Raw genomic sequence first — 124,309 nt, forward strand, 5'->3', positions numbered from 1 at the left:
AGGTCCCAGGTTCGATTCTGGGTCACTGTCCGTGTGGAATTTGCACATTCTCCCTGTGTTTGCCCGGGTTTCGCCCCCAGAACCCAAAGATGTGGATTGGCTACGCTAAATTGCCCCTTAATTGGAAAAATATTAATAGGGTACTCTAAATTTATTTTCAAATAAACCTTATAGCTAACTCCAAATTAAAAGACTACACTACTGTACCTGACCTGTGACAGGGCATTAAAACATGCTAAAAGCCTATGAGGCTGTCAGCATTCTGGTGTAGAATTTCCCAGGAGTATCCAGTGCTGAGTAAAACAGCATTATGTTGCTATTGCCCTTTACGACGACATACATGTGCGAGTTTGGATTTTCCATTTTCATAAAGATGAAGACGGCACAAAGGAACTGGTTGAAGTCTGCACCTGATATGCACATTGCCCTCTTCTCCTTTGAACCTGATTCAAGTAAGATCATGAGCACCAAGCTGTTGTGTTATGCTTCTTCATGTAGTATAAGCTGCTTCCTTAATATATGCTCTGACAAAGGAAGGTTCAGACTTGGAGGTAGGTTTAACATATTTATTGAACAGTTAACAATTTTCCTACTTGAGTTCGACTCTCCTGTTAATCTAACTATAGTAACTCAATCTAACTAAGCCATGCGGTGGGTGTGATGCTTCTCATCTGCCCTTCTCTCTAAGTGTCACCTGTCCTTATATATGGGTTGCCCCCTTGTGGTAGTGCCACCTCTGGGTGTCTTGACTGCCCATTGGCCGTGTCCTATTCTATGTGTTCATTAGCTGTATGTCTGCATGTCATGACATCTCCTGTGCTCCCTCTAGTGTTTACTTAGTTGTAGTGTATTTACGTTAACCCCTTGTGAATTTACAATGATGCATATCACCACAAGATTGTGAAGACCAAGCAGGCTCCGCTTTCCCATTGAAGGTAAGCAAATGTGGCATGGGTCCTGAAGGTTGGCCAGTTGACAAAATATGGGTTGAGTTTCTCCAGCATTTTATGTTCCTGTGTCAGATTCCAGCATCCGAAGTAAGTTGCTTTTATATTCGGACAACCTGAGGATAGACATGCTGAACGACTAATGGAAGGAGAATAAGAAATGGAGCATGAGGTTATGTGATAAAACCTCCCAAGAATATATTCAGCCAGAATTAGCAACATTAGAATGGAATGGGGGTGGAGGTGTGAAGAGTTAGCATGTCTTTTCAAACAAAGATGGGCAGGACTGTAGTGTGGAGTTCCCAAAAAGTTTGGAATACTCATGAAATTCCACGTGTAAAATGAAATTTGACTTGCTCGATCACTATAAAGTGAAAGTCCTTTTCTTGTGGTAACCCACCAGAGCTGAAAGAGGACCCCTCCCCCATTCCCATCACAACCAACTTTAGTCACACCTTGCACTCCAGCATGGTACCATAGATGCCACCCCCAGGAATTATCTGGGGGTCTGGTGTTGGTTCTGACATTTGCAATAACTGAAAACAGATGCTACAGAGCTCGTGTATACTTGTGCTTCTCACAGTCTTGGGACAGCGTGTGCCGCTGCTGATGAAGTACATTTTGAGGCATAGTCACTAATATATTGCAGGAAATATGGCAAGCTAATTTGTGCACAGCAAGCTCCCACAAAAAACAAGAAGCTAAATCACCGGTTATCCTGTTTCAGTGGCACTGGTTGGTAGGGAAATGTTGATGAGGATATTTGGGGAGAACGCCCTTACTCTTCCAACAGATCTTTTACATCTTCGATTGGGCCTTTGGTCATCCACAGAAGACCTCAAAAAATCCAACAGTCCTTCAGAAATGCATTTGAGCCATCAGAGCACATTGTGCACTCAAGTCACTAAATTGAAGTTTAAACCCATTACTTGCTGGTCACTCAGAGTAAGAAGTGTGTTATAAATAGTATGCACTCGTGGTTGGAAGTAGATTGCAAATAGCTCAGTTTCCGTGGGAAACATCCAAACCGCTAATTTTCAATGCGTGGGCTCAGTTGCATCTTAAAGTTACGAACCAGCACATAAGATTACAAGTAGAAAGAGGAAGTGGCCATAAAGCCCCTCGAGTTTAAGGTTATGGCTGATTTTCTACCTGAAAGCCACCCTCCCATCCTATTGCCCAATCCCTCAATTCCCCTAATGTTCAAAACTCTATAGGATGGAGACTTCAATATACTCAGTGACTGAGCACCCACTGCCCTCTGGGGTAGAGAATGCCAAAGATTCACAGTGAACACATTTCTCCTCATTTTAGACCTAAATGATTGGTCCCCTCTCCTCAGACAATGACCCCGACCTCTAGACCCTCCTACCAGAGGTGAAACACCTTCTCAGCATCTACCCTGTCAAGCTTCTAAAACCTTTGTACATTTCAATGAGATCAACTCTCATTCTTCAAAACTTGGAATCACAGAATCTTTACAATGCAGAAGGAGGCCATTCAGCCCATCGAATATAGACCTCTTCTACTCAATCGCTCTACATAGGACAGCGCTTTCGTTGCAGGATTCTAGTTAGCCCAGAAGAACACCAGCATCAATCACGCCTGCTCAGGGGGCAGCACAGTGGTTAGCATTGTTGCCTCATGGCACCTAGGACCGGATTCGATCCCGGCCCCGGGTAACTGTCCGAGTGGAGTTTGCACCCCCCCCCCCCCCCGTCTGTGTGGGGAGACCCCCACAATGCAAAGATGTGTAGGGTAGGAGGATTGGCCACGCTAAATTACCCCTTAATTGGAAAACAAAATCTAGCCTGCTCAATCAATATAGTGGTGGCTTAGTGGCATTGTCACTGGACTAGTAATCCAGAGACCCAGGGTAATGCCCTGGGCATCCAGGTTAGCATCCCACCATGGCAGACGGTGGAACCTGAATCCAAAAACAAAAAATCTGGAATTCAAAGTCTAATGGAAACCATTATCAATTGTCACAAAATCCATTGGGTTCACTAACGTCCTTTAGGGAAGGAAATCTGCTGGCTTTACCTGGTCTGGCTGACACGTGACTCCAGATCCACAGCAATGTGGTCGACTCTGAAATGGCCCCAGCAAGCGACTTAGTTCAAGGGTAATTAGGGATGAGCACCAAAGGCTAACGATGCCCACATCCTATGAAATAATTTCAAAAAAATCCTTGCTGCAAAATCTCAGTAATGGACTGGACTGCGTGGATTATGTGGTTGTATACCAGAGGGGTGCTTGAACCACCCACAACTTTCTGACATTAACTGAGTCAAACCGATATCATCACTGGTCTGCGTTTGTACGGCTACCAGGCTAACATTGGTTGGCAAGAAAATAGAGTAATTGATTTTCCAGTCAGTGACGACCGTTCTGGCAGTCACTGCCAGATAGTACTACGAAGAAAGTAGCATTTGCAACTTTCGTTACCTGCAGTAGTGCAGGCTTGAGTCCGAAACTCCCAGGCCTGAATTCCAGGGCTCAGGGAATGATGTGCTGTATGGTAAAAGATTCTGCTCTTTGAAGGTTGTGTCTGTCCTGGTGGATACCAGAGATCCCATTTTACAAAGGAGCAGGAAGATGCCTCAGTAACATTTCTCCATCAACAAATACCCTCCAAAATACTCTTTTAAAAAAACTAAATTTAAGAGTACCCAATTAATTTTCTTTCCAATTAAGGGGCAATTTAGCGTGGCCAATCCACCTACCCTGCACGTCATTGGGTTGTGGGGATGGGACCTACGCAGACACGGGGCAAACTCCACACTGACAGGGACCGATCGAACCTGGGTCCTCGGCGCCGTGAGGCAGCAGTGCTAACCATTTCACCACCTTGCCACCCAATGGAAATCCTTTATAAAAGTTCCAATATTTGGGAAGATGGTGGTCACCGGATAGTACCCCGAGCCCCAGACTAATGCTCTGGGGGCCGGGGTTCAAGTCCCACTACGGCAGTTTTGGAACTTAAATTTGATGAATAGATGGGCTATAAAGCTAGTCTCGGTAATGGTGACCACAAAACTATCAATTGCTCCAAAGATCCATCGGGATGTAGTGTGAGGAACCTATTCAAGCAGCGAGTGGTAATGACCTGGAACTCCCTGCCTGTGGAGGCGGAGACATCGAATGATTTCAAAAGATATTATTGAGGGAAATAGAATACGTAGGCCACGGAGATAGAACGAAGGAATAGGCTGGAGCCTGGTATGAATGCGATGGGCCCAATGGCTGCCTTCTCTGACGTAACGACTCTATAACCTGCAGCAGTGTGGTTGACTTAACTGCCCTCTGGAATGGCCTAGCGAGCTACTCGGTTCTAGGATAATTGGGGATGGGCAACAAATGCTGCCCTCGTCAGCGATACCCGCATCATGGAATAATGTTTAAAATTCTACTCTTTCAGAATTTTAGTCAAGGCAATGGAAACTAAATACGCAAAGGTATATAATTCTGTTTATTTCAAATAAAGCAATGATTTATAATACATTTATACATGTTGCAGGTTATCTTTCTACCAGATAGACGATGATTAGAAGGGAGGGTAAGAACAGTTTTGTTTCCAAGAATGTGTTGGCGAATGCATCAGATTGGCAAAGAGCTAAAGCAGTCACCAATACCCTCTCAAACAGTGGAGAACAATGACTACAAACATGTAGAACTGCAATAACAAAGTAATACTGCAGGGCGTACAGTACCAACCTGTTGTTAGACCTGAAAGTTTTAGGGAGAAGGGGGAAAGAAAATGTCAACTTTTGCATTCGGTGCCGAGGATATGGGCAAGTCCCCAGACTGTACCAACGATAATTGCCCTCGGAAGGGATTAATTCCCCTCAGGGGAAACACCACCCTTCTCCTGGGGCAAGCAAAACATTTTCTTTACCCCAATCAGAGCCAACAATTGTTTTAACAAAAAAAAAGTGTACAAGGCTGGATGCGAGTAAACAAAATATAACATTCCCATTAATTGGCTTCTACTGTATTCCCATTCCATTAAGCACTGCGTCTTTGTCTGGTTTTGCCACAGAGGAGAACAGCTAGTTTGGCTTAGCAAGAAAGCCATTTACTCCTGGGCTGGGAAAAGGTGCAATTTCTAATTCAAGCGTGAAATAAAACGGCTACACAGAATGCCTCCATTCTTTCAATAGGTTTGAGAGAATATCACCATTCTAAGCAACAGACAAAAGCTTATAGAGAAGCAAACCCCCACCCCCCCAAAAAAAAATAGCAATATATAGTGTTGATTGGCCACTGCTTTAATTTCTCAGGGGGAAAGACTGTTTGTTCGCTGTCCACATCAAATGATAATGCTGCTCAATTTCACATCATAAGCATATCCACATCAATGAACAGAAATTCAAAGTTTCCCTGTTCAATCCACACCCACAGTTAAATACCGTTAACGTGTAAACCATTAAAACGCAAATGTAAAACAGTCCCCCATGTTACGCGGTTTGCATTATGTCGCCACGATCACGATAAAAGCACCAACTGTACAAATCAGTTTGTATTTTAGAAAAGCTTTCCAATAGAAAGTGTGCATGGAGTTGTGCAATTCGCCCAAATGTCAGCCAATCCCTCAGAAGGAATTCCCACTACAAATTCGTGGTGTTACCAAGCTTGTATCAAATTATTTGAAATGCCTCGCTAAGTCACGTGTAAACCGCGACGCCACACTGCACCCCATCCACCCGTGACTCACTTTGTGCATTTTCCCACTCCCAAAGTTCTTCCGTGCCAAACAGAGAAAAGAAATCTTATCGACCGGGACATCATTCAGTCAGAAAGTTAAATCTCTAAATTCACAAAAAAAAATATACAGTATTTTCTGATTTTTCCATTATTTAAGAGGAAAAGAAAACAGGGGTGCAGGTTTCAGGAGAGGGTGAAATAACCTGGTGTGATTAAAAGCTTGGCAGAGGTACCCAGCCTGTACGATACACTGAGACAATAACCGCAGGAGGACTGATACCCAAAATAATTAGGCAAATTAGCTACACATTTATAAATCATCAACAGGATTGTAACCAGTCCAGATACACTAACGTACCGTCAAATGCTAACGTCATGCATTTGAAGAGCACATCCCACCTAGCGTAAACTGGTAGCTGAAAGAGCTTTCACACAACAGGTCTCACATCCTCATCTCATAGCAAATACATGAAACAGAATCGACACAGTTTTGCTGGCCACATTTGAACTCACCCTGTTCAAACTCACCCTCAAACTGTTCAAAACTTTCACAGAAATGGCTCTGGAGACAAATCCCCGTGTGAGTTTACACAAAGGCAGGTGAGAATTTTTTTTGGACATGTGAATGATATTTAGACTACCAGTAGATTTGGCTACATTTTTTTTGAACAGTCGCTGATATATTCCATCCACAAATTCTTGTGAATCAGGGCCAAGGGGGTGGTGGGTTGGGGGGGGGGGGGAAGAGAAGAGAGAGACATATATCTGGACAGCTTCAAGGACTACCGTTCATCTCAAAAATAGGGGCACCGCAAAAGTAAAAAACAATTCATACATTTCTGGGGCTGTTGCACAGCCTAATTCAAGTGTGAATCCTCAGCCAACATTTATGCAAGAGCTGTAAAAAGGTTTCACTTGCAAAGGTAGCTCCGATTTTGATCTAGATACAAGTACCCAACTGAAAATCACGTTTAAAGACGCAGATTAATTCTTTCCTGGTTGGCATTGCGATCTTGTCAAAACGCTGTATGTCCAGTTATTTTAAAAAAATAAAGAAAACAAAAAAATACGCAGACAGCTGCAAACTAGTTCAGTCCAGAGTGGCATCGTTTTGTCTCAAGTTCAGTCAATATATTGCGAAAGCCAGCGAAATCCTTCTCCATAACCCTGGCGCTTCAGCACACTGCACATAAACACCTCGAGTGGCCGGGTGTTTAATTCCTTCAGTGGCACAGTCCCCTGGAACAGAGCAACAAGGAAATTTAATTGCCTCAGAACATGCGGGACAGGCTCGATTCAAGTTACTTGTAAACAAGGCGAATCAGGAAAACAATGACCACCACCACCCCTTCACCGCAACCTGACCACTTTCAGCCACAAATCAGTCACCAAACAGCTCTTTAGGGAGTAGCTGGTTTGATTTTAATGTGCAGTGTCAAGTATTACTGGGATTGTATTGACACTAATAAAATTATAGGGTGGGTTACTGGGCCACAAATGCACATTCGTGAATTACAGTGTGAACCACGTTAATTAAAAAATTTACAGTTCCCAACTCTTTTGTTTTCCAATTAAGGGGCAATTTAGCGTGGCCAATCCACCCACCCTGCACATCTTTGGGTTGTAGGGGTGAGACCCACGCAGACACGGGGAGAATGTGCAAACTCCACACGGACTGTGACCCGAGGAACCACATTAATAACAAGTCTAATCCAATTTGTAACCTGCAGTATCCTAAATTTCTAGTCTTTTTTTTGCTTCTTTTTAAAAATAAATTAAGAGTATCCAATTAATTTTTTTTCCAATTAAGGGGCAATTTAGTGTGTTCAATCCACCTAACCTGCACATCTTTGGGTTGTGGGGGCGAAACCCACACAAACACGGGGAGAATGGGCAAACTCCACATGGACAGTGACCCAGTCGGGATCGAATCTGGGACCTCGGCGCCGTGAGATTGCAGTGCTAACCACTGCGCCACCGTGCTGCCTTAAAGTTCTAGTCTAACATGCCACTATGAGGGCAGCACGGTGGTCAGCATTGCTGTTCAAATCCCACCATGACAGATGGTGAAATTTGAATTCAATACAAATCTGGAATTCAAAGTCCAATGACGACCAAGAAACCCATTGTGGATTGTCATTAAAACCCATCTGGTTCACTAATGTCCTTTAGGGAAGGTACTCTGCCATCCTTACACCCCCCGGTCTGGCCTATACGTGACTCCAGATCTACAGCAATGTGATTGGCTCAGAAATGGCCGAGCAAATGACTCAGTTCAAGGCTTTTAGGATGGGCAATAAATGCTGTACCACATACCATGAACAAATGTTTTAAAAAACCTGCCATAATGTATGCTTGGTAACTTTGCATTTCCACCATGTATTCACAAGATGCATGGATGGTGTGAATTAAAGACTTGGTTGACAAACTGGAATTCTTGCCAAGATGTGCCCATCACTTTGTTTTGCCTTTGTGCCTGAAATTTGGAGAATTGGCCACGTGCACACAAGCTCAGAACTGCATTCTTGAAAACAGAATTAGAATCCTTATTGCTTCAGTTTCTTTAGGTGTCGAGTTCCGAGTAAACTTTCAGACCTCCACCATTGCTTGCGTAAGCTGACTGCAAGGACATTCACAAGGGTGGTGGAATTACAAGACCATTAGCTTTTACTGGTAGAGGGATTGAGCTTCGGAGCCATGAAGTCATGTTGCAGCTGTACAAAATTCTGGTGCGGCCGCATTTGGAGTATTCCGTGCAGTTCTGGTCGCCGCATTATAGGAAGGATGTGGAAGCATTGGAAAGGGTACAGAGATTTACCAGGATGTTGCCTGTATGGAGGGAAGATCTTATGAGGAAAGGCTGAGGGACTTGAAGCTGTTTTCGTTAGAGAAAAGGTTAAGAGGTGACTTAATAGAGGCATACAAGATGATCAGAGGATTAGATAGGGTGGACAGTGAGAGCCTTTTTCCTTGGATGGTGATGGCTAGCACGAGGGGACATAACTTTAAATTGAGGGGAGATAGATATAGGACAGATGTCAGAGGTAGGTTCTTTACTCAGAGAGTAGCAAGTGTGTGGAATGCCCTGCCTGCAACAGTAGTGAACTCGCCAACATTAAGGGCATTTAAATAGTAATTGGATAAACATATGGATGATAATGGTATAGTGTAGACGGGCTTTAGATTGGTTTCACAGGTCGGCGCAACATCGAGGGCCGAAGGGCCTGCACTGGGCTCTAATGTTCATTTAGCCCTTCCGGCTCACTTCACCTTTCAATGAGATCGTGGCTGGTCTTCTATCTCAGCACCATTTTCCTGCACTATCCCTGTATCCCTTGGAGTTTTTAACCTGCAGAAATGATGGCAGGAATGCGGTCTCCTGTTCCTCTTAGAACACAGCTGAGATTGGACCTGGTAACACTGAAAGGAGCAAGTAGGAAGAAAGTGAACCTATTCAGGAGGCAGTGAAGCATTGAGACAGCCAATGGATTACTTCTGAAGTGCAGCTGTTCGGACTACAACTTGCATCCAATCGCAGCCCCTTCAACATAGTAAATCACCTCATCGGAGCGTCAGCAAACAGAATTTGGGACACTGGGCCAGGAAATAGGTTTTAGGTCTGGTCAAACTAATAGGTTTTAAAGAAAGAATTGGAGCAGGGGAGAGGTAGAAAGGTGGAGAGGTTTGGAAAGGGAATTCCAGAGCTGAGGACCTAGCCAGATGAAGGTAAAGCCACCAAAGGCGAGGAATCTGGAACGCTTGTGATGTGGAGAAAACACATTACAGCCATTGGCACACGGAGCACATTACCAAATGTCAAAGTGATTTACATTATAATCCACCTGAAAACCAGTCTGAGGACGTCTAATTGTCTAATGGAGGTAATTTCCGAGACTGAATAAACGACCGATCAGCTCTGCTTTTCAAATAGGTCATCAATGGAATCACAGAGTCACTGAACAAAAAACTGGAGCAACCCATTGACCTTCAAACACTGACTTCACAGTGGGCACAGAAGGTGGTGTAGTCCCACACACATCAGTGCAGCAATATTGAGGGCATGAATTAACTTCAGCTTACCAGAAGGGTGTTAGCACCGACCACAAGACACCCAATGTGAGAGAGAGTGAGCCAGTGTGTGGGGGTGGGGTGGAGCCAGCCGACTGCTGACAGTACCACATTCCCAGGTATTGGTCAGGTCACCTGGGAGTTAGAACATAGAACAGTACAGCACAGAACAGGCCCTTTGGCCCTCAATGTTGTGCCGAGCCATGATCACCCTACTCAAACCCACGTATCCACCCAACACCCGTAACCCAACAACCCCCCCCTTAACCTTACTTTTATTAGGACACTACGGGCAATTTAGCATGGCCAATCCACCTAACCCGCACATCTTTGGACTGTGGGAGGAAACCGGAGCACCTGGAGGAAACCCACGCACACAGGGGGAGGACGTGCAGACTCCACACAGACAGTGACCCAGCCGGGAATCGAACCTGGGACCCTGGAGCTGTGAAGCATTTATGCTAACCACCATGCTACCGTGCTGCCCCTAAGTTCTCCATTTCCTTCTTCGAACAGTGCCATGGAATCTTTTTTGCCCCAGCAAGGGCATAGACGGGACCTCAGTTTCGCATCTCATCAGAAGGACGTCACCCCCACTGCACAGAGACTGTTGGCTTGAACTTTTATGCTCATGTCTCTGGAGTGGAATTTAAACCTGACTGTCGGGCCCAAAGGACGAGTGAGCGCTAGCCATTGAACCACAATCAGAGTATCTAAAAATCCACCCACTTACCATCATGGCAAAGTCTCCTGCTTTGCAAAATTTTAAAAGTGCATCATTGTCGAAAGGTCAAACAGATGCCAAAGACAGAAACTTGAAAGTTAAGCACCTCTGTCGATGAGACTGTAGGTAGATCAAGACAGAGGTGCTTAACTTTCAAGTTGCTAAACAGCTCGATCAGATTGTATCTTCCAATTTAAAAAGCCTCAGTGAACAACCAGTAAACTTTCAGCTTTTATTCAGTGCAGAGTTTGACCTAGTTTTACTTTTACTGCGTTCCTACCTCCATATACCTTCCTGACTGATCTGCAGAGTCAGCAGTAACAGGAGCTCCTGTGTACTGGCTGCAAATTGCTGTAGGAATGACGCACATGGTGGAGTAAATTTAGCCTCCTCAATCGGTCACCGATGTAGACAACGTCACAATTTCCAGGTTAAATTGCCAGTCTGCGCCATTGGGCCAGGAGGAGGAAAACAACCAGAAAGTCAGTGCTCTCTCATTGAGCAGAGAGTCCAGCTCCCTGCAAAGTGCAGACCGGTGGGTCTGAGGTGAAAGCAGGGTCAGGATCGGCAGTGGCTGCTGACCCTCCCACCAGCTGTCAGAACATCTTGCTAACACACACATTCCTTTGAACAAGGTACCAAGCATGTGGGACCATTCCCCAACAAGAATCAGCACTTTCAATCATTTCATTTATTTATTTATTTAAAAAAAAAAGAGAGATCTGCACTCCAACGAAGGGCCCATCTGCTAATAGTAAATTACTGTCAGGCGCTCAGTAAAAAAAAAAATATTTCCGTGGAAAATAGACAACTACTTCAGTGCGGTACTGAGGGAGACCTGCATTGTTAAAAGGTGCGACATTAAATCGAGGCCGCATCTGTATGCTCCAGTGGATGTTTAACTTCCTTCGGCATGGTCCAAGGAATGTTGGTAGCCATTCTTCCCTCAACCCTTACAATATAGTAGGTTAACTGGTCAATCTGCCAGGTTTCTTTGTGCTTGTGCGAAGGTTGATGATGCTCTACAAACCGTGGTCTTTCTTTCCTTAACTTTACCTTTCCCGTCGTTTGTCCGTACAGTCCAAAGATTTCTCGAAGCTTCTCCTCACTGATGGCCTCTGATCGGTCAATTTTATTACCCAGGATAAGAACGGGAACGTTGGATATTGTTTCATCTGTCATCAATGCCTGGGAGGGCGAGGGGTAGAAAGTGTGAGAGAGAGAGAGCGAGAGAGAGAGAAAGGGGAGAGGTTTTTACTTCAAAAACATGCTACACATTTGATTGATGGAAACAAAAGTATTAATAAACAGCCTGAGACTGAAACACAGTTGTCAGCAGCAGTTCATTGCAAAATGAATGACACCAGGCAGCATAACTTGCAAGAGACCAGATCGCCTGTAACACTTCATTTTCGATACGCTACCAGGCACAGTTAGACATTTCCTATTTGCGTTGTCAGCATCAAATGCATTCTGTAGCTCAGGATCGGTTTTTACAGCTTATTTCTGTGTTCCATTTCCTTCCTCTGCGATGTTGTCGCTGAAGGATAACGTCACAGGAGATTTAAAGATATGGGATAGGTATGGCAGACTTGTTGTACATAGGAACGAACAGGAGGCAGTCATTCAGGCCCCTGAGCCTGTTCCACTGCCATTCAATCAGATCATGGTTGACCTGTATTAGAACTCTGTATGGGAATAGAGGGATACAGTCCCCGGAAGTGTCAAAGATTTTAGCTTCGATGGGCAGGATGGTCGGTGCAGGGTTGGAGGGCTGAAGGACCTGTTCCTGTGCTGTACTTTTCTTTGTTCTTTATACGCACTTGAGCTCTTGGGCAGCGATAAGTTGCTCCAATTCTCATGTGTCGCTAACCCCAAGGTGTGAGCTAACAGGAGCACAAAGCAAAAACCACAAGACCCTAGCTTTGCTGAATTCTACAGCTCAAACAGTCGTGAAGACATCAAGCAGAGGGAGAGGTGGGAGTGATCCCCTTTCACCATTTGGTGCTAAAATGGTCTCAATTTTCCAGGAACCCCTCAACATTGTTCAACTTACATCAAGCTCAACTTTGGATTCAGCAAGTCGTGAATGATCTGCACAGTCAACCAGGAAAACAATCCCATTGATGGCAGGGAGGTAGTTCTTCCAGACACGCCGAGCTGTAAATAACCAGCAACATTTAAATACAATATTAAATATACGACAGTTGCCAACGAATCCAATGAGAAATTCAGGCCTTCTTCACCCAGAGGCGAAAATTTGAAATTTGCTACCACACGGCAGAGCTGCATATAGCACACATGGATTTCAGGGAAACCGAGATACATATGGGGAGGGGGGGGGGAAAATAAAGGAATAGAAAGATTTACAGATAGAACGAGATGAAAAGGGATGGGAAGGAGGCTTGTACATGCCATAAACACCACCATGGGCCAGTTAGGGAAAATGGTCTGTGGCTGTGATTTCTATTTGAAGTAAAACTAATCAACATTATTATTTAATACAAAAACAGAAAATGCTGGACAATCTCAGCAGGTCTGACAGCCTCTATGGAGAGAGAAGGGAGCTAACGTTTCGAGTCTGGACGACTGTCAGTTTTCCTTTTGATTTGAAAGAAAACGTAGAAGCTAGTTTGCGCCGTATTTTTTAAAATCCCAACAGATTGGTAACATTTTCAGCCCCTTCACATCTTTCAAATGGAGGTTCTTAAATTTATGTAATTAGCAAAAATTACCACCGAAAGCTCTCCCAATTTACAGCTTGTGCCTCGGAATGGTTCTACAGGAGCACTCGGCGCACACCAGGATTTCACAGGCCAGGAGGCTGCCATTTAACGAAAAGTGTAATTGATTTAGGTGATATAGGTCAACAACCTGAAACTCCTTCCCTAACAGTACTGTGGGTGTACCTACACCAAGTGAACTGCAGTGGTTCAAGAAAGCAGCTCAACACCAGCTTCTCACGATGAATGAGATCCATGAAAGAATTAAAAAACGGGAGTTCAGTAACTGACTGCATGGCGAAGTGTTACAAGTTGCTTCTGAGAGATGTGGTAAGGTTTTTAGAAATGCTTGAAATCAAAATAAAATCTGTATGAAGTGTGACCCTCTTCACACTTCCCTGCCAAATTTCTCCCACTCCTCCGACCCGCTATCCAAAAAATAAAAAGGCTCTTTGTTGGGACACAGTCCCATGGACTTTATCCAAATGTCCTCTTTGCAACACATGAGCAAGGCATCAACCGCCTTTAACACAAAGTGCTTCGTGGGAGTGGAGTTACGGCAAGAATTGATACTGAGCCAAGAAAGGAAGTGTGTAGAGCAGGTGACCAAAATGTTAGTTAGAAGCAGGTACGAAAGCAATCGAAATCCATTTCTTCTCCAGCAAAGACCACACATGATGTGCAGACTTCCAAGAAGGGTTGTTGATTGGGTTCAGGAGCAGGAAGTTTGGTTCATTGTCACTTATCCTCCTGAATCTGAGGGCACTAATATTCACAATTGTTTGACCCACATCAACATATTTTCCCACTTTGACTAGCTGGCATAATACACGAAATAGACTGATCCCGATCAGCGCAGATGGAAACATTACACATTCTGTGGCAAATATATGTACGTGCTTTTTGTCTTATTCCCACCATCATACCTTGTGCGTGACCCCCAAGGTCAAATGTAGTGAACGTCATTCCCGCAATCGTCAGCTCTTCTGATGCTGTGACAATAAAAAGACATCAGTTAGGAGAAGCAATCCTAGTGAACTGCAAGTAAACACGATGAGCAAATGAACAGAGGTGTATCCACATGCATACACAAAAAGCAAGGGGCAAATCCCAGTGGTCTGTCCAACGGCGAGTTGGATCTGCGACTGTTTATTCACAGTGGCGTTCGTTCACCTTGTGATTTTGAGAGCAGATACAAATTTTATCTATGCGATTTGTAAACCTGCAGCTCATGGCACGCCATGATGTGACACAGTTGTGCCCGCAACAGCAAATGCAACTACTGGATGAAGGATCATCAGCGCCTGATCGCCATACCTACACCTCAAACATTACCACTGAAATCGGAGGACAATCCCCTTTCTCTTAATGTTTACGGGGAATTGGGGGTGAGGGAGAGAAGAGAGGGAGATGGTGGTGTGATGGTAATGTTACCGGGCAAGTACTTTGAACATGGGTTCAAATCCCACCGCAGTAGCTGGTGAAAAACTTCAATCACTAACTCTGGAATATAAAGCTCTTCTCTCAGTAACGATGACCATGAAACTATCATTAACTGTCGTAAAACCCTATCTGGTTCACTAGTGTCCTTTAGGGAAGGAAATCTGCCATCCTTATCTGGCCAATGTGACTGCTGATTCATAACCAGCCTTAACTGGTCCAGTAAGCCTCGGTTCAAAGGCAGTTAGGGCTCAGGATGGGCAACAAATACTGTTCTTGTCAGCAATGCCCACAACCCGTGAAAGAATAAAGAAATAAAACAGGGGAACAATGAGAAAGGGCAGGAGGAAGTGTGTTTGCGTACGGAGAGACAATTTAGAAATGTGCCAAAGAGACAATGCTGGCACTGTCTGACAGCAAGCCAATTTGCAAGTACTTACTGGGATGTAATGTAGGAACATGCTGTCCCAGTCTGTTATCTTTCAGCATGTGCAGTAAGGTGGTTTTTCCAGCATTATCCAAGCCCAGGAAGACCAGTTTTCCCGATTTCTTATACAGCCCTGGTAAAGTAAAACCACACTATATGAATTATAGGCTGCTTCCTGTTAGACGCTTTTCTCAGTTTAACCAGCTGCCGTGTTGATTCCATGGTGCTCTTTGAAAGAAGAGCTAAGGAGTTCTCCCCGGTACCGTGAGCAACTTTCATCCCTTAATTGAGATTCCCTTGGCGGCATGTGGCGCAGTGGATAGCACTGGGACTGCGGCGCTGAGGACCTGGGTTCGAATCCCAGCCCTGGGTCACTGTCCGTGTGGAGTTTGCACATTCTCCCCATGTCTGCGTGGGCTTCACCCCCATAACCCAAAGATGTACAGGTTAGGTGGATTGGCCACCCTACATTGCCCCTTAACCCTACATTGCCCCTTATTTGGAAAAAATAATAATTGGGTACTCTAAATTTCTTTTAAAAATTGAGATTCACCAGAACAGATGACTTGGTCGTTACCACCTTGCTAATTCTGGGATCTTGCTGTGCACAAATTGCTTGCCACATTTGTTGCACTACAACAATTACTACATTGCAGAAATGCTTCATTGACGATAAAGCCCTTTGAGATGTTCGGAGGTCATGAAAGATGTCAGATAAATGTATCACTATTTTCTGTTGATCACAAAACTCTCACTCAACAAAAACCTTTCAATTCTAGCAGAGTTCTGTTACGCTGCTAATGGTGGGACAGAGGAAGATGTGCTGCTTCCCTAGTCCACTACCTCAATTGGCGTACTGTGTCTTTTTAAAAGCACAGGTTTTCTTTGCTGAATCTTCTTAACTGTCCTTCCACCAGCCATCAACAAACTTTAAAAAAAAAAAATTTTGTGTACCCAACTCATTTTTTTTCAATCAAGGGGTAATTTAGCGTGTTCAATCCACCTACCTTGCACATCTTTGGGTTGTGGGGGCGAAACCCACGGCAACACGGGGAGAATGTGCAAACTCCACACGGACAGTGACCCAGAGCCGGGATCGAACCTGGGACCTAGGCGCCGTGAGGCGGCAGGGATAACCCACTGCGCCACCGTGCTGCCCTGCCATCAACAAACTTAACATATTATAAACTGAGCTGACAATAAAAGTTTGTGTGCGTGACATATGGAGTGCAACAATTTTCCACCTCTTCAGCGTAACTGAAACAGTTACATCAAAGTCTATAGCTGCTTTCTTATCAAGCTTGATCAGTTGCTAACCCAAATGTCGGCAGCTCTAGACTTGCGCTTCTAGTTGTGAATTGTACTAATGGGGGAAAGAGCTCGAAATATACAGAGCTCCATTCGTATCTAATGCGCAGTTGTCTCAAACCACTAAGTTTATCAAGTGCAAAGTCCAAACATGAGCACTTTCTACAGCCTGGTTTCACGTGACATTGGAATCATACTGCGATTGGTGTCAAACCCATGAGGTTTGTGGCATCTTTTCCAATGGACCCCTATATCCAGGAGTCACAGATTCGGATTGAATGGTGGAGCCAATTTTGAGCGTTGCTCCCATCCAGTTTGCAGTTATCCAAGACGGGGAGGGAACAACATTGGGGAAAAAAAACTGCAGGATCTGGCTTGGAGCCACTTACCCAGAAACTGTAGCATATTGGTGAAGCCATTGTACAGCCAGTCGAGAAGGCCCGACATTGCTGAATAGGGTCACCTGCAACAGGAAAAAGACAAACTCAGGTCACAGAAGATCGCTGAAACTTCAGTACGAGTCCAAGGTTATAGCAGAAGAATAGAAGTGGGCCATTCAGCCCCTTTAACCTGTTCTGTCATTCATCGAGATCATAGTTTCTCTCTAACTATTGTCTCAATCTTTGAACCAGGTCAGACACAGCCTTCAATTCCATGAGTTTTAATTTTAGCTAGCAATCTTTCATGGGGAACTTCATCAAATGCCTTCTGGAAATCAATATAAACTACATCCATAGACATTACCCTGCCTACTACTTTGATTACTTCCAACTGATTCTCTCTCTTTCTCTCTATAAGAGGATGGTATACGAGTTGAACAAGGTTAAATAGAGATTTGATGGGATAAGTGAGGCATTGACGTTACGGAGGAGCAAGTTTAAAGCCCTTTATGCAGAAACAAAGCATTTGTTTACTTTGGGTAACTGGGCCATGTCCAAAGAAAAATTAAACAAGAACAGAAATATTATAACAGCTGAGGGTAAATAATACAAAAGGATACGGCATTAGACCTAACTGAGGGTGATGAAATCTGTCACTGTACTAGCTAAAAGCAAGGTTAAGAAGTGGTTCACTATGATAATGATAGCAAGGTCTCTTTTGGTTGCATTTGAAGACAGCAGTGGGAAGCCTTGAAGATTCCCGAGTCCAAGGTAAAGCTGAGTTTTAGAATAAATACTTCACATTACACTTCACTGCCTAAGAATTCACTGAATACTGCAGTGTAAGGCTGACACAATTAATGTGCAGATTTGGATGTGAAAATGGGTCTTTATTACTGTGAGGACCATTACAGCTGATGGGGTTAAGAAATGTGGGATCATGCTCTGTGACCTACTGTTTTTTATATTTAGCACCACCTGAGCTCAAGGATTGGCCCCAAGGTGAGGGCCAATATTCCAAAGGCAAAGCTTTAAATCCGAATCCAGAACGAATTTGAGGCCGGTTGGAGTTGGGGGGCGAGGGCCGAGGGGGTGGGGTCGAGGGCCGAGCGGGGGGGGTGGGGTCGAGGGCGCGAGGGGTGGGCGCGAGGGGCGGGGGGTAGAGCGCGGGGGGGGGGGGGGGGGGGGAGAAGGCGCGGGGGGGGGAAAGGCGCGGGGGGGGGAAGGCGCGGGGGGGGGGAAGGCGCGGGGGGGGGGAAGGCGCGGGGGGGGGGAAAGGCGCGGGGGGGGAAAGGCGGGGGGGGGAAAGGCGCGGGGGGGGGAAAGGCGCGGGGGGGGGAAGGCGCGGGGGGGGAAAGGCGGGGGGGGGACGGCGCGGGGGGGGAACGGCGCGGGGGGGGGGAAGGCGCGGGGGGGGGAAGGCGCGGGGGGGGGAAAGGCGCGGGGGGGGAAAGGCGCGGGGGGGGGAAAGGCGGGGGGGTGGGGAAAGGCGCGAGGGGGGGGAAAGGCGCGAGGGGGGGGGGAAGGCGCGGGGGGGAAAGGCGCGGGGGGGAAAGGCGCGGGGGGGGAAAGGCGCGGGGGGGAAGGCGCGGGGGGGGGAAGGGCGCGGGGGGGGAAAGGCGCGGGGGGGGAAAGGCGCGGGGGGGGAAAGGCGCGGGGGGGGAAGGGCGCGGGGGGGGAAGGGCGCGGGGGGGAAGGGCGCGGGGGGGGGAAGGGCGCGGGGGGGGAAGGGCGCGGGGGGGGAAGGGGGGGGGGGAAGGGACGCGGGGGGGGAAGGGACGCGGGGGGGGAAGGGGACGCGGGGGGGGAAGGGGACGCGGGGGGGGAAAGGGCGCGGGGGGGGAAGGGCGCGGGGGGGGAAGGGGCGGGGGGGGAAGGGGGCGGGGGGGGAAGGGCGGGGGGGGGGAAGGGCGCGGGGGGGGAAGGGCGGGGGGGGGGAAGGGGCGGGGGGGGGGAAGGGCCGGGGGGGGAAGGGCGAGGGGGGGGGGGTGGAAGGGCGCGGGGGGGGAAGGGCGCGGGGGGGGAAGGGCGCGGGGGGGAGGGCGCGGGGGGGGAAGGGCGCGGGGGGGGAAGGGCGCGGGGGGGAAGGGCGCGGGGGGGAGGGCGCGGGGGGGGGAAGGGCGCGGGGGGGGAAGGGCGGGGGGGTAAGGGCGCGGGGGGGGAAGGGCGCGGGGGGGGAAGGGGCGGGGGGGGAAGGAGCGGGGGGGGAAGGGGGGGGGGGAAGGGGCGGGGGGGGAAGGGGCGGGGGGGGAAGGGGCGGGGGGGAAGGGGGGGGGGGGGGGAAGGGCGCGGGGGGGAAAGGGCGCGGGGGGGGAAGGGCGCGGGGGGGAAGGGCGCGGGGGGGGGGAAGGGCGGGGGGGGGGAAGGGCGCGGGGGGGGGGAAGGGCGCGGGGGGGGGAAGGGCGCGGGGGGGGGAAGGGCGCGGGGGGGGAAGGGGCGGGGGGGGGAAGGGCGCGGGGGGGGGAAGGGCGCGGGGGGGGGGAAGGGCGGGGGGGGGGGAAGGGCGCGGGGGGGGGAAGGGCGGGGGGGGAAGGGCGGGGGGGGGGAAGGGGCGGGGGGGGGGAAGGGCGCGGGGGGGAAGGGCGCGGGGGGGGAAGGGCGCGGGGGGGGGAAGGGCGCGGGGGGGGAAGGGCGCGGGGGGGAAGGGCGGGGGGGGAAGGGCGCGGGGGGGAAGGGCGGGGGGGAAGGGCGCGGGGGGGAAGGGCGCGGGGGGGGGAAGGGCGCGGGGGGGGAAGGGCGCGGGGGGGGAAGGGCGCGGGGGGGGAAGGGCGCGGGGGGGGAAGGGCGGGGGGGGGAGGGGGGGGGGGGGGGGAAGGGCGCGGGGGGGGGAAGGGCGCGGGGGGGGAAGGGCGCGGGGGGGAAGGCGCGGGGGGGGGGGGGGGGGGGAAGGCGCGGGGGGGGGTGGGGGGGGAAGGCGCGGGGGGGTGGGGGGGGGGAAGGCGGGGGGGGGGGGGGGAAGGCGCGGGGGGGTGGGGGGGGGAAGGCGCGGGGGGGTGGGCGGGAAGGCGCGGGGGGAAGGCGCGGGGGGGTGGGGGGAAAGAACGCGGGGGGGTGGGGGGGAAGGCGGGGGGGGGTGGGGGGGGAAGGAGGCGGGGGGGGGGGGGGGGGAAGGGCGGGGGGGTGGGGAGGGGAAGGCGCGGGGGGGTGGGGGGGGGGGAAGGCGCGGGGGGGGGGGGGGAAGGCGCGGGGGGGGGGGGGGGAAGGCGCGGGGGGGTGGGGGGGGGAAGGCGCGGGGGGGGGGTGGGGGGGAAGGCGCGGGGGGGGTGGGGGGAAAGAACGCGGGGGGGTGGGGGGGAAAGAACGCGGGGGGGGGGGGGGGAAAGAACGGGGGGGTGGGGGGGAAAGAACGCGGGGGGGTGGGGGGGGAATGCGCGGGGGGGGGGGGGGGGAAGGCGCGGGGGGGGGGGGGGAAGGCGCGGGGGGGGGGGGGGGAAGGCGCGGGGGGGTGGGGGGGGGAAGGCGCGGGGGGGTGGGGGGAAGGGCGGGGGGGAAGGCGCGGGGCGGTGGGGGGGGAAGGCGCGGGGCGGGGGGGGGAAGGCGCGGGGCGGTGGGGGGGAAGGCGCGGGGGGGGGGGGGGTGGGAAGGGGGGGGGGGGTTGGGGGTGGGAAGGGGGGGGGTTGGGGGTGGGAAGGGGGGGGTTGGGGGGTGGGAAGGGGGGGGGTTGGGGGGTGGGAAGGGGGGGGGTTGGGGGGTGGGAAGGGGGGGGTTGGGGGGTGGGAAGGGGGGGGGTTGGGGGGTGGGAAGGGGGGGGTTGGGGGGGGGGAAGGGGGGGGGGTTGGGGGGTGGGAAGGGGGGGGGTTGGGGGGTGGGAAGGGGGGGGGGTTGGGGGGTGGGAAGGGGGGGGGTTGGGGGTGGGAAGGGGGGGGGTTGGGGGGTGGGAAGGGGGGGGGTTGGGGTGGTGGGAAGGGGGGGGGGGGGGGGGGGTGGGAAGGGGGGGGTCGGGTGGGGGTCGGGGTGGGGGGGGGGGTCGGGGTGGGGGGGGGGGTCGGGGTGGGGGGGGGTGGGTGGGGGGGGGGGGGGTCGGGGTGGGGGGGTCGGGGTGGGGGGGGGGGGGTCGGGGTGGGGGGGGGGGTTCGGGGTGGGGGGGGGGGGGTCGGGGTGGGGGGGTCGGGGTGGGGGGGGGGGGGGTCGGGGTGGGGGGGGGGGGTCGGGGTGGGGGGGGGGGGGTCGGGGTGGGGGGGGGGGGGTCTGTGTGATGTTTCCGGCCTATTTATGGCAGAATGAAGGACCTGGCGGCCATTCGGCCCAGCCGTCCGCTCCTGACCCTTCCCTCCCCCCCCCCCCCGGGGGTTGAGATTGAACCCGGCTCCGGTGGAAGAATCACCGCGCTCCCTCCCCGCGGCCCCCGCAGCCGCCCCGGTTCCTCCCGCCGGGCTCCCCCCGGGCCTCACTCACCGGCCGCCACTGCCGTCCGCCCGCTCCGGAAACACACCCACTGCTTCCGGGGTCACCGACAGTCAGCTGACCCTGAGAGAGAGAGAGAGAGGGGGGGGGGGCTAATGGCAAAGGAGGGGGAAATGGAAATTAGATTTGGGGAGGATGAAGAGAATTGGGAAAAGGAGAGACAAATAAGTAATGGGAGATAGGAAAGGAAGCACAAAAAGGAATAGAGGAACAAGGAAAGGGAAAAGGTAAAGAAAGGAAAGGGAGAGAGGAATTCAAGTAATAATAGAAAGGGGGAATGGGAAGGAAGGGATGAAATATGAGTAAGGGACATGGAAAGATGGAGAGAGCATTTCAGATGTGAACGTGTTTGAAGAGAGGAAAAGGCAGTGGCAGATACACAGAGGACGGCAAATCATGGGAAGGGAAGGAGAGAATAGAAAAAAGGAAAGCGCAGAGAGAGATGGAAAGCACAAGCACTGGTCTCTTAAATGGTTTTATACTATTCACCTCAATTATCCCCTGTGATGATGAGTTCCACATTCTCACCACTCCCTTGAATAAGACAAGTGGGTTGACAAGTGGCAAGCTACATTCGTGTCACACAAGTGCTAAGCCATGACCATCTCCTACAAGAGATGATCTATCCATCGCCCCTTGACATTCAATGGCATTACCATCGCTGAATCCCCCACAATCAACATCCTGGGGTTACCATTGATCAGAAACTGAACTGGACTAGCCTTGGTACCAGGCAGCACGGTGGTGCAGAGGTTGTCTCATGGCGCCGAAATCCCAAGTTTGATCCCGGCTCTGGGTCACAGTCCGTGTGGAGTTTGCACATTCTTCCCATGTTTGCATGGGTTTTGCCCCCACAACACGGAGATGGCCAGGGTAGGTGGATTGGCCACGCTAATTGGATAAAAATGAATTGGGTACACTAAATTATTTTTTAAAATACCGTGGCTACCAGGGCAGGTCAAAGGCTAGGAATCCTGTGGCGAGTAACTCATCTCCTGACCCTCCCAAACCCTGTCCACCATCTACGAGGCACAAGTCAGGAGTGTGATGGATGGGTCCACTTGCCTGGATGGGTGCAGCTCCAACAACACTCAAGAAGCTTGACACCATCCATGACAAAGCAGCCCATTTGATTGCTCCTCCGCCCACAAACATTCAAACCCTCCACCACCCTCCCAACAGTGGCAGCCTTGTGTACCATCCACAAGAGGCACTGCAGTAACTCGCCAAGTTTACTTCGACAGCACCTTCCAAACCCACGAGCACTATCATCTAGAACAGGGGTGGGCAAACTACGGCCCGCGGGCCGCATGCGGCCCACCAAAGGTATTTCTGCGGCCCACCAAGTCATTAAAAAAAAAAAAAAAAATTTTCTTAAGGTTAATGGGGGGGGGGGGGGGGGCTGTTGGGTTACTTACTGGTATAGGGTGGATACATTGACTTGAGTAGGGTGATCATTGCTTGGCACAACGTCGAGGGCCAAAGGGCCTGTTCTGTGCTGTACTGTTCTATGTTCTATATGAGGCGCCCAGAATCATAACCGGGTGAAGTAATTATTTTACTTAATATACTATGCGGCCCTTTGTGAATTGTGAATTTCTGAATGTGGCCCTTGCACGGAAAAGTTTGCCCACCCCTGATCTAGAAGGACAAGAGCAGCAGATACCTGGGAACCCCACCACCTGGAGGTTCCCCTCCAAATCACTCACCACACGGACTGAGAAATATATCACCGTTCCTTCACTGTCCCTGGGGCAAAATCCTGGAACTCCCTCCCTAGCAGCATAGTGGGTGTACCTACACCTGAAGGGCTGCTGCGGTTCATCAAGGCAGCTCACCATAACCTTCTGATGGGCAACTATGGGTTGGGCAGTAAATGCTGGCCTAGTCAGCGAAACCGTAAATTAATTAAAAAAAATAATGAAGGTTCTCCTGAATTCCCAACTGGAGTTAATAGTGACTATGTTATATTTAATGATAATAATATTCTTTATTATTTTTTTACATAGAATTTATAGTGCAGAAGGAGGCCATTCGGCCCATCGAGTCTGCACCGGCTCTTGGAAAGAGCACCCTACCCCCTATCCAAGGTCAACACCTCCACCCTATCCCCATTACCCAGTAACCCCACCCAACACTAAGGCAATTTTGGATACTAAGGGCAATTTATCATGGCCAATCCACCTAACCCGCACATCTTTGGACTGTGGGAGGAAACCGGAGCACCCGGAGGAAACCCACGCACACACGGGGAGGATGTGCAGACTCCACACAGACAGTGACCCAAGCCGGAATCGAACCTGGGACCCTGGAGCTGTGAAGCGATTGTGCTATCCACAAGGCTACCGTGCTGCCTGATTATTGTCACAAGTTGGCTTCCATTAACACTGCAATGAAGTTACTGTGAAAAGCCCCTAATCGCCACATTCCGGCGCCTGTTCAGGTACACAGAGGGAGAATTCAGAATGTCCAATTCACCTAACAACACGTCTTTCGGGACTTTGGGGAGGAAACCGGAGCACCCAGAGAAAACCCACGCAGACACGGGGAGAAAATGCAGACTCCGCACAGACAGAGACCCAAGCCGGGAATCGAACCTGGGACCCTGGAGCTGTGAAGCAACGGTGCAACCACTGTGCTGCCATGCCCCATTTATGGCCTTTTGTGGTATTACATACATAAGAATGACATTCAGCTTCCTGATATCCCCATCCAGGGGTTCCCGAGGGCAGAAACTGTATAGCTGATCTTTCCAGCCATGACCGTTTGATCTTCTGCAGTCACTACAGAGCAGGAAATTCATACAGTTTGTGAGCATGGTAGGGCCAGGGAAGGCTTCTGCTCTTTGCCTTTGGTGTGTTTGAATTGTATCATTCTTTAAGTGTGACATATAGGAATCCATGATGTGCTCACAGTGGACCTAAACTTTGGGCACTGGTGTTTTTGTGCGGTCTGGATTCAAATCAACATTTTGCATATGTGATGATTGGAAGAATTTAGGAACATTGGATTGACATGTATTGGGCAATTTAAGGGTTAAAATCCTGGGGTTAGAATGTGTTTGATTGCAATGGTCATGTTTTTTTCAAAACATACTTCTGTTCTGTAGTGCCTGGGTGGTCTCAGCAGCCAGAAGAGAAATTGAGAAATGAATGTGCTTTTTGGTTTGGGCTAATGTGCCGTGGTTTGAATGGGGAAGTCCCTGGGGAGTTAATGTGCCACAAATCCCTGGAAAGCAAGTTTGTTTTTTAGCTTTGGGAGATGACATCAGTGCTGGATGGAGCTGAGAGAGACGTGTTTGATTTGGCAACCCTTGTCCTTTTAGACCAAAGTAAAGGCAGTTTTCTTTCTCAGTAGGATAGTTACAAAAAAAAGAGTAATAATATTTCAAAGCAGAGCAGCCTTGTCTGAAGACAAGGAAGAGGCTGAAACAACTTAGTTGAAGCAGTTATTTGAAGACATTCAGCCAGAGTCTGAAGGAGTTCTAAAAAGAGCCAGAATCTGTTCTGTACCACAAGCATTACTCTATGCCCTACTGATTTTTATGGTGGATTGAGAGCTGTATGTTTTGTCGTTTAATGGAAATCAAGTAGTAGTGTTGAAGGGTTATACATCCACCTGAGGGAGCAGATGGGGGTTGGTTTAGCGTCTCAATCCCAAACGTCCTCTGACAGTGCTGCACCCCCTCAGCACTGCACTGGATCATCAGCCTAGATTGTCGTGCATGGGCCTGGCATGGTACTCGAACCCACAACCTTGTGACTCAGAGGTGAGAGTGTTAACCTCTGAACCACGGCTGACAAAATTGAATCGCATTGTGACATTTCAGCGTTGAGTCTCACGTAGAATTAAACAGCAACAGGACCAAGGTGACTGGGGGCGGGGAGGCTTGGCGTAGTACCCCGGTTAGAAACCAGGCAAGGAATAGAAGCTCTTGGGAAAATGAAATAAATTAATCAGATGAACATTAATCTTCAGCATCGTTATAGTCGGCAACGGAATCCACCTGTGTTTTCTGGAAATGTTACATCCAAGTCAAGTTATCCCACAATATCTCAGGTGAATGTAAGATTTGTACCACCAGTAGAATACCTGGAGTCTCTTCCACGTTTGGCCACGTTGTATGCGGAAGTTTTTCCTGGGAACGGTCTTAAACTGGGCATGTGCTAGTTTTGATTGGAGCCCTGGTTGTGATGAAACCTCCTGCCCCGCCCATCATTTCTTTTCCACCATGAATCATTGGACTCATTGTCAGCACATCATTTCCTACCTTTAACTCTTCCGATATTGGGGAAGAGCCAGGAATCTGTGCATTGTTGCTAAACTGCGGAATTAAATCCACCGACCCCGGCCCTTAGCCTGCAGAGAGCAAGTCTAACGTTAGGATTCTGTGCAGCAGAACACAAACGCAATGAGTTATCACTTATGGCTTCGCAACACTTAGCTCTGAGTCAGAAAGTATCAGGTTCAACTTTCACTCCAGAGACCTGAGCAGCATGTGATCTCCTAGAAGAAGCTGATACTCTCAGGGCAGTACTGAGGGACATCTGCTCTCTGAACTGGACGTAAATGTTTTTTCCCCCCCAAAATATACTGGATGAAATTCTCTGCATCGCGACGCAGCAAACGCGGCCTGCGATCGGGCGGAGAATCAGGCGGTTTGAGGTCCGTGCCTGGGTGCCATGCTCCGGTCCCTCGCTGGCAATGGCATACAAAACCGGTGTTTGCATTCACTTAAATGTGATTAGCGCGTTTGACCCACTCTGCTCCGGGGTCTGACCCACTCTGCTCCGGGGTCCTCCGCGATGCTCCACCCCTCTCAGGCGGAAGTCACCCGGGCGCGGTTTACTCCAGGTATTTACTCACGGGGACTGGGCGCCATGGCTACTAAGAATGAAATGAAATGAATGAAAATGAAAATCGGTTATTGTCACGAGTAGTCTTCAATGAAGATACTGTGAAAAGCCCCTAGTCGCCACATTCCGGCGCCTGTCCGGGGAGGCTGGTACGGGAATCGAACCGTGCTGCTGGCCTGCTTGGTCTGCTTTAAAAGCCAGCGATTTAGCCTGGTGAGCTAAACCAGCCCCTGGTTTAAGGGGGGGGGGGGGGAGAGAGAGAGAGAGAAGGTAAGCAAAGTTTTAAAAGCTGTTAAAATTAGTGGCGCTTGCTGGGGGTTGGTTGCCAGGCCCAGGGGGAAAGCCGGGAGTGACTTGCTGACAGCTCCGTGGGTTCGGGTATCCCCCCCCCCTTCGGGATCAGGGTGACCTGGCCCACACCACCATTGCTCCAGGATTTGTTTGGAACACATCCATTTGGTACAAGTTCCAGGCCCCTGGCTGCTCACCGTGCTGACTGCTCACTGTGTCCTGTGAATGTTCACAGAGCCTGTGTTCATTTGGGAACCCGCCCAGGCTGCCCCTCTGGAAACCCTCAGACCCCCAGCTGACCCATCACCGGGATGGGCGTGGCCAAGCACAATCAGTGGCCCAGCAGGTGCTGTCACTCCTCAGCTCACTCATCAGGAGCTCAGCCGCCCTGCAGGGGAATAGCAGAGCTCACCACAAACAAAGGACACATGCACCATGGCCTTTGGCACACCCTCCCTGGCACACTGCCCCTCTTGGCAGAGGCCTTACGAGTGACAGAATCAGCTAGCCCGCTCCGCAGGGCCACCAGCTGTCTCCAAGCCCTGCCTGCCCACCATGCCCCAGCTCCCATCCATCCTGCCGCTGGGCAGGTTGTTAACAACCTGTGTGTCACACCCAGGACCCACATCACACTGCAGCTACACTCCCAGCAGGCACACACTTCCCTGCCTCACCCCCACCTATAGGACTTGCCCACACACAAGCCTCTAAACATGGAGGCAATTGGTGACCCTCTCCGCCTCACAAGCAGGTGCCACGCTGCTGGCAAGAAAACACACGGCCCACCCAATGAGACCACCCACAGTAAACTCCACTGGAGAGACAGGACAGAGGCTGCAGAGCCTATCGCTGCCACCAGTACCCCTGTTGACACGGACGGGTGGTGAGGATTGAGGGTCACTGATTCCACTCACTGATGGGGACAGGGGCGAAGTGTGGAAGGCAACATATCGGGGGGAATGGGTGAGGAGCATGTGGAGGGTGGAGCTGAGATGCAACTCGGCGTTACTATATAGCCTGTTGGATTCGGATGGGCAAGAGAATACTCACCTTGCTGACATGTATTCTCTTTCCCCCCCTCTGCAGGGAATGAACCGGAGTAGAGGCAGCAATGCTCGCTGTCCACCTGGCTGAGGCTGCCAATGTGGAGGCTGGAGCAGCAGGTCCTGCTCAGGGAGGACCCCACATAAGAGGAGCCTGCCCCAGAAGAACAGGGGCCAGTCGGTGAGGCTCATGTGCCGGCCATTCAACAGACCAAAGAGGAGGTGCGAAGGAGGCGCCGCATCAGGGCACGTGTTTACCGTCAGCGTCTGTCCTTCCAGGAGTTGCCTGACCGTCTGTGTATCCAAAGATTTTGGCTAACCAGGACGACCGTGCGGCACCTGTGCAGGTCATGGTGCACATGAGAGATCACAGTCAGGTCCTCGCTCGGCCCCTGGAAAAACCAGCTGAGGGCGTCCAGGAGCAGGTAACCTCCTCCACGCCCCCGCGGTGCCACCGCGGGGGCGTGGAGGAGGTTACCTGCTCCTGGACGCCCTCAACTGGTTTTTCCAGGGGCCGAGCGAGGACCTGACTGTGATCTCTCAGACATCAGGTGCATCAGCGATGTGACAGTTGCCCAAGGCAGCAGACTATATACACTTCAGTCACTCCGGAATGCCCGGGTAGCAGGATTTGCCGCCATTGCTGGCATGCCCCAGGTCAAAGAGGTGATTAATTGAACACATGCTTCCTTATGAGCACGGTAGCATTGTGGATAGCACAATCGCTTCACAGCTCCAGGGTCCCAGGTTCGATTCCGGCATGGGTCACTGTCTGTGCGGAGTCTGCACATCCTCCCCGTGTGTGCGTGGGTTTCCTCCGGGTGCTCCGGTTTCCTCCCACAGTCCAAAGATGTGCAGGTTAGGTGGATTGGCCATGATAAATTGCCCTTAAGTGTCCAAAATTGCCCTTAGTGTTGGGTGGGGTTACTGAGTTATGGGGATAGGGTGGAGGTGTTGACCTTGGGTAGGGTGCTCTTTCCAAGAGCTGGTGCAGACTCGATGGGCCGAATGGCCTCCTTCTGCCCTGTAAATTCTATGATCTATGATTAGAAGAGCTTCCATTCCCTCAATGTACAGTTGGTGTGTGACCACCGGCTGCACATCATGCCCGATACGCAGGCAGTGTGCACAATGTGTACATCCTGGCGCACTGGATTTGTGTTTATTGTCATGTGTACCGATTTTTACAGATGCACCATAGAAAGCATCCTATCTGGCTGCATCACAGCCTGGTATGGCAACTGCTCGGCCCAAGACCGCAAGAAACTTCAGAGAGTCGTGAACACAGCCCAGTCCATCACACGAACCTGCCTCCCATCCATTGACTCCATCTACACCTCCCGCTGCCTGGGGAAAGTGGGCACCAGAATCAAAGACCCCTCCCACTCGGGTTATTCTCTCTTCCATCGGGCAGGACATACAATAGTCTGAGAATTCTTGTGTTCTGCTGCTTCGGATAACACAGGCTGCAACTTGATGCAGTCTTAACTAAAGGATGCTCCAGACTCTGAAATGAGTTCAACGTGTTTATTGAACTATTAACATAGTTCTCAAATGAGTTTGACTCTCTGCTAATCTAACTGTAGTAACTCAGTCTAACTGTAACAGCTTACTCTAAGCCATGTGCTGGGGTATGATGCTGCTGATCAACCCTGTCTAACTCTCTAGATGTCTGTCTGTGGAAAGAGGCAGGGTGTGAGTGCCTCATCCCTTTTATAGTGTTTATGTCATGCCCCCTTGTGGTGATACCACCTCTGAGTGTCCTGACTGCCCATTGGTTGTGTCCTATTCTGAGTGTTCATTGGTTGCATGTTTGCATATCATGACAAGAACACCCACCAACCGATTCAAAAACAGCTTCTTCCCCGCTGTTACCAAACTCCTGAATGATCCTCTTATGGACTGACTTGATCTCTCCACACATCTTCTCTACTGAGCAGTACTACACTCCGTATGCTTCACCCGATGCCTGTGTCTATGTAATCACATTGTGTATCTATCCTATGTTTTTCACGTATGGTACGATCTTTCTGGAGTGTACGCAGAGCAATGCTTTTCACTGTATCTCAGTACAGGTGACAATAAGTCTAAATCTAAATCTAAATGATGGGAGCAGAGCGTATTAACCCCAAAGCAAATTAGCTAAATTTTTAGGGAAAAATATAACGTGGTTCAATATGTGTGTAATTTGAGATCGCAATGTGGTATGTGTCGAGGTTTGAGTAAAACCCCATCTGGCTTGTTGCTAAACTTTAGGGAAGGACGTCTGCACTCCCCGGTCTGACTGACATGTGACTCTTAACCACTCTCTGAAATGGCTAGCGAGCCACTCATGTGTGAGCCAGAAGGAGGGCCACCAGCGCCATCTCAAGGGCAAAGAAGGATGCGCAACAAATGCTGCTCTTTAGTACCGGTGGGAGGGGAGCGGGCTTGTGCAATATGTTACGATGGAAGTATTGAAAGTACGTGGATGTTTGCACATTTTTGCCTTTTTTGCTTTCTTTCTGATGATGTCTGTAACTGTTTATAAAGCCAAAAACTACCTCAATAAAATTGTTTATTAAAAAAAAACAAATGCTGCTGTTGTCAACGGTGCACACACCCCTGAATGATTAATGACTGTGGACTTATGGTCCTTAAAGCTGTTTATCTCATGGGTTCTCCTGGTCACAAGTCTGGATCGGTTGTAAATCGTAACTGGCAGAGGTTGAGCGCTCTGACTATTCCACAATTGGAGCACTGTGTGGCTCAGACATGGATACAGGCCATGGGTTTTGATCAGTCGGCAGTCCCTGCGCTGTGGAGATAGACACGTCCTCACACATCAGCATGGTTCTGGTTTACAGGCCTGTCACCTGAAACTCAGTTGAATTTGCTCAGTTGAGTCACTTTGGCATTGTGATGCAGTGCCTTACTGTTGTCAGGTGGTTACAACTGACCGATGAGCATTTAGTTACTGTGGACCAACGACGAATGAGGATTTCCCGTCACGTTCTGGGGATCAAGCACAGCCAATGAGCAGCAGCTGGCTGCTATTACCAGGTGCCAATGAGCCAATACCGGATAAATCAGTCAGCTGATTGTCCACTTGTCTGCCCATCCAAACCATATTCCCATTGGTACCAAACAAGGAATATTCAGGTGCGTCCTGTACATAGTAGCAGCCAATAAGATAGCTGGGAAAAAGACACAATCCAGAGACTTGCATCACCAATAGTTGAAAGGTCGCAAAACCTTTGTCAGCCAATAAGGTTCCTGGAATGCGACATCAGCATTTCGAAAATGATTTATTGGTCAATGAGAATTTGAAACAAGTTTATATGCTAATGTTTATGCATTATGTATTTTATGTATTCAATTGGTAGATTATTGGTGGAACTCCAACATGGAGATTCTCTTTCAAAATTGGGCCCTCACAGATCTATAACATTATGACAAAGATTTCCAAAGTCAGATTGGGAGTTCTTCGTTGGGTGGTTGGAAATTTGAGTGATAGAATGCATTTGTTATCCCATCAGCCCTACTCCAGAGTCTTTTCACATATATACAATTAGCCAAATAATTAATGAGGTGCATTTTAGACCATACCTTTCGGCTCGTAGAGGAAAATATCGGGCTAAATTAATCGTCAGTCAGAGCAAACATGTGCTGCTTTGAATTTAAAAAGAAAATATATACAGAGCTGGAGTCCATTCATATTCAAATGTCAGAGAAACACATAATCATTTTGTAATTACCAGGATCATTTAGTCATAGGAAGAATAATTATTTTAATGGTGTGTTTTATCTCATTGGGGTTGGTTTAGCTCAGTTGGCTGGACGGCTGGTTCGTGATGCAGAGCAAGGCCAGCAGCGCGGGTTCGATGCCCGTACCGGCTGAGGTTATTCCTGAAGGCCCCCGTCTTCTCAATCTTGCCCCTCGCCTGAGGTGTGGTGATCCTCAGGTTAAATCACCACGAATCAACTCTTCCCCCTCAAAGGGGAAAGCAGCCTATGGTCTTCTGGGGCTCTGGCGACTTTACCGTATATCGGGCAGTATGGTGGTGCAGTGGTTAGCACTGATGCCTCACGGCGCCGAGGTCCTGGGTTCGATCCTGGCCCCCTGTCCTTGTGGAATTTGCACATTCTCCCGATGTCTACGTCCAACGGATGTGCAGGTTAGGTGGATTGACCACACGGGGAGGTGGTGGGATAGTGGTATTGTCACTGGCCTAGTAATCCAGAGACTCAGAGTACTCTGGGGTCCCAGGTTCAAATCCCACCACTGCAGATGGTGAAATTTGAAGTCAATAAAAAAAATCTTGAATTAAAACGACCATGAAACTATTAAAAAGAATGACTAGGGTAAGAGTAGGGCCAGTCAAGGACAGTGGTGGGAAGTTGTGTGTGGAGGCTGAGGAGATAAGCAAGATACTAAATGAATACTTTTCGTCAGTATTCACTCAGGAAAAAGATAATGTTGTGGAGGAGAATGCTGAGACCCAGGCTATTAGAATAGATGGCATTGAGGTGCGTAGGGAAGTAGGTGCGTAGGTGCATAGATAAGTCCCCGGGGCCTGATGGGATTTATCCTAGGATTCTCTGGGAAGCCAGGGAAGAGATTGCTGAGCCTTTGGCTTTGATTTTTATGTCATCATTGGCTACAGGAATAGTGCCAGAGGACTGGAGGATAGCAAATGTAGTCCCTTTGTTCAAGAAGGGGAGTAGAGATAACCCCGGTAACTATAGGCCGGTGAGCCTCCCGTCTGTTGTGGGTAAAGTCTTGGAGAGGATTATAAGAGATGCGATTTATAATCATCTAGATAGGAATAATATGATTAGGGATAGTCAGCATGGTTTTGTGAAGGGTAGGTCATGCCTCACAAACCTTATCGAGTTCTTTGAGAAGGTGACTGAAACAGGTAGACGAGGGTAGAGTAGTTGATGTGGTGTATATGGATTTCAGTAAAGCGTTTGATAAGGTTCCCCACGGTCGGCTATTGCAGAAACTACGGAGGCTGGGGATTGAGGGTGATTTAGAGATGTGGATCAGAAATTGGCTAGTTGAAAGAAGACAGAGGGTGGTGGTTGATGGAAAATGTTCAGAATGGAGTTCAGTTACGAGTGGCGTACCACAAGGATCTGTTCTGGGGCCGTTGCTGTTTGTCATTTTTATAAATGACCTAGAGGAGGGCACAGAAGGTTGGGTGAGTAAATTTGCAGACGACACTAAAGTCGGTGGAGTTGTAGACAGTGTGGAAGGATGTTGCAGGTTACAGAGGGACATAGATAAGCTGCAGAGCTGGGCTGAGAGGTGGCAAATGGAGTTTAATGTAGAGAAGTGTGAGGTGATTCACTTTGGAAAGAATAACAGGAATGCAGAATATTTGGCTAATGGTAAAATTCTTGGCAGTGTGGATGAGCAGAGGGATCTCGGTGTCCATGTACATAGATCCCTGAAAGTTGCCACCCAGGTTGATAGGGTTGTGAAGAAGGCCTATGGTGTGTTGGCCTTTGGATTGAGTTCCGGAGCCATGAGGTCATGTTGCAGCTGTACAAAACTCTGGTACGGCCGCATTTGGAGTATTGCATACAGTTCTGGTCGCCTCATTATAGGAAGGACGTGGAAGCTTTGGAACGGGTGCAGAGGAGATTTACCAGGATGTTGCCTGGTATGGAGGGAAAATCTTATGAGGAAAGGCTGATGGACTTGAGTTTGTTTTCGTTAGAGAGAAGAAGGTTAAGAGGTGACTTAATAGAGGCATACAAAATGATCAGAGGGTTAGATAGGGTGGACAGTGAGAGCCTTCTCCCGCGGATGGAGGTGGCTAGCACGAGGGGACATAGCCTTAAATTGAGAGGTAATAGGTATAGGACAGAGGTCAGAGGTAGGTTTTTTACGCAAAGAGTGATGAGGCCGTGGAATGCCCTACCTGCAACAGTAGTGAACTCGCCTACATTGAGGGCATTTAAAAGTTTATTGGATAAGCATATGGATGATAATGGCATAGTGTAGGTTAGATGGCCTTTAGTTTTTGACTTCCCATGTCGGTGCAACATCGTGGGCCGAAGGGCCTGTACTGCGCTGTATCGTTCTATGTTCTATGTTCTAAATTCGCCCTTAATTGGGAAAAAAAATCGGGTACTCTAAATTTATATGTAATGTTTGGGAGATATTTAGACCTAGTTTGTTTTTGGCAAGTGTTTGTCAGCTTTTAGTTTCAGTGCAGAAAAACCCTCTCAAATATTTGCCAGCACTGCACCCTGATTCATTAAAATTCAGGCAGATTGTAAAGCCAGCTAGCTGACTATTCGCTATTGCCCAAATTGTGCTGCCCATCAAACCAAATTTCACCATTTTCATTCATTTCAACCACTCTGCAATTTGGCAACAGTTTACCCACTGGGCGTACTTTAATCCCAAAAATGGTTTTGGTCTCCTCTCCTTGGCTTAATTTTTAGCTACAGCTTCATTTGGAAATAAATAGCTCTAGCTTGCCCGAGAAAAGATGTATTCAGCGCCTGTAGTATTTTCCTCATTTTAGTCGGCAACGGGCTGAGAGTGTGCCGTTTATAAGGGAAGGAAAATTGTGCTGTGCAAAATCGAATCTGGATGTAAACCTAGAAAGAGCAAATAAATGAAAGGTGGGTTCACGTATAAAATACAATTTTATGGATGTGCCTGAGAGATGACGAATCAAAGACACTCAAGGCACAATGCATGAGTCTCCAAACAATAGATCAATCCTGTTATCTCAAACCACTGCCGAATTAATTTAGAAACAAAACGTATTGGAAAGGAATACATTGTTTTGATTGCCACGTCGAGTCAGCGACCCACTGCACAATACATGGAATGCCCTCGATTTTAATCGGGGCCAAGACTGACAAGAGATAATCAACATCTCCGTTCCATGTAACATAAAACTTCTATGGCAACAGTGGGGGGGGGGGGGGGGGGAAGGTGAGATGGTGTTGCATTTAACGCAGCCCTCCTGAGGACTAACTGAGGTTGAACCTTGCCAAGGGGCGTAGCTTGCATGCTGTGAAAGGGGAGAGTGGGTGGAGTTACTTGCACCGTGTTACAAGAGACTCAGGCGCATTTGCCAACTTTTGCAGATGGGAGACCCCGGGACAAAGAGGATGGTTGCTGCAGAATGTTGAGATTCACCCAGTTACAATGCCAGGCTTTTTCAGACCCACTAAACATCTAAAGAGGAAGGTCCACCCGGTCCCCTCGGGTAAGTGATTCTTGAGATGTTCTTGGCTCATTACAGTCTCAGGTAGAAGTTTCGAGTCTTTTATTTTATGGCATGATGCCGCGTCAGTGACATTATTTGTGACTAATTTAGAACTAGGCAACTCCGTCTTAGAATAAAGGGTCAACAATTTAGGACTGAGATGAGGAGAAATTTCTTCATGCTATAGGTTGTGAACCTTTGGAATTCTCTACCCTGGAAAGCCATTGCGTGTATTTAAGACTGAGAGCGATAGATCTCGGGGCACTATGGAGATTACAGGATAATAGTGTGCAATGGTGTAGCGGCGAGAGAAGATCAACTATCATTGTGGAGGCGGCTTGACTTGTCAGACTCAATTTCCGAACCCCACTCCGATTTGCTACGGTCAGCACGGTAGCACAGTGGTTAGCACTGTTGCTTCACAGCGCCAGGGTCCCGGGTTCGATTCCCGGTTTGGGTCACTGTCTGTGCAGAGTCTGCACGTTCTCCCCGTGTCTGCATAGGTTTCCTCCGGGTGCTCCGGTTTCCTCCCACAAGTCCCGAAAGACGTGCTGTTAGGCAATTTGGACATTCTGAATTCTCCCTCTGTGTACCCGAACAGGCGCCAGAATGTGGTGACTAGGGGCTTTTCACACTGATGCACGATCAATCACTACTGAAGTGAGATTGTAGTCCAATTGAAGGCTTTAATGAACAAGTAGTTACCCCAACAACTCCGGTACAGAATGACTGCTGTGGGTGAAACACAGGCTCTTATGCTCCACCTGCTGGGCGGAACCAGCAGGCAGGTTCTACCACTCATGCTACATGACGGGCAGCACGGTAGCCTTGTGGATGGCACAATCGCTTCACAGCTCCAGGGTCCCAGGTTCGATTCCGGCTTGGGTCACTGTCTGTGCGGAGTCTGCACATCCTCCCCGTGTGTGCGTGGGTTTCCTCCGGGTGCTCCGGTTTCCTCCCACAGTCCAAAAATGTGCGGGTTAGGTGGATTGGCCATGATAACACTAGCTTTCGGAGCACTGCCTGGAACATACCACTTCATTCACCTGAGGAAGGAGCAGTGCTCCGAAAGCTAGTGTTTGTAACAAACCTGTTGGACTTTAACCTGGTGTGTAAGACTTCTTTTTTTTAAAAATAAATTTAGATTACCCAATTATTTTTTCCAATTAAGGGGCAATTTAGAGTGGCCAATCCACCTACTCTGCACATTTTTGGGTTGTGGGGGCGAAACCCACGCAGACACGGGGAGAATGTGCAAACTCCACACGGACAGTGACCCAGAGCCGGGATCGAACCTGGGACCTCAGCGCCGTGAGGCGGTTGTGCTAACCACTAGGCCACCGTGCTGCCCAGTGTGTAAGACTTCTTACTGTACTCATACTACAGTATAAGGTACACCCCCCTAGGTACCACAATATAGCCTACCACGCACACTAACTTCATTGCAGTGTTGATGTAAGCCTACTTGTGACAATAAAGATTATTAAAAAAAGAATACAACACTGGGAAGGAGTAATGTTGGCTCAGAAATAAAAACAGCAAGTGCTGGAAAACCTCTACTGGTCTGAGGAGACAGAAACAGAGTTAATGTTTCACGTCCAACGTGACCCTTCTTGGAAAGAAATGTTTCTAACTTCATAAATGTCACCAGGCCGTCTGACAATTTTCCAGAGCTTTCTCTTTTTAGTTCAGATCCCCAGTACTTTGCTTTTATTTCAATGTTTGCTCAGATCTGAGTTGGGAATCTGAAATGATACAGACATCAGCGGGGCCCGAGAAGGTAAATCCCAAAGAAGTGTCGTTCAACAACAGAAGTAAAGGCTGCAAACTGGCTCACAGCTCCAAGGCCCCAAGCCGGGGGAAACGTTCCCGCCAGTCCCAGTCCAGCCCCGCTTTTATGAGGCGATTTCCATGAGCCCTCGCTGATGGGCCTCCAGGACTTCCATGGGGCGATTAATTGGCCTGTCCCCGTGGATGCCGGGAGGGTTATTACAACACCAATTACCCCTTTGGCTATTGCCAGTTCCTAGCCCATTGTAGAGAATTGTTCTGTTGATTTGATCTAATCCAAATGACTTCAGCATATGAGTTATGATTACCACTGATTCTTCCTTGAACACTCTCTGTATTTTTCCCTCCAATGCCCAGTTCTGATTTTTATTCCATTGCTCTCATTAGGTTCCCCTTGTCTCCTGTCCTGGCCAATATTCATCCCAAAGTCAACAACATTAAAAAAATATCACCTGGCCATTCTATTGCTGAGTGCGGGATCTTGCTGTGTGCAAACAGGCTGCTGCTCTCCTGAAGTGCAAGAGTCACTAAATTTCAAAAAGTACTTTGACAAAGAGTCATCCAGACTCGAAAAGTTGGCTCCCTTCTCTCTCCACAGATGCTGTTGGACCTGCTGAGATTGATCTGAATTTTCTGTTTCTGGGCTGGAGTCTCCGGTCCCTCAGCTGCGTGTTTCCCGGGAGGTGGGATTTTATCTTCCCAGCGCTTGTCAATGGCATTTCCCGTTGTAACCACCCCACGCTGCCGTGAAACCCGGGATGGGGGGGGCGCTCTGCTGGCGGGAAAAGTGAATCCCGACGATCGGAGAATTCCAGCTTTTGTTTCAAAAGTACTTTACCGGCTGTAGAACTCCTTGGGACACCCTGCGGCCGTGATAGGCTGTTTAAAGCTACAAGTGGTTCTTTCTTCAGGAACAGCTTGTTCGAATGAGGTGCCATTTTTACTCCAAAGATGTGTAGGCTAGCTGACTATCTCATGTATCCTTCGTGCCAGCTAATGTGTCCCTGTGTGTGGGGAGAATAGAGAATATCCCGTCCCTCCCCCGCACCGGGGCATAGGGGCTGGTTTAGCTCACCGGGCTAAATCGCTGGCTTTGAAAGCAGACCCAGCAGGCCAGCAGCACGGTTCGATTCCCGTACCAGCCTCCCCGGACAGGCGCCGGAATGTGGCGACTAGGGGCTTTTCACAGTAACTTCATTTGAAGCCTACTCGTGACAATAAGCAATTTTCATTTCATTTCACCGATGTGTCCCCGAGGGTGAGGAGTGAGCTTCACTTGACCTTGATGTGCCTCGAAGGGACAGGAGGAATTCTTCACCTGCACTTGTTGTTGCTAGTTTAAGAATGCATCCAAACCAAGTAGATTGCATCTGTCAAACTTTCACGTGTAAAAGATATATGAGGAACAGAACTAATATTTATATATTGTCAGATCTCCCATGGCTAAACTCATGAGATTTAATCATAATCTAATAATCTTTATTATTGTCACAAGTAGGCTTACATTAACACTGCAATGAAGTTACTGTGAAAAGCCCCTAGTCGCCACATTCCGGCACCTGTTCGGGTACACGGAGGGAGAATTCAGAATGTCCGATTCACGGCACGTCTTTGGACTGTGGGAGGAAATCGGAGCACCCACGCAGACATGTGCAGACGCCGCACACAGTGACCCAAGCCGGGTATCGAACCTGGGACCCTGCAGCTGTGAAGAAACAGTGCTAACCAATGTTGCTATCGTGCCGCCCCGATTTACTGTTTTACCACAATATATGTACTTCACAAAATACTCTCACCAGGGCCTCTGATTCACAGTCCAGTTCTGCCATATCAGACCAACAAAGTGTGATGAAGCAAGTGTTGATGGAAGTGTGTGCTATACACAGAACAGGATATATTACTGGCGAATGTCCAGCCTTGTTGATGGTTAGCTGGGGGAAGTGGCATATCTTGTGGGTGCTGTAACAGAGGAAGTGCAGCTCTTGATGAAGTCAACGTAACAGTTCTTTTTCCAATATTGGTGTTTACAGCACCACCCTATGGAGGAAGTAAGAATTGAAGGTGTTAGGATGTTACCAAAGCATATTGGGTTGACATATGCATTCATCAAAACGATTTGAAATTATCTACACAGAAATGATAAAATAAATGTTAGCACGGTGGCGCAGTGGATAGCCCTGTTGCCTCACGGTGCCGAGGTCCCAGGTTCGATCCCGGCTCTGGGTCACTGACTTTGTGGAGTTTGCACATTCTCCCCGTGTCTGCGTGGGTTTCACCCCCACAACCGCAGGGTAGGTGGATTGGCCACGATAGATTGCCCCTTAATTGGAAAAAATGAATGGGTACACTAAATTAAAATAAATAAATAAAATAAATGTTGTTTATAGAACATGCTCTGCTTTACAGGCGTCTATAATGTTAACAGTAACAGTAACATACTTCAGCTGAGCTTGGTTACTCTCACTAACTCAAGGTTTTCAGAACTTAACCCAAAAACAGTTTATCAATACTGACATAGTTCACTCTCTCTCTCTCCATGTCGTGTGGCACAGTGGTTGGCACTGCTGCCTCACAGCAGGGACCCGGGTTCAATTCCAACATTGAGTGACTATCTGTGTGGAGTTTGCACTTTCTCTCTGTGTCGGCGTGGGTTTCCTCCGGGTACTCCTGTTTCCTCCCACAATGCAGGTTAGGTGAATTGGCCATGCTAAATTGCCCCTTCGTGTCCAGGGGTGTGCAGGTTAGGTGGGCTTACGGCGATGGGACGGGTGAGTGGACCTGGGTAGGGCGCTCTGTCAGAGGATTGGTGAAGACTCGATGGGCCAAATGGCTGTACTGTAGGAATTCTATGACTCTATATTTCTTTCAAACACCTGTCACGTTCTCCAACTCTCAGTTTGCAGTGCCATTGGAGGTCTGACAATATTCTTCAAACCTGCTCTTAATGTGAGTAATGCCACAGGAGGTCTGCTCGTGTTCTGAGTTTAATTCTTTGTGAGCAATGCCACAAGAGGTCAGCTAGGGTGCTAATTTTCAACTCACTGTGAGCAATGCCACGCAAGGTCTGCTAATATTCTGAGTTTCAACTCACTGTGAGCAATACCACGATTGGTCTGCTCGTGTTTCAATTCTTTGTGAGCACTGCTACCAATGGTGTTCCGAGTTTCAGATCTGTGAGCAATGCCATGAGAGGCCTGTAGTATTCATGGAATCACAGAATCCCTACGGTGCAGAAGGAGGCCATTCGGCCCATTGAGTCTGCACCGACCCTGTGAAAGACTGCCCTACCTAAGCCCAATCCCCTGCCCTTTCCCCATAACCCCACCTAACCTTTTGGACACTTAGGGGCAATTTAGCGTGGCCAATACACCTAACCTGCACATCTTTGGGCTGTGGGAAAAAAACTATAGCCCCCAGTGGAAGCCCACACTACATAGTTGGAGGCGCCATCTTTCGCATGAGGACATTAAACCCCGTCCGCCCTCTCAGGCAGATGATTCCTTGGCACTATTTTGAAGAAAAGAACTGGCCAGTTCTCACCAGTATCCTGCCCATATTTACCCCTCAACCAGCAGCACAGGATTACGTGGTTCTCACAGTGCTGTTTGTGGGAGCTTGGTGTGGGGAGATTGGCTGCTGCCTTTTTTTTTACATTAGAGCAGTAACCACACTTCAAAAAGTACTTAATTGGCCTTTCAGATGTCTGCTGGTATGGAAAGGAAGCAGAAAAATGGAAATCTGCCTTTCATTCATAGCCCTGTAGGTATTTCCATTCAAATATTCATCCTGTTCCCTTTGGAAAGTTACAATTGAATCTGTCTCCGCCACCCTTTCAGACAGTGCATTCCAGATCATAGCGATTCACTTTGTGAAGACTGTTTTCTCATGTCACCTCCTGTTATCCTGCCTTAAATCTGTGTTTTCACCACCTCTATCAACTCTCCCCTCAACCTTCCTGTGCTCCAAGGAGAACAATTCCATCCTCTCCAGTTTCTGCACACAAATAAATTCCCTGGTACCTAATAAATCTCCCCAGCACCCTCTCCAAGGCACCTTTTCCTAAAGCGTGGTGGACCAGAATTGTTAGCACAATTAATTGTTCGGGGGGGAGATAGTTGTGTGGGAAGAGACAGAACAAGACCCAATGGTCCTCCAGATGGAAAGGTGGGAGTGGTACTGGATAGGCCATACATTGCGGAAATCAGTGAACAACAAGACACGGCAAGCTCTCAAATGGAACCCTCAAGGACAGAGAAAGCAGAGGGGGAAACATATGGCGGTGGGATACAGAAAAGGAGATGGGAGCCAAGGGTTCTACATGGGAACAACTGGAGAGTTTGGCCCAAGACGGGATTCGATGGAGAGTATTTGCCTGTGGCCTTTGCTCCATCAAGGAGTGACAAGGAGAAGAAGAAGAGGTGTATAGTGGTAATGTCGCAGAGGCCCAGGCAAATGCTCCGGGGACACGGGTTCAAATCCTATCACGGCAGCTGGTGGAATTTAAATTCTTTTTAAAAATAAATTTAGAGTAACCCAATTATTTTTTTTCCAATTAAGCGTGGCCAATCCACCTAGCCTGAACATCTTTTTGGGTTGTGGGAGGGGGGGGGGGGGGGGGGGGGGGGGGTGAGACCCACGCAGACACGGAGAGAATGTGCAAACTCCGCACGGACAGTGACCCGGGGCCGGGATCGAACCCGGGTCCTCGGTGCCCTGAGGCAGCAGTGCTAACCCATTGCGCCACCGTGCCAGCCCTGATCCCATCCAAGACTAAAGAATGAGGCTGAAGAGATGGCAGCCAGCAACTGTGGAAGATGGTGGGGGAGCAGTGAATGTGAGGAAGGATGCTCATTGGTTGGTTACAAGTAGTGTTGCCATAGTGACAGAGCGTGGTGGGCCTGTGCAGATGCTCAATCCATTGAGAAGATTTGTGGATAAGAGATTACACTGATAAGCGTGGCTGAGTCAGATTAGCTCACAGAACTAAATATAAAGTCTCCCATGGGGGGGGGGGGGGGGGCAGCTAGAAATTAGTTCCTTACGGGAGAAGGAAGCACCAACATCCCTCCGAGATCCCTGAGCTCGATAGCATGGAGATTGATACTGTGAAGTGGGTATTATCCGTCACCAGCTTTGTGATCCCAGATGGTTAATGGTTCTTCTCCTCCTGGACTAGATGAGGAATCCAGTGTGGGATAACGGTTTGTAATCTCCTACAGCCCTCGGAGAGCTCTGCACCCCTCCAATCCTGGCCTCTAGTGTAGCTTCGATTTTCATCGCCTTCCGTTGCCTGTGCACTAAGCTCTGGCATTCCCTCCCTACACCTCTCCACCCTTTCCTTCTCTTTGAGGGCACTCCTCAGTGCAGCAACAAAGCTCTTGGTTACCTGTCCTTGTACCTTAGCTGTGCCTCGGTGTCAAATTCATAATGCCTTGGGATGTGTTACTACCTTGAAGTCGCTATATAAATGCAAGTTGTTATTGTTGTCGGCAGCAGATCCCTACAAGTATGTCGGTGCTCAACAGTTCATGTAATCTCTGAGCTGTGGGCAAATCTTTATCGGCTAAATATTCTGCACCTTATTTCCCTCTCCGGCCCAGTTAGATCATCTCTCGTTTGGGCTGTTATAAAAGGCCAAATAATTTGATGTGTTTTTCTTCACTCAATCATTGTGGGCCACAAATACTTTCAGTTTAACAAAGAACAAAGAAAAGTACAGCACAGGAACAGGCCATTCGGCCCTCCAAGCCTGCGCCGACCATGCTGCCCATCTAAACTAAAACAGTTTAGAATTTTTGAGAAGCCAGTTAGATTTTTAAAAATTCTTTCATGGGATGTTGGGCATCGGTGCCCATCCCAAATTGCCCTGGGGGGGGGGGGGGGGGGGAAGGGGGGGCGATGGGCAGTTAAGAGTCAACCACATTGCTGTGGTTCTGGAGTCACATGTAGGTCAGACCAAGGCGTTAGTGAACCGGATGTGGTGGTTTTTTTGACAACCAGGGGCATCGTTAGATTTTTTTTGACCAGATTTTTATTCAATTCAAATTTCACCATCTGGACTTGCCGGATTTGAGCATGCGTCCCCACAACATTACCCTGGGTCTCTGGATTGCTAAAGGTCACCATAGTCCCAGATGATCATCGGCTGCTTTCCACTTTGAGGGGGCGAGGTTGAGAAGGCGGGACCTTTATAAATAACCTCAGCCGGTACGGGCATTGAACCCACACTGCTGCCCTTGCTCTGCATCAGCTGTCCAGCCAACTGAGCTAAACCGGTCCCATCTGGTGACAGTCCCACTGCCTCCCCATAAGTGGATATGTCCAGGGTGTTTCACTCTGAATTATCACGTAATTCTGAATTACCCACTGGGTGATAATTCTGAATTGACACTGACGTGCATTCGATGCGCTGATCTTTTTGGGGGAGTTTTAATGTAGAGTGATACATTACTCTAATTAATGAGTAATACATGGGTAATATCAACTATAAACATGCTCACTTGGAGCAGGAATTGGCCACTCTCTGACCAAGGAGATTAGGACCTGTTGTGTAAGGAGCGTCTGATTTGATCTCACCCCTTTTACATTTTGCCTAAAGATCATTTCCTCTGTGTGATGGAGCAATTCCTTTTTTTAGATTATAAATTTAGAGTACCCAATTCATTTTTTTACAATTAAGGGGCAATTTAGCACGTTCAATCCACCTACCCTGCACATCTTTGGGTTGTGGGGACGAAACCCACGCAGACACGGGGAGAATGTGCAAACTCCACACGGACAGTGACCCAGAGCCGGGATGGAACCTGGGACCTCGGCGCCGTGAGGCAGCAGTGCTAACCCACCGTGCCACCATGGAGCAATTCCTGACAGTCCCAAATGCTAAAAAATACATATCTGGTCATTATCACATTGCTGTTTGGGAGCTCACCGTGTGCCAATTCTGCGGCAGTGACTATCTTGTAAAAAGCACATAATTGATCGCGAAGGGTAAGTTCTTTCTTGGACATGACAACATTTTCGAGCCGTTCTCTTGTCCAAACTGTACTGGGCTCTGCTGCCATTGACCGCAGACTGAGTGACAGTTCACACACAACACACGGGCCCGCCCTGGGACTCCTCTGTGCGTGTTGCTGTGTCCATTACTATTTCTGTACCTCTGCCAACGATAGGTAAGTGAGTAGGTTATTGCGGGGAGGGAAGTGACACAATCTGCTGCTGGTGTAATAAATGATTAATGCTGTACTGTTCTAATTAAAATTCTGCCACCTACATTGTTTGTGGACGATGTATCTGTTTCATGTGCCAGTACTGTCTGAAGTCAGTACGACTAGATAGCTTTAAACTACTCGGGGAGCGGAGTGGGGAGGTAGGTTGCAACCAGTGGACAGCTTGCTGCAGGTTGATGAAGAATACGTTCTGCTCAACCTCTCTCCCTCTCACACTAAGCTTACGTTGGGAAATATTTTCAACACAGTCAATTAATAATTCCTCGTGATTCAGGCTCAAGCCTGTTGTCCAAATGCAAGTTTATTGCACAGACATTACTGAACCAGATGGGATTTTACGACAATCAGCGATCGTTTCATGGTCATCATTAGCTTTTTAATTGTAGATTTTTATTGAACTCCAAGTTGCTCGGCATTCTAACCTGAAGTCTATAAAATGTGTGCACAGGTCTGAACTGGTAGCTAACTGATCGCGGCACACATGTTACAATGCCGTGGCCACACAGCACAACCCCTGAACTTGTCCTTGTTGTCCATTCAAGTTCATCATTCAGGTTCTAATGGGGCCATTGGATCACAGTCACACCCCTATCCAGGACAAAGCTCGCAGAACAAGTCATCCTGGACAGAGGCTTCGAGGAGTTCGGCAGCGCAGGTGGGTAGAATCACAGAAAGGTTACCGCACAGAGGGAGGCCATTTGGCCTGGCACGGATTCTGCCTTACGCCAGGTGAGAAGGTTACACAGCTGCTGCCAGAGGAGCCTTGGTGAGTTGCCGAGTGCATCAAGTGGCTCCAGCAGAGGCCACTGAGTTTTTGGCAAACCGACACTGATTGGTTGAGGTGTCGCCATGGAGAATGCACCAAGAAACTATTATAACCTTCTTAGTTGTTTAGTTTTTAAAAAGCAGCAAGGCTTGGACATGTTCCTTTTTGCCTGCAGAGGATAGGTCCCTGCCTCACGGTAGCATGGTGGTTAGCATCAATGCTTCACAGCTCCAGGGTCCCAGGTTCGATTCCCGGCTGGGTCACTGTCTGTGTGGAGTCTGCCGTCCTCCCCGTGTGTGCGTGGGTTTCCTCCGGGTGCTCCGGTTTCCTCCCACAGTTCAAAGATGTGCGGGTTAGGTGGATTGGCCATGCTAAATTGCCCGTAGTGTAAGGTTAATGGGGGGATTGTTGGGTTATGGGTATACGGGTTGCGTGGGTTTAAGTAGGGTGATCATTGTTCGGCACAACATCGAGGGCCGAAGGGCCTGTTCTGTGCTGTACTGTTCTATGTTCTATGTTCTATTTGAAGATATGCAGCTTCCAGCAAGAGTAAGTGAGCCACATTGCGAGCCCAATTGATAATCTTTCCCAGCCCTTATCTCTGCCATGGCCAAGAGCAAGAATCCAACCTGGTACAAGAAAGGGGCCATCACAGCACCACCTTCTCAGGTGGCAAGCAGTAATGGGCAAAGAATGCTGGTTTTTGCCAGCGACGCCACATTCCAAGAACGGATGAGAATAAAAGATCTTGCCCCCATTTCTCTGCCCTTTCCCTGTATTCTGCACGATGATTTTATCTGTTGTCCCGACAGGAGACATTGCGGATGGAGCAGCTGCAAGAGTCGACAGCCAACCTGGACCTACAGCAGGTTTCCAGCGTCTGCCCAATCAACCTCCTCCAGCAAAGGAATGTCCCACGGGTAGAACCAGCTGCAGCACCTGAGCCGGGCCTGAGCACTCACCTCCGCAAATTGAACTGCTGCTCGGAGTAAGAACTGGGGGTTCAGTGTGTACAATACAGTAACATCTAGATTCTAGAAAAAGACAGACATGCATTAATCGAGCGCCTTTCAGAACCTCAGGACCTCCCAGAATGCATCACAGACAAGTATTTTCTTTTTTAAGTGCGGTTATTTCTATAACGTAGGAAAGGTAGGCATCAGGTTGCGCGCATCAAGGCCTTACAAATGGCAATGGGGTAATGACCTGAACGTCTGATTTTATTGATCATGGTCAAGAGGTATATATTGGCTGGGGTACATGTTAGAACTCCTTCTGTTCTTCTGAGGGCAAGCAGAGACTTGGCTTAACACCTCACCCTTAGCCTGGACACATCTACAACACCATGTCCTGATAGAATCATAGAACCATAGAAAGGTTACTACTCAGAAGGTGGCCATTCAGCCCATCTTGTCCATGCCAGCACCAGGACATTCAGGTGCCCTTTCTAAGCCCACCTTCCTGCACCCGGTCCGTAGCCTGTAACTTACAGCACTTAAGGTGCGGATCCAGGTCCCTTTTGTTTCCCTCGTGCACTGATGTCAAGTCCCTGCCTGAGGTGGACTAGTTGATTTCCACCAGGTTTAAGGGGCTTTAGCTATCAGGACAAACAGAGAACTTCCTTGGGAAGTTTGTGGAGTGTGTCCACCTGTACTTGTGAGCAGTACAAGCAGTAATTACTCACTGTCAGATGCCCTGGGCTATATGTTTTGGTCCTGTCCAAAGCTGGAGGATTACTGAAAGGAGGTTTTTAGGGTAATTTCTAAAGTGGTGCACGGGAAACTGGACCCGGGCCCCTGGGGGGCCATATTCGGGGTGTCGGACCAGCCGGGGTTGGAAACGGGTGCGGAGGAAGATTTGTAGCCTTCGCCTCGTTGATCGCCCGGAGGCGGATCCTGATAGGTTGGAGAGCAGCCTCTCCACCCTGTGCCCTGGCGTGGCGGGGGGACCTGTTGGAATTCTTGACTCTTGAGAAGGTTAAGTTTGAACTGAGGGGAAGGATGGAGGGGTTCTACAATTCATGGGCATTATTCATTATACACTTTCAAGAACTGGATAACATCGAACATTAGTTGGGGCGTGTGGATGGGAGGATTGGGGGGAGGGGGGCGGTTTGGGTTAATGGCGACTATGGGTAATCCCTGATTCCTTTTTGTCATTTGTTTATGTGACCATGCGGGCTAATGTCTGGGGTTTGGTGGGAGGATGGGATTGTTGTTATTGATATGGGAATTGGCATATTTGTTACTAATTATTGTTTATTGTTGGTGGGTGTAAATTTGGGAGAAAATGTGAAAAAGGAGAATAAAAAATATATTAAAAAAAAATATGGCGCAGAGACCTTCAACCTCATGAGGTAACAACGAGGATCGCGACTACCCTGTTGCCCACCTCGACAATAATCAGCTCATGGATGCATATTTAATAAGATGAACAGCACACAATCACACTTGGTCAGCCATCCCACCCTCCCAAATGAGCAGCTATCACTCCCACTTTTGTGCCCACCACCAAAGCTAGTCTCCAGGATGGCAGATCCCTGCTATAGAGTCACATAACAGCAGTCAGTAACTCATTGTGTGTGAATACTGCGGAACATTTTTTTTTTTTTTTGGTTTTCTCATATTTATAAACTGTACTGCGGAACATTTTTGAGAGAGCCAACAAAGTGCAAATCATTCTGTTATATATCTATATGGGGAATTGTGAGCTAATAAGGGCCTGGACGCATGCATTTCTGAAAGACAGGCTGTACTTTTTTCGGGCAGCACGGTAGCATGGTGGTTAGCATAAATGCTTTACAGCTCCAGGGTCCCAGGTTCGATTCCCGGCTGGGTCACTGTCTGTGTGGAGTCTGCACGTCCTCCCCGTGTGTGCGTGGGTTTCCTCCGGGTGCTCCGGTTTCCTCCCATAGTCCAAAGATGTGCGGGTTAGGTGGATTGGCCATGCTAAATTGCCCGTAGTGTCCTAAAAAGTAAGGTTGGGGGGGGGTTGTTGGGTTACGGGTATAGGGTGGATACGTGGGTTTGAGTAGGGTGATCATGGCTCGGCACAACATTGAGGGCCGAAGGGCCTGTTCTGTGCTGTACTGTTCTATGTTCTATATCGCATCTATGTATAGAAGAGTGTTTGGATAGCTACAGTTGGTCCTATCGGTTCTGAATGAGGGAGGGGAATGATGGGCATGGTAGCTGCCAGCGTCCGCTGCCTAGTCGTATCCCCTGCAGAATGTGTGTCGGTGGACTACAGGGAGCGAACACTCCCTGTACCCTCGATCCTAGTTCGATAGCCTTTCCAATTCACAGCTGGCATGTGTGATCCAGATAGAGATGGGCAGTGAACTTGCACAGTGCTGGTGGGGGTCGAGGTATTTTCTGTGTGTCCAACTCACAAGGCGACAGTGGGTGTGATAATTGTTGTGTATTTTTGTTTTCTTCCTTAGTGTGTTTCAGTGCACACTGGTGAACATTCCACACACTCTGGCAATGCTGAAGCAGGTGAAACTTCCTCTCGGTCTTATCTTCCAACCCTTCAAGGATTCCAGGGTAGGTCGACTGGAATGGGATGAGCATTCACCCATGCTGCTTGGATCCTTAACTTTTATTGTGCCTTATTTTCTGAATCAATTGACATTTTAAAGACAGGGTCATAGATATTATTTTCAATAAGAGGATCAGAGAGTGTGGCAGAAATTGACCAGACTATGGCGCAGAACAGCCAGGATCTAACAAAATGGCAGAGGAAGCTCAAAGGTTCCATACCTGCATCTATGTTTCTGATATTACGGGCTCATCTACGTTGCCCCCCATGTGTCCCTTCTCAAAAGTGGTAACATCCTTCTGATGATTGGATGACCAGAACTTCCCACTGTAGTGACCAACTTTCATCTTCCTTAGATTCCCCAAGCAGTCCCAGAGCTATTGCTCTGCTTGTCCGTAAGGAGCCATAGCTTGCAAGGGACCTTCAGGCAACTCTCTCTGTTTAGAGAGAGAGAGAGAGAGAGAGAGAGAAACGTGGTAATAGCTTGAGAGGCACAACTCTGTATCAAGAATCACTCCCACTCTTACCACCTGCCCTTGGCATAATGGGAGGGCTAGCAGTTTGCTTGGCAACCTCTTTGGATGAGCCATGAACGCCCTCCTTTCCATGGCCAAGTGGCCCTGGAGTGGGACTTGAACCAGGTCAGAAGGGAAAAACAGTTCAAAATTGCCAAAGGTCAGTACTACTGGAGTTCCATTTTCAGGTTACTGTGTTTTTTCCCTTCTAGATCAGCTGGGGCGGCAGGGCGGCACAGTGGTTAGCACTGCTGCCTACGACGCTGAGGACCTGGGTTCGATCCCGGCCCCGGATCACTGCCCGTGTGGAGTTTTCACATTCTCCCCATTTCAACGTGGGTCTCACCCCCACAACCCAAAGATGTGCAGGGTAGGTGGATTGGTCACACAAAATTGCCCCTTAATTAGAAAAAAATAATTGGGCATTCTAAATTTTTTTTACAAAGGAATAAAATCTTCTGGATCAGAGGCAGAGGTGCTGGAACCTGAATCACCTGATCTTGCGATTGCCCCACTGTGAATAATTGATCGTTCCTGATGGAACATCCTGCATCTTTGCAAATCCATCTTCCAAAAGACCGCTGAGGTGCGGTTACATTAGTGTTGCCATTTCTGTAGGTGTCATCACATGACTTTCTCCCTTCCCGTGCCCCACCCCCACACGCCCGCCATTGGTCACTTGACACATTCACAGTTGCGCCACCCTGCCTTCCCTACAGCCAATGGGAAAACGGGATGGCTCTTCACTCCTCACTACCTGATTGAATAATTCCTGCCTCTCAGTAAAACTATATTTATTCCCCCTAAGTCTGATACTTTTATAATAACAATCAGCAAAAGCCTTCAAAGAATTCTTTATTTCCAAGCAGTTTTTTTTATTGTCACCTTCGTTTTTGTTCCTCCCGTCTCTGGTCATCATAGTTTGGAAGGCTGAGAAGTGATCTTCGTACAATGTCGAAGTTACTGAGGGGACGCTGTTGCTCGTTATGCTCAAATGGCCTCCTTCTGCACTGTAGGGATTCTATATCTATGTTTATCTCAGCAGTTCTGACAGCATCTGGACAGAGAGAAAGGAGCTAATGTTTCGAGTCTGGAAGACTCTTTGTCAAAGTCATCCAGTCTCGAAACGTTAGCTCCCTTTTCTCTCCACAGATGCTGTCAGACCTGCTGAGAATAACCAGTATTTTCTGTTTTAGTTTCAGATTCCAGCATCTGCAGTAATTTGCTTTATACATACCAGTCTTTGGAAACCCCTCCCCCAGAGACCAGTGGAGGCTGGGTTATTGAATATAGTCAAGATTAAATTCGATAGATTTTTGATTTACAATTCAGGGAGTCAGGGGTTATGGGGACAAGGAAGAAAGTGGCGTTAAGGCCACAATCGGATTGGCTGCGACCTTATTGAAAGGCGAACCGGCCTACTTCTGCTCAATTTCTTGCGATCTTATGCTGACAGGAGGTTAGTCTTTCAATCCTGGAGAGCTGATGAACTTAAGCTAAATTAAGGAGCAGTGATAAGGCCACGTTATTCAGAATAAATAGCAAAATGTTGATAACATGTTGCCTGCTGGTATTCCAGGAGCCTCCCCTGCTGATCACTGATGTGCCCCCTCGCTGTACAACGTGTCAGACCTACATCAACCCCTTCATCACCTTCATTGACCAACAACACTGGAAATGCAATGCTTGTTTCTCGCTCAATGACGGTAAGAACACTTTTTTTAAATTTAGAGTACCCAATTCATTTTTTCCAATTAAGGGGCAATTTAGCGTGGCCAATCCACCTATCCTGCATATCTTTGGGTTGTGGGGGTGAAACCCACGCAAACATGGGGAGAATGTGCAAACTCCACACGGACAGTGACCCAGAGCCGGGATCGAACCTGGGACCTCGGCGCCGTGAGGCTGCAGGGCTAACCCACTGCGCCACCGTGCTGCCCTGATGGTAGGAACACTTGTAGGCGATTGACTTAATCTGCTCTGGCAGCATGCAGTGGTCATACCCAAGTTTGATGTTCAAGTTTGGTAAATAATGGATACCTTGAGAGTATGTGGTTGGGTCAAAGAGGTCAGGTGCCATCACAAGGCACTGGGAGAAAGCTCAAGTGGGTTGAAATGACAATTTGAACGTGAAATCTGACAGTAGCTCTGATATACTGGACACAGCAGATTCATTCACAGTTTTATCTCCTATTGCTCCTATTTGAAGGTTGTCGATATGCGAGTTGGCAGGGAGAAGGTGCCTATAGCAGATGAGGAACATATGAGCCATAATACAATGGCGGAGCAGACACGATAGACCGAATGGCCTAATTCTGCTCCTATAACGTATGATCTATAGGCGATGTGCCATTAGTAACTGATATAATCACACACGTTTATCCACTGATGGGAATTAAATTGTCCTGGCTGTAATTTCTCCAGATGTCTGGCCTGCTTTAGTGTGGAACAGTCTCCTGATTTTCCATGGGCTCAGTGACTGTGAAAGTAACTGCTGTCGAGGCGCAAACATATAGGTCCCCGCACCTTCTCTCTGCCCGTGGCAACTATGAGGATGAATAGCCAACTGTCTCTCTCTGCCCTCCACGAGATTAACTTCACAATTAGGAGGTGCCACTAAGAGGTGATACACGGAAACAGCCCAGTTTCAGTCTGATAAATACTCTCCACTTACCTGGAAGTGAGCAACTCTACCAACAGTCAGAACGTTCAACACCAACCAGGGCAGGGCAGCCTTTAGCCTGGCAGCCCAACCACTTGTTTGTGGCCCAAGGTTAGTCATCAAAGCCAAGCACGGTGGCACAGTGGTTAGCATTGCTGCCTCACAGCGCCAGGGACCCGGGTTCAATTCCGGCCACGGGTGACTGTTTGTGCGGAGTCTGCACGTTCTCCCCGTGTCTGCGTGGGTTTCCTCCGGGTGCTCCGGTTTCCTCCCACAGTCCAAAGATATGTGGGTTAGGCGAATTGGCTGTGATAAATTGCCCCTTAGTGTCCAGGGATGTGCAGGTTAGGTTACGGGGATAGTGCGGAGTGGGCAGGGGGGGTGGGAGGGTGTTCTTTTGGAAAGTTGGTGCAGACTCGATGGACTGAATGGCCTCATCCTGCACTGTAGGGATTCTGTGATTCTCACACCAGTGAGTAAACTAAAAACGCAACAAGAGATTTGTGGGGTTCACCGAAGAATTGAAGATGTTTTTTGAAAGATGGGCAAGATAAAGGGGCTATGCCAGAGGATTCCAGGGTTGGCAGGGTTAGGGGTGGTGATGAATGAGGCCTAACCCTCTGCAGCCAATAGCAGGTTGGCAGCAGATGGGCAGTGACTGTATAGTAAAGTTGGAAGAGGCAGCAGACATGGTTGTGATGGTAATATGCAAGGTAGCAAAGGGCTCTGTAGCGAAAAAGAAAAGTTTTACAATCACTGGGTGGCTGCTGGTGACAGGAGGTTGGTAAGGATTGGGGAGAAAGGTGAGCAGGAATTGGCCAAAGGTAGGATGTGACACAGAAGTACAGATGTCTTGGAATTCAGCACCAATTTTTTTCTTCCTCCAGTTCCTGGGAATTTCCTCTACGATCCCATGACGGGCAGTAACTGCAACCCACACAGTCGGCCAGAACTACAGCATGCAGCACTGGAGTTTATGGTGCCTCTGGAATATCAGGTACAAGGTGATTCACTGCAGAACACAAGTGTCAGCTACACCCGGTCCAACTGTACAGATCATCTGTATCAGCTACACCCTGTCCAACTGTACAGATCACCTGTCCCAGCTACACCCTGTCCAACTGTACAGATCACCTGTCCCAGCTACACCCTGTCCAACTGTACAGATCACCTGTCCCAGCTACACCCTGTCCAACTGTACAAATCACCTGTCCCAGCTACACCCTGTCCAACTGTACAGATCACCTGTCCCAGCTACACCCTGTCCAACTGTACAGATCACCTGTCCCAGCTACACCCTGTCCAACTGTACAGATCACCTGTATCAGCTACACCCTGTCCAACTGTACAGATCACCTGTATCAGCTACACCCTGTCCAACTACAAATCACCTGTATCAGCTACACCCTGTCCAACTACAAATCACCTGTATCAGCTACACCCTGTCCAACTGTACAGATCACCTGTATCAGCTACACCCTGTCCAACTGTACAGATCACCTGTATCAGCTACACCCTGTCCAACTGTACAGATCACCTGTCCCAGCTACACCCTGTCCAACTGTACAGATCACCTGTATCAGCTACACCCTGTCCAACTGTACAGATCACCTGTCCCAGCTACACCCTGTCCAACTGTACAGATCACCTGTATCAGCTACACCCTGTCCAACTGTACAGATCACCTGTCCCAGCTACACCCTGTCCAACTGTACAGATCACCTGTCCCAGCTACACCCTGTCCAACTGTACAGATCACCTGTATCAGCTACACCCTGTCCAACTGTACAGATCACCTGTATCAGCTACACCCTGTCCAACTGTACAGATCACCTGTATCAGCTACACCCTGTCCAACTGTACAGATCACCTGTACCAGCTACACCCTGTCCAACTGTACAAATCACCTGTCCCAGCTACACCCTGTCCAACTGTACAAATCACCTGTCCCAGCTACACCCTGTCCAACTGTACAGATCACCTGTCCCAGCTACACTCTGTCCAACTGTACAGATCACCTGTATCAGCTGCACCCTGTCCAACTGTACAAATCACCTGTCCCAGCTACACCCTGTCCAACTGTACAGATCACCTGTCCCAGCTACACCCTGTCCAACTGTACAAATCACCTGTCCCAGCTACACCCTGTCCAACTGTACAGATCACCTGTCCCAGCTACACTCTGTCCAACTGTACAGATCACCTGTATCAGCTGCACCCTGTCCAACTGTACAAATCACCTGTCCCAGCTACACTCTGTCCAACTGTACAGATCACCTGTATCAGCTGCACCCTGTCCAACTGTACAAATCACCTGTCCCAGCTACACCCTGTCCAACTGTACAAATCACCTGTATCAGCTACACCCTGTCCAACTGTACAGATCACCTGTATCAGCTACACCCTGTCCAACTGTACAGATCACCTGTACCAGCTACATCCTGTCCAACTGTACAAATCACCTGTATCAGCTACACCCTGTCCAACTGTACAAATCTCCTGTCCCAGCTACACCCTGTCCAACTGTACAGATCACCTGTATCAGCTACACCCTGTCCAACTGTACAGATCACCTGTACCAGCTACATCCTGTCCAACTGTACAAATCTCCTGTCCCAGCTACACTCTGTCCAACTGTACAAATCACCTGTACCAGCTACACCCTGTCCAACTGTACAAATCACCTGTCCCAGCTACACCCTGTCCAACTGTACAAATCACCTGTACCAGCTACACCCTGTCCAACTGTACAAATCACCTGTCCCAGCTACACCCTGTCCAACTGTACAGATCACCTGTACCAGCTACACCCTGTCCAACTGTACAGATCACCTGTACCAGCTACACCCTGTCCAACTGTATAGATCACCTGTCCCAGCTACACCCTGTCCAACTGTACAGATCACCTGTCCCAGCTACACCCTGTCCAACTGTACAGATCACCTGTCCCAGCTACACCCTGTCCAACTGTACAGATCACCTGTCCCAGCTACACCCTGTCCAACTGTACAGATCACCTGTATCAGCTACACCCTGTCCAACTGTACAAATCACATGTCCCAGCTACACCCTGTCCAACTGTACAGATCACCTGTCCCAGCTACACCCTGTCCAACTGTACAGATCACCTGTCCCAGCTAGACCCTGTCCAACTGTACAGATCACCTGTATCAGCTACACCCTGTCCGACTGTACAGATCACCTGTCCCAGCTACACCCTGTCCAACTGTACAAATCACCTGTATCAGCTACACCCTGTCCAACTGTACAGATCACCTGTATCAGCTACACCCTGTCCAACTGTACAGATCACCTGTATCAGCTACACCCTGTCCAACTGTACAGATCACCTGTATCAGCTACACCCTGTCCAACTGTACAGATCACCTGTACCAGCTACACCCTGTCCAACTGTACAAATCACCTGTCCCAGCTACACCCTGTCCAACTGTACAAATCACCTGTCCCAGCTACACCCTGTCCAACTGTACAGATCACCTGTCCCAGCTACACTCTGTCCAACTGTACAGATCACCTGTATCAGCTGCACCCTGTCCAACTGTACAAATCACCTGTCCCAGCTACACCCTGTCCAACTGTACAGATCACCTGTCCCAGCTACACCCTGTCCAACTGTACAAATCACCTGTCCCAGCTACACCCTGTCCAACTGTACAGATCACCTGTCCCAGCTACACTCTGTCCAACTGTACAGATCACCTGTATCAGCTGCACCCTGTCCAACTGTACAAATCACCTGTCCCAGCTACACTCTGTCCAACTGTACAGATCACCTGTATCAGCTGCACCCTGTCCAACTGTACAAATCACCTGTCCCAGCTACACCCTGTCCAACTGTACAAATCACCTGTATCAGCTACACCCTGTCCAACTGTACAGATCACCTGTATCAGCTACACCCTGTCCAACTGTACAGATCACCTGTACCAGCTACATCCTGTCCAACTGTACAAATCACCTGTATCAGCTACACCCTGTCCAACTGTACAAATCTCCTGTCCCAGCTACACCCTGTCCAACTGTACAGATCACCTGTATCAGCTACACCCTGTCCAACTGTACAGATCACCTGTACCAGCTACATCCTGTCCAACTGTACAAATCTCCTGTCCCAGCTACACTCTGTCCAACTGTACAAATCACCTGTACCAGCTACACCCTGTCCAACTGTACAAATCACCTGTCCCAGCTACACCCTGTCCAACTGTACAAATCACCTGTACCAGCTACACCCTGTCCAACTGTACAAATCACCTGTCCCAGCTACACCCTGTCCAACTGTACAGATCACCTGTACCAGCTACACCCTGTCCAACTGTACAGATCACCTGTACCAGCTACACCCTGTCCAACTGTATAGATCACCTGTCCCAGCTACACCCTGTCCAACTGTACAGATCACCTGTCCCAGCTACACCCTGTCCAACTGTACAGATCACCTGTCCCAGCTACACCCTGTCCAACTGTACAGATCACCTGTCCCAGCTACACCCTGTCCAACTGTACAGATCACCTGTATCAGCTACACCCTGTCCAACTGTACAAATCACATGTCCCAGCTACACCCTGTCCAACTGTACCAGACACTCCTCTACCATTGTACAGAATACCTGCGGCAGGTACACCCTGTCCCTCATTGAACAATACATCCTCTGTCAAGCTGCAGAACTCCGTGCCAGTCCCTCTTTATAACTAGGCCTGACTGGCAGAGGCATGTGATCAGCCATTGGTGGGAAGGGGTGATAATGAGCACTATCTGGCAGCACGGTAGCATAGTGGTTAGCACAATTACTTCACAGCTCCAGGGTCCCAGGTTCGATTCCGGCTTGGGTCACTGTCTGTGCGGAGTCTGCACATCCTCCCCGTGTGTGTGTGGGTTTCCTCCGGGTGCTCCGGTTTCCTCCCACAGTCCAAAGATGTGCAGGTTAGGTGGATTGGCCAGGATAAATTGCCCTTAGTGTCCCAAATTGTCCCTTAGTGTTGGGTGGGTTTACTGGGTTTTGGGGATAGGGTGGAGTTGACCTTGGGTAGGGTGCTCTTTCCAAGAGCTGGTGCAGACTCGATGGGCCAAATGGCCTCCTTCTGCACTGTAAATAAAAATTCTATGAAATCTGGTTTGCTTCAATGTCAATCCCCTCTGTATGCAGTGACGCGCCTGTACTTCAAACCCTCCCACGAGGGGACAGCTGAGGTGAAGAAATTGCACTCTCCATCCCTGCTGTCCACTCATAAACCACTGATCACTGTGTCACACTTTGTACATCATCCTGACTGACGGGAGAACGATGTCACTGATTGATCTCTGTTATCTCTGTCTTTGGTCAGGCTCGGCGCCCACGGCCTGTAACATACCTGTTCGTCTTTGATGTTAGTTACAACGCGGTGGAAACTGGTTACCTGGGAATTGTCTGCAAAACCCTGCTGGAGAACATAGACAGGTGAGGCATTCAGTATCTGGTCTTTTCAATCTACTTTCTAAATGGAATAAACATTTGACAATCAATCTGTGTGCACGTCAAGATGTTTTTGATGTGAATATCAGATCTCTTAAGTCACAAAGTTGTGGGTTCCTGGCCAACCTTCGGCATGAAGCAAACAGCACTAAAGACCATTAACCTTACATTGTCGAATATTGGATCTTGCTGTGTACAGAATGGCTGCCACTGCTCTTCCAGCTGGGGCGATTTTGTGCTTGGGATGGGGGGGGGGGGGGTTTGGGGTTAGTGGCGACGATGATGGACATAAAAAGACTTTTGTTGTTCGTTCAGTCTGACCCCCACAACCAAATTGTCTTATTCATCGCAGAATAGACACTCCACATTCAGTCCGAACAACAGGACCTCTGCTGGAGAGCTGGAAGATTAAAAAGCAGGCTCTGTGTGCCAGAAATATTTGGAAAATTAGACATTCAAAATCAGTGTTGGTGACCAGTGTGTCCCTGATTAGTATTGGACGGGCCTCAAACCCAGAACTCTCTAACCTGATTTCATGGGTCGGATAGAGTTGATGGGTGGTGGATGGTCGATGGACAATTCATGGCGGATTGAGTGGACCTTTTCTCATTCTGTGCTTGTCCCCCCCCCTCATGTGAGTTCAAATGCTGGATACCTCCCCCTCGAGCAGTCCAACTCCACTTAATAAACAGGTTATCACAGGAAAGCAGCTACAGTTCCTTTAGGAGGGACCGATTGCACTTCCAACCCTGTTCTCCTGTCTCTGTTACCTAGGTTACCTGGGGATTCACAGACCCGCATTGGGTTTATTACATTTGACAGCACAGTGAACTTCTACCACTTGCACAGCAGCCTGACTCGACCCCGCATGATGGTTGTGGCTGACGTTGATGGTAAGTCGGCATTTAACGGGGCTAGGACCAGTTTGCGATGTTGCATTAATAGTGTCAGGAAAATCAGAATCTTAACATTTATTTTTCTTTTTGCAACATCACTGTCCTATTGTGATACACTGGGAAACAAGCTTGTGGGGGTGTGTGACTGTTTTAATTTGAATTGGAGATAGCTAAACATAAAGGAGGTGCAATCAAGTGGTTTGATAAGGCGATGAACAGAGAGCCAGGAGAGTTGAATAGAAATGTACATAAGGCAAATAAAAGAATTTGTGGTTGGCTGTTATAGAGTCATTGTATTTCAAAAGGGAACATATACAATTGTAAGATTGTCAATAGATGTAAAGTTTATTTGTAAACTATTATAGGAGCGATTAAGTAAAAAAAAGGGTTGATGAATTCTGGCAAACGGTACTTCTAAAGGATAAACAACAGAGTGGAAAATCAAAGGAAAACAAACATATTTAAGGAAACGTTGACCACAGTGTTGGTATGAGTGCTGGCTGCTGTGATCTTGAACAAAGCAGAGTTAGATATCTCAATACCAGTTTGAAGTCAGCCTCAGAGAACACCCTGGAGCAACAGGGCATTGTGTGATAAAGTTATTGGGATTTTACAGATTAGAAAATCTATAAAGACTGTTGCCGTCAAAAGGGGGTTTATCTTTGAGTTTATTTAAGTAGAAATCTTTTGGAAAATGGTTGGAAAGTGCTGTTCACTGTGCAAAAACTTTTACAAAAAAATCATAAATACTTGATTTTAATATAAAATTATCACAATTGGTCTGAGTGTTTATCCTCATAACACACAAATTGCAAAACCATTCTGGCAGCTGATTCAAGAATTTCTTCGTGATTTGGGCTGCCTGGTACTTACTATCTGCCGTGCCATAATGATACACATTTGTTAATGGTGGCCAGGCTTGGCTCAATAGCACCTGGCGTGAGAACCGCCCCCTTGTTGATATTTGGGTGCTGCCTTCTCAGCTCCAGATAATTCTGAAAACGCGCCCGACTTGGTGATGCAACAAGGCTATTGAATCTCTCAAGAGGCCTCTCACGAGATTCACAACGGAGCCAACGATGGTTTGGCTGAGGGGAGTTGAAAGATCGGGGTGGCATTTAAAAATGTCTCTCTCATCCACGGGTTGTCCTCCTGCACTGGCGAGCTGAGCTGAGAAATTGGCCTCTACGGGGTGTTCCTCATCGAGGCCAAAAAAACCCAAAAGTGACCTTTGCAGCTGTCATGCGAATGTCACTTTAAGAAATGTTTGGCTGCTCATGATACTGCAGTGATGTCAGAGTGTGGGTGGAGCTGAGCTCTGGCTCTGCTTTTTAGTTTCACTTTGAGAAAGGTTTGAGTGTGTCTGTTTTTTTGGTTTCGTTTTTCAGTGTGTTCGATCTGAAGCCAGACAGAGCAGGTGTACTGTTGTTCTCTCTGCCATGAAAAGACTATCTCTTGATCATTTGGTGAATTCAGAATTATAAATGTTCTCAGTAGTGAATGTAAACCTAATGTGCTTCTGTTAAAAGGTGTTTTTTTTGTCTTCTGGATGTTGTTTGGGAAGTTATTAAGGATTACTTAGTGTTGTATTCTTTGGGGGTTTATTTGAATTGATGGTTGCTAAGATGTTCACTGTACGTTTTAAAAAGGTTACCTTGAGTTCATAGAATAAACATTGTTTTGCTTTAAAAAAATACTTTTCCATTTCTGCTGTACCACACCTGTAGAGTGGGCCGTGTGCTCCCCATACCACAATCTAGTAAAAGTTGTGGGCAGGTGAACTCCATGACACACTTTGGGGTTCTCTAACCCTGGCCCATAACAGCAGCATCGAGAAACTCCCGCTAAACGCACCAGGGACAGGACTCTGTTTTTTGTCCCATTAAATCGCGCTCGTTATCTTTACTGGTTCAGCATCCATTTTCTTCCAATCATCCCTTTATGAAGCTTGTTTGGACAGTTTCTCATGTTAGAAGGTGCTGTGTAAATGTCAGGTGTCGTTGTTAATATTACAACTTCTTTTTTATTTGTTCATGAGATCTGAACATCTCTGTCAAAGCCAGCATTTCAGGTCCACCCCTAATTGCTGTTGAGAAGGTGGTGGTGAGCTGCCTTTTGGGATCACCACGGTCCATGTGGTGCAGGTACACTTCTAAGAAGGGAGTTCCAGGATTTTGACCCAGGGACAGTGAAGGAATGATGGTATAGTTCCAAGTAGGAGGGGTCTGGCAGGTGGTGGCGTTCCCAGGAATCTGCTGCCCTTGTGCTTTTACTGTGGATCTGAGAAGTTTGGAAGGTGCTGTCGAAGGAGGCATGGCGAGAGGCTGTGCTGCATCCTGTGGCTGGTACACGCTGCATCCACACTAGCATTGCGGATCGAGAGGGGCTGGTTAAGTATCAATTGTTTACAGTTTGCAGTCTTTGCAATGATTCCATACCTTGGTATTCTTTCAGATATCTTTATCCCAAGTGAAGATAAGTTGTTGGTGAATCTGCGGCAAAGCCGACAGGTAATGTGATTCTCCTTTCACATTGTAATGCACCCTCCTGGACTATAACCAAGTTATAGAATTATAGAATTTACAGTGCCGAAGGAGGCCATTCAGCCCATCAAGTCTGCACCGGCTCTTTGAAAGAGCACCCTACCCAAGTCCACACCTCCACCCTATCCCCATAACCCAGTAACCCCACCCAACACGAAGGGCAATTTTGGACACTAAGGGGCAATTTATCATGGCCAATCCACCTAACCTGCACATCTTTGGACTGTGGGAGGAAACCGGAGCACCCGGAGGAAACCCACGCAGACACGGGGAGAACGTGCAGACTCCGCACAGACAGTGACCCAGCGGGGAATCGAACCTGGGACCCTGGAGCTGTGAAACGATTGTGCTAACCACTGTGCTACCGTGCTGCCCATTTCATTTCCCAGTCAAGTCACGAGATTTTTTTAAAGTGAAAGTTATGTGCAATGCAAACATGGAAGTTTTTTTTTGGAACGCATTTTATCCAAACTTGTATTAAAGTAGGTTACAGCAAGTAAACACCCCGGGAAGCATTCTTCCCATCAATCAACTATACAGTTGGCAGAGATTTTCCTCCTTTTTCACCCCCACTCCCCATTTCCCACCCCCCTGCGACGAACAGTTCCTCAAACACGGTCACAAACATCCCCCACCTTTTCTCGAACTCCCCCCGCTGAGCCCATTAACTCACACTTTATCTTCTCTAACCGCAGGAAGTCATACAGGTTACCCAACCATGCTGCTACCCCCGGTGGCGATGCCGACCGCCACCCCAGCAAAATTCATCGCCGTGCAATCAGAGAGGCGAAGGCCACGACATCGGCCTTCCTCCTTTCCATGAGCTCCGGCTTCTCTGAAACCCCAAATATCGCCACCAAAGGGTCCGGGTCCACTCCCTCCTCCACTATCCTGGCTAAGACCATGAATAGTCCCTCCCAGAATCTTCCCAATTTTTCACAACCCCAAAATATGTGCGCATGATTCGCTGGCCCCCGCCTACACCTCTCATGCTCATCTGCTACCCCCTGAAAGAACCCACTCATTCTCGCCCGAGTCATATGCACCCTGTGCACCACCTTAAACTGTATCAGGCTCAGCCTTGCACAAGCAGAGGTCCCGTTTACCCTTCGCATCACTCCATACTCCCCAATTGATCTCCATTCCCAACTCCGCTTCCCATTTCTCTTTGATCTTCACCACCCGCTTGCCTCCCTGCTCCCCCAGCCGCTTATATATATCCCCAATTCTTCCCTCCCCTTCCACATCCGGAAGCAACAGTCGCTCCAACACGGTGTATCCCGGCAATCTAGAGAACCCCTTCCAGACCTTTCGTGCAAAGTCCCTAACCTTTAGATACCTGAACTCACTACCTCTCGGCAGATCTACCCCCTCTCTTAGCTCCTCCAGACTGGCGAACCCTTCCTTCAAATACAAATCCCTCACCTTGACCAGCCCCACTTCCCTCCACCTCCTGTATACACTATCCATCCCCCCCCGGCTCAAACCCATGATTCTCGCACAGCGGCGTTAGCACCGACATCCCTTCCACCCTAAAATGGTTCCTCAGCTGATTCCATATCTTCACCGTGGACTGCACCACTGGGCTCCCTGAATACCTACTCGGAGCCATTGGCAATGCTGCCGTCACCATAGCCCTCAAACTAGACCCCTTACAAGATTCCTCCTCCATCCTAACCCACTCTACCCCTTCTTCCCACCACCACCGCACCTTGTCCACATTCGCCGCCCAATAGTAATGAAGCAAGTTTGGCAACTCCAACCCCCCCTGCTGCCTCTGCCTCTGTAGCAGGGTCCTCCCCACCCTCGGCACCTTCCCCGCCCATACAAAGTCAGAGATGATTGTGTCCACTTTCTGAAAAACGGCCTTTGGTATAAAGATCGGGAGAGCCTGAAAGATAAACAAGAACCTCGGCAGAATATTCATTTTCACCACTTGGACCCTCCCCACCAACGCTAAGTGCAGTGTATCCCACCTCTTAAGATCCTCCCTGGACTCCTCCACCAGCTTTGTTAAGTTCCACTTTGGAGCCCCGTCCATTGCCTCGCTACCTGAATCCCCAAGTACCTAAACCTATCCCTCGCTACCGTAAATGGCATCCTCCCTAAATTAGCCCGCTGTGCCAGCTCATTCACCGGGAATACCTCGCTTTTCCCTACATTCAGCTTGTATCCCAAGAACCCTCCAAACCTCCCCAACAGGCCCATAATCCTTCCCATACTCTCCAACGGATCCGAAACATACAGCAAGAGGTCATCGGCATAGAGCGACACCGGATGCTCCCTCTGTCCCCTCATTTTCCCCTGCCACTCTGCCGACCCCCTGAGAGCCATCGCTAATGGCTCTATTGCCAGCGCAAACAGCAGCAACGACAGCAGGCACCCCTACCTCGTACCCCTGTGTAAGTCAAAGTTTTCTGAGCTCATATCATTCGTCCTCACCCTCGCTCTTGGCGCCACATACAGCAACCGCACCCATGCCACAAATCTCGGTCCAAACCCAAACCTTCCCAAAACTTCGAACAAGTACCGCCACTCCACCAGATTAAATGCTTTCTCCGTGCCCATAGACACCACCACCTCCGGTACCAAAGCTCTCAACGGATTCATCACCACATTCAACAGCCGCCTTGTATTACTCGCGAGCTGCCTGCTTGATCTTCTGCAACCACCCCCGGGACATTATCCTCCATCCTCCCCGCCAACAACTTAGCCAATACTAAGTAAATGTACCAATACATTTGTGTTTTATAGTGATATGGGTCTATACGACCCACATTCCACCGGATCCTTCCCTTTCTTTGGGATTGGTGTGATTACTTCCTGCTTCATCGCCTCCGGCAACTCCCCCTTCTCCAGTGCTTCATTAAACGCCCCCAACAGATGTGATGCCAGGTCCGCCGTAAATTCCTTATAAAATTCTGCCGGGTACCCATCCAGCCCAGGGGCCTTCCCCGACTTCATACCCCTGATACTATCCAGCACCTCCCTCAACCCCAGGGGCTCCTCCAAAGCCTGCTTCTTTGCTTCCTCGACCTGGGGAAATTCCAGCTCATCCAGAAACCACCCCATGTTCCCCTCCTCTCCTCTCCTGCGTCTGCCTCATAAAGTCCTTGGTAATACTCTCTAAATGTCTCATTTATCTTCCCTGGCTCTGACACCGCATCCCCAGCCCCAGTCCGGATCTTCAATATTTCCCTGGACGCAGCCTGCTCCGCAGCTGGTACGCCAGCATGCGACTCGCTTTCTCCCCATACTCGTATTGCACTCCTCTTGCCCCACGTAGTTGCCCTACCGCCCTCTCCGTTGTCAGCCTGTCAAATTGCCCCTGCAACTTTTTCCTCCTCGCCTATCCCTCCACGGTGGGCACCCTTGAATATTCTCTATCCACCTCCACTATCTAGCTCACTAGACGGTCATGTTCCGCCCTCCTTTCCTTATTCGCATGAACCGTAAATGAGATAATTTCTCCCAGGACCACTGCCTTCAGTGCTTCCCAAAAAATGCCCGCCGACACCTCCCCCATTCTGATTGAACGCCACATAATCCCTAATCGCCAACTGCACCTTATCACAAAAACCTCCATCCGTCAACAACCCCAAGTCAAACCTCTACCCTGGCCTCTGCTCGCATCCCGTACTGTACCGAATATCCAGTCAGTGGGGCGCATGGATCGAGATAACTATCCCACATATTCTGCCCCCTCCACCCCAACCAAAATCTCCCCACTCACTACAGAGTAATCAATCCTCGAATACACCTTATAGACGTGTGAAAAAAAGAAATACTCCCTTCCCCCGCAAACATGGAAGTTGAAGAAACTTTACTTTGTTCCATTTGTTGACTGGGCAATAATAATCGGCTGTGGCTTATTCCTGTTGTTATATGATACTCGCCTACTTCTTGGAGGCAGCTTTTCTGACATTAGTGACAGAATAATCCATTGTAAACTTAATGGTCATCTAAATGTTCCAAGGGCTGTCTTCCTGGTCAGCTGAGATTTCCATTTTATCTTCTAAAGTCCCACCTACCAATCAGCCCCTAGAAGTCACGGCAGTCAGCGACTTTCTCCCAGTTGTAACCACCTCCTGGGCTAGTGCGCAGTTAATTCCACTTGACCCGGAGTGACAATTTTTAAAAAACATTTAAAAAATAAATTTAGAGTTCCCAATTAATTTTTTTTCACAATTAAGGGGCAATTTAGTGTGGCCAATCCACTCTTGGAAAAACACCTGATTTCTTTGTCCCCTGGCCGCCCAATAATTACAGTCACCACCGTAATTGTAGATTTAAACACAATTAATTTTTATTAATAACAATAACATATAATTAAATGGGCAGCAAATGAAACTGATTTAACTATCATCTCATTCCTAAACCTGCCGCCCCTTAATTTGTAGCACCCACTACAGACACACACACAAGACAGACAAACAAACAAATACAGAGGGGAAAAGAGGGGTGAAAAATAAAGACAAAAGTAAAAGTCTCTGTTTCAGTTGGTTGTCTTCTCGCACATCTTCCTCATAGCTAGGCTTTCAGTTCGAGGATTCTACTTTCAGTCTGTAATGATTTTCAGTGTAGATTCATCCAGGTTCCCTGTAGGTTCAGAAATACTGCAGCTATGCAGCTTTTCTGGAGAGACAGAGAGAAAGAGGGAGAGAGAAAGATTCACAGCCACTTCTCTGAGTGTCCAGGATCCCACTATCCTTTCCTTGGTCCTCTGAAACCATCCCACTTGGCCCAATCACCACCGCCTGTTGCCGGGCAGAGCACGGTCTTTGGCTAATTCATTGGACACCAGCCAACCAATCAAACTGAGTCCCACCGATCTCTTATGTGGCAAAAAGTCTGAGTTCTGCTTTTCAAAAGCTAGCACAGTGTACTATATTGCAACCTTTGAGTTCCTCACTTCCTCTGCTTGACTTAAAGGTATCTGTCCATTAAACATCCAGGGATCTAAAATATTAACAGCAAAATAAAGAAAATGGGAAATAAGGGAGTCAACAGGAAGGGCCTTACACAGTTGTCTGTCTCAATGCCTGCTAACTTCTTATCTCACTTATAAGTGTCCAGGTAGAATTTACTCGTGCACTAACCACATATAATAAAAATGTGCTTACTTACTAACCTCATGTTTGGCTTATGTGATTAACTATAGAAAAGTACTTCACGACTAGGCACTTTAGGAACTTTCCCCAGCCTTGTATAGGTACCGTGCGTGTGGTTCGATGATGGTAGATGGGACTGAAACTGAGACCCCTTCATGGTCTTCTCTGTTCTACACTTTCTACCAAGGTAGGATGGGACTTGCCCAGCTCCTCCAGAAGTTCTCCAAAGGTTGACAAGGCCCGTTTACGAGCGACACTGGTATTGAGGTGCTCGATGGCCGGTGCAAATTCAATGGGCTGAAGGGCCTCTGTTTTGTGCTGTAAAACTCTATGGTTTCAAGACGACTGCAAGAACAGGATTGGAATAGTGTTCTTCTCAATAAAGATTAATCATCAGATTTTTCACAACCTCCTTATTCCACATGCATATACAATCAAGGAAAGATAGAGAATATCCTGAAACCCAGCTAATTTACCCCGCTATACATTTAGATATGTGACCAGTAAAAAGCCTGAATCAGATTGTAAAATTGCTCAAAGGCCCATCTGACTTAGTTGCTTCATGGCCATCTGTTTGAATGTGGCTGTTCCTGCTATAACTTGCCTGCTAATTCTCCACTCTGTTGTCACAGCTTGTTGTGTCTTTGCTTGAGGAATTCCCGGTTGCGTTCAGAGAGACTCAGAAGAGACAGTGCGCGTTTGGACCCGCGCTGCAGGCTGCTCAGAAACTCCTGAAGTATTGCGGTGGACGTGTGTCTGCTTTTCTGACCCAGTTGCCTAACGTAGGTTGTGGGTCCTTGCAACCCCGGGAAGACCCTGGCGATAGTACACTGGTAGGTTGAGTAATCTCTCTTCATGTTTTTTTTTTATTGTCACAAGTAGGCTGACATTAACACGGCAATGAAGTTACTGTGAAAAGCCCCTCGTCGCCACATTCCGGCGCCTGTTCGGGTACACAGAGGGAGAATTCAGAATTCTTAGCTGGCACGGGAATTGAACCTGTGCTGCTGGCCTTGTGCTGCATCACAAACCAGCTGTCTAGCCCATGGAAGAATCTTACTGTTCAGAATGTGATGGTTGCATAAATTATATGGAATTACATAGAATGTACCATCCAGAAATAGGCCAGTTGGCTCAACTGGTTTCTGCACCATAGGAGCCACTTTGCACCCCTTCTCATTAACACTATCGGTTTATCCTTCTATTCCTTTCTCCCTCTTGTGCTTATCTACCTTTCCCTTAATGTATCTATACTTTCTTTGACTGCACTTTGTCGTAGCAAGTCCCACATTCTAACCACGCTTTCATAAGGGACAACAAAGAGTCCACATTGAGTTCTAGTGAAAAACAACACTTACTTTATTCAGCACATTAACCATTATGTTGAGCAGATGCAGCATAATTTAGTATCATTTGTTATAATTTGGATAAATATGAGGTTATCCAGTTTGGTCGCAAACCCGAGAAGGCAGACTATTAAATAGAAGCAAATTACTGCGGCTGCTGGAATCTGAAACAAAAGAGAAAATGCTGGAAAATCTCAGCAGGTCTGGCAGCATCTGTAGGGAGAGAAAAGAGCTAACGTTTCAAGTCCGATGACTCTTTGTCAAAGCTAAAAGACAGAGAAAGTGGGAAATATTTATACTGCGGAGTGAGAATGAAAGGTGAGTCATAGCCACAGAATCCCAGGGAAACCGGGTGCTAATGGCCACAGAAACCAAGGGGAAAGAGGGCTAATGGCAGTCCCCAGAGAGGACAAAAGATGTGAATGGTCAAACAGCAGAGAAACTAATATCAGAGGATGAACTGTAGATACGGGGGGAGGGCAAGGGGGAAGCAAGGAGGAGAAAGGTGAAGGAAAGGTGGGTAAGATTGGGGGGGGGGAAATTAAATGTATATTAAGAAAGAAAGAAATGGTAAAAGACAGTCAAAATGAAATAAAAACAAATGGGTCGAGGTGGGGCTGATCATCTGAAGTTGTTGAATTCGATGTTCAGGCCGGAAGGCTGTAGCGTGCCTAACCGGAAGATGAGATGTTGTACCTCCAGTTTGCGTTGAGCTTCACTGGAACATTGCAGCACGCCAAGAACAGACATGTGGGCATGGGAACAGGGTCTTTTGTTGAAATGGCAAGCAATGGGATCCAGGATTCAGGGTCCTGAATGCGTACAGACCGAAGATGCTCAGCAAAGCGACACCCAGTCTGCGTTTGGTCTCTCCGATATAGAGGAGACCACATTGGGAGCAGCGAATGCAATAGACCAGATTGGAAGAGATGCAAGTGAAACGCTGCTTAACCTGGAATGAGTGTTTTGGGCCTGGGATGTTAAGCATGGAAGAGGTAAAGGGGCAGGTGTTACACCTTCAGCGATTGCATGGGAAGCTGCCATGGGTGATGGGAGAGGTACTGGGTATGGTGGAGGAGTGGATTAGATTGTCTTGGAGGGAACGGTCTCTGCGGAATGCTGTCAGAGGGAGTGAAGGGAAGATGTGTTTGGTGGTGGCATCACGCTGGAGTTGGCGAAAATAGCAGAGGATCCGGAGCCATGAGGTCATGATGCAGCTGTACCAAACTCTGGTACGGCCGCATTTGGAGTATTGCGTACATTTCTGGTCGCCTCATTATAGGAAGGACGTGGAAGCTTTGGAACGGGTGCAGAGGAGATTTACCAGGATGTTGCCTGGTATGGAGGGAAAATCTTATGAGGAAAGGCTGATGGACTTGAGGTTGTTTTCGTTAGAGAGAAGAAGGTTAAGAGGTGACTTAATAGAGGCATACAAAATTATCAGAGGGTTAGATAGGGTGGACAGAAAGAGCCTTCTCCCGCGGATGGAGGTGGCTAGCACGAGGGGTCATAGCCTTAAATTGAGGGGTAATAGATATAGGACAGAGGTCAGAGGTGGGTTTTATACGCAAAGAGTGGTGAGGCCGTGGAATGCCCTACCTGCAACAGTAGTGAACTCGCCAACATTGAGGGCATTTAAAAATTTATTGGATAAGCATATGGATGATAAGGGCATAGTGTAGGTTAGATGGCCTTTAGTTTTTTTTTTCCATGTCGGTGCAACATCGAGGGCCGAAGGGCCTGTACTGCGCTGTATCGTTCTATGTTCTATTATGCTTTGCATACGGAGGCTGGTGGGATGAAATGTGAGAACAAGGGGGACTCTATCCTTGTTCTGGGAGGGTAGCGGCGTGGGAGATGGATCGCACACTGTTGAGGGTCCTGTCCACAACTGTAGATGGGAAATCACGGTTGAGGAAGGAGGAACACATTTTCGAAGCACCATTTTGGAAAGTGGCATCGTCGGAACAAATGCGACGGAGGCGAAGGAGTTGAGAGAAAGGGATGGAGTCCTTACAGGGTGTAGGGTGTGAAGAGCTGTAGTCCAGATAGCAGTGGGAGTCAGTGGGCTTGTAGTGGATATTAGTGGATAGTCTATTGCCGGAAATGGAGACAGAAAGCCAGTTTCCCTGGGATTCTGTGGCTATGACTCATCTTTCATTCTCACTCCACGGTATAAATATTTCCCACTTTCTCTGTTAGCTTTGACAAAGAGTCATCGGACTCGAAACGTTAGCTCTTTTCTCTCCCTACAGATGCTGCCGGACCTGCTGAGATTTTCCAGCATTTTCCCTTTCAAGGCAGACTATTATCTGGATGGCCATAAATTAGGAGAAGGAAATGTGCAAAGAGACCTGGGTGTTCTCGTACACCAGTCACTGAAGGTAAGCGCGCAGGTACAGCAGGCGGTAAAGAGGGTAAATGGGGGCAGCACGGTAGCGCAGTGGTTAGCATTACTGCCTCACGGAGCCGAGGTCCCAGGTTCGATCCCTGCTCTGGGTCACTGTCCGTGTGGAGTTTGCACATTTCCCCCCCCCATGTCTGCGTGGGTTTCGCCCCCACAACCCAAAGATGTGCAGAGTAGGTGGATTGACCACGCTAAATTGCCCCTTAATTGGAAAAAATGAATTGGGTACTCTAAATTTATAAAAGAAAATCTAACCGGACTGGACAGGGTTGATGCAGGAAGGATGTTCCCGATGGTGGGAGTGTCCAGAACCAGGGGTCACAGTCTGAGGATACTGGGGGATAGCCCATTTAGGCTCGAGATGAGGAGGAATTTTTCACCCAGAGTGTGGTCGGCCTGTGGAATTCTCTACCACAGAAAGCAGTTGAGGCTGAAACATTGTACATTTTCAAGAAGCAATTAGATATAGCACTGGGGGTGAAGAGGCCGATATGAATGATGAACTACAGAACATCTAGCTTAGATAATTTATTTGAAGCAACTGTGTGATAAAGATAACAAACTACTAACACTAATTAACTATTGTAGAGCCACTGCAAAATACGTCTATCCTCCCAACACGACATACTCCCAACTCCCCAGACACAGGGTCAGATGGTGGGTTTACACTGCCACCCAGTGGTCAGAGGTCGTGTATAACATTATCTACAGAATTGATTTATGCATATCATCACACAGATCAGCCATGATATTATCAAAGGGCAGTGCAGGCTCGGGGGGTTGAATGACCGATCCCTGCTCAAATTTAATGGCCTTTTCTTTTCACTTTTCTCTCCACAAGGGAGCCAAGCACTTTGCTCCAGCCATCGATTTCTATAAGGTGCTTGCACTGGAGTTATGTGGCCAGCAGACAGGAGTGGATTTGTTCTTGTTGAGTCAGCGATACACTGACCTGGCTTCAGTAGGTGAGTGCAGTAATGGCCACTTCACCACCAACAACAATCACTTCACCTGTATTCATGTTACCTTTAATGTACTGAAATGTTCCAAAGTGGTTTACATGTCACTCCAGAGAGCATCTTGGGACATTATTGTCAGTGCACGTTACAGCAACGAAGGAAGCCAATTGGCCCATCATGCTTATGCTGGCTCCCAGAAAGAGCTGTCCAATTGGTTCCAGTCTCCTCAACCTTTCCCCATGGAGTCCCTACAGTGCAGCAGGAGGCTATTCGGCCCTTTGTGTCTGCACTGACCCTCCGAAAGAGCACCCCACCCCCAGGCCCACTATCCCCGCAACCCCACCTAATGTCCACAACTTTGGACATGAAGGAGCAATTTTATCGCGGCCAATCCACCTAAGCCGCACATCTTTAGACTGTGGGAGGAAACCGGAGTTTCTGGAGGAAACCCGCGCAGACACGGGGAGAACGAGCAAACAGTCACCCGAGGCTGGAATTGAACCTGGGTCCCTGGTGCTGTGAGGCAGCAGTGCTAACCACTGTGTCACCGTGCCGCCCATAGCCCTGCACAGATTTCCACTTTAAGTAGCATTGATTTACAATTGAATCTCCTTGCACCGTCCTTTCAAACAGCATGTTCTAGACCTCAACAACTTGTAATAGTATAACATACTAGCACAGGCATGAGCGTAAGGTATTGCAATAACTTATTTATCTTTCAGTTCAGTTCAGAAATATCTATTTAATCTTATAGCTCACAATACCAGTGTTAAACCGGTAATATCTATGCAGGTGGTTGTTACTGTTCTGAGAATGGTTGATGAAAGGTAGGGCAGCATGGTAGCATGGTGGTTAGCATAAATGCTTCACAGCTCCAGGGTCCCAGGTTCGATTCCCGACTGGGTCACTGTCTATGTGGAGTCTGTACGTCCTCCCGCTGTGTGCGTGGGTTTCCTCCGGGTGCTCCGGTTTCCTCCCACAGTCCAAAGATGTGCGGGTTAGGTGGATTGGCCATGCTAAATTGCCCGAAGTGTCCTAATAAAAGTAAGGTTAAGGGGGGGGTTGTTGGGTTACGGGTATAGGGTGGATACGTGGGTTTGAGTAGGGTGATCATGGCTCGGCACAACTTTGAGGGCCGAAGGGCCTGTTCTGTGCTGTGCTGTACTGTTCTATGTCTATGTCTAAATGGCTTAATTATATTGCAAAATGCTGAACGTTGTTGTGCAGAGTGTCATTTACTGAGAGAGAGAGAAGGATTGGTATTTATGTCGAGCTTTTCACAACTTTAGGATGTCTCATAATGTCCATTTGATAATTTGAAGTACAATTGGTTATTGAAATGTCGGAAACATGGCAGTAAACGTCCTAGCAACAGCAATGAGAAAAGTGATTGGCAGAAGGATAAAAATTGGTTTAGATTTCAGGATTAAACCCCCCCCCGCCACCCCCCCCACCCCGCTCTTCAAACTGATGTTGCAGGATCATTTAGGTTCAGCTGGGAGGGTAGACGGGAAGCGTTTAGTCGCGATGGTTCGGGCCACCATTGCATGGGGCAGACCTGTTGGGCCAGCTGGTCTTTGTCTACCTGTCAGTTTTGCCTGTTCCATTGGGAAAGGTGAGATGATGTAAAACAACCTCATGCAATTGGGAGACATGGGGGGGGGGGGAGCAGAGTTGATCAGGTTAATCAGGAGGTTGCTAACTTTCTGGCTGATATTGTGAGCATATTTCATTGATGTGTTTCTGCAGCTTGTCTTCCCAGGTACACGTGCGGCTATGTGTACTATTACCCAGCATTCCATCATATCCACAGCTCAGCCCTGGTGGAGAAACTCCAGCTAGAGTTCCAACGCCACCTGACCCGTTCCATCGGATACGAGGGACTGCTGAGGATTCGATACACACAGGGTGAGCGGACGATTGATCCTGAACTTGCACAGAACCAAAGTGAGCCAACACATAGCCATTGTGACACGGAAAGTGGACAATCAGCCCATCGAGTCTGTGCCGGCTCTCTGCAGGGCAATCCGGCCAGCCCCCATCACTAAACATTCCTTCCCAAAAGATTCAGGCAACGCACATCTGAGGTAAATATCCATCCCAGCTGCCTTGCCTCTCTTCTTGTCTATCTTCATGTCCAGGTTTCCCTGCAGAGGGAGCATGCAGTGTCCATAAGACCATAAGACATAGGAGCAGAATTAGGCCATTCAGCCCATCGAGTCTGCTCCACCATTCAATCATGGCTGATATGTTTCTCATCCCCATTCTCCTGCCTTCTCCCCATAACTCCTGATCCCCTTATTAATCAGGAACCCATCTATCTCTGTCTTAAAGACACTCAGTGATTTGGCCTCCACAGCCTTCTGCGGCAATGCGCTCCACTGCCCGCCAGTAGGAAAGAGGCTGTTCATGGCCAATGGGCACAGGAAGGTGTCATTGAGCAAACCAACCACAGTATTATCCGATAAAGCTTAGCTTCCTGTGTCTCCCTTCCCAATCCAAATTGAACCTCTTTCATTGGTGCTCCTTTAGAAAAGGCGGTGGGCCCATCCGTACATTTGCTTCTGATTGGCCAGAAGTCACCCGTGTGGGCCAACCAAACGGCCAAGAAGACTTTCATCGGGGTAACCATCATTTCAATTCTCTGATTTTTTTTTAGGACTCATGCTGGATACCTACTATGGAAACTCGTTCCTGCAGACAACGCAGATGCTGTCCCTGCCCTGTGTCTGCCCTCAGGCAGAGTTTGCCTTCCTGATGATGATAGATGGGGCTGTAACTGAGAGTTCATTCGTGGTCTTTCAGTCCTCCCTTCTCTACACTTCCTGCCAAGGTAGGATGGAACGTGCGCCGCTCGTTTTGGGGCTGGTTTAGCACACTGGGCTAAATCGCTAGCTTTGAAAGCCGACCAAGGCAGGCCAGCAGCGCGGTTCAATTCCCGTACCAGCCTCCCCGGAATGTGGCGACTAGGGGCTTTTCACAGTAACTTCATTTGAAGCCGACTTGTGACAATAAGCGATTTTCATTTCATTTCCTCCACCTGGTCTGCAAATCCTTTCACAGCAGCCCTCAACTGGGAAACGGTCCGCCGTGGAAGTGACCCAGACTGACCCACACACTCAACCTGCCTCTCTATAAGGAATCACTCTGACTTTGCTTGCTACCTAGATCAGAGCTAAGGCTGTAAACTCTTTCTGATCAGCCCATGCTTTCGTTCACATACTTACTGGGCTGCAGGGAGAACAAGGGGTACTTTTTTATTGGGGAAGATGCATTTCCGTTGATGGCAGCGTACAATATTTTCCTTCTTTTTACGATTACGATCCCTGACGAGACCCCAACAGCGGCCAGGATACTGGACAGAAACCCCAATATATTATTATCATTCTGTAAGACTGTGAGGATAGGATATCTCGCTCCAGGAGGGATTTCACACAAAATAGGGATATGGTATATTAAAACAAACTTTATTACTAACACAGTGTTAAAATATCTTTAACATCACACAATAAAATAGTCTACAATTACCCGTTAAACAACGCTAATCAACATTGACACACTAACCCTTAACTGCTATCTTTATTCCCACTCATGCAACAAAACCCTCTCAGATCCCAATCCACTTTTAAACACAGTTAGCACTCAGGAATACTTGGTGTACAGAGATGTCTCGGATACTCCACTTTGAGAAAGAGAGTCAGCTTGAAAGAAAGAACCTGAGGCCCTGTCAGAATAATGGATCAAACCTTCTCACCTCACCTTCCAGCCAAAAACAAAAACTCTGAAAAATTCCCAACACCTGACTGCTTCAGCCCCCGGCTCTTCCCATTAACTACACAATCTCACTAAGCTGAACGCAACGTCTATAATTATCAACTCCCCAGGGAATCCTCTTAATCTAAATAAAAGTCCATTACCCAAACTTTTATGATGCTTTAATTGCACACCAAAAGCCTTGCAAACCGGGATTTTTAAAAACAGTACTGCAGCAGTCATGCACACACCAACCCAGGTTTTTAACCCTTACTGCACCAAATTCCTATACTACAATATCTCTGAAGTTCCTACATTTATCATGTTGCATCCAATGCCAACAACAAGCATTTTTTCCTTCATTCTTTCATCGCAAGTGTGTGTCACCGGCAAGATCAGCATTTGTTGCGGAACCATAATTGCCCTTAAACTGAATGGCTTTCTGGGCCATTTCAGAAGTTTGTCAAGAGTCAGCCACATTGCTGTGCCACATGTAGGCCAGAGCAGGTAAGGATGACAGATTTCCTTTTATAAAGGGGTATTAGTGAACCAGATGGGTTTTTATCACAATCGAGGATAGTTTCATGCTCACCATTACCGAGACTAACTTTTAATTCCAGACGGCACGGTGTCACAGTGGTTAGCAGTGCTGCCTCACCGGGCCAGAGACCCAGGTTCAATTCCGGCCTTGGGTCACTGTCTGTGTGGAGTTTGTATGTTCTCCCCGTGTCTGCGTGGGTTTCCTTTGGGTGCTCCGGTTTCCTTCCACAGTCCAACGGTGTGGAGTTTAGGTGGATTGGCCATGCTAAATTGTCCCTGAGTGTCCAGGGATTTACAGGTTAAGTTATGGGTTTAGGGTGGAGTGGATCGGTGCAGACACACTGGGCCGAATGGCCTCCTTCTGCACCTATGGGTTTATATAAGATCTACGAAGAGGGTTTTGCTTCCATCTTGGCATCATCCAAATAATGATAAATTATAGAAGGTGCTCATTGAGCTGAAAGAGATATTCAATAGAACATAGAACAGTACAGCACAGAACAGGCCCTTCGGCCCTCAATGTTGTGCCGAGCCATGATCACCCTACTCAAACCCACCCTATACCCGTAACCCAACAACCCCCCCCTTAACCTTACTTTCATTAGGACACTACGGGCAATTTAGCATGGCCAATCCACCTAACCCGCACATCTTTGGACTGTGGGAGGAAACCGGAGCACCCGGAGGAAACCCACGCACACAGGGGGAGGACGTGCAGACTCCACACAGACAGTGACCCAGCCGGGAATCGAACCTGGGACCCTGGAGCTGTGAAGCATTTATGCTAACCACCATGCTACCCTGCTGACAGTTCCACGTCACTGTCTTTTCACTAAGCCCTGTAAATATATTCCTTCAGGTACATATCCAGCTATGGGTGATTTAATGGTTCAGTGGGTAGTGTCTCTGTCTCTGAGCCAGATGCTCCAGGTTTGAGGCCAGCTCCAGGTTCGAGGCCCACTCCAGGTTCGAGGCCCACTCCAGGTTCGAGGCCAGCTCCAGGTTCGAGGCCCACTCCAGGACCCTATGGCCATGGAAGGTGCATTAATAACATAGTTGAAAAGGTCGATTATCAACCTCTAAATCTTTACAATTCACCTACGGGAGGTAGTAAGAGCAGGAGGGTCTCCTGGTGTGTGGGAAGAGAAAAGAAGAAAACCTATCCAGTTACCTTTTGGGAGTGAGTACTGAGGGCAAGATCCTCTGGCCCCATCGGCAGCGCACCCCAACCTCCAGTTTCTCAAAGGTATGGGTTTGATTTGATGGGAAACCTCATTGACAGCGGGGGGACCAGACCGCGTCGTTGGCCAATGGCTGGCCGCCTCCTGCCTCTGAGAAAGACTACGCGGGAGGCCCAAGAATCTCGTCCTGAATCTGTTTCCATCTCCCTTCCGGACAGCGCATTCCAATTCCTCAATAATGCCAATCTACGTGCTCTGGTCACTCACTTTCTGCCACTAGAAATAGTTACTCGCACCCAAACGCTTCATGATTTTGAACAGCTCTAATAAATCTCCTCTTAACCTTCTCTGCCCGGAGGAGAGAAACTCCAGCGACACCGTGTGGCTCCACCACAGCCCCTCCCCGTCCTGCACTCACGCCCGCATTGTTTAGACTCGGGGTTTGTGGAGCACGACTGGTTGTGGATGACGTTTCGGACATGCTTGCCTTTCAGGTGAACGGCGAGTTCGGATCTACACGTACTGCTTACCGGTTGTCAGCTCCCTGAGTGAAGTATATGCTGGGGTCAACATTGCTGCTATGGTGGGAATTCTTTCCAAAATGGGTAAGATATCACGTTAACTATGGTAAAATGTAACAACATAAACAGCGAAAAATGTCATTGAATGGATACATCACATACAGCAGGGGCAGCTCAGCCAATGGTCTCCCCTCCCCACCATAACCAAAGTGATAGCTGTGGGCTGAAGGAATTAAACCAAATTAATTTAAATAAAATTGAAACATACAGGGCTGAATTTTCTGTTTCGCGATGCTGAAAACGCAAATCGTGATCGAGCGAAGAATCGCGTTAAACTGAAAAGGCGAGATTCGCTCTTGGCACCGATTCCCACCCTGCCGGCGATATTGATGTTTGCACCCCGTGTCGGGGAACCCCTGCAAAACCGTCATTTGCGTGGATTTAAATCTCATTAGCGGCTTGGAAACACTACGCTCCACCCTCCGCGATGCTCCACCCCTATAAGGCTGAAGTCGCGCGGGTGGAATTTAGCTGCATACCCTTGTCCTCTGGCTGTTCTAAGAGAAAGGTGCAGGAGCTGGGCTGATGCTTACCTGTAGTGGAGCGGCGGGCTGACTGTCTGCTCTATGGTTTCTGCTCCCTGAAGCTGCTCCAGGGTCTTCCTCTACTGGTTCGGGGGACTGGTCCTGCCTGATCAATTCAGTCTTAGAGTATCGGCCAGGGTGGGATTATGGGGGTCCCATTTCAGGGGGTGCCATACAGCATATTGACTTCCATACTCTGCAACTCCTGCACTCCCTTTGCTGCACTCTTTCTTGACAGAGAGATTTCCACTGCCTGCTTCAAGTTTAGTAATGGCTCCACGAGTAACTCACGTTGCGGAGCCATATTATTCACACCACGGAACAATCTATCACGTAGCATTTTGGAAAAATATTGGGTTATACTTACACAATTCAGCTAGTTTCCTCAGAAATCATCGAGAACCTGGCTACAGACTTCCTGGGGTTCTTTCAGCTGTTAAAACGGGACCATTGCACCATGACTGAAGGCTTGGGGTTGGAATGGTCCGCCACTGGAATTACCAACTCCTCAAACAGCTTTGTGTCTGGGGTTGCAGGGTACATTAGGCTTTTGATTATGCTGAAGGTGAGCGCTCCGCAGTCAGTCAACAGCACCACTGTCTGGTGCTCATCACCAGCTATGGCAATAGCCCTGAAAAAGTAACGCATGCATTCGGCGTATTGCGTGCAATCTTCCATACTCACACCTTTCCCCAGTGGTAGGGGTAGAGATGACCTTGCTTCCAACAATTAGCATCGTCGCCTGCAGCTCCACTTTATCCTCCTCGCCAATATTGTGACCACAGAGGAGTCCACATGGCGTAAAGAAACTGGGTATTTAGCATTGAAGTAACTATTTACACCTCGTACAGAGATCGTATACATAGTGTCCATGGCTTCGCTGATGGGGTCCACGCCCCTTAACAGGGAGGCTCGTACTCAACGAGACTCATGAGGGAGACTGTTTGGTCCCACCCCATAGGTCTCATGTGGGTTCTAAGACTGGTGCCGGTCAATGAGCACAGGAATGTTGCTGTATAGATGGAAGGACATGGAGCTATAGATCAGTTGAGCATAGATGGGAAAAGTACTGGGTCAAAGTATTTTTGGGGGGGGAAAGGAGGTAGATTTGGATTAAGACCCAGATGAACATGGATGGGTAATAAAGATTAAAAGCCTATGCTTTGATATTTCATGGTTAATATTATTTGAAGCTGGGGCAGCACGGTGGAGCAGTGGGTTAGCCCTGTTGCCTCACGGCGCCGAGGTCCCAGGTTCGATCCCGGCTCTGGGTCACTGTTCGTGTGGCGTTTGCACATTCTCCCCATGTTTGCGTGGGTTTCGCCCCCACAGCCCAAAGATGTGCAGGGTAGGTGGATTGGTCACGCTAAATTGCCCCTTCATTGGAAAAAATTAATTGGGTACTCTAAATTTAAATAAAAGTTCTCAGGAAGACTGAGCTGTTCCTTTGTTGCCCGCAGTCAAAGGGTTAAATAAATTGTTTTGTGTCTCCTTGTCTTTAAGTGATCTTTTTCTGTCTTTACCTGCAGCAGTGGATCGTTCCGTGAGGCTTTGCCTCGCTTACACCCGAGATGAGTTGATGAGAGTTCTGATTGATGCTCTTGTTGCCTATCGCGTCTCGATGTGCAGTCCAAAGCGGTCCACATTCACCATCCCCCGCAGCCTGCAGCAACTTCCACTGTATGTCCTCGCCCTCCTAAAACAGGTGAGAGGTCGCAGAATAAGAAACCGAGGAACAGGAGGAGGCCATTTGGCCCCTTCAGATCATGGTGGTACATAGGTGCAGGAGTTACCGAAGTCTGTTCCATCACTGAATTGCATCTTGCCTTGCTTCAGTGATTTATATAACAAAAAAACAAGTTTGAAGTTAAAGAGTGAATGATCAAATAGTTTGTGCCCTGAAGACAACCCATAAGATCATAAGCCGTACGAACAGAAGTGGGCCATTCGGCCCATCAAGTCTGCTCTGCCATTCAGTGAGATCATGGCTGACCTGACATGATAATCCTCAACTCCCAAGTCCACTTTCCCACCTTATCCCCACAAACCTTGATTCCCCCGTTCGACAATCGTTGTAACTGTGGCATCCACCCTGACGACTTAACGCACGGTAGCTAGTGTTTGGAGGGAAAAAAACGTAAAACTCCAGTTCTGTTGTAATCGTTCAAACTGGCTTGTTTATCAAACTCTGTAACACAGGAGAGGGAGAGAGAGAGAGAGAAAGAGGAAATAGTGGGCTGGATTCTCCGCTGTCGGGATTCTCCGTTGCGCTGGCAGCCCGGGATTTCCCGACGTCGTGGGGCTGCCCCCAAACCCCATTGGCCAGCTGGCGGGACAGAGAATCCAGGGGGCGCGCTGCACCAGAAATCCTGCCCAGAGAGTTTGCTTAACACACTGCCCAGGGAGATGATTGAGACAAACAGTGCCAGCAAGCTATAGGAAGTGGATAGCTTTTTGGATGAACAAAGCAAAGGAAGAATGCAAAGGCTGAAGAGCAGTGAGGCATCATTAGAAGGTTGACCAGATGTCTGCAGTGACCTTGTATGCATCCCTGTGCCCCAATCACAACCTGACGACTATTCGACTTTGACCTAACTGACCTCTGTTTTGCCCCTGTCAAGTGAATAATTCGACCACCTCAGTCAAGGCAGTGCTAAGGGCGGCATGTGGTGCAGTGGTTAGCACTGGGACTACGGCGCTGAGGACCCGGGTTTGTATCCCGGCTCTGGGTCACTGTCCGTGTGGAGTTTGCACATTCTCCCCGTGCCGGCGTGGGTTTCACCCCCACAACCCAAAGATGTGCAGGGTAGGTGGATTGGCCACGCTAAATTACCCACTAATTGGAAAACAAAATAATTGAGTACTCTAAATTTATTTTTTAAAAAGTCACGGCTGTGCTTGTAAATCTGTGACCTCCTTCCCATCCTGCCAAAGATTTGGAGAATCCCATTTCGAAGCAATGTATTTGTCATAATGTACATCCATGTATATGATTGGGTGCAGACAGGCAGTGATTGACACACAGGATGACCAGTGAACACACAGAACACAGCAGCCAATCACCAGACAGGACACGGTCACTATAAAGCCAGAGGGCACTGGGTTTCCCGCTCTCTCGGGATGCAGCCTCTGAGACAGTCAGAGCCCGTGAGCAGCAGCCAGTGCAAACACCATGCGGTAGTCAGTTAGTGTGGTCAGGCTAGCCTCAGGTCTCCTCGGATGGTGATGTCCAGCACGAGGGGACATAGCTTTAAATTGAGGGGAGATAGATATAGGACAGATGTCAGAGGTAGGTTCTTTACTCAGAGAGTAGTAAGGGCGTGGAATGCCCTGCCTGCAACTCGCCAACACTAAATGCATTCAAATGGTCATTGGATAGGCATATGGACGATAAGGGAATAGTGTAGATGGGCTTTAGAGTGGTTTTACAGGTCGGCGCAACATCGAGGGCCGAAGGGCCTGTACTGCGCTGTAATATTCTATGTTCTATGTTCCAATCAAGTCAGCATAGTGTCAACCCACAGTTAAGCATGTAATATAGTTAGATGTTAAATGAAATTGTGTTGCATCTCATCAAGTGTTGGAAGCCTGTCTCTCTCTACACTGCATCAAACGCAGTCCACATAGACCCAGCTTACCCAACACATCAGTATTGGAATAGGACTGGATGGTTTCACATATCCCACCGAGGAAAGTTCCTGTGAAAGTTTCTCCAGAGAGGGCACTCAGATTAAAACTAAACTGATTTCTGCAGCTAAAACAATCACCAAATATTATTTTTCCTGGACCTGTTTTCACAGGAACTTCGCACGGCGGAACAGGTGAACCCAGGTTCAGGAGAAATAATGTTTGGTGACTCTTTTAGCTGCAGGTATCAGTTTAGTTTTAATTTGAGTGCCCTCTCTGGACCAGGAAACTTCAACGTTATTTCTTGATGAAGAAAGATAGTCTCAGTTTTTTGAACCATTTTGTTGCTCTTTGGAATCATGGCTCCCAGTCTTGGTGGGGAGGGTGCAGGGGAGGTGGTGTCAACTCTCGCCCTTTCAGTGACTTTGGGTACTTTTAGTGCTCCGTAAGCAGTTTCTGTGCAACCAACCTTCCAGGCCGCTGTGTAAAGTGCTATATCCTGACCTCTGATACGGATGTCTGAACCTGTTACATTCTGTCCTACAGCCTGCCTTTCAGACCGATGCAGCTATGAGCCTGGACGAGAGGGTTTTCACAATGTCCCAGCTGATGATACAGCCCCTGACCCTGGTTTTGCGGATGGTTTACCCTGACCTGTACAAGATTGATGATTACCTCAACAGCGAGTCTGCTGACAACGTGAGTGCTTTGGATGCCATGTTGGTGCAATTGATGCCCTGAGTCCTGTTTCCGTTCAGTCAGAGGGAGAGAGAGAGAGAGAGAGAGAGAAGGATGGAGCAGTGAGATCGGCTACCAAATTGTCGTGGTGTTGCTAATCCCTTTCTTTACCCCCTGACAGATTTCCCTAGAGAGGGGCAAAGAGACAGTGAAGAGACCAGCCTTGGTACAGCTCATGGCAGAGAATCTTACTCTGCAAGGAGCCTTCTTAATCGACTGTGGTAATGTAAGTGTTTGTACAAAATGGAAACCCATCAAAAGCAGTTTAAGAGAACCTGCGATTTTATAGCCCCCAGTCACATCCCAGAAAGAGCTTAAAACACTTCAGGGGTAACAGATTATTCTGATGTGCAGGGGCTGTTGTTATGTCGACAAGTGTGGAACATTCAACCAACTAAATATCCATCAGGCGCCGGAATGTGGCGACGAGGTTCTTTTCACAGTAACTTCATTGCAGTGTTAATGTAAGCCTGCTTGTGACAATAAAGATTATTATTATTAGCAAACAACTTGAGAAGGGACCAGTTCCAGAGGGAGTTTACCCAATTGCCTGTTAGAAGAGTGACAGTGACTCCAAGGGGTAAAACTAATCCCAGGTGCATTGGAGTTGGAGGCTACAAAGGGAACCAAAGATACATGCTCTTTTGGATTGGGTCAAGAGTCTGCTGATAGATCTTGTCCTGGCAGTACTTGGTACCCACACTTCCCTGACAGGCTCAATGCCTCCATTTCTACCTGGCTCCCATGTATCCGAGGGGTGTCCGAGAGGCACTGGTGACGACCCACAGCACTTGGAACAGTGTAAGAGGAGCCCATTGCAAATATCCATGCTCTGCCATTGATCTTATCCCTTAATCCCGAATACAGTGGCAGTGACCCAAAGGAATACAATGACTGAAAATATTAATATGCAACAGCAGCAACAAAAGCCGGAAAGGTTTTCGTTTATATCACCACCTCAGGACAACCTAAAGCCCATAAAAGTTTGAAAAATGTACACCCAATGGAATACCTTATGGGGTGTACTCCCTAATAGAACATAGAACATAGAACAGTACAGCACAGAACAAGCCCTTCGGCCCTCAATGTTGTGCCGAGCCATGATTACCCTACTCAAACCCACGTATCCACCCTATACCCGTAACCCAACAACCCCCCCCTTAACCTTACTTTTATTAGGACACTACGGGCAATTTAGCATGGCCAATCCACCTAACCCGCACATCTTTGGACTGTGGGAGGAAACCGGAGCACCCGGAGGAAACCCACGCACACAGGGGGAGGACGTGCAGACTCCACACAAGACAGTGACCCAGCCGGGAATCGAACCTGGGACCCTGGAGCTGTGAAGCATTTATGCTAACCACCATGCTACCCTGCTGCATGTGTATTAATATAAATGTGCATTAATATAAACAGCAATATGATAATGACCCAGTGATATATTTTTTGATGTTGGTTAAGGAATAAATATTGGCCAAGACTCCGGGGATAACCCCAGTGCTCTTATGTGAACGTACAAAGTAGGCCATTCAGCCTCTCGAGTCAGCTCCTCCATTCGATAAGATCATGGCTGAACTGTTTGCGCTTTGAATTCCACATTCCCATCTACCCCTTTTTGATTTCCAGTTGCCTGAAAGGGAATCTATCTATCTCCGTTTTAAAAAATATTCGATGACCTCACCACTGCCAAAATATTAAATAAAAGTCTTCTGCAAACTAGTGACGTGGAACCTTTGGCACCCCGCCTGAAAGGGCAGATGGGGCCTCAGTTTGAGTACCTCCCTCGGTACTGGACGGGAGTGCCAGCCTGACTCATGTGCTCGAGTGCCACCTACCCACTGAAGCAGGGGTGGGACCTATGGACCTGTGGTCTGGGATCTCCCTACCTGTACCCACTGCTTTCAGGAATATGAGATTCTGGACTCTGTCATCAGTGTTCAGTTGCTCAGGCACACATTATTGCTGGATGGATCATTTTGGGTGAGCAGGGGGTGGGGTTGGGTCACTGCATGAGGGGCTGACCATTTTGCACTGAGGTGCGGAGAAATTTATTCCGTCGGGAATTCTCCACTCTTCAGAGTTGTGGATGCTCCACCATTGAATCAATTTAAATTTGACATGGACAAACATTTGGCTTTGCCTTCTTGGCGAAATGAGGGACGTGGGGAGCAGCAGGAAAGTGGAATTTGAAGCCCCAGCTCAGACCTGATTGCATCGAATGACAGAGTTGGCTCAACGGGCTGAATAATCAACCCCTGCTCCTACCTCCTGTCTTCTTACTCATAACCGTTGTTGATTTTGCTGGTACCATGCAGTGATTGGGTGATCCACGCTGTTCTATGTTCTTCTGTCTCCAGGTCCTGTATATCTGGGTCGGTAGGCACTGCAGCACCAGTTTCCTGGATGGTGTGTTAGGGGTGACCAGCTACACCTCTCTACCAGGTACTCTGGTAAGTCCCGACTCTTCTGGTACCCCCATCGGTGTCTCCCAAGATGCTCTTTTAGCAAGCCATGTGAAGCACTGTGCGTAGTTCTTATCTCCTTATGACAGAAACTATATGGAAGCATTGGAGAAAATGCGAAGAAAATTTCCTAGCATTAAAAATAGATTATTTTAAAAAATAAATTTAGTGTACCTAATTAATTTTTTACAATTAAGGGGCAATTTAGCTTGGCCAATCAACCTACCCTGCACATCTTTGGGTTGTGGGGACGAAACCCACACAAACACGGGGTGAATGTGCAAACTCCACACGGACAATGACCCAGAACCGGGATCGAACCTGGGACCTCGGCGCCGTGAGGCTGCAGGGCTAACCCACTGCGCCACTGTGCTGCCAAAAAATAGATTCTAACCATTAGGGTGGCACAGTGGTTAGCACTGATGTCTCACGGGGCGGCATGGGTGGCACCATGGTTAGCATTGCTGCCTCACAGTGTCAACGACCTGGGTTCTATTCCCGTCTTGGGTCACTGTCTGTGTGGAGTCTGCACGTTCTCCCCGTGTCTGCGTGGGTTTCCTCCCACGGTCCAAAGATTAGGTGGATTGGCCATGCTAAATTGCCCCTTCGTGTCCAGGGTTGTGCAGGTTAGGAAATGGGGGTAGGGAGGGGTGAGCGGGGGAGAGGAGGCCTCTTTAGGAGAATTGGGGCGGATCCGATTGGCTGAGTGGCTTCCTTCTGCACTATCGAGATTCCATGGTTCCATTGGGAAAGACTGAATAATGTTTTCTCCAGAAAAGATGCGTCTAGGGCGGCATGTGGAGCAGTGGATAGCACTGGGACTGCGGCGCTGAGGGCCCGGGTTCGAATCCCGGCCCTGGGTCACTGTCCGTGTGGAGTTTGCACATTCTCCCCGTGTCTGCGTGGGTTTCGCCCCCACAACCCAAAAGATGTGCAGGGTAGGTGGATTGGCCACGCTAAATTGCCCCTTAATTGGAAAAGAATAATAATTGGGTACTCTAAATTTATAAAAATAAAAAAAGAGAAAGAAAAGATGCGGCTGAGGGGTGAGGGGGAAATGTTTTTTTATAATGATGGGGTTTGGTAGGTAGACATACAGAAGATAATATCACTTGTGGGAGGGATCCCAATGGTCACTAATAAATCCAGTGGGGAACTAGGCTATTTTATTTTACCCAGAGGTTGGTGAGGATGTGGAACTCACTACCACATAGAGAGGTGGAGGCGAATAGTATAGATTCAGTTAAGAGGTCAGTTAAGTGCCCTTTCTATCCATTAATAATTTTCTTCTCTCTGTCAAATATCGTGGCTTCAGCACTCACTAGTGGTAAATTATCCCATAATGACAGCTTGCAGGAAATAGAGGTTCAAACCCCCTCTTATCATGCTTCAATTCTAAATTAATGCCCCCAACTACCAACACGTGGAAATAATCTTTCCCTATTTACTGTCTCAAACCATTTCACAATTTGAACACTTCCCAGTTGCCTCCCCCTTGATGCTGTGATTACAGTTCTGGCTTCTTTTTAAAGCCTCTCACGATCGCTCTATCGCCTCATCCCTAGGATCAGCCCCACCGTACACAGGCCCCAATGTGGTCAGATGCTCATTATTCCAACTGGAGCCCAAATTGGGGCTTGGGGAACATGGTAATCTGCTCGTTTCTCTCTCCCAGCTGGACGCTGGATTGGTTTATTGTCACGTGTACCGAAGTACAGTGAAAAGTATTTTTCTGCGAGCAGTTGAACAGATCATTATGTACATGAAAATGAAAGGAAATGAAAGAAAATACATAATAGGGTACAGAATGTAACTACATAAGCACCGGCATCGGGTGAAGCATACAGGGGTGTAGTGTTAATGAGGTCAGTCCATAAGAGGGTAGTTTAGGAGTCTGGCAACAGTGGGGAAGAAGCTGTTTTTGAGTCTGTCCGTGCGTGTTCTCAGACTTCTGTATCTCCTGCCCGATGGAAGAAGTTGGAAGAGTGAGTAAGCCGGGTGGGAGGGATCTTTGATTATGCTGCCCGCTTTCCCCAGGCAGCGGGAGGTGTAGATGGAGTCAATGTAGATGGGAGGCAGGTTCGTGTGATGGACTGGGCTGTGTTCATGACTCTCTGAAGTTTCTTACGGTCTTGGGCTGAGCAGTTGCCATACCAGGCTGTGATGCAGCCAGATACGATGCTTTCTATCTGTAAAAGTTGGTAAGAGTTAATATGGACATGCCGAATTTCACTGGGTATTGTGTTGTGTTTTGTCAGCGCGCTGAGTGTCCAGGCCCCGGATTTCCGTGGAATTGTTAGTGCTCCCTTGCTGTAGCTTTGTCGGAGCTGTTCGGACTGGAGTTGGGAAGACACTCCAGAGGAGCAGGATCAATTCCAAGGAAATCCAGGCCTTTTGTCCCTATGATGTACACGGACAGGTCCCGAGCACACATAAGCATTAATGCTGCTGGTGTGTTTCAGACTTTGCTGCCCATTCTGCAGAATCCAGCTTCTAAGCTCATCCAAGCATTACTGGGATCCTTAAGGAAGGAGCGACTTTATCATGCACCTTGCTTCATCATCAAGTGAGTACAAGCGTTCACAGAAGATCATGTAATTTTATTTGATAGAATGTTATGTATGAACATACGAATTAGGAACAGGAGTAGGCCACTCGGCCCCTCGAGCCTGCTTCGCCATTCAATAAGATCATGGCTGATCTGATTGTAACTTCGACCCCGACTATCCCCGATAACCTTTCACCCCCTCGTTTATCAAGAATCAGTCTAGCTCTGCCTTAAAAATACTGGAAGTCTCTGCTTCCACTGCCTTTTTGAGGACGAGAGTTCCAGAGACTCTCAACCCTCAGAGAAAACAATTCGCCTCATCTCTGTTTTAAATGAATAACCCCTTATTTTTAAACAGTGACCCCCTCGTTCTAGATTCTCTGACAAGAGGGAACACCCTTGTTATATTTTTGTTGCGTGTCGCAAAGAGAAAAGGAAGTGGAGGTGTCACGCTCTAAGTTTGAAAAAATGCAGTGCAGGGTTTATGAAGAGATGTTGGTTCTGCAGAGTAAGATGGTAAACTTCCCCGAAACATCGCACAAACGCTCCGCTGACTTCACCAAACATCACGTGTCGTTCCACCAGCCGCCAGTGTTACTGGCATACATTTTTTTGTTTTCTTTTCTTTTTACAATTTAAAGTACCCAATTCATTTTTTCCAATTAAGGGGCAATTTAGCGTGGCCAATCCACCTACCCTGCACATCTTTGGGTTGTGGGGGTGAAACCCACGCCAACACGGGGAGAATGTGCAAACTCCACACGGACAGTGACCCAGGGCCAGGATCGAACCTGGGGCCTTGGTGTCGTGAGGCTGCAGGGCTAACCCACTGCTCCACCGTGCTGCCCCCACCCACAGGATCTTAAAGGCTTTGATCATATTTGATCATCTTACTCTTATCGAGTGGTGGATACAAACGTAACCTTGCCAACCTTTCCTCATAAGACAACCCGTCCATTCCTGGTACTAGTTTGGTAAAATAAAGTAAAATCACCAAGTGACCATAGGCTGGGGGGGGGGCACGTTTGGGGGGGGGGGGGGGGGGGAGCTGACTGGTGGTGATTTAACCTGAGGATCACCACACCTCAGGCGAGGGGCGAGGTTGAGAAGGCGGGGCCTTCACGAATAAGCCAGGCCGTAGGAGAATTGAACCTGAGCTGTTGGCATCTTCCCGCATCACGAACCAGCTGGCCAGCCAACCCACCTCTAGTCCAGTAAACCTTCCCTCAGCTGCTTCTAAATGGAAAAATGAAAATGAAAATCGCTTATTGTCACGAGTAGGCTTCAATGAAGTTACTGTGAAAGGCCCCTAGTCGCCACATTCCGGCGCCTGTCCGGGGCGGCTGGTATGGGAACAGGCGCTGGAATGTGGCGACTAGGGGCCTTTCACAGTAACTTCATTGAAGCCTACTCATGCCAATAAGCGATTTTTGTGACCTAAATGTGACCTAAACTTTTCTCACAGATCGCCATTGGATCTTGTTTTCACATGAGACTGCCCATTCGTCCATCCTTGGACTCAGCGCCAGTCACCGACCAATCCTAATGCAGTGTCTGGGCCCCCACTCCAATGTTTCCTTAGGTTTTGCTCAGAGCCGTGTGTTGAAAAGATAATTTCAGGGCTGAAGAGCCATTTTGTGCTGTTCAATCTGTGTATGTATGTGGAAATACTGGAGAATCTGGGGTGATTCTCCATAGGGTGGGTCGCATCAATATTTAATATTTTATTAAAAAAATTTTTAAAAAAAATTTAATGTAACCAATTCCTTTTTTTCCAAATTAAGGGGCAATTTAGCGTGGCCAATTCACCTACCCTGCACATCTTTGGGTTGTGGGGGTGAAACCCACGCGGACACGGGGAGAATGTGCAAACTCCACACGGACAGTGACCCAGGGCCGGGATCGAACCCGGGTCTTCAGCGCCATGACACAGCAGTGCTAACCACTGCGCCACCCTTAATAGTTCAAAAGTACGAGGGTTTTTTTAATAGAGTAACTAGCTGGAGTGGGGGGGCGGGGGGGGGGGGGGGGGGCGGCGCTGTCAGTACCTAGAGCGCACAGATTTAAGATATTGGCAAAAGAGGCAAAAGAGCCCCCAGAAGGAGGCCATTCGGCCCATCTAGTCTGCACCAACCCACTTAAGCCCTCACTTCCGCACTATCCATGTAACCCAATAGTAATTTTCAAACGGGAGTTGGCTAAATACTTGAAAGGATTTAAATTGCAGAGCTAGGGGAAAGAGCAGGGGAGTGGAGTTAAATAAATGTTTGCACCGAAGGGCAAGCAGGGGCATGGTGAAATGAATAACATCAACTTCCACCGTACGTTTGGTGGCTTCACCATAGTGAAACGTCCCAAGGCGGTGTGCAGGGGTGTTGCTAAATGAAACTTGACAACTTCTGTACCGCAAGAACAATCGTGTCTTGTGGCATTTTACGGAGCATTCGCTGTCTGAAATTGGGTCTGTTGATCTCTTTCTTGCTAGGGATGACAGTACCTCGCGGTCCGTGTTCATCAAGCGGCTGGTGGATGACCGCACTGAGACGGCAATGTCGTACTATGAATTTCTGCTTCACCTGAAGGAGCGAGTGTGTAAGTGATGTGCTTTCCCCACAGAGGATGATCCACCAAGGACAGGCACGTAGCGGCTCCCTCACGCAGCATGGGCTCTCAAAATATAATTTCTTCCTTCACCAAAAGTGCTGGAAATGCAATATTATTCTAACAAGGAAAGTTCTGAAATAAAATGTGAAATGCTGGAAATGCACGCTCAGGAGGTCGCTTATTTTCTGTTCATAGAAAAGACAAGTTAACTCTTTGAAAGCCAGCGAACTCAATTAATGGGTTCGAGCCAAGAGGTGGGAAGAACAGTAATCAGGTAAAGTGCGAAACCTCCATCTCCACCAAATCCCAGTTGACGGAGAGCGTGCGGGGTTCACGATGTTCAAGCACATTGTTTGAAAGTTGGGCTTTGTTGAAAACTGTTACACAAACCATTTGTGGCTACATATGGTGACATTGCAAATCCTGGCCAGAATGGAGATGATTGGGTAATTAGCTCGTCAATCATCCCTGAAACTGCACTGCTGTAAGTGACTGGGACTGATTATTTCAATCTTTATTATTGTCACAAGTAGGCTTACATTAACACTGCAATGAAGTTACTGTGAAAAGCCCCAATGTGCCACATTCTGCCGCCTGTTTGGGTACAGTGAGGGAGAATTCAGAATGCCCAATTCACCTAACAAGCAGGTCTTTCGGAACTTGTGTGTGGAAACCGTAGCACCCGGAGGAAACCCACGCAGACATGGGGAAAACATGCAGACTCCACACAGTCACCCAAGCCGGGAATCGAACCTGGTCCCTGGTGCTGTTAATGCAAATATTGTGATCCATCGTGTTGGGTTCCGTTAAGCTCTGTGATAGCCCATACTACTTACGCAAAGTTACTGATCACTCGAGATTGGGTCAGGGACACGATAACATGGATTCTTTATTCAAGGATGATGCAGCCTTGTACAGAGAGGTCAGCACTTTGCAGTTCTTCAGAATGCCAGCACGTGGAAGTCACATGGTGTGCTACATCACATCCTTTACATTGCTGTAAGCTGAAACATAAACCACACCTCTTGCAGGTGTATCATAGCATGTAGCTATCCTTCACTTGCTGCATTTTCCTTAAGAAACAATCTTGCTTTAATCAGCAATCTCTGTTGTAGTTTTGGTTCTAATTTCCATTTAAATAGTATTACGATCCCAGATCAGACCCTAACAGTGCCTAGGAAACTAGACCAAAACCCAATATTTTAAGACTGTGCGGAACGAATGGTTTGCTCCAGGATTGGTTGCACAAAGAAATAGAGATTTGGCATTTTAAAAAAAACAAACGTTATTATGAATACAATATTAAACTTCACACCTGCAAAGAATAGCTTACAATTACCCCTTAAACACTACTCAATTTCCCATTGAACAACAAAGGAAACATACAGCTCTCAATCTATTTTAAAATCATTCATGGCATATAGTAATACTTGCTTAATAAAACAGATTTGGCTCATGTTAGAACACCTTCAGACTCTGGCTGAATATCTTCAAAAAACTGGTTCACCTGGCGTGTTTCAGCTTCTTCCTTGGTCCCAGACAAGACTGCTCTGCTTTAAATATTATTACTCTTTTATAACTACCCTACTGTGAGAGAGTTGTGGGCTCAATGTCAGACAGATCAGACTTCACCTCTTCTCTCTCCTGAACTTTACTCTCTGCATTCCTTGCCCCCCCCCCCCAGCAATGACATCATCTCTCCAAGCTGCAAAACAAATTAACTCTGCTGACTGAAAATACCGTAAATCCCGAGGGACTTTCCCCAGTCAAACCACATGCATTAGGTCACACAGTGGTTTGCTCCCAGGCCTGTACAAAACAAAATCCTTTATAAAACAACATGACCAGTGCAGCGAACACACACTATAACCGTTTAACCCTTAATTGCCCCAACATTTAGAAATATTTCTAATCCTCCCTTCGTCACAATACATTCTGTTTGCTTTAATACATGGAGAATCAGTTTAAATAAATTCCCCTTGCTGTTTTCTGTAAAATAGACTCTGTTTGTTATTTGATGTGAAGCAGATTCTGTTTGCAGAAAGTCAGAATGGCCTGTTGTGGCACCTGCACATCTTTCAGACTATTGGAGGAAACTGGAGCACCCTCACGCAGACATGGGGGAGAACGTGCAAACTCCAGACAGTCACCAGAGGCCAGAATCGAACCCGTGACTCTGGCGCAGTGCTGACCTGGTCTGTCCTCACACATCCAACGATGTTGCCCCTAGGGCAACCCTCCTCCTCCTGCTTTCACTTTGCCCTCAGGGGGGGAGGTCTCTTTTGCTTTTCAGCTCTGATCAACCTTTCTGAATGTCTCAGATTTTAAGAACATAGAACATACAGTGCAGAAGGAGGCCATTCAGCCCATTAAATCTGCACCGATTCACTCTATTCCCCTCACCCAATAACCCCTCCTAACCTTTTTGGACACTAAGGGCAATTTATAATGGCCAATCCACCTAACCTGCACATCTTTGGACTGTGGGAGGAAATCGGAGCACCCGGAGGAAACCCACGCAGACATGGAGAGAATGTGCAAACTCCACACAGACAGTGACCCAGAATTGAACCTGGAACCCTGGCGCTGTGAAGCCACAGTGCTAACCACTATGCCATCCAGCCTCCCCCCCCCCAGGCTCCTGCTGCTCTGAATCATTCACTGAGGATGTGGCAACGTTTGATCGGCCCCGCCCCCGTCGCACACTGATTGGAACGTTAGCTGCGGGGGACTGATCCAATTGGCTCAAGTGTCCCATTGTTCTCTCCCTCACCTCCTGTGATTGGCGGAAGGTGATGTCAATCACAGCTCTCTAACTCCGCCCCCTTGCTCCGTGGGTGGCGATTGGCCCGCCCGCGCGGTTCCGCCTCCCCTGCCAGCTCGGTGCGGATTAGCGGTGGAGGAAACAGGGACTCGGTTAGCGATTGGTGGGAGCTGCCTGTAAATCAGCGAGGGAGAGGGTCTGATTGGTCTGTCAACCAGCGGGAAGGCGGGCAGGATTCGTGGGACGGGCCTGTCAATCAGCATGTGAGGGGCAGGATTGGTCGGAGCTCCCTGTCAATCAGCGAGCGAGGGGCTGCGATTGGTCACGCGGGCCTGTGACCCAGCGGGCGAGGGGCGGGATTGGTGGGACGGGCGTGTCAATCAGCGGATGGGCGGGCGGCCCTGGCGAATCCCCGCCCCTTCCGGTCCCGCTCGCGGGTTTTGTTCTCCCAGGGCTGCTCAAGATGGCGGACGGGGCGCAATTCGCGGAAAACGGCAGCGGCGCGGTGGCCGACGGCTTCGACGGCGCTTTCTACAGCTTCGGCGGCCCGGGCGGCAGCGAGTCCTCGTTCGGCGGGGGTGGAGGAGGACCCGAGTCCAAACCGGGGGCGGCGGGCGAGGCCTCGGGCCCGGGCCGGGTGGGTGACGGGAGCCGGGATCAGCAGCAGCCTGCGGCCGGGGCAGGGCCCGGGGGAGCGGCCGCTACGCTCAAGGAGGTGGAAGGCTCGAAGATCAACGCCAGCAAGAATGAGGAGGATGAGGGGTGAGTGAGGGAGGGGAGGCCGCGGCTTCACATTGAGCTCCGAGGCCGGGCCCCGGGCTGAGGCCGCCCCTTGCTGCTCTCCAGCACATGCGCAGAGACTGAGGTTGGGAACAAGCTGCATTGATGTAGCGCCTTCCCCGCCAGCACACCACGAAGAGGCCATTCGGCCCATCGAGTCTGCACCAGCCCCTTGGAAAGAACCCATCCCCGCGAGCCCCCACCCAACCCATTGGCCATTAAGGGCAATTTATCACGGCCAATCCACTTAACCTGCACATCTTTGGACTGTGGGAGGAAACCGGAGCTCCCGGAGGAAACCCACGCAGACTCCACACACAGGCCGGAATTGAACCCGGGTCCCTGGAGCTGTGAGGCAGCCTTGCTTGCCACCTGCCACCCACGTCCATAAGATGTAGGAGTGAAGGTTTGGCCCATCGAGGCTGCTCCACTTTCAGTGAGATCCTGACTGATTTCCATAACCCTTTATTCCGTAGAATCCTTACGGAACCTTTTGACCCATGGAGTGTGCACTGACCTTCTGAAAGAGTAGCTGATGTTAAGCACCCCCCCCCCCCCCCCCCCCCCCATCCTTGTAACCCCACCTTACCTTCATATCTTTGGATTTAAATCGGTCTATCTCAGCCATGAACATATTCAACAACCCAGCCTCTGGGGTACGGAATTCCACAGATTCACCACCTTCTGAGAGAAGAAACCCACCTCATCTTAGTCTTAAATGGGTGACACTTTACTCTGAGATTCTGGTCCTTCACTCTCCCACGAGGGCAAATTGTCATCCAAGGTGCCAGGGCGAGCTCCTCTGCTCTACCTCAAATATCTAACTTGGTGTCTCTTCTGCAAGGTGATGCCTCGAACTGTGCAGCACTCCCTCAATACAACGCATTAAGTTCTGGAGAAGAGTCACCCGGACTCTAAATGCTAATTTGGTTGTTCTCTACAGGCCCTGCTGAGTTTTTCCAGCATTTTCTGTTTCCTTTATACCGCTGGCTCTCACATTGTCCTGTATCCTTGTGGCAAAGTATAGATAAATAGTGGAAATCTGCAGTAAAAACAAAAAAAGTCCATATTGTCAGATCTGAAAACATTTATCTTTTCGAATACTGGTGGGTACACTGTGCATCTGCCGCAACTTTCTATATTTGATTAATGTGAGTTATTTTTAATAGAATCTATGCTGGCTCTCTGAAAAATCTACTCAACTAATTCTGTTCGGCTGCCTGTCCCCAGAGTTCTGCAAATTTTTCATTTTAAGTATTTATCCAGTCCCCTTTTGGAAATTAGTATTGAAACTGCTTCTCATACCCATTTTGGCAGTGCATTCCAGACCATCAGAGCTTTCTGTTACAAACTCTCAGCTTCTTTTGCCAAATCATCTTAAATCTGTACCTTTCTTTCACCTGTGAAAATTGTTGTTCCTTATCAAAAAATACTTCTAAAGATTTCCCCCTCCTCTAAAGAGCACAATCCCAGCGTCTGCAGTCTCTGCACAGTTGAAGTTTGCTAAATTGTCTCTGCTATCGGGAGATGGTGTTTTTTTTAATGCATTCTTTCTCGGGGTTGCACTGTGAATGTAGGGGCTGATCTGATGCTGTGTGAGGAAGAACAGGCTGAGCTGGTCTGAGAGGCAAGCAGTGTGATGATTAATCTGCTGCTGGGCTCTGAGCAAAACTGCATAAAGCTTTTCAAGAGCTCTGTTAAATAATGAAACATTTAAATAGTTTCCGTATCTACCGAAGAAACATGTTGGGTTTAAGCTACATTAAAAACCAATGTGATTCCTGAATGTCTGAGTGGTTGCCATTTGTCACATTCGTTATCATTTTGCTGTAACCTATTTTTCAAAGTTTAGCTTAAGTTTCATGTGCTATAGTGCTGGCTGCAGTGCTTTGTGTTTATTGCGTGTAAGAGTAGTTTTGAAAAACTTGACGTTCCCGTCATTACAGCAAGTTCACAATATCAGCTGTTCCAGTTTGCTGAAGTTCTGTTGTGTGAACTTGCTGGTTTTGTAAAATGCTGACTAATCTACTCTCCAGACATTGGATGTAGGTGTGATGTCTAGGGCACAGTAACTTTTATGAGCCAGAGTTCAAAATTTTACTTGTGCGGGGCTGTTGATTAAAGAAAGGCCTTCTGTTGTGCTTGGATACTGCCCTGAACTGCTCATATTCATGCCTGAACCATATTGATTAGATTGGATCCTTATTCCGAAAGGATGTGTATACATGATGTATGTAAGCCCTTTTAAAAAGAGCACGATGTAATTGAAAATTTCCAAAAAGTGCTGATGTTACAAGGCCGGTTTTGATCTCGCTGCATGTTTTTAAAAAAATATTTTAAAAAATAGATTTAAAGTGCCCAACTCTTCATTTCCAATTAAGGGGCAATTTAGCATGGCCAATTCACCTATCCTGCACATCTTTGGGCCGTGGGGTTGGGACACACGCTGACACGTACAAACTCCACAAGGATAGGGCCGGGGCCGGTATCGAATTTGGAACCTTGGCGGTGTGAGGCAGCAGTGCTAACCACCGCGCCGCCTATGTAAATGCTGCATTGGGATTGTTTCTTGGTCCTCCATTTGAAGCTTGCGATTTCGCGCATAAAGTCACTGCGATGACTGGGAATTGAACCCGGGTCAACTACTTGGGAAGCAGCTATGCTCACCACTTTACCACCGAGGCCCACATCTCACTGCAAGTTAGAATGGGGGGAAAAATTCCACATTTCGAATTTGAGTCATTGGGACTAATTAACCCTTGTACTGCTGGTTTTATGGAAATTACACTTGATTATTCTTTGCTCAGCTTGTGCTCTTTGCAAATGCTAATTACAGTCATTGTGCTCTTCAGACAACCTAATTAGATTTTGTTGGTGCAACAATCCTAAACTATGAACAATTTTGCACAAATATGGAAATATTTTAGTTCCCCCCCGCACCATGCTCACCCTTTTACTTTTTCCCTTTTGCAGTTTTGTTTTAACTGGTTTTATTTACTACTTCTGTTCTAACGTTTTCTGTTTAATATATATATATAATATATATATATATATATATATATATATATATATATAGTTTTTTTTAAATAAATTTAGAGTACCCAATTCATTTTTTCCAATTAAGGGGCAATTTAGCGTGGCCAATCCACCTAACCTGCACATCTTTGGGTTGTGGGGGCGAAACCTACGCAAACACGGGGAGAATGTGCAAACTCCACACGGACAGTGACCCAGAGCCGTATATATGTATATATAGTTTAATATATTTTGCTCATCTTTCCTGTTGGAAAGTTCTTTAATGCCATATCAGAAGAATTTATTAAAGCATCGCCATTCAGTTTATGAAAATTTCCTTTCACTAGCCCAGCACTAACTGTCTTATAATGGACTCTATTTTGCTTACTTAATCTAAGGGAAGATTTTGTACAAATGCTATTTGTTTCACCAAAGATTGTGCCAACTCCAGAATATTAATTTAGTGCAATTGTTGTTCAGCCTTGCGTAGAAAACACTTCTTGACTCACCCAACCCACAGGAACACATTGTGTTCTGCGGAGTATTTGATTGTCCCAGCCCGTCCGCATGTCAGTATAAACTACCTTCCCATTCTAACCGTCCAGGTTTTTTCCTCTGAAAGTCCAAATGATGTAGCATCAGCTATTCCAGCTGAGCGTCTGTTCCATCTAATTTGTGGATGGATTTACACTTCATTGGACAATGTTTGGTTTAGAATTTCTGTCCTAGTCCTAGCTCTCCAGTCAGTGTTAATCAGCTATTTCCATCCAATTGCCCATTCCCCCAGCATTTTGAAAACCCGGCTTGGAGCTTGGTCTTCTCTTTTTGAAATTGACTTGGTTATATTAATCTCTCCACTTAAGAGGAACTGAACAAATTGTTACCTTGGTAAAGCCACAAGGAAATGGGACACAGTGCTGAGCTAAATGTTTCACTGTATTTTTTTTTGGGAAGGTGTCAAGTCTCTATCCTTAGGGTCACATGCACCTCTCAGCAGTCTGGCTTGTAGTTCCCAGATACCTGGTTTTCTTGTGCTTTTGAAAAGGGTTGTCTTCGGTGCTGCTGTCTCATTAGTGAAGAAACCCCAAATCAGAACACCTAACCTGTTGGTTGCAGAAACTTGAGGTGTGCGCAAATTATTGGAAACTTGGCCTGAAGTCGGGTGGGTGACCTGGAGTGTATGCAGCTCAGTCAGAAGCGTGGAAACCCCTGGCTTAGAGCCCTGGGTTCTGGTATGGTCCCTGCTGCTTCTGAATCATCCATTGGATCAGTGAGTGCTGTTTTACAGATAGTTCCTCAAAACTGCAGTTTTTCTCATGCTGTAAACAAGGTCAGCAATGCTTGATTCACATTGTATTTCAATGCAGTAATACACACCCTGTCGTTTGATCAGTTTTATTGATCGCCCACTCAATTTCCAGTGAACAGGAAACGACCATGATGAATTACCTTTCCTTTTCCATATTCTCCCATGGGTATTCTTTTATCGGATACATGTGTTTAATACTTCCTGTTCCAGTATGGATTATTAACTCCTTGTATGGTAAAACTAATCCGCCATTTAAGTCATCCGCTCAGTTACTAATTACTTATTCTAAATGTGGTCCAGCTGCTTTTGTTTCGCCCACTACCGAGACTTGTACAATTTCAATGTAAAGGAAGCACATTTTCTGACCAGCTTTTTTTGTTTTGACTAACTCATGTCAGTGGCCTTGGCGCATGCGGTGAGCTTACTTGGGAGCTATCGTCACCATTTAGTGAGAGCCTGTGGAATTGGGAACTATATTGCTGCTTCTCACAGCAATTATGCCTCAAACATGACTTGTATTTGTGCGCACATTGTGGAGCAATGCTGTGCTGACTGTTGTGAATAGAAACAGGTGATTTTGGAGGCATTTATGATGTCCTGACATTCTCCATATGGGCATGCGTTTATTTTATCCCCAAATAAGGTGGCCTGAGGGAAAATTCAAAACCAGTATAGTGTTAAACTGAGAGTAGTTGAGGCTGCTATTCGATTGGTTGATTTGTGTTCTTCCAATGTAAGTAGAGGTCAAGTCTTGCTTTCACCTTTGTTCTGGAGTGGCTTTTTCTTCAGTAAGAGCGCTCCTCTGGACAGCAGTCTGTTTTTAAGATTTGATCTCTCCTTTAGGATACAGAAATTATTGGCAAAATTTGCTGGTAATCTCTGCTCTTTGCCTCCCAATTCATGTTGAAGAGACTAGTGTATATGGATGATTCCAGAGAATTAGGTTGACGCGTGCACAAGCAGAGGGATCTTTTGCCTTTGGGAAAGCTTCAATGAGCAGTCATCTTTCTTTTGAGCAAGGGAATATTCTGGGATATTGGTATTAACATAACAGTGGCTTGGTCGTGGCTGGCAGTCCAGAATTCCATTCTCTTCATGCCAAATTGTAAGGTTGAATTCAATCAAGGTAGTAAATTGTGGGCTGAAAAGGTTTTAGAAAGCGAGCCCAGGGAAGGAAACCTGTGCTATACCTAGTCTGGTCGACATGGGACTTCAGTCCATGTTAGCTGTGTTCCCAAATAGCCCAGTAAACCATTGAGTTGTGCGCAAGCATTCACAATAATTGCCGCCTTGTCGGTTGCACCCACAGTCTGAGAGCACTTCACATTCCGTAAGATCAGCTATTGTAAAATATGAAATGATATGTGTGCTTTAGTTAGATCCTTGCTCTGTTCATGAGTACTTGCTCTGTATGAGCAGCTTTGGCTAAAGATAATTTTGTCTACTTAGTTTTAATACATGCCATTAAATCTTATGCAGATTTGATCAAAAGGTGTGGATGCACTGCTGACATTGTGTTGAGTGCCTACCATCCTAATACCAAACAGCTTTTATTGTAAACTCTGGAGTCCTGCTTTGTATTTGGCTGCCCTTGTCTCAACTTGAGCACAGGCCACGTCCTTTACTAGGCAATGAGATGACTTTCTGCCAAGAAATGATTTATGCAGACAATGACACTAGGCTGTCACAGCAGGCCCTGAATATAGGAAGTCAACCTTTCTGTGAATATATGTCTTTGAGATAGAACCCTGTATGAGGACTTGGATTATGCTGATTTCAATACCTGGTGCGGAACCCCAGAATTTACGACAAGGACTCAATTTCTGTAACATTGATGGGGGCACAAAGCCATCACATGCTCTCCTGCACAGGCCGTTAAACTGCTGAAACTCAGTTTGGTATGGTCATTGCTGGAAGGAGCTTTCAACATTGGTGTCTTCTATGATGGGATAGAATGGAAGAAAGTGGGTGCTGCTGAGATCCTGAATTTTTAACTGTCCATCGCCAGATCTGGCTGGACCACATCATGTGTTATTTGGTCTCACTACCTCCACTATCAAATGTTTCATTTAATTCCAATCTACTTCCCTTACATCCTCACTTTCAGTACGTGCAATGACTCACTGTGTTTAAGACCATCAGTTTAGCTGCTACTGCTGCCATCCCTCTTTGCCTACCAAAGGCAACGCACCTCAGAAGCCACCATTATCTGATCGTATGCATTTCTCTCCTGATGGATAAGCTTCTCTCAGCGCATGATGCCCAGCTCTTGTTGCCTTAATTCCCATCTCCACTATTGGCCATCTAACTTTCCTTCCTGCCCACAAGCTGGCCAACATTGTAAATCACTTTCTCTCTCCCTCCCTCCCTCCCTCCCTCCCCCCCTCTCTCTCTCTCTCTCTCTCTCTTTCTTCTCCCCCCCACCCCCTTTCTTTTGAAAACCACCATCATGAGCCCTCACCATGATTTTCATGACTCAATGTGTGAATCCTTTGAATTAAGTTTCATTTCCAAAAGGATCTTAAGTTACAATTGAGATCCTCGTTGACTAATAGTCCACCATCCCTCCCTGACATCTGCAGCTTATGACACTCTGGATCACATCCTCCTCCAACTCCTCTCTCTTATTATCCAGCTCCATGCGATTGCTCTTGTTTGGTCCATTCATACCTATCCAGTTGTAGATAGAATATTTGAAATAATAGCTTTGTCCCTACCCCTAGGTTGCTACTTATCATTGGCCCTCTCTGGCACTGATTTACACGTTGGCTGTTCAACTCAACACTCCAGGTTCAAACTAACAGATATAAGTCTTTCCTCTCTGGGTGAGAATTCTTTCTGAAATCTGTTTGGGCAGTTTGTTTCATTCTTGGTAGCATGGACAGAGAGTACACAACTGCCCCAGACTTGCTGCTAATTGACAATCTTATCCAGATACACCACAGGATGGCTGGCACAGGGAAACTGAAAAAACTGAATTGAAAGCAAGTACTGCTAAAGTTGTAGGGAGAATGGGAAAGAGTGCTCAGTGTCAGTGTTGCAAACTTGTCTCGCGTGTAGTGTACATACTGGTGTATTTACTCAATAGTCTCTTGAGTTCTGTGAAAGGTACAAAGCATTGTACAAAGGTACAAATTTGTTCTCTGCCATTAACCACCTTAAATGTGAGTTGGTAATTTGATCATAAGGTTGATGCCTGGGACTGGAAATGGATGGCAGGAGGGACATGTCAAAACACAGCCAACCAATGTTAGAAGAGAGGATGCTGTGGACAGATCCTTAGGGCTGAAATGTTTCAGGTGAGGAGTAGAGAATTTGAAAGCGGATTAACAGTTTGCTATGCAGTAGGACATAGAACCAGTGAAGGTTGGCCAGGATGGAGGTGAAGTCGTGGCCGAGTGATTAAGGCGATGGACTGCTAATCCATTGTGCTCTGCACGCGTGGGTTTGAATCCCATCCTCGTCGATCTTTCATCCACCCTTTTCTAGGGGCTGATTTAGCTCACTGGGCTAAATCGCTGGCTTTTAAAGCAGGCCAGCAGCACGGTTCGATTCCCGTATCAGCCTCCCCGGACAGGCGCCGGAATGTGGCGACTAGGGGCTTTTCACAGTAACTTCATTGAAGCCTACTCGTGACAAGCGATTTTCATTTTATTTAATTTCAAGTGTGCGCAGGCTTTTGTGTCGGACAGGGTTCTCTGGACAAGTTGAAAAGTATATAGGTTAGGGTTTGCCAGGACAGTAATAAAAGTCGAGGGCCAAAGGGCCTGTTCTGTGCTGTACTGTTCTATGAAAGTCCTTTCTAATCCCTGAGCCAAAAGATTATGTTTTCATTTCATGTACTAACATTCTTGCTCCATTTATACCCCAGTACTTGGCTGTGCTTCAAGTTCTAACTACAAATTCATACGGGAGTATAGATAGGATGGACTTTGAATACTTGTAGCTGCTTTATCAAATGGGAAATGTAAACTATTTGAAAAGCCACCCAGATATTGCATAGCTCTGTAATATACATTCATTTGAAATTATTTACTATGGCGTGAAAAATGTAAGAATTGCATTCATTTTCCTTTTTTCTCTACTATTCTGTCTTTATCATCTCCTCCCTAACAGCACATTGGGTGTACCTGCGCCACATGGATTGCAGTGGTTCATCCTTGCGCCACCTTCTCAAGGGCAATTCGGGATGGGTAGTACAGGCATTGCCAGTGTCGCTCTCATCCCATGGGCAAATTAAATAACCCTATTAATTTAATTTAAAGTTAATTCTATTCCAATACTATATTGCCATTTATTCAAATTACTTTAAATCATTCAAATAATTGCTTGGCAGCACAGAACTTCAGTATTACTGAAAAGAGAGACAGGTCGAAACTTTTCAGCTTGCACTGATCGGAACACCGCATGAATTCCAGCATAAGGGGAAAACAACAATTTATTCTGTTGCCACAGAGAATACACCAGTTGATAGTGACTGACATAATTGTCGAGTTTTGTTTGAAATGTAAACAGGAAGCTTCTAGTATACGGTCTGTTTGAAATTTGTGTTATTTGAATTTTAATGCTAGTTTGATGTTAGGTATGTCGGCCGTATGTCCCAACGACTGGTGAATCATATCAGGTAGCATGTCCCAGTAGCTGTTCGCAATAGGCAAGGTACACACCATACTCAACAGAATTCAATACATGGTGTCCAACATTAGACGTGATTCCGAGATTGGACAACATTTGCTTCAGTGTACTAAGAATTACGCTGACAGACAATTTAAGATTATAAATTGGGCTCGCAGAGTTGGACATCTGCGAGCACTGGAAGCTACATATATTAATATACGCACCCTGTTTTTTGCAGGCAGAAAGAACATGTGCACACATTTCATCTGTTGCGGCTAAACACAATAAGCAACCTCCATTCATTGATTCATTCCCCGGGGCAATGCCTTGACCAATTGGTTTAAATTCTGAAAAATGTTTGGCGGTCATCTGTCAGTTGCCATCAGCTGTTGCATGCTCCATGGCAACGCGGGATATAAATTGTTGTTTTCCCCTTATGCTGCTATTCTTGAGAAGTACCCTGATTAGTATGAGGCAAAAAGCTTTGCCATGTCTCCTTTTTTCAGCAATACTTAAATTACTCACTTTGTTTTAGCTCCACTTTACTTGTTTTGGAGACAGGAATGGATTTAATACAAATAGAAGACTGGACTCTAGTTCTAATGGCTGATTTTCAACTCTAAGCATGGAGACTGAACCTAAGCAGTGCTGGACCTAAGCAGCCACCTGAAAAGCTTCATGACACACTGCAGTCCTTTTGTATGACTGCTCCACCCTCTTGTTAATTGTTGGTTGATCCTCCCTTTCGTGGCACTAATGCCCTTCATGAGCCATGGTTTCTCCTGCATAGCTTTCTACGTGCAGGCTTTCCAACTTAATGTTTACATTTGCAATTCATCTTGCTGTCTATCACGTCAAGACTTTGAATCTCATTCTGAAAGAGTTTAATGTTGGATCCGGACGATTATCAGACTGTTGGCACTATTTTGCCAAGCTGGGCGTAGCAAACATCAGGCTTTAGTAGTGGCCCAGTAACCCGTGCTTGACATGTTAACACTGCAGTTAAATGATGAGGTTCTGATTTGAAGAAATAACTTTTAGTCGTTTCAGTAATTTGTACCGTGAATTTTGCCAACCATTTTGGAAATTCCACTGTGCTTTAACCATGTAAGCAAAATATGTATACTTGCTAGTCCAGGGATTTTTTTGGTAGCAAGGACTAAGCCTGGAGATGAATCTAACAAGGAGCAGCAATTAGTGAGCTCCTTTTACTCTTTGGCTGTCCAGGAATCACCACAAAGTTAAAGACCAGGGGACATAATAACCTCAAGGACAATTCGGGGAAGATTTCACAAAATGTTATCCACGATAGTTAACTGGAAAGTGCACACCATTGTGGGCATTATCGAGAATTGACAGCAGAACATCAGGACTTTGCAGAGTACTGTATTAGTTTGTGAACCTAGTTTCTCAGAATCTCATCTCCACATCTGTCCACTCTTTTGGCCTCTTTAAAAAAAATATATAAATTTAGAGTACCCAATACTTTTTGTTCCCCAATTAAGGGGCAATTTAGCATGGCCAATCCATCTACCATGAAGATCTTTGGGTTGTGGGGGTGAGACCCACGCAGACACTGGCAGAATGTGCAAACTCCACACGGACAGTGACCCGGGTCCTCAGCGTCATGAGGCAGCAGTGCTAAGCACTGCCCCTCCCCCCCCAAGCCTATTTTAGTGTAATGTGGATTGAATCAATAAGGAATTATGTTAAGTTGCCTACTCCAATTATTGCCTGCATTCTGTGAATGTAATTAAATTCTCATGAACAAAGCTTCTTCATGCCAGCTCTTTAATTCTCTCTGTTTTCAGACCTGCTTGGAGCAGTTTTCATTTGTGTGCAGGACGTGGTCAGTACTCGTGTATTTGAAGGTACAACTCTCAAGTCCTTAAACTATGGGGAAAGTGCCTGATGAAAAGCTCTTGAAGAGTCAGTGCCCCTGTTTTTATTCCTTGCAGAATGAATAGCCATGTGGAGTTTGATGGAGAAAGCCCATATTTGTAGGTAAAGTAACATCGATAACGTTAGCTTGAGACCCAAAACAGAGGAGGCACAATATGGACATTCATCTCATATAACCAGGGGTTGACGGTGCACTGAAATGGCAGTGGAGGAGACTACCAACATTGGCAGTGTTGTCCCACAACCAAACCTAAGTTACTATATTTGTACTGGCGCTGATTTAAAAAAACTGATTTACCCTTCCTTTTTATATTATCACTGTGCAGGAAGATGTTTGTTGGTGGACTCAGCTGGGAAACAAGCAAGAAAGATTTAAGGGACTACTTTTCTAAATATGGAGAGATTGTAGACTGCGTAATCAAAATGGATCCTGTGACTGGGCGTTCGCGAGGATTTGGGTTTATCCTCTTCAAGGATCCTGAAAGTGTAGACAAGGTAGGATTCTGTATTCACTGCCAGTTTTTAACCTGACTATCCAGGTTAAATGAGGAATCCTAACTACTTGAAATGACTCAAATGTGACACTGCATAAGGTTGAATAGTAGGGCTTTTGGTTTCCATTTTATTTTCTCTCCCTTTTTTCAGGTCTACTGATGCCTACACCATCCTTTACTCAGACAAGCTGCTCCTGGGCTTCTTCCAAAGCCATTTGAGCTGTGTGATTGTAAACATAATTCATGTTTGTTAGATTTCCCACTGTCTAGAATTTGCACTGGAAACCATTTAAGAAATAAAATTGCATTAATATAATGCATTATATGTCAGGGCCTCCAAATTACATTAACTTTAAAGAGTAGTGATTGTTTTCTAGACAAATGTAGCTGCCAATTTCTGTGTGGCAGGGTCCAACAAACAACAGTGAAATTAATGTATGGTTTTTGTGTTGGTTGAGGGAGAAATTATGACCACAATGTCAGTAGAACTCCTTTCTCTTCAGCTAATAGTTGATCTTCAGTGCTTACCCGAGCAGGCAGTTGAGAGTGTCTCATCTGAATATTGGCGCCTCTCAACAATGCTGCATTTCCTCAGTGCTTCAGTGGACCGTCATTCCAGGTTATCTGCTCGAGTCCATGGGTGCAGTGTGAAGACACAACCGTTTGACTCCTGATGTGAGGCTTCGACAATGCCTGAAAGACTGATCAGCTGAGTGGGATCTGAAGGGTGCGTTGCATTTGTCAACCATCGTGGGGGTTCCTCAAATCGGAGCTACCAAGTTGCCTTCATATTGGGTCAAGATGAGATGTGACAATCCTCAGTCAGTTCTGAGTTGTTTGTCTAGCATTTGCCTAGAATGATTGTGGTTCTGAACAAATCTCAATTGTAGATTTTGTAAGAACCTGCCATTCACTGTGGGGAAAATCCATAGTTACCTCAGATTTTCTTTTTAAAAAACTCCTGCATTTTGAGATTTTCAATGGGTATGTCAATGTTGGGAAATGGATAACTATTTCCTTGTCACTCTTTGTCCCTTTCCATTTTGAAGAATGAGTGTTCCCTGCGGTAGTGGTGCAAAATAAAATTTGTCCGGTTAAGCTTGCAAATGCAATTTATAGAGTTTTCTTTTGAGCATTAGCCCCAGGGCTGTGCGTGTGAGAACAAAGTAAAACTTGTTTTCCACCATCTACTGCTCACTGAACTTATTTGCATTGGGGGTCAGATCTCTTAACAAGTAAATTTTTTTAAAGATCAAATTTCCTTCATGAATCCTGAGGTTTGGATTCAGTGCAGTTATTGGTAGGAATTTGTATAGCATCAGTCTGATCCAGTATGCTGATACACTTCACTGGTGTTGTGCAACATGTGGGAATTTTACAGACAGTAAGTTAAATGTTACTGCCATAATGTCATGATTTTTACCAGCAATATTTAAAATAAATAAATTTAGAGTGCCCAATTCATTTTTTCCAATTAAGGGGCAATTTAGCGTGGCTAATCCACATACCCTGCACATCTTTGGATTATGCAGTTGAAACCCACGTAAACACGGGGTAAATGTGCAAACTGCACACGGACAGTGATCGAGGGCCAGGATCAAACCTGGAATCTCAGCCCTGTGAGGCAGCAGTGCTAACCACTGCGCCATCGTGCTGCCCTCACTGGCAATATTTAAGGCTAAAAGCAAACAAACAACTATTCCTACCTAAAGTTGCAGTAAGTAATAAAGTAAAAACAATCAATTTCACATGCTTCTCGCATTCAGCCTCAAATTTGTTCCATTAGATCAAAGCTGATCTGTGCCACAACATAATTTCCTGTACTTGTTTTAGTTCCCTGACCTTGAATACTCTTACCAAACAAAATCTTGTACAGCTTGTTGGGGAAAATGGCACCAAATTTCTGATTTCCTTTTGTGTGAAATAAACCGTCTGATTTTATTCCGAACTGGCTCAACTGTAGTTTCAAGACTATGTCTACTTCTGCATTTGACCCCCCCCCCCCCCGCCCCCCCACTACCCACAAAGTTTCACTATACCACATCAAATCCCTTTATTGTTTTGAACATCTTATTTTTTTAGAGAATGTCTCAAACAACTAAAATTCAAAAAACACAAACCAAATTTATGCAATATGTCCTTGTAAAGGAACCCTTTCAGATCTGATATCATTCTGGATGATCTGCCCATCACCCTGTCCAAGGCCAGTATTTCTTTCCTGTGGTGTTTATCAGCCAGTGGGTTATTTTTGAAATGCAGTTACTGTTAATGTTACCAAACCAATTTGTGCTGTACATTGATCCACCAGTTGATCCGCTGTTGATGGTGATGGTGGAAGTGTGAGATATGTTAAATGAAATGAAATGAAAATCGCTTATTGTCACAAGTAGGCTTCAAATGAAGTTACTGTGAAAAGTCCCTAGTCGCCACATCCCAGCGCCTGTTCGGGGAGGCTGTTATGGTGCCGTAGAATTTTACTCTCAGCTGAGTGGGGCTTTGGTTCAAAAGAAGGCACTGTCAACAATGTCATACGCCCTCAGAGCTACACTGATATATTGGCCTAGAGTGTTTTCTGGTTTGAACGGGGAATCAATTACTCATGAACTTTTGAGTTGAGAGTTGTTGAATGTTACCAGTGCACCAAGCTGACACTAAGATAATGTGCTGGAATGCTAGATATTCTGCGGTTGTGTGCGGATTTATGCTCACAGCTCATAATCTGTGTTGCTGTACAAGGGGCTGCTATATTGGCTTGGTGCCAGCATTACACGTGCCTGGGAGCAAAGGCCCTGGTATCATGTTGGCTTAACCAGAGTAAGGTGTGGGAGACCAAAGAAGGAAGCGTAATAATACTTACAATTTAAAAAATGTCAGAAATCTGGAAATGTAAGCCAAGAGCTATAAATTTCAAGACTGGTTTGCTCCCTTGTCCAAGTTTTAAAGTAGCCACAAATACAGTAATCCCAGTGTGAATTATTGCAAACACGTTCATACATATTGTCTCCTTTTACACCATTGTTTAGTCAGGAAGGCATGGGTTTTGGACCTCTGCATTCTGGAATTCTTCCTCATCCCTACCGTCAGCCTTTTCACTCATTGAATAAGTGCCATCGTCCTGGTTTGCTATTTTTTTTTAAACGGTTGTTGGTTTTCAGTGCTCGTTCTTGCATCACTTCTGATGATGGAAATTTGATGCTGGTTGTGTAACTGCCAGAAGCAGTTAACATGGCAGAACGTGCAAGGAACCTATACTGTACGTCTCGAAGACTCAGTTGTAGCTGATTCTGACCCTGTGCTTAATTGTCATCAGAGATCACTGGGTAACTATTGGAATTGGAAATCCAGGTATTTTGTTCTCCATCACCAACACTGGCCTCTAGAAAAATAAGCAATGTTGAGATTTATTTTCTTCACATGGTTCATTGCTCGTACAGCTGCTGAAATAGTATTAACCTGTGCTGACCGGTGTGTGCCCCTTGTGCTAATGGAATCTATATGTACGTTGTGGCATAGCCCCTGAAGGCAGTAATTCCATATAAACAGGGGAACTTCCACATCTCTGGGTTGAGGAACGCCATGCTGCATTTTCTTAAGGCCATGTGGGCTGTAAAAACATGTACAGAGGTCAGCATAAGATATAATAACTCTCTGTGCCAAATGAGGCCAATTACCAATTTCTGGATCTCACCCCCTCCCTGGTATAAGCCATGTTAATTCAGAATATTTTATTGTGGAAGCAATTCTGCAATATAATCAGACCTCTATGAATGTAAGAATTGTTACAGCTTTGGCCCATCCCAACACTTGCCTTGTGATAGCAGCAAAAGTGTTGTTTTCGTAAATTGATCGCTTCCCATGCACTGAAATGTATGCCTTCATACATAGTGTCTGAGAAAACCTGTTAATTGCCATTTCTTTCTTAGTTTAAATAATGCTATTCACAACCACCTAAAGGATGTTGGCAGATAGTCTGCTTTAATAATAAGAATCTATTATTGTCATAAGTATGAAGTTACTGTGAAAAGTCCCCTAGTCGCCACATTCCAGCGCTTGTTCGGGTAAGCTGGTACGGGAATTGAACCCGCGCCTCTGGCCTTGTTCTGCATTACAAACCAGCTATCTAGCCCACTGAGCTAAACAGTGATGCTGGTTGAGCGGTAAATATCGTATGGCAACTTTTTAATGTTCATCTGAGAGTACAGGCGGTGCCCGGGTTTGACATCTGAGAGGTGGCATCTCCTGCAGTGCAGAGCATTGCCAGCCATTAATCATACTGGGATGTTTACCCACTTTTCTTTTAAATCAGGATCGGGCCCATGGAGGGAAAATGACGGAGCCGGGGGGAGGGGCTTGAGTGGAAGAGAGTGAATGTGCCTTACTCCCAGTCTTACTCACTCACCACCCTGCAAAAACTTATACACATGCACCCACTCATAGTGAGTGAGTGAACACCCTAAGATTGTCAGTGAGCCAGACATATGCACACTTAACCCGCTCACCTGGTCATTTTTATTGATTCCTCTATTCAACGCATCAAATTAATGCCGTGACATTGCCTTAATTCCGCTTTGCAATTTAAAAAATGTTCTTAATACCTCAACTTTAAAAAAAAAAATTCAGTTGATGTGCCAAATGTTATAGAACATAGAACATAGAACAGTACAGCACAGAACAGGCCCTTCGGCCCTCGATGTTGTGCCGAACAATGATCACCCCACTTAAACCCACGTAACCCGTATACCCGTAACCCCATTAACCTTACACTACGGGCAATTTAGCATGGCCAATCCACCTAACCCGCACATCTTTGGACTGTGGGAGGAAACCGGAGCACCCGGAGGAAACCCACGCGCACACGGGGAGGACGTGCAGACTCCACACAGACAGTGACCCAGCCGGGAATCGAACCTGGGACCCTGGAGCTGTGAAGCATTGATGCTAACCACCATGCTACCGTGAGGCCCCTAATCTTCGCACAATTTGTCCGTCGGCCCCTTTGATTGAGGAAAAAAATGCAAAGAGGTTTTAAATGGTGGGAAATAACAAAACATTTGATTAAATTTGTTCTGAGGACATGGGTGATGCTGACAAGGGAGCATGTATCGTCCATCCCCAGTTGCTAGGTGACCGGGGTTGTCTGCTGTTGATTGGTATGGCTGGAGCCCCTATGATGATGGGGCTCCCACAATACTGTCAGGAAGGGATGTCCGGAGGTTTTTGTAATTTGAGTGATAGGATGGCGATATATGTCTTATCAGATTATATTGTGACTTTGATGTGATGATCTTCTTGGTTGTGACCGGTAGTTTCAATCATAATGGTGCAACAGTAATGGAGTCCATTAGCAGGGAAGGCAATTGAACAAACTGCCCTGTCCTGGACTGTGTTGAATCTCTTGAGTGCTGCTGCAGTTATTCCCATCTGAATGTCAGATCCGGCCTTGTAGATGGGGCGAGGCTTTGCGGGCGGGTGGTGAGTCATTCACTGCAGAGATGACGGCCTCTGCTCAGCTCTTGTAGCCGAGGTATTTATGTGGCTGGTCTTTTCGTTGGGACTCGCAAGATGTTGATGGTCCCATTGAAGATCAGTTTGGTATTCTTTCATGGAATGTGGGTGTCACTGGCTAAGCCATCATTTTTTGTTGTCCATCCCTAATTGCCCTGTAGAAGGACTGGGGTGAGCTCCTTTCTTTAGCTGCTGTAGTCCATGTAGTGTAGGTACACCCACTATTGGGCGAGGGTTTCAGAATTTTGATAGGAATGGTGATCTTGTTCCAATTCACGTTGGTGTGGCTTGGAGGCTGACTTCCAATGGTGGTGATGTTTCCATGCATCTGCTATCCTTGTCCTTCTAGGTGGTAGAGGTTGGAGGCTTGGGAGGTGCTGTCAAAAGGAGCTTTGGTGAGTTGCTGCACTGCATCTTGTACACACTGCTACTAATGTTTGTTGGTGGTGGAGGTAATGAATGCTTAAAGTGGTGAATGGGCTCCCGGTCAAGCAGGCTACTTTGTCCTGGATGGTGTCGAGCTTCCTGAGCTGCACTCAGCCAGGCTATTGCAGAGTATTCCATTGCACTCCTGATGGTGGACACTCCTGAAGGAGTCTGAAGTTGAGTAATTCACCACAGAATTCCCAGGCTCTGGCCTGCCCTTGTAGCCTCAGTATTTGCATTGCTAGTCCAGTCCAGTTTCTGGTCAATGGTAACCCCATGATGTTGATATTGGGGGTTCAGTGATGGGAATGCCAAGGGGGTGGGGGTAGAATGGTTGAATTCTCTCCTGTTGGAGGTGGTCATTGCCTGACACTTGTGTGGCGTGAATGTGACTTGCCAGCCTGAATGATGTCCAGCTCTTGTTACATCTGGGCACTGACTGCTTCAGTGGGGTGAATGTTTGTGCAAACCTGTCTGGTGTCCTGTGGCAAGCTGGCATAAGACTGCTTCATTGGGGGAGGTGTAACTGAAGTTGAAGAATGGAATCCTTGGCAACCAGGCCCATTCCTACCTTCTAAAGGAAGCAAGTAGTTGAAGGTGATTGACTGAAGAACAAGTTGAATAATATGTGGCAGCTGCAAGACTGAATGGGTTATTTAAATTGCTGCAAACAAAGATGGAATACATCCTCGAATGATTAAAATGCGTTTTTAGAAGTGTTGATGTTATGTAGATCTTCAGAATGTGACGTTGTGGTGAATTATGCAGATGATCAATCCAGTGGTTAGATGAAATGGGAGTGGAGTGGCCGGCAATTTAATTCACTGAGATCCCTTTCATGCTCTGGCTGATCTTGAAGATCAGATGTCACTCCGAATTCACTGGGGCCCGCACCAGGAGGTGTTGATGCATGGCTAACATAGTCTTAACCCCCAAACACATGTGTTCGTCCATCAAATAAATTGAATTTGCTTGTTCTGTTTTGGTGATTCTCATAACTTTTGATAGAACTGCCCTAACCATGTAACAGCCTTTATCTTGATTTGCAGGTAACAATAACAGTATTGTTGTGGAAATGAATTAAAAGATATCATTTTAGATTAATGCTTTTTATTGAATGTACGGTTGGGTTTGGTCAATTAGGTCTATTTGCTATCCATGCACAAATAATATGCTCGCCTTAAGAGGTTAAAGAAAAACAGCTTTTACGTGACGATACTCTGTTTAACTGGTCACGTAAATATATAGCATCCATTCTACTTTGCCACAGCCATGTCCTCTACTTTGAAGCTTTAGGTTGTCTAAATATTCAGGACCCTCGATGGTAAAACTGGCTGTGAATAACCAAGCTTGGTTAAACTTGAATTGCTGGCCGAAAGTTTGAGCAGTACTGAAACTGAATTGTACTTTATCGCAGCTCCATTTTTAACATGTGAATTTCAATAATCGTGTATCATTTTAACACAAAAATTTAAGTGGCAGCTGTTTTGAGTTAACTTGAAATAGTTCAGTGACCTTCAAGCATGAGTTAACATCACAGGTCTTCAATTATGTGAAGCAATTTAAAAAATAAATAAATAAAAGGGTCAATCTTCCAAAGACTTTTGTGTTCAAAAGGATTTCACTTGTAAATTTTAATTCCTGCTCTCAAATGAAATAGTAACTTGCTGATTGAAGTACGATCCATTCAACCAGCACCATGTAAATCAGTCTTTTGTTTTAACATTCAGGTATTGAATAAGGAACACAAACTTGATGGGAGAGTTATTGATCCCAAGAAAGCTCAGGCTATGAAGGGCAAGGAGCAAATCAAGAAGATATTTGTTGGTGGCTTGGACCCCGATTGTCCAGAAGAAAAAGTGAGGGAATATTTTGGAACTTTTGGAGAGGTAAGACCGTGGTTCATTCAGCAACTGATGGGATGCATATGTGTACGCAAATCTATTTTGTGTAGTAAATATAGTCAGCATTAATAAATGAGTCTTGTAGTCTGGAAACTTGAATCAATATGACATTGATTGCTTCCAGTAAGCACATGAAGATTTTAAATGTTCAATTTTTGTTGCGTCATTTTATCCCAGTTCTGTGGTTCCAACCATTTCCCCACTAGTTGTTGTTTCCAAGTGCTATTACTGAGTTTTTGTTTAATGGTAGCTGTGTGGGTTAATTTGCCTTTTAAAATGTCCATATTTCTGCACACGAAAGCTCCTGTTTAAATGTTAAGTTTGGCTAATGTTTCCCCTCTCAGTACTTTCAGCCCTATCACAAACACAGACTTTTATTTCTTACAGGAAATTTAAATCGGACGGCAAGTTATTTGGAGTCATGTATCCTGATTGTTAGATAATAGATTGTAATGGAGTTTAGTCTTTAAGAGGGGAGGGAAGAGCTTTATTTGGAGAGAATTTCGAGTATTGGAACTACTTTGCTGATGAAGTCCTGCCACTCGCAATCTGATTACACAAAAGGACAACAAAGTTGTTTGCCTTGAAATTTTTAAACATTGCTGCACACTTGAACAAAATCATTTGTTTTGTCCACTTCATAGATTGAATCCATTGAACTCCCCATGGACACAAAGACCAACAAGAGAAGAGGATTCTGTTTCATCACATTCAAAGAGGATAACCCAGTGAAGACAATAATGGAGAAGAAGTTCCACGATGTTGGAACGAGCAAGGTGTGGCACATTTTGCAATTGTGATTATGTAGAAAGTGCTTGTATGACTTGGATTTCTCATGTCCAGAATAAGTGACGATCCAGTGATTGTTTACACGATTCCATCCAAATTCTCTTGTGTTTCCGTATAAGTTCTGCCATCTCTGGTATATGTTGTCAAATGTAATTGTTGCTCTCCCTCTGTTTGTTCCCAAAAGGTTGAAATCAAGTTGGCCCAACCTAAGGAAGTGTACCAGCAGCAGCAATGGGGAGGACGAGGTGGATTCACCGGCAGAGGAAGAGGTAGAGGAGGTATAATGTATTGCCATCTTCGCAGTGGAAAGCTACCCCTGTTACAGGTCTGAAGTCATGACCTGGAGCTTGTGTTGTCGAGGCACAATCCTTGAATTCTAGCAGTTATAACATGGGGTTTGTGTAAAAAAAAAACACTGCTGCACACACACACATGTACAACTTTGTCAGAATATCTGTTCAGCAGTGTGAAAGAAATTGGAGATGATCGGATGTGAAAAATCCAAAAGAAGTAAATAAAGCCTTGTGATCAAAACTTGAGGTTTACAAAAGCCAGCTGAGTTTACAAGACTATAATTTTCAATACAAGTTCATTTAACAATGCAGATGTGTGCGTTTTTTCTAACATTGTGGTCGTGAGAGTGTGAGGCTTGGTAGCTGGTCAGAAATGGACCACTTGTCGATTTAGGACACATTCATTTATGAGTGCTCCACGCTGGTGTAGCATAATTACTCTTGAGTACGATGGTGGTTTTTGGCTCTATCCTTGTTCCTTAGATCCAAGCTCCCTGAACCAACTGCATGAACATAACATTTTTGGGAGGCAGTGGTATTGTTGCTGAATAAGTAATACAAAGATCCAGGGTAAGCTCTGGGGACCCGGGTTCAAACACCCAACATGGCAAATGGTGAAATTTTTAAAAATCTGGAATTAAAAGTCCAATGATGACTGGAGCCATTGTCGATTGTTGTAAAAATTAATTCTCTTACGTCCTTTAGGGAAGGGAATCTATTGTCCTTGCCTGGCCTATATGTGACTCCAGATCCACAGCAATGCAGTTGACTCTGAAGTGCCTTCGGGAATGGGGAATAAATGCTGGCCCGGCCAAGCGATGCCCACATCCCATGAACTAATAAAAAAAAAAAATTCCTGCTCTATTATAACTGCTTAGATTGCCCGTTAGTCTCTGGCTGGACAAAAGTTTCAGCCATGTTTTAAAAAAAAAGTATTTTTATTAAGGTTTTGCAGAATGTTTCATAATAAAACAGTAGTAACAATAATAACAAAACAAACTAGAGTGAACATTCACATAGTGCAAAAAGAGAATATACAATAACAATTAAATAGACATTACCCCACGCGACCCAGTCTTCCCACACCATCCCAGTGTGAAGTACACGTTTAAGAAGTCCCAAATTATCTCCCCTACAATTAATGCAGTGTGTGGTCACCTTCATGCAGGCAAGGGTTGCCTTCATTACATCCCAAATTAGATGAATGGAAAGCTTATCTGATTTTTGTTGGTGATCTGGAGGAATGTTCGCCACCACATTGGAAAACTCCGGGCTATTCAATAATGCCACAGGATAATGGAGCTCAAACAGGTGGGCGGGTCCTCCACTTCTCTCAGCTGAAAGATGAGACTTCTGATAATGTGGCAGTACCTCGGTAGAAATTTCAACTTGGACTATTTGTCAGAGTTTCGAGAAGGGCTCAAATCCTCGGTCTTCTGCCTTGTGATAACAGAATAACTACCCTGAGCCAAGCTAGTGCTTTTTTCTTCCCCTCTGATATTCGTGCATCTAATTTGCAGCTGTTGAGAATTAGAGAATACGTGGATTCCTCCAGGAAAGATGGAAAACGCTGCATGAAAATATTTAATGGCCTCCCTGCAGGTCCCTGGAGACCCACTTGAATCTCGATTTTTGCACTGGAAAATATAAGTAGCAGCAGGCCATTCTGTCCTTCAAGTCGGCTTCGCCATTCATGGCTGATCTACTTCGATTTTAACTTCCCACACTATCCTGTTTCCCGTAGTCTTTTAAAATCTATCCGTTGCGATCTTGAATATGTTCAACAGCTGAACAGCCGGAGCCTTCCGGGACCGAGAATTTTAAAGATTCACAACCCATTGAGTAAAGGAAGTTCTCCGCATCTCGGCCCTAAATGGCCAGCCCTTTTATTTTGAGACTTAGTTCAAGAGCTCCCAGCCAGGGGAAACTTCTCTCAAGCATCTACCCTCTCAGGCCAGTGTAAGAATTTTATATAAGGCAAATTCAGCCTGTCAGAAGCTATAATTGTGAATGATTTTGTTGTTTTGAATTGCTAACTGTTTGTGTTTGCCATTTCTAGGACAAAGCCAGACCTGGAGTCAAAGCTACAACAGTAACTATTGGAACCCAAGCTATGGAAATTATAACTATGGCTATAACCAGAATTATGGTGGATATAGTGGCTATGACTACCCAGCATTCAACTATGGCTATTATGGTTATGGACAGGGATATGGTGATTATAACAGTAAGTTTCATGGACCAGAAGTTGCTTCTCAATACTTATTGCCAAAATCCAGTAAGTAGTCCCTTGATCTGTCAATCCGCTGAGTTGCTGGTGTCAACTAATCTGCAGTGGAGAGGCAAAATGGAGAGCGACTTGCTTTGTCTCTCGAGCAAGTGATTATTGGCAGACCTAACTCTCGTGGTGGGTGACAGAGAAACCCACAGTAAGGTACATGGCCTGGAGAAGCCTGAAAAGGGAAGATGGTGGAAATACCTCCTTTTATTAAAAAAAGTGTGCAGTTTCACCCAAAACTTTGATTGGATCTCTTGATGGCTCTGCTAGTTGTCAGTAGCTGAATCGTATAGACTAGGAAAGCTATAGTATGCCATTAGTTCATCTCCATTTGGACAGTGGTAGGTATTAGAGAGATTGCTTGCATTTTGATAGCACCTTTCCCATTCTCGGCACGTCCCAGAGATTTTCTGCACGGAATTAATTTTTGGAGTGTAGCCACTGACATCATCAAAGACCCGTGGCCAATATGTGCACAACAGAGACGCAAAGAGAGCAGTGTTGTTCAGGGATAAATATTGGGCAGGGCACTGGGGAAGAACATCCTTGTTTTTTCAAGATTGCCATGGAATCTTTTTTGCCAGCCTGAGGGGGCAAATGGAGCTTTGGTCTCACCCTTCAGTGGGCCCCTCTGACAATGAAGCACTCCCTCAGTACCGCACAATAGTCGCTGGAGCCCCACAACCTGACTCAAGTGGTGAGAGTGCTACCACTGAGCCACATCTGATAGCTTATACTGGCATTAGCGTCAGATGCCCCAGGAGAGTCCAAGGGGCATATCGCCCAGGATTTCTGCCTCTGGTTTGCTATCTGACAGTCCCTTCATTAGACATTGCAAGAGAACTGGATCAGGATTGGCCACAATGTCTCATGCTGTCAAATAGCTTACCGTGGCCATGTCGGCTAAGCCCTGGTAGCAGAGGTCCACTGGTGCCCGTGGAACCATAAGGCAACAAGGAGTTACTGCCCCTTGGGAGATGGGAGTAAGATATTTGCCCTCAATTTTAGTGCCCTGACTTCTGGTAACTCCCTGTTGTGCCCTTGGAAAATTTATAGCATTCCAGGAATCACGCTCTCTGTTGTGAATTTGCCCCATCATGCTTGCCTGCTGTAGCAGGATGAAATTCTGGAATCTCTTTAATAATCCTATTCCTCCCCATGTCTGCGTGGGTTTCACCCCCACAACCCAAAGATGTGTAGGTTAGGTGGATTGGCCACGCTAAATTGTCCCTTAAATGGGGAACAAAAATTATTGGCTACTCTAAATTTATTTTTTTTAAAAATCCTACTCATAATTCCAAAATATCCCCGGGAGTGATCTTTAACGATAGACAGTGTGTCATAAGAATTGCATCTAATGTGGACCACAGTGGAAACCAATTAAAGAATTGATCACCCACCCAACCTTGGTCACTGAGCACGTCTGAAAAGAGACTTAAAAGGTTAAAGTTAAATCTTTTGAGGGTGTTTATCTGAATGCAATGTATCTTCAGCTTGGGAAGGCATCTTGCATGGTACCCTCTGAGATTAGTACACCACAGACTTACACAGCTACAGCTCAAACTGCCAACGTACCATACAAAGTAACAAAGACCACAGAGCTTTGTTTGGAAAAATATCTATAAATTCAAATGAAACGCAAGTGCCGACTGTCGGCACGGCTCTGTTCAAATTGGTTAGAGCAGTGCTGTGCATAGACAGATCATTTCCATTTGAATTGAACTCGTAGGCATTCTCAATGTTTAGTACAAAGGAATCTTTCTTCTTCCCTGCATACGCCTTGATGGAAAGTATGCAGGGTTGACCAGCTGGATTTGATCCCACATCTTTGTGATCACAGGAAGCAGGTTCCTCGTTTTGGTCTCTTAATTGATGCCATGAAAATGGTCCGTATTTTCAAAGATTGGCACACTGCCCAGATATAATTGAGCTGTATTCCATGCATCTTGATGAGAAGGTTTAAAGATTGGAGATCCTCACCATGCCCAAAGCCAGCTCTGTACTTCCGAGATGTGGTTTGTCCCTGTTACGTAGGAAAACGTGGCAGTCCGTTTGTACACCAGGTCAACAAAGCAGCAATGGGATAAATGGCCACTCTGTTTTTTGGTGCTGGCTTGAGGGATGAATGTTGCCCAGAGCTCCCTGCTCCTCTGAATAGTGACGTGGAATCTTCTCTACCCATCAGAGTAGGCAGATGAGGCCTCTGCCTACCATCCCATTTAGAAGATGGCACGTCTGACTACGGCCTAGGTTTTGTGTTCAGGTCCGAGAAGGGGCGGAGGTCTCTCTGCCCCTTGACTGAAGAGGTACGAGTGCTGCTGGCTGAGCCAAACTGACAACCGAACAAAGGTGTTGGGTGAACAGAAGTTTAATTCAAAAGGTAGTCAACAGCTTGAGAGTTGACAAATCCTTTTCTTCAACTAATTTTACTTTCAGGTCAACCAGGCACCTATGGTAAAGCTCCTAGGAGAGGAGGAGGAGGAACTGGCCAAACTCAGTATAGGCCTTACTAGATGCCTTGGGCCTTTCTGAAGCTCTCCATGAACAAGGTAAAGCCTATGTTTTGCAGGTATTTGAGGAATACATGCACAGTTGTAATTGAAAAGCTAGTTCAATGCTTTTTGGTTTCAAAATGGTTAAAATTGCCCGTGCTCTTTTCAAGACACCAAAATTATATATATTTTTTAAAAAGCTACTCACCATAAATTATCAGAAGCCTTTACTGTTCCACTGACCTGAAAATAGATAATTTGGTACTCTTGTGGAACCTCTTCAGTGATTGATTGGACATTATTATTTCACTAACTTTCATCAGTTTTTGAGTCCTTAAAAGCATGTGCTATTCTTGTGCCATGCAAAATAATGGCCTCACTGATTGGTTGGAGTGACTAGAACAATCTTTATTTTGGTTTTAATGCCTTCTGGCAACTTTTGTTTGAGTGGTAAAGTTGAACTCTATTTTGCTAAAAGCCTGAATCTCTTCTCTTCTTCCCCCCCCCCTTCCCCACCTTTTTGTTTTCGAATCGTTCAATCATGGGATCATGGCTATGTTCTTGGATCTTTTTTTCTTAAAGAATTGGGTTAATCTGATATTTGATTCTAATTTTGCCGATCATTCTGATGGGTAAAAGTGACATTTCTAACCGCAATTGAGACCGTGGGGAAGTTTTGAATGGATCGCAGCCAGGCATACGAGTGGGGAGAGGAAGGAGGAGAGAGACAGAGAGAAGGACCGGTACCATAGTCTGATCCATTGAACTGCAGACTCCTGGTGATGTACAAAAAAATCGATATGCTGCTTCATTTTTAATTGTTTGTTGCCTGTGGAGCATAAAGCTCCTCGATCACGAGCATCTTGCAGCGTGCAAAAAAAAAATGAGAAGCTAAATTGTGGATTTCTGCTGTAGGTAATAATTGCAACATTAATGAGATGAGCACCCAGAACTTTGGCTAAACTGAATTGGTATCCATCACCTATTTGCCTCCAGATTGAACTAGCTCTTTAATCTGTGTTTAGTAATCTTAGATTCATAAATAAATAATATTTTTATGATGCAATTATAGTCAATTTATTGTAAGTATTAAATATGGGCATAACATTTTTTATTCTCCCATTTAACTCTTTCTTTTGAAGTTTTACATAAATATATACAGCAGTATATAGTGTAAGGATAACCTAGTCCTGTTTGAACACTTAATGGGTAAAAGATCTCAGGTAATGTACCATAATGGGTTTTAAGAATATCAGAGCAACAGCCGGATAAGAATTCTACCAGTCTAATTCTGACTTGTACCGTTATGTTTGTACCTGCCAGTGGGAGCTTCATTGCAGGCCATGTCACCATGACCACACGATTCGCACAAGCCTGCACATTGTGGACAGAATTCGAGATGCCCTTTGGTATGGTCTCTTCCAACCTTCTGTCTCACCATAAAGATTAAAGACAGTTTTAAAAAAAAACTCTAATTATACACTTTCATTCACGCAGACATTGTTTTTCCTTTTTTTAAAAATAAAATTATATAGTGATATTTTCTTTACAGGCTCAAGTTAAGTGGTAATATAGCCATGACCACCTGTTCCTTCAGTGGATAAAGCCGTTCTTACACATTGTGCTTTCTATTAATAGTGTGTAATTTGATAATGTACTACCAATTGCTAAATAATGCTTGCTTTTTTTCTTTCTGTAGCACAGTAGTGATGAGTGACTCATGTCTGTAATGTTAATGGACTTGTATATTACAGCATCTTCGTGTGTGAAATATAGTTGATGTCTTGTAAATGCAGTTGGCTTAACAACTGAAGGCTGGGCCCAAGAGCATGGAGGACTTGGATAATTCCTTGAAGATACTACCAATCAAACAAAAAAAACATAGTTTTTGCTCTTCAAATCTGCTAAACAAATATTGACAAATAGAATAACCATGTCTCGGCCAGCCCAGTACTTCACACGGTTAGTGTGTGCTCTTTTCTTTAAATAAAAGCTGAGGTTAAAGCTTAACCTTTCTGTGTTGTCCCTTCTGTTTTCCAGGTGGCATCAAGCTATTATGACAAGAGGGAATAGACATCTTTTGAAACCCTTTAAGAAGTGAAGAAACCTGTCACAGATTTTGTTTTGCATTATGGGCAGTGTTGGATCTGGTGGACTTCTATGCGTTTCCTTTGTAATTTTTAAAATGCAAGTAATATTTGACTGTGACATTTTTTTTGTAAAGGGGACAAAGTTCTTGTGTGAAGTTTTTAAACTAATATAATGTACCACCATTTAGTTTTACTGCTGGTGAGCACATCGTGGATCAGTGTGGCAGATGTAAGGGGAAAAATGTATTTTTTTTTTTGTTGTATGAGCTCTGTGAAATATTTCCATTTGTAACTCCTCCTGCGTGATTAAATAAAAACGTTTGTACATGTTCATTGCATCTGGTTCATTTTAAATCTGCTGCCCCCTCCATCATGAAACACTATTACAGCATCTGTGTGCGGAACATAGTCTGAATGCATTTAAATATATTAAAGCTATCTTCACAGCCAAGGGGCTTGTTTAGGGTGTGACGTATTAACTGCAATAACTTGTCTTTTACTGAATGCTCTCATTTGGGGTTTGAATTTAGTGGAGATTTTGGGTTTTGATTACTGTGGTGGCCTGTATGTGCACTTGTTTTAAAAAAAATTTAGAGTACCCAATTAATTTTTCCAATTAAGGGGCAATTTAGCATGGCCAATCCACCTAGCCTGCGCATCTTTGGGTTGTGGGGGGTGAAACCCACGCAGACACGGGGAGAACGTGCAAACTCCACACACAGTGACCCAGGGCCGGGATTTGAACCCGGATCCTCAGCGCCGTAGGCAGCAGTGCTAACCACTGTGCCACCGTGCTGCCCCCCGTATGTGCACTTGTGGTAGTGAGGTCCGACGTCAAATTTGTTGGAGATGGGATGCAGGTGAGGCTTTTCCAGAAATATTGGTTGATTTTTGCAAGTTTGCTGCCTGCAGACATGCATAAACATGCTGCTTTGCGATTTGAAATTCACAGCACTGAAGGAGATTGATTGGTCCATTGTGTCTGAGCCGACCAAAAAAAGGGCCAGCATCCAACTTTCCTTCAACTGCTCCTTCAAATGAATATCCATCAAAATATCCATCCAAAAATTGCGACGATGGTTCCTGCCTACCACTATTTCAGGCAGAGTTCCAGACTCCCCCACTACCCTTTCAGTGAGAATAGTTCTCCTACTCTGCCCTCCAATACTTGTGTATTCCTCCTGGTTATTGACCACTTTCCGAAGGGAGAAGAGAGCGACTGGGAACCATTATTACTCTAGTTTATCACTATGCTTTAATAGAATTCTCAAGTTCTTTGAGGGAGAAACCACATGTCAGTGGTTCCTTATTGCATTCTCTGGATGTTGCAAAGTGACTCAGCAAAGAGAATTACAAGGACTGGATTTGTTGTGGAAATGCTTTTATATTGTAAATTAAGTGGGGAGACAGAGTGGCACAGAAGAAATGGGCTGCAACTGAACAGGACATGGGCCAAGGGGATGAGCTTTTTTTTGTTTTATAGAGGAAGGCATTGATAAGACATAAGTTAGAAACGTGAAGGAAATAGAGCAGTGACTTCAAAAGCAAAACCGTGTCTTTGTGGAGTTTGCAAGTTCTCGCCGTGTCTGCATGGGTTTCCTCCCATCAGTCCAAAGATGCGCAGGTTAGATGGATTGGCGATGCTAAGATTTCCCCTTAGTGTGCCTAAAGATGTGCGGCTGGGGTTACGGGGATAGAGTGGGGGGCTTATGTAGGGTGTAGCAGACTTGATGGGCTGAATGGCCTCAATCTGCACTGTAGGAATTCTATGTAAAAGCAGAACTTGTAAACTGGCCAGGAGAACTCTCAGGGAAAGTAAACAAATCTAGAGATTAAAATTAACAATCAATCAACTCTTAAGTAAATGCCTCTACCTACTCCACATCTTCCAGTCCTGCAAAGCTACCTTCCACAAACGAGTCCCTAAACCCCTCTACCCCTTTCTCTCCTTCAGATATTATACAATGCATCCATCCCCGATGATTACCACAAATTGGTGACAGTAATAACATGTTCCCCAGTCCAAAATGTTGCCTAAATTGGTTCCAGACTTTCAAAGATGCCACTAACACCGGGCTCGTTGAGAACTTGGCCGGAGAAAATGGAAGAGGGGTTGTAATGAGAACCCTTAGACAGGATCCTACAATCTTTATTGTAAAGAGCTGACTTTGTTTCCCCGATTGTCGAGATCTAAACTGTTCCGATGTTATCACGGGATGAGATTGGGGAAGAGAAGACTTTCAATATATATGGGGAGGTGGAGAGGCGGGAAATCCTCGCTAGGGGAAGCAGGAAGAGGGCGGGATATGGAGTGATCTTGCAGAGGGTGAATTTTGCCTCCTGCGCCAGGCTAAGCCTGATACAGTTTAATGGGTGCACTTGACCAGGACAGGCATGCATGAGTTCTTCCCTGGGGTGGAGGACAGGTGTGAGCGCTATTGAATAGGGCCGGCAAACCACTCGCAAATGTTCTGGTCCTGCCCTAAACTGGTTGGGTTCTGGGTCTCACTTTTTGAGATCATATCAAAGATCATTGGGGTCAACCTGGAGCTGTGCCACTAGTGGGGTGTCAGACTTACTGGAGCTTCTTGAGGGGAGGGAGGCTGATGTCTTGGCCTTTGCCCTCCTGGTGGCTCGGAGACAAGTCCTGCTTGGGTGAAGATTGGTGGTGCTGCCCAAGGCCTCAGCATAGTTGGGCGACTTGGTGAAATTCATGAGATTGGAAAATTAAATATGTCTTAGGGTGAGAGGAAAGGTTCTATTCCAGATGGAGGCAGTTCATCACTTTCTTTAAGGACCTGTTTGTGGTCAGCAGTGGGTGGGGGTGGAGGGGGAGGGAGTGCTTGGGCTGAGGGGGGTTAGGATCATTATTGTTACTTTGTTAAAATAAAAATGACAAACTATTATATGCCGTTGTATTTAAAAATAAATAAATTTAGAGTACCCAATTGTTTTTTCCAATTAAGGGGCAATTTAGCTTGGCCAGTCCACCTACCTTTGGGTTGTGGGGATGAGACCCACACAGTCACTGGGAGAATGTACAAATTTCACATGGACAGTGACCTGGGGCCAGAATCGAACCTAGGTCCTCAGCGCCGGGAGGCAGCAGTGCTAATCACTGTGCCGCCCAGTTATGGATTTTGGATTTTGTTTATTGTCACGTGTACTGGGGTACAGTGAAAAAGTATTTTTCTGCAAGGAGCTCAACAGATCATTAAGTACATGAAAATAAAATAAATATGTAATAGGGCAACACCGACATTGAGTGAAGCATACAGGGGTGTAGTGTTAATCAGGCCATTCCATAAGAGGGTTTAGGAGTATGGTAACAGCGGGAGCTGTTTTTGAGTCTGCGTGTTCTCAGACTTTTGTATCTCCTGCCCGAAGCCTTTCTCTGTAGACTTTGATGTTTGGAATAAAATGTATTTTTAAAAATGTCTACCTAGGTGCTGACTGCCTCTTTTGTCATAGTGATACACTGCTCGAATCAGAAGGTAGTGTTGGTGTGGGTCAGAGTGAAGAAGGGGGGAGACCATGGAGAGGTTCAGAATTAGTCAAAGCAAACTCCGTGGATTAATTGACATCTTTTCCCAGTTTTTTTTCTTTTTTAAAATAAATTTAGATTACCCAATTATTTTTTCCAATTAAGGGGCAATTTAGCGTGGCCAATCCACCTACTCTGCACATTTTTTGGGTTGTGGGGGCGAAACCCACGCAGACATGGGGAGAATGTGCAAACTCCACACGGACAGTGACCCAGAGCCGGGATCGAACCTGGGACCTCAGCGGCGTGAGGCGGTTGTGCTAACCACTAGGCCACCTTGGTGATGCCCTTCTTTTCCCAGTTAATGACTGTGAATACTTTGCAGGTCTGGCAGCATCTGTGGAGGAAGAAACAGGGTTAATGTTTCAAGCTGAATGACTTCTTCAGAGCTGGGTTAACTCTGGTTCTCTCCCCACACACACACACTGCCAGACCTGCTGAATATTTCCAGCACTTACTGTTTTTATTTCAGATACCCTACATCTGCAGTATTTTGCTTTTAAAATGAGCAGCTTGACCTCCATTTACAGATTTGTAGCACAATCAAACCATTTAGCTGATAATTTATGCTTCACATGAACTTCCTGCCACCACTTCATTTTGTCCGAGCAATGTATCTTATTCCTGTCCCCCTTGTGCACTTGGCAAATTTCAAATTCTTTTGTCTGACACTTCAAATAAGGATTGAGATGGAATGCAAAAATTTGTAGGAACCCAGGATAGTGTGTAATGAAAAGGTTTTTCAACGTTCGCAGCAACACTAGATTGCCGTCAAAACTAAATAAATGGCAACCCTGAAAGGTATTGCAATGACTGCTGTTGTACCAACCTTGACGCTGAAGGTATGCATGAGATTGGGTGGATGGGGAACTGTCTGTTTTAAGTAAATTAACCCATAGTTTGCCAGATGTTTTGAGGTCCTTTGACAAAAAAATACTCCAGCTCAAGAGCAACTTCACTTTGGGACATGATAAAATGACATAAAAGCAGAATCTGTTGGAAATAGCACAGGCCCTCCAATGAAGGAACTGATGCCAGCACGGTTCTTTGTTTTCCCAGCATTTTACAATTTTGATTTGTCCATTTTCTTTTGTATTTACCGCACAGGAATGGAACTTATGGTGGTAACAGTAAGTTGCATTGATGCTTGCGAGGCTGTGTCTAGTTTCAGAAAAATGTTACCAGGGCTCCAAGTGTTGAATGAGGAGGAGAAAGACGCGCAAAGCCTGTTATACTGAGGATTGTGAGATTTGGGGAAGCTTTTGGGGGCTTTGAAGCAGTAAAGAAATCTATTTTGCCAGTGGAGGAGTACGGGATGAGAGGAATGCAACCTTATTAGAACCGGACCACTCGAGTGAGAAGCTGGGGTACATTCATGGGAGGGAGGGGGGGGGGGGGGGGGGGGGGGTCACTGGGTGGGTCAGCAGTTATTGCCCATCCCTAATTGCCTTTGAGAAGGCGGTGGTGAGCTGTCTCCTTGAACCACTTCAGAACATGTAGTGGACTCAGTGCTGTTTGGAATGGAGTTCCAGGATTCTGATCCAGTGACAGCGAAGGGACAGCGATACAGTTCAGTCAGGATGGTAGTGACTTGGAGGGCAACTTCCAGGTGGTGGTCGTCTTGACCATACGGAAGGTTGTGGACCACCATGCTGCCAACCTCCCAGCCAAAGTTGATGCCAGCTCAATTAATTATAAATGAGGATTTTTTTCCCCTTGCAACCTGCAACTACGAGCAAGAGATCTGGTGCGATGATATGTCACACTTGGTC

At 47.0% G+C, this 124,309-nt stretch overlaps 3 protein-coding genes across 11 annotated transcripts; 2 read left to right on the top strand and 1 right to left on the bottom strand.

The window, feature by feature from the left end:
- Nucleotides 1-4,404: 4,404 nt before the first annotated feature.
- Nucleotides 4,405-21,206, bottom strand: LOC119956067 (GTP-binding protein SAR1a). Its single transcript, XM_038782900.1, has 7 exons — nt 21,120-21,206; nt 16,734-16,807; nt 15,050-15,169; nt 14,096-14,161; nt 12,503-12,606; nt 11,503-11,634; nt 4,405-6,893 (listed from the first exon to the last, which is right to left on the bottom strand). The coding sequence occupies exons 2-7, from the start codon at nt 16,789-16,791 to the stop codon at nt 6,777-6,779; spliced, it is 597 nt and encodes a 198-aa protein (XP_038638828.1). The 5' UTR covers nt 16,792-16,807; nt 21,120-21,206; the 3' UTR covers nt 4,405-6,776.
- Nucleotides 21,207-34,432: 13,226 nt separating this feature from the next.
- On the top strand, nt 34,433-88,494 carry LOC119956122 (protein transport protein Sec24B-like). Of its 4 annotated transcripts, none has more exons than XM_038783004.1 (20): nt 34,433-34,538; nt 44,098-44,210; nt 45,134-45,309; nt 47,764-47,866; nt 49,956-50,082; nt 51,926-52,035; nt 56,385-56,497; nt 57,287-57,405; nt 59,863-59,918; nt 65,695-65,895; nt 69,657-69,780; nt 71,524-71,682; nt 72,434-72,607; nt 75,743-75,853; nt 77,883-78,058; nt 80,527-80,679; nt 80,840-80,944; nt 83,079-83,171; nt 85,646-85,749; nt 88,217-88,494. In XM_038783004.1, exons 1-20 carry the CDS (start codon nt 34,478-34,480, stop codon nt 88,329-88,331), a joined length of 2,493 nt encoding a protein of 830 aa, XP_038638932.1. In that variant the 5' UTR covers nt 34,433-34,477; the 3' UTR covers nt 88,332-88,494. The 4 variants fall into 4 exon arrangements, with proteins under 4 accessions (XP_038638932.1, XP_038638935.1, XP_038638934.1 ...); XM_038783006.1 differs by lacking the exon at nt 34,433-34,538 and adding an exon at nt 41,337-41,439; XM_038783005.1 differs by lacking the exon at nt 34,433-34,538 and adding an exon at nt 41,395-41,530.
- A 3,030-nt stretch (nt 88,495-91,524) lies between these two features.
- On the top strand, nt 91,525-119,326 carry LOC119956015 (heterogeneous nuclear ribonucleoprotein D-like). Of its 6 annotated transcripts, XR_005458574.1 has the most exons (9): nt 91,527-91,861; nt 103,049-103,217; nt 110,878-111,036; nt 111,696-111,827; nt 112,025-112,118; nt 114,193-114,360; nt 116,848-116,960; nt 118,227-118,312; nt 118,944-119,326. XR_005458574.1 is itself a non-coding variant. In XM_038782711.1 (8 exons), exons 1-7 carry the CDS (start codon nt 91,563-91,565, stop codon nt 116,922-116,924), a joined length of 1,098 nt encoding a protein of 365 aa, XP_038638639.1. In that variant the 5' UTR covers nt 91,528-91,562; the 3' UTR covers nt 116,925-116,960; nt 118,944-119,326. The 6 variants fall into 6 exon arrangements, 5 of the variants coding, with proteins under 5 accessions (XP_038638641.1, XP_038638643.1, XP_038638642.1 ...); XM_038782711.1 differs by lacking the exon at nt 118,227-118,312 and having other exon boundaries at nt 91,528-91,861; XM_038782712.1 differs by lacking the exon at nt 118,227-118,312 and having other exon boundaries at nt 91,530-91,861; nt 112,025-112,109.
- The last annotated feature ends 4,983 nt before the right edge of the window (nt 119,327-124,309 follow it).

Source organism: Scyliorhinus canicula, chromosome 22 (assembly GCF_902713615.1).
Source record: "Scyliorhinus canicula chromosome 22, sScyCan1.1, whole genome shotgun sequence".
NCBI classification, from domain to species: Eukaryota; Metazoa; Chordata; class Chondrichthyes; order Carcharhiniformes; family Scyliorhinidae; genus Scyliorhinus; species Scyliorhinus canicula.

What these genes read in the sequence shown, in the direction of transcription:
- LOC119956067 (XM_038782900.1), bottom strand. Translation starts at nt 16,791, where the DNA reads ATGTCGGGCCTTCTCGACTGGCTGTACAATGGCTTCACCAATATGCTA. An exon ending in CAATATGCTACAGTTTCTGG is followed by an intron (nt 15,170 to 16,733) that starts GTAAGTGGCTCC and finishes TTACTTTACCAG; the next exon opens with GGCTGTATAAGAAATCGGGA. An exon ending in ACGGACAAACGACGGGAAAG is followed by an intron (nt 6,894 to 11,502) that starts GTAAAGTTAAGG and finishes GCTCTGTTCCAG; the next exon opens with GGGACTGTGCCACTGAAGGA.
- LOC119956122 (XM_038783004.1), top strand. Translation starts at nt 34,478, where the DNA reads ATGCCAGGCTTTTTCAGACCCACTAAACATCTAAAGAGGAAGGTCCAC. An exon ending in CTGCTGGAGAACATAGACAG is followed by an intron (nt 56,498 to 57,286) that starts GTGAGGCATTCA and finishes TCTGTTACCTAG; the next exon opens with GTTACCTGGGGATTCACAGA. An exon ending in ACCCTGGCGATAGTACACTG is followed by an intron (nt 65,896 to 69,656) that starts GTAGGTTGAGTA and finishes TCTCTCCACAAG; the next exon opens with GGAGCCAAGCACTTTGCTCC.
- LOC119956015 (XM_038782711.1), top strand. Translation starts at nt 91,563, where the DNA reads ATGGCGGACGGGGCGCAATTCGCGGAAAACGGCAGCGGCGCGGTGGCC. An exon ending in ATTTTGGAACTTTTGGAGAG is followed by an intron (nt 111,037 to 111,695) that starts GTAAGACCGTGG and finishes TCCACTTCATAG; the next exon opens with ATTGAATCCATTGAACTCCC. An exon ending in CAGAGGAAGAGGTAGAGGAG is followed by an intron (nt 112,119 to 114,192) that starts GTATAATGTATT and finishes TGCCATTTCTAG; the next exon opens with GACAAAGCCAGACCTGGAGT.